The sequence below is a fragment of the Drosophila willistoni genome, chromosome 3R (genome assembly GCF_018902025.1).
Source record: "Drosophila willistoni isolate 14030-0811.24 chromosome 3R, UCI_dwil_1.1, whole genome shotgun sequence".
Lineage (NCBI taxonomy): Eukaryota > Metazoa > Arthropoda > Insecta > Diptera > Drosophilidae > Drosophila > Drosophila willistoni.
In genome coordinates this window covers 33,019,425-33,145,546 of record NC_061086.1, presented here as the reverse complement: position 1 = coordinate 33,145,546, position 126,122 = coordinate 33,019,425, and the positions used below count along the sequence as shown (strand labels likewise).

General features: G+C 36.2%; 16 protein-coding genes across 22 annotated transcripts in view; 8 read left to right on the top strand and 8 right to left on the bottom strand.

The window, feature by feature from the left end:
• Positions 1-55,490: 55,490 nt before the first annotated feature.
• Positions 55,491-56,988, bottom strand: LOC6649789. The gene is made up of 2 exons (XM_002072322.4): positions 56,863-56,988; positions 55,491-56,275 (listed from the first exon to the last, which is right to left on the bottom strand). The coding sequence occupies exons 1-2, from the start codon at positions 56,908-56,910 to the stop codon at positions 55,607-55,609; spliced, it is 717 nt and encodes a 238-aa protein (XP_002072358.3). The 5' UTR covers positions 56,911-56,988; the 3' UTR covers positions 55,491-55,606.
• A 495-nt stretch (positions 56,989-57,483) lies between these two features.
• LOC6649788 lies at positions 57,484-62,903 on the top strand. 6 transcript variants are annotated; one of them, XM_047009289.1, is made up of 3 exons: positions 57,484-57,562; positions 58,729-62,752; positions 62,826-62,903. In XM_047009289.1, exons 1-3 carry the CDS (start codon positions 57,527-57,529, stop codon positions 62,837-62,839), a joined length of 4,074 nt encoding a protein of 1,357 aa, XP_046865245.1. In that variant the 5' UTR covers positions 57,484-57,526; the 3' UTR covers positions 62,840-62,903. The 6 variants fall into 6 exon arrangements, with proteins under 6 accessions (XP_046865245.1, XP_023035588.1, XP_023035587.1 ...); XM_023179820.2 differs by lacking the exon at positions 57,484-57,562 and having other exon boundaries at positions 58,593-61,609; positions 61,931-62,752; XM_023179819.2 differs by lacking the exon at positions 57,484-57,562 and having other exon boundaries at positions 58,595-61,609; positions 61,853-62,752.
• Positions 62,904-63,069: 166 nt separating this feature from the next.
• On the top strand, positions 63,070-63,913 carry LOC111519363 (sorbitol dehydrogenase). Its single transcript, XM_023179780.1, has 2 exons — positions 63,070-63,076; positions 63,129-63,913. The coding sequence occupies exons 1-2, from the start codon at positions 63,070-63,072 to the stop codon at positions 63,911-63,913; spliced, it is 792 nt and encodes a 263-aa protein (XP_023035548.1).
• Positions 63,914-64,327: 414 nt separating this feature from the next.
• LOC6649787 (N-acetylglucosaminyl-phosphatidylinositol de-N-acetylase) lies at positions 64,328-67,194 on the bottom strand. Of its 2 annotated transcripts, XM_023179815.2 has the most exons (5): positions 67,039-67,194; positions 66,350-66,878; positions 65,463-65,753; positions 65,157-65,250; positions 64,328-65,088 (listed from the first exon to the last, which is right to left on the bottom strand). In XM_023179815.2, exons 2-5 carry the CDS (start codon positions 66,825-66,827, stop codon positions 64,911-64,913), a joined length of 1,041 nt encoding a protein of 346 aa, XP_023035583.1. In that variant the 5' UTR covers positions 66,828-66,878; positions 67,039-67,194; the 3' UTR covers positions 64,328-64,910. The 2 variants fall into 2 exon arrangements, with proteins under 2 accessions (XP_023035583.1, XP_002072356.1); XM_002072320.4 differs by having other exon boundaries at positions 66,350-67,194.
• Positions 67,195-67,480: 286 nt separating this feature from the next.
• On the top strand, positions 67,481-71,731 carry LOC6649786 (phagocyte signaling-impaired protein). The gene is made up of 7 exons (XM_002072319.4): positions 67,481-67,892; positions 67,965-68,189; positions 68,609-69,101; positions 69,234-69,636; positions 69,701-70,987; positions 71,060-71,261; positions 71,320-71,731. Exons 1-7 carry the CDS (start codon positions 67,823-67,825, stop codon positions 71,502-71,504), a joined length of 2,865 nt encoding a protein of 954 aa, XP_002072355.1. The 5' UTR covers positions 67,481-67,822; the 3' UTR covers positions 71,505-71,731.
• On the bottom strand, positions 71,603-73,121 carry LOC6649785 (transcription factor Ouib). Its single transcript, XM_047009290.1, has 5 exons — positions 72,910-73,121; positions 72,351-72,847; positions 72,154-72,288; positions 71,961-72,071; positions 71,603-71,906 (listed from the first exon to the last, which is right to left on the bottom strand). Exons 1-5 carry the CDS (start codon positions 73,063-73,065, stop codon positions 71,765-71,767), a joined length of 1,041 nt encoding a protein of 346 aa, XP_046865246.1. The 5' UTR covers positions 73,066-73,121; the 3' UTR covers positions 71,603-71,764.
• A 65-nt stretch (positions 73,122-73,186) lies between these two features.
• On the top strand, positions 73,187-74,513 carry LOC6649784 (zinc finger protein 253). Its single transcript, XM_002072317.4, has 4 exons — positions 73,187-73,367; positions 73,420-73,874; positions 73,933-74,067; positions 74,142-74,513. Exons 1-4 carry the CDS (start codon positions 73,254-73,256, stop codon positions 74,347-74,349), a joined length of 912 nt encoding a protein of 303 aa, XP_002072353.3. The 5' UTR covers positions 73,187-73,253; the 3' UTR covers positions 74,350-74,513.
• Positions 74,386-76,261, bottom strand: LOC6649783 (zinc finger protein 112). Its single transcript, XM_002072316.3, has 5 exons — positions 76,033-76,261; positions 75,172-75,971; positions 74,964-75,098; positions 74,792-74,902; positions 74,386-74,729 (listed from the first exon to the last, which is right to left on the bottom strand). Exons 1-5 carry the CDS (start codon positions 76,177-76,179, stop codon positions 74,579-74,581), a joined length of 1,344 nt encoding a protein of 447 aa, XP_002072352.1. The 5' UTR covers positions 76,180-76,261; the 3' UTR covers positions 74,386-74,578.
• A 321-nt stretch (positions 76,262-76,582) lies between these two features.
• Positions 76,583-78,612, top strand: LOC6649782 (zinc finger and SCAN domain-containing protein 21). The gene is made up of 6 exons (XM_002072315.4): positions 76,583-76,833; positions 76,897-77,584; positions 77,641-77,833; positions 77,899-78,033; positions 78,104-78,214; positions 78,283-78,612. Exons 1-6 carry the CDS (start codon positions 76,645-76,647, stop codon positions 78,434-78,436), a joined length of 1,470 nt encoding a protein of 489 aa, XP_002072351.2. The 5' UTR covers positions 76,583-76,644; the 3' UTR covers positions 78,437-78,612.
• On the bottom strand, positions 78,460-80,283 carry LOC6649721 (probable ribonuclease ZC3H12C). The gene has a single exon (XM_002072314.4). The coding sequence runs from the start codon at positions 80,159-80,161 to the stop codon at positions 78,575-78,577; it is 1,587 nt and encodes a 528-aa protein (XP_002072350.1). The 5' UTR covers positions 80,162-80,283; the 3' UTR covers positions 78,460-78,574.
• Positions 80,284-83,170: 2,887 nt separating this feature from the next.
• LOC6649718 lies at positions 83,171-96,088 on the bottom strand. Its single transcript, XM_002072311.4, has 2 exons — positions 95,921-96,088; positions 83,171-84,217 (listed from the first exon to the last, which is right to left on the bottom strand). Exons 1-2 carry the CDS (start codon positions 95,979-95,981, stop codon positions 84,072-84,074), a joined length of 207 nt encoding a protein of 68 aa, XP_002072347.1. The 5' UTR covers positions 95,982-96,088; the 3' UTR covers positions 83,171-84,071.
• Positions 88,130-90,707, top strand: LOC6649720 (protein I'm not dead yet 2). Its single transcript, XM_002072313.4, has 13 exons — positions 88,130-88,154; positions 88,214-88,331; positions 88,385-88,501; positions 88,662-88,810; positions 88,870-88,984; positions 89,047-89,102; positions 89,167-89,292; positions 89,357-89,692; positions 89,756-89,850; positions 89,909-89,995; positions 90,060-90,253; positions 90,307-90,444; positions 90,502-90,707. The coding sequence occupies exons 1-13, from the start codon at positions 88,138-88,140 to the stop codon at positions 90,667-90,669; spliced, it is 1,716 nt and encodes a 571-aa protein (XP_002072349.2). The 5' UTR covers positions 88,130-88,137; the 3' UTR covers positions 90,670-90,707.
• On the top strand, positions 91,306-93,989 carry LOC6649719 (protein I'm not dead yet 2). The gene is made up of 13 exons (XM_002072312.4): positions 91,306-91,419; positions 91,479-91,611; positions 91,668-91,784; positions 91,843-91,991; positions 92,056-92,170; positions 92,243-92,298; positions 92,369-92,494; positions 92,550-92,885; positions 92,953-93,047; positions 93,149-93,235; positions 93,304-93,497; positions 93,559-93,696; positions 93,758-93,989. Exons 1-13 carry the CDS (start codon positions 91,412-91,414, stop codon positions 93,917-93,919), a joined length of 1,716 nt encoding a protein of 571 aa, XP_002072348.2. The 5' UTR covers positions 91,306-91,411; the 3' UTR covers positions 93,920-93,989.
• A 6,395-nt stretch (positions 96,089-102,483) lies between the features above and the next one.
• LOC6649717 (S-formylglutathione hydrolase) lies at positions 102,484-103,585 on the bottom strand. The gene is made up of 2 exons (XM_002072310.4): positions 103,515-103,585; positions 102,484-103,448 (listed from the first exon to the last, which is right to left on the bottom strand). Exon 2 carries the CDS (start codon positions 103,443-103,445, stop codon positions 102,588-102,590), a length of 858 nt encoding a protein of 285 aa, XP_002072346.1. The 5' UTR covers positions 103,446-103,448; positions 103,515-103,585; the 3' UTR covers positions 102,484-102,587.
• A 77-nt stretch (positions 103,586-103,662) lies between these two features.
• LOC6649716 (E3 ubiquitin-protein ligase RNF113A) lies at positions 103,663-105,068 on the top strand. Its single transcript, XM_002072309.4, has 3 exons — positions 103,663-103,858; positions 103,922-104,654; positions 104,714-105,068. The coding sequence occupies exons 1-3, from the start codon at positions 103,750-103,752 to the stop codon at positions 104,943-104,945; spliced, it is 1,074 nt and encodes a 357-aa protein (XP_002072345.1). The 5' UTR covers positions 103,663-103,749; the 3' UTR covers positions 104,946-105,068.
• A 20,469-nt stretch (positions 105,069-125,537) lies between these two features.
• LOC6649715 (opsin Rh3) overlaps positions 125,538-126,122 on the bottom strand; it is a 1,774-nt gene continuing 1,189 nt past the window's right edge. Inside the window, exon 1 of the mRNA XM_002072308.3 lies at positions 125,538-126,122. This exon is cut by the window's right edge and continues 1,189 nt beyond it. Coding sequence (XP_002072344.2) covers positions 126,093-126,122 — 30 coding nt within the window. The 3' untranslated portion in view covers positions 125,538-126,092.

Sequence of the window (126,122 nt, the reverse complement as noted above, 5' to 3'; positions counted from 1 at the left end):
AAAATAAAACATTCTCTCTAACAAATTGCCCTGATGTAACTAAAGCAACAGAAACTAATTAAAAACCTAAACTTTTACCTGAGTTTGTGGTGGACCACTAAATGAAAGGGATAGACAACTTTGTGTGTGGATTGGAATCATTTAAAGGCAAGTTTTCTGTATGAAAAGTTCGGCAATAATCCCAGAAACAAATACAAAACTGTAAAAGCAGAAACTATATAAAGTTTAAAATGAAAATAACTGCCATGCACACACACAGACGAACACTCACACTCGCACAAACGCGCGACAGTACCAATTAAAATTTGTGGCCACACGGCTTACATGGCGTATGCGTTACACTTCTCTATCTTGGCCTATCCTAGCCACAAAACGTTTTTGGTGAGTATATTAAAAACAAAACACAGCGGAAAAAAAGTTTTCATTTAGTGGCGCAAGCTGCGAATTTGTTTTCTCCATGCAATATTCAGTACTAACTATTGCTTTTAACCCTCCACTTATTTTTACTTTCTCTTTTTCTGGCTCTCTTGCCCTCTGAAAGTTTTTCCAAAAAAAAATATTTGAAGGTGCTTCACAATTTCCCCGTTATACAGTCGAGTTGAGTTTTGGGCCACCTTTTCCAAATATCAGCGACTGAGGTTAAATAAAATATCCTGCAAAGCCATCTTATTTCGTATATATGTACATATCGAAAATTTTTGCCTTCTTATGTTTAGTTTTTCTTTCTGAGGGGCTCTTAAAACTCAAAGACTGTCAAATGCAGCCGCTTTCAATTCTAAAAAAGTTCTCTTTGCAATAGCTATGCAAATTTATAGTTTATAATTTGAAGGTTTTTTGTGTTTTGCTATTTTTGTTTTGCCAAAAACTTGCTTAAAAGAGAAAAGTCTGGTCTGGACGCCGCCATCAGTTTAAATTCCACCAAACCTAAATAAATTATTAGTTCTAAGAACTTTTTTCTAGTCTTTAAGCTTTCGATGTCACTTTATATTTCTTTGAAGACACTCTAAAAATAAAAGTTACATTTGTACACAAATGGTAAATCAAACACATAACCAAACAGCAAAACGGACGGAGAACCTAAGAGTTTGAGATTCAATAAAATGAAATTAAATTACTGGTCACATATAACAAGTTTGCTCTTCTGTCATCTCTTCTCCCACTCATCACATATCGACGCCCACTTCAATTGCCCAAAAAGAATGTGCTCTACAGCCTCTTCAAATTTAATGAAAATGTGTGTGAGCAACAAAGAACGAATGAAAAGGACAATGATAAAGATGAACTCAGTTTGTTAGACTGCAAAGTGCCCTGCATTTGGAAATAATATATCAAAGAACATAATATTATTAAGACTAAATACATGAAATGAATTGCAAAACCAACCAAAGAGTGAAAAGAAAAGTTGCTATAGTTATTATTTGGTATACAGTCCATAGAGGAAAGGAAATCCCCATCAGTTTTTGCAGGGTATTCACAAGGATGACACGTCAACTGAATCTCATATGAAATAATGCACATTTCCGTTTTCTCTGAAGCTTCTTTGAAGGCATCCTTACAATTGTTGGCTTTATTTTTTCCGCTGCATTGACTCAGTGCTGCTCATCCAAATATTGGTTCTGCTTTTTCATCCTTTTTGCTGGCAAAGTGTTTCAAAATAAACAGTTTCAGTGTAAATTGCCTTTGGGTAAAAATTGTCTTTACTTTTGACTTTGACTGGTATGAGCATCTTTCGTGCTCGTCTATCTGTGTATGTGTGGGCGTATCCATTGCTGCCATTTTCTTTTTCTACTGTAAACATTAAGAAATCAACTTTAGACGCCAGCGCGAGCCTTTTGTTGTTATGTTACAATATGTGTTTTTGCACTTTGTCTTTCTTCTTGGGTTGTTTCCCAAAAAAAAGGCAAAAAAAAACCGACAGACGAAAACTTCCTCAAGTATTAGAACAACAACCAAGAAAATCTACAACATAAACATAAAGTTATTATATAAATATGAAGTTGCCAACAAGACAACAACAAATGCTTGGCGGCAATATAGGGGGAGGATGGGATGTGTGTGTGTGAATGTGTGAGGGGAAAATACGCGAGTGCTGTAAAAACTTTTCCCTGGCTTCAAGGAAAACTTCTCATCGCTTCTATCCTGGCTGTAGCTTTGGCTTTGGCTCGGTTTTTGGGGTTTTTCTGGTTTTGGTATTTTTGGCTTTTTGGTTTTCTCTTCATGTCAAGGCAAGGATTTGAATTATGTGGCAGATTAAGTCCCAAGCGCATGCCTTTGGGTTTATTTATCATCATCCAACAATCCATCCTTTTGTCGCCTCCCTTCTTTTTTCTTTTCTTTCTTTCTCTCTATATCTCTCTCTCTCTCCCTCTCCCAATCTGTGCATTTGCGTTGGTCAAAATTAGGCAGAATGATGAATGGCTGCCTGAGTAAATGAAAAATGTTTGTTATTGAAACCAAATATACAAAAACATTTGAAGTTTGGTGAAGGGTTGATTATGCGAATGATGATTGGGGGAAAATATCATATTTTTGTGGCAAACTGCCATAGAATTGTTGCATTAAAATTGAAAAGGATTGCCACAAAAGGATTTTTAAATTCAGTAGTTAATCCCATAATGAATTAACAAAATGAAATCAGGTTTGCCTTTTTCTTTTCTCCCATTGTATCTCACAAACATTTTTCGAAAAATCATATAAAAATATGCATTCACTCAAACGATTTATTTATTTTTTCCCCAATGTCCATGAAGAAAACAAAACGATTTGAGAAATATTGAATTTAAACAAACCAATTTGGCAAAATAGAAGAAACAAAAAGCCACCATAATAACAACAATAGCAATAACCCAAAGGATCAGGATACAATGCAAATTGCAGATATGCATATGCACTGGTGGCAGAGTAAATGCGACCGCAGAATGAAAAGGAACAACAACTGCAACAATAGTGTGAGATACAAAAGCGCTGCGAGGACTAAAGCCATTACTCATACGTCATGTTAGTCATTCGAGTTGGGCTAAAGGGAATACGAATCCGAATACAAATACAAAGTAAAAAACAAAAACAACGAAAATAAAAAGGGAAAGAACAATATTGTTGGGATTTGCCAAGTGGATCAGTGAGCTTGTAGGTTTGTGTGCATGTATTTATATGTCTTTGTGTATGTGTGTGTGCTTACTCGTGGGGGATTTTGTTTTCTGTTACTGTCTGCAGAGTTTTCTATTTTCCTCTTACCACTTGAACGAACTTTGGTTTTCTATTTTCAGCATTGCGTTTCGTTTTTCGGCGTTATTTCTATATTCCCCAATTACACGTTGCCAGGACAACTTTTGCACTTGTCCCTCTGACTTCATACAGTTCCCCATCTCCACGCTCTTAAGCCATTATTTAAGCTATGTGTGTGCGTAACCAAAACTTAATAATATGTGTGTGTGTGTGTGTGTATGTGGGTGTGTGCGTGTAGGGGATTGGAGACTTGCTTACTAGTAACTTGCGTTTAACCACAAATTGAATTACCAAACAATTTACAACTGAGTGCTTGCACCCTACCAAATCCCAAACCTTCCATTCACTACTTTGGCAGTGCAGATGTAGCCCCACATCATTATACTTCATAGGGGAATTTGAATTTTACCATTTAAATTGGTCACGTGCACATAGTGATCATATTTTTCTGTTCAATTCAAACAAGTTAGGTGACGCAGTCAACTTTTATGAATACCTTACCGAATTGGCGCATACCTGGAATGAAAAGAAAGAAAAATTTGACATTAAAAACAGTGGTTAATTAAATTTATGTTATCTTTAATTTTAACTGAGAAACTTGAAAACTTCGAAGCCGATATTAACAAGAAAAAGGACGGCAATGCCATTTAAGGAAAAATCGGAAGCATTTTTAAAAGCACTTCTTAAATTGTCTGCTTAAATTCGTTTTGCCCAAGGCTCAACATTTTTCTCACTCGGAGTGTAATTTCAAATATATAGCCTACTTTTCGGCTAACAACTAAGCAGTTTTACCTTTCAAGATATATTGCCCACACATTCTAAGCAAATCGGAACCATAATTCAAAGCTTTGGCTCCAACAACTTGCCAACTTATCTCAGTCAGAATCTTTTGCTCCTAGTCTGGATTCAGCTTTTATTTTTGCTCTTGTTCCAGCTGGCAGGCAACTGAGCCAAGATGTTCGCTTTTACATGCCTGCCACTTTTCTATCTTTTTTCTTTGTCTTTGTGTGCGTGTGTTTTCTTTTTTTTTTTCTTTTTTAGGGTAACAGGAAAAACGCATTATGTCTCCGTTGAGTTAAGGGAATTATCATTTGCTTGACGATGAAAATTTAAAGCAAAGTTGCCAAATGTTCAATTTATATTAAATATTAACGAAAAAGCGTGGTATGAGTGGATAAACTTTTTGTTTTCGGGTCTTTCTTCTTCTTTCTTTCGTTACTTTTGTGCTGCGCATTTTGATTAAAATCTAGCTATCTAGTGGTACAAATCGTCTGGCATCTGTCACGTTTACTCGCATGGGCGCACGTGTGATGAATACTTGGGCAATTAGGCTTAGGAACAGGCAAAATGACAGAAAGACAGACAGAGGGCAAATGACGAACAGGCATGTCTTTTATGTTGACATAACCAGGAAGAAATCATTTACAAAAAATGCTCCCGTCAATTTCTCATAAAAATAGATATAGACAACTAAATATTTGTGCGTGTGTGAGTGTGTATAAATATTTTATTTATTTACTTTGCTGATTTTTCGACATTTCGTGCGTAAAATGGTTAAAGAGTTTTTAGTTGACATCGTTTAGCAGAGCAGAGGAAAAGTTTGGCTAATGTGCTGGAAATTACTTGACATATTGCGTTTGATTGATAGGATTGTGAATGTTACGTCAAATAAGTATAAAAAAGTGTACAAATGAATTCATTTCGGTGTTTAAAAGCTAACCTGATTTAGTTTTCAGTTCCCTACCGCTCCACGAGGCGTATGAGCAACATCAGCATACAAATCACTAACCAGACGGTGCCACGGTGGTTTGGTGGATTGCAACCGCAAGCAAAATGTCTAGTCTGATTGGCACTATAAATCACAGATGACAGGTAACCATCACCTGGTGTGGCAGGGCCAGGTCAGATTCACTAACTCACCGACTGCACTGACTGTAGGGCTGACTGGCATGCTGCAGCCTGATGCACATAATGAACGAAGCACAGACAGCAGAAAAAAATGGCAAGAGCAAGAGTTGCACCGAATGTTGTTTTCGTTTTCTTTTTTTTTGCGCTTTCTTACTTTTATTTCTTTTTTTGGTGGCACGTTGACACAACCAGTGAATGACTTCGTTAGCAAAGAATACACGCGCACATACAAACAGTCGAAACTCTGTCAAACTTATGCAAAATAGGGCAGAGACAGATGAGCCACCATTGACTAAAGGATCCCCTCTCTGATTCTATCTAACACACCGATTCCCTGTCTATTTTTGACTGCATTTGGTGAGGTGTCTCCCAGTGTGTGTGTTGCGCCATCAAGCAGCGAGTTCAATTGAGCAGCAAATTGTCCTGGGCCTGGGCAACTAGCGAAATTGTTAGTACAAATAAACCAAAAAGAGAGAAATGCAAAAAGTCAACCTGCCGCAATGTGAAAACGTTCAAAATTTATTGCAATAGGGCAAACACAAGCGAACGGTATAGATGCTTGATGCAGTTTATGCAGGTCGACAAACTCACGTAGAATAAAACGCAATCATTTTTGGTTTTTAGATGCTATCATTTTTAATGTGAAGAGAATTGTGTTGTAAAAGGTAAGATGTTAAGTTATCTTGTGAGACCCGAATCAAATATGGTCAAGGCAACATTTTGAAGCTCAAAAAGGAAATGGGAAGAAAGCATGTAATTGTGAGTAAAAGACTAGTAAAAATCAAAAGAGTCTAAGAAGATCTGAGTATCCGTAATAGAAAATAAGCTTGAAATCTAAGCTAAATTTAGAATAAAAAGACTTAATGTATTTTACCGTTAAAGAAAAAACAAATCAAAGGTCAACAGTTTGACTATTTTAATCGTTTTCAGGCTAACACTCAATTTTCTTTGCCCCATAAACTAGATACTTGTGCTTTTTTAAGTTTCTTTCCTTTTTTTAACTCATTCTTTTGGTGCTACTCACACTATCTCAATTTCGATTGGCGATTTTGCCTTTTTGCTGCCGTTACACCTTTTTTTTGCCGCAGTCTAACTGATTTGCATGCTTGCTTGCTTTTGGTGTTGTTTTTCCAACGATTTAACATCGAGGCCCTGCCCCAAAAAGGATTTTCCACCTTCATCTGGGAAACCGAATTTGCGATGCTCATTCGTGCTGCTCCGTCTCTATTGACTGGCTGGGCAAATAAACTTTCTTCTCACACGCTTTTACCCAGAAGGTATGTAGATATTTGCTTTAGTTTTAGACTTCTATTTGTTTATGTCCTTATAGTAATACTTTCCTCCCTTTCTTCCTCTATCTTTTAGATTTGTATATGAAAAATTTGTGTGTGAATTAAAATGCAACTCAAGTTGATTTCTTCTGTGCATCTAGAGATGGATGTGGGTTAAGCAAAGTCTGAGACTGAAATGAAAATGTTTCGAATGTCCCTAGTTCCTGTGCTGTACCCCAAGGGGTATATTCTATATGTAGGTGTGGGCGTAGGTGAGGCTGCGTGTGTGAGAGCGTAAGCTCTTGTGTGGTTCAACAATTAAAATGAAGACTTTTTTGTGTTGCTTTTGCCATGTTCTGTGTTTGGGCGGTATATAAAGAGATTGTGGGATTGGGAATGGATGTATACGTATGTATGTATCTATGTAGAGTGCCCTGGTGTATGTTTGCCGGGTATTTACCCTTGTGTACGTGTGGATCTGCACAAAATGTGAAGCTTGTTCCCTCTCGCATTGTGCTGCGTCAATTGTTTTTCGGTAAATGCAGACACGGGGGAATGATGGAGCAACACAATCAGCCCTGGGAGCTATACGGGAACGCAGCTGTGCGTCAACTACATTCTTGGCAGTCATCAGTGGCAGGAAAACAACAGTGAAAGAGAGAAAGAGCTGAAGGGAATTAGGAATATTTGGAGCAAAAATTAGGTTTTCGGTATGAAACAGCAATTTGCATAGAATGCATCTTGTTATTTCGACTTTGACGGTTGGGCAAACTAACTTTGTTCTGAAATTGATGAAGACTAATCGATTGCTGCTTGTTTCAGTTTATGATACACAAATGATTCCTTCTTTGTGCCATTTTTAAATCACTTTGAATGAAATGAATCTTCTCAAAAATTTAAATTCTCTTAGAAATTCACAATGGAATTCTAAAACTGCAAAGTCTATCAAATATGCCTGATAATCCAATAAAGTCAAGGACAAGCCTGAAGAGAAAGACACTTGACTAACAACTTTATTGATACACACACCCACACATACACACACATAGACACACGGACACACACAGAGCGAGAAAGAGACATCAGTTGGTAGCACATTTGACAAAACCAATGGAAGTTAAACCACATTTATAAGTCCAAAACGGCATACATTTGTGTGCAAGTCAATGTCTGTCTCCTGTTGACATTAGATTGTGTTTAAAGTGGTTACGCACTCATCCACCCATACGTACACCCACTCACACGCACACTCACACACCCACACATACACAATGATACACGGAATCACACACACATAGATATACGCATACATGATGCCTCTAAAATTGTCTACTTATATATTTATGCAATGTTCTGCTCTGTGTCGTCTATAGAGTGGAGAACAATGCGCCGGAGTTGGGGCGAAAAAGAGGGAATCATCATATGCCACATTGTCGCATACTTCGTGGCTGAAGTGTCACATCTGTATCTGTGTGTGTGTTTGCGTGTACACATCTGTGTATATTCGTTTATGTATCTGTGCGTGTTTGACAATTGTTTGTTAATGTGTGCTTGAGCCTAGGGTAGAAAGCCAACGGAAGCGGAAGTCTAAATGACATTTACTCAATTTGCGCGCAATTGATTTTCGTCCCAAAAGCAAAAGTAAAAGAGAGCATATAAGAGACGTGACTTTTAGTCATATACAAAAATATAAAATGAGCATCGACAGGCAAAAGAAGCCAACAAAATATATATAAAAAGAAATGAAAAAAAAATGCTGGCAAATAGAACAATATAAAATGGCATTGATGGGTGCCTCGAGCACATATTGAACCCCATTGAGACAGGAGTATCCTCTTGGTTTTTATTAACTTTAAAAGCTATTGTCGCACCCTCTGGCACTTTTTTACTGCTCTTTTTATATTCTTCTATCCTTTACTCTATTCGATATAATCGCACATTATTGTCACAATATTCCACTGGCAGTTTTAAATTGCATTCAATGCGTTGATTTGAATTACATTTTTTTTTTCATATTGTTATGTTTATTTTACACTTTGTTTTTTATGAAAAATAATAAATTTCTCTTTTTGCTGCATATGTTGAATGTCATCACGCCACATCAATTATTATAAATATAATGTGCAATATTACATTTTGTAATTAATTAAATTAATTACATGTTACATTTTATATGTGTGTATACGGAAGGTTGGCAATTAATCTGACATAACTCAATTGAAGCGACAACTATGTACATATGTATGTATATATGTATGTATATAAGGTTCAAGTGATAATTAATGACTCGTATTTTGACTTGTGGCAGTTCAATTCAATTTTATAAAAATATTAATAAAATATATGTACATTTGTATACATTTTTATTTCTCTTAAATTAAAGTTTATATTAAACTGATGTTTTATTGCTAGCCAATAATGAATTTGCTAACTTGAGTTGGAATAATTTTAAATATTTTATTTAAATGTTTTAGCATATATTCTTTTATTCTTATAGTTCTTCCTATTAATGCTAAATGTGAAAGTTTGTTGATTTTCTTAAATGAAAAAGACGATGAAAATGCTTTCAAATAGCGCTTATGAACGAAATTGAATTTTTATCGATGCAGCATCAGTAAAAAATGGAAACGAAAAAATAGGAAAACAAGCCAGAAAAGCGCATGAAAAACGTTCGAATCAATGAACAAGAAAAACGTAGCTAACACACACCCGGTCCGTCCCCTCTACGCTTTCACTCACTGTGCCAAAAAAAAAAAAAAAACAAGACGGGAAGAAAATAGAAAGAAAGTATGCAGCATAACTTTGAGAAGTTTCAGTATGTAGCTTATGTGTACAGATGTAGGTGGAAAAAGAGGAAGGATGCAGATGCTGTGAATACGTGACCCAGTTGGCGTACACTCAAACTAACTAAATTGATACTTCATCCTCGCTGATGCTGCTGTTGCCCCTCCTCCATCTTCGTGTGTTCATTCTCCTTCTCTGACAAGCAGCACCTTCTACGACTATTTATGCATGCAAAATACCAATAAAGTATAAATGTTTCAAGTATGTACGATATACACACACACACGCACGCAGCTGTCCTGCATGTATGTACAATAAATATATAGAAATTTTTATATTCATAAGTGTATAGAATGAAATTGAAAATACTAAGCATAAATGGTCTGACCTTTGACCCAAACATGTGAGATTTGTTATGGCAAACACAATTCGCTTTCACCAAAACAAAAAAAAAAAGGAAACAAATAAAAGAAAAAGGTTCGATTACTTTCTTCTTCGGCTAGTCAGCCATAAAAAGTTGATGTGTCAAATGTCATAATCCCTCTAAATCAGTAAAATGCTTTCTGTTTTCTTTTATTGTTATTATTATTCCTACTATTTATGTGCCCTTTGTGCGAACCCGCGTGAAATGGGACACGGTTTTTGAAAAGATTTTCCCACTTTGCACTCAATTACAGCACTCTCTTCGATGGGATTGTATAGCCTTAAGTAAGGATTACTTTATCCCAATTCTAATTTGCATCAAAAATATGAATATTTAGTTAGTTAGTTATTGCCTCTTCTCTGTGCACTTAATTGCTTTTACTTTAATTGCTCTTAGCACGCCTTCGTTTCAAGGATTAAATGAACATTTTCGGGCACAAACCTCAAATATGGCAAATAGCAGGAAAATGGTTGAACCGTACGCCCAACTGGCGCACTTTTAATGGGATTTTAGGCTTGAGTAAACTGGATTTTAAGTGCAAAATCGTTTGCCCTCAATTTTCAGGCTTGGCAATAAATGGCAAGTTTATTAAATGAATATCAAGTAGAGTGCTTAATTCAAAAAGTAGTTGAGCTTTACATAAGTAAATTTAATTGATATCAAATAAAAATTTTAGCAACGTAACTAAATAATCAAGAGATATGTGCGAATCAGTGGACTTTCCTTTATTTCCTTATTTCGATAATTCCTAACAAAATATTGCGTTATTAGAAATCTTCTAGATTTTAGACTAAATTATTCATCTGTGAGCTGGGAGTGAGCTTTAGTGAATTAAGAGTTGACTGTACCGCTCTTTGAGCTTTTTTATTTAACATTTCTTTTATATCAATTCGCTTAGAGGAAAAAAAACACAAATTCACTTGAATTGTCAGGTGTATCACCTGAATCAAGTATAAATCTCCTTCCATCCATCCCTTATTTACGGATTAACCCCTCTTTTTTTATTTTCTCGATGTGCGAGTGTGTATAAGTGTCTGAAGTGAAATGCCGCCAAGAGAATCGTATATAAATCAAGACAAAAAGCCTTAAATTATGCACACAAAATGGCAAACAAATCCTCTGCCAAAAGAACAGAAAACTTTGTTGAGAAAACAGAAAGACAACAACAGCAACACAATGAAATGAAACGAAAAGAAGCTGAAGCTGCTGCTGCTCCTACAATTATGTGTTTAATGCATAAATCAAAAACTCATTTAAAATTAAATCATGGAGCATTCAACAAATCACAAAAAATGAAAAAGAAAAAGTCGAGCAGCAAAAGCAATTACTAGTATATTATATATACCCGTGTGTGAGAATGTGTCTGTGTGGGTGTAAAAAGGATATGGGTATAAAAAATTCAAAAGGATAAAAACGTTTATGCAAAACAAAAATAAATTGAATGCCGCTAAAAGAAGCGTATGATACAATAAAACAACAAAATGAAAAAACAAGAAGGAGAGCAGCTATTAAAAATAATGTAACTGTATTTCATGCCCATATGAACATAGGGGAGACGGCAATCCTGTATCAGGACTATGCTGTTGACTCTGTCAGCATGTCAACTGTCAGCAGATGCTGCACAGACACTTCAATGACACCTTGTCCATGTCTCCATAAGCCACGAAATATGCATGGAGGCAGTTGCACAGGAAGTGAGCGCAACACTTGACAATGCAGAGGCAGGCAACAACTTTAGCCAAGAAGTTGGAGTGCGTCCTCGTCGTCGTCAGAAGCAACATCATCACCATCATCATCATCATCAGCATCATCCTCTGTATAAGGAAGCAGCAGGGCAGAAAGTCAGCCAGACAAGCAACTTTACTCATCCACCACATCCATCATCTGAGCCATTTTGGTAGGCAAGCAGTCATACAACACATTCGTCTATGAGATGTGCCTTTCTCTTGGACTATCCATATAATAGATAAAATACTTTTGTTTGCATATATGCTATAAGACAACAATTGAACTCAGCGGGTGACTGTGTCAAGCAATTGCTTTTACTGCTGCTCGCTTTTGGGGTGAAAGTGACAGCCCAAGCCTTATGTGTCATCTCATCCAAAGGCTCCAAGGGCTGCTCACAAGTAGTTGGCTTCATTTCAAAGGATACGACCGAAAATGGTTCAAGATAAATCTCTTGAGTGAAAGCCTGTCTATAGTTGAACTTTTTTGTTCTGTTGAGTGGGCCACGCAACGAAGAGATATCTGTTTAAGCGAGGGGCATACCAACAATTTCTTAACTTACACTTTTGTAGTTTACTGATGTTAAAGAATATTAATCGCTGTTTATGTATATGGCAAAGTGATACTCTTTAAATTGTTGCAGTTATTAACATCACCTCTATTCAAGTACGAATTTGAAGTGAGCATAAAACAAATTGGATTTGTGTCTATTCCACTTGCAGATGAAGGAAAACTTTGCAAACATACATAATAGACACTAACTTTAGTTCTTGTAAAGTCAACTTTTGCTCAAATCCAATTTACCAATAACTTCAAACAAAATATGTACATATAATATGCAACATATTGTCATTCGTCTGACTGCACACACACGCACACCAACATACAGACACAAACATGTGTATATACAGTCGACGACACACGAACACTTAAATCCATTCTAATCCCCATTGACAAATAACAATATTATTTGAATACAAATAAATACTCTCTTGTATGTGTAATGCAATTTTTACCATCCCTATGGGAGCACATATTATATTTCAAAAAAAACTTATTTTTTCATATCCTTGTTGAGGAATTCAATTGCAAAGTTTTGTTTGGTGCTTGTCAATATATGTATACATAGATGTATGTATGCGTTGTAAGCACCTCTTCATATGGTGAAAACTCATAGAATATATTGTATATAGGTACATATGTATATGTAGATAATGGATTTTTATATTTATGTTTATATTGTTATTGATATCGCCTTTCTGCAATTTACTTGAAAAAAAATGAAATCAAAAATCAACAACGTTTTCGTTTTTTGTGACTAAAGATTATCTCTTGTAATAATTCATAACCATAAAATATCAATTTTTGTCTACAATTTTTGGTGTTGTATCAGTTATCAACTCGCATCAATTTAAATCCTTACAGCAGCAGCGGCAACAACAGCAAAAGTTGCCACAGCAACAAAACAAGCCGCAGAAGCAGCAACTATGCGGAATATGTAAAACAGACAGAGAGATGAAGAGCGAGAGAGATGAAGACAGATGCAGAGAGGGGAATGACATAACGAAACATTGACAACGATGAGACAGAGAAGTTGGAGGCAAAGTTCTCTATGAGAAGTGACATCATGTGCCAGGGACCGAAGACTGGCAAGTGTATCGAGAAACAAGTGACAGATATAACAGCAACAGGAGCAGCTACAGCGCCAGCCACACCAACATAACAACAACAAGGACTCTAGACTCTATCATAAATACGCCAGAGGAGGTAAAGAGAATACACTGTTGTGTGTGTGCATCTGACTGTGTATGTTGAAAACCAGCAGAACCAGCATATGTTTTAATGCCTGGCAATAAAAATTTATGCATGATTGAAGTTTTGAAGATTGTGATTTTTCTCTCTCAATCCCCGATTTTTTCCCCTTATTTTATATTATTTTTTTATTGCTAGAGCTTTAAAGGATTGCAAGTTTGTTGAATTATTTATGACATAAACGAACATTTAGATGTGCGTATATGTTGCTGGTTTAAATTTTTGTGAAAGTGATGGAATAAATTATCTATATTCAAGTTGATTAAATATGTGCATTTCTAAAAGAGTGGAAAAAATGAATGCAAAAAATGTTTAATATGTCAGATTACGAAATGTCCAGCTTAGGTATTTTTTGTTTTCATTGATCGCCGAAACCAACATATAATGACATTAGTAAAATCATCAATAGTAATGGCAAGACATCTTAACAAATGTCATTATAATCCAAATATTTACGATTTGGTTAGTCTGTATATGACAAATTATATTCAAGTGCATCCTTAAAATATGCTACAAATTTTTAAAAAAAGAAAAGAAACTTAAATTCTACGACTTCAAAAAGGTTAACCCACAAACACAATACATATTATGTTGTTGCAATAGTTTAGTAAAACATTTTACTACCAGTAACATCTTTTACTTAAGAATGTCGACCTATGTCATATGTTTGTTGCTCAAATATCCTTTGCAGTTTAATATGTAAAACGTGTCACATAATTTGTTAAATCGCTGCCGTTGAAACAACAATAGACCAGTTTACGCCACATCTGTGACTGCAATGCAGAGGCATGTTCATTTATGAATTGTTTGCTTTTGTTTCCACTGCAATGCGACCAATATTGAACCAACAACAACAATCAAGTCAAAGGCAATGCGAGAAAAATTCATGAAATATGCAACAAAGACAAGTGATATTAAATCATTATCAGCAGCAACAGCAAACAGAAGTAGAAGGTCGTTCCTCTGACAGTTACAAACATTTTTACAAGCATTTCAGCACAACAATAACAACAAAATCGTGCAGCAAGCAAATGATGCTTAAAGAGACAAAAGGCAAGGATACAGGCGACAGGCAGGAAGGAAGTAGAGACAGACAAACAGAGGAGACATCGTTGGACCGATAAAGTTGTCATAGTGCGAGAAACTGAAACAAACAATTCATCAGCGTCAATGTGATAAATTATTTTCACTACCGCAACGGAAAATTGTTGGAAATTTTTCCATTTCAACCCAAAAGAAGGAAACAGGAGCGAAAACAAAAAAATGAGAAGATATTCGAAAAGTAGCATCATGATAAATGACTTCAATTCAATTGAATTATAAATAACAGCAACAGTAAACAAACGGCTTGGGACTAAAAATGGCAAATTGCGAATGGAATATGTTCCTTTTTTTGTTAATTCAAATACCTTAGCCGCAATTATGTAACGCAATTAAAATTGAAACTTACCACAAAAGCTACAAACTTGCTAAACATTTAAAAACCTTCTCTTGCCCTTTCTGTTTTATTTTTGTTTCTCTTCGTTTCATTTCTATGGCTTCTCTCAGTATGTTTGCTTTGTTCGGTGACCGTTCCAATTAGATTATGTAGCCATCGTTAACGTCGTCATCGTCCCGCTCCTTCTGCTCCTTCCCTGTTTCTTATGCTTTCTCTTGTGGCTAAAGCCTGTTTTAATGGCATTTCGCTTCCCGGCTTTTTCTCGTTTGTTCGTGGTGTTTTTGAGATTTTTTTTTTCAGTTTTTTTATGTGTTTTGCCTTTTTGGCAGCAACATTCGAGAATGTCCTTTTTGAGCTTAGCTCAAGAGTTTAAGATTTTAATTTGATGCATAAATTTTAATGACTTGAGTGTATTTATTTATTTATCGCTTGATTTTCACTTTTATACACTTAGGGGATTTGTAATTTGTAAGCCCATAAGAAAAATTCCCAGCTCAAGCGCCAATGACAGACCCAAAGTAAGTAATTTTAAATTAGAATGAAAAATGTCATCCACCACAAAAAGAAATATAACATATAACGGACATTTCGTTAAATTTCAAAAGCCCAACAAGTTTATTTGGATTGCATTATAGTTATAATTTGGATTGCTGGAACAATCAATAAAAACGTTTGCTATACAGACGTTTTGTAGAAAGCATAAATATAAAGATATTAATTTTATACCTTTTGAATTTTCTTATTTACAAATTTAATATTTAGTTTAAACAATTAGTCTAGTTAGCCAGCCCCAAGTCAGATGTAACAATTAAATTAAACTTCAACTCTTAAAATGCACTTTTCTATTCCACTCGTTTCCTCTGTCTACCGGAAAAGGGGAGAGGCAGTTGTGAGAAAACTTTGTTAGAACGCCGGCAGGCAATGTCTGGCCGGCACATTGTGTGGGAAGTCTAACTAACTAACTTCTGGTTGAGGTGCCTGACTGAACGACTTACTGGCTGGCTGATAGACTGACGGAAGAAGTGGGTGACATTTTGGTGACTGACGTAAAGCCTAAAATGCTACGTTTTTGACTTTGATTTTGACTTTGACTGGCAGACTGCTGATGGTCGACAAGGCATAGACCCATTAGCACCCAACAGCTCCTTGTTTGACATATTGAATTAAGTTCAAATGCAGGTGCCAAAAATTTATTGTAAACTGGTAAACTCTATCGATAAAAAATCAAATTCATCTTTGGCGATTTACACATAAACAGCATTTTATGCAAAACACCCTACATACATATACACATGTATGCACGAGGCCTAACAAGATCATAAAAAGGCAAATTTAAATGCAAATAGCTCGCTCAATAGAAAAACTGGCAAATGATGCTATTAAAATGCAAAAATATATCTAATAATGCTGAACTGTCGATGGCACAAGACGGCAGGTAGCTGGAAAAAACCAAAGCTGTTGAGGCAACATAAAGAACTAGCATCCAATGGCAAAAGCATATAAATTTCATAGGTGGCAAAAAGAAAGAGATCTATTTTTATTACACCTCTTGCACCTGACACCCCACTTAACTCACCTTGCTTACGCTCTTTGGAGAAAATGTTATAAATTTGCCAAAGTAACGAGTTGTTACTGGCACTGCGGCAGACACATTTTCACTCAATGTGGGTGCAGCCATTCTTGGCCAGCCAACGCCACATTTAGCACTAGTCTGTTAGTGTCTGTGTGTGTGTGTGTGTGTATAGGTGTTTGGGGGTGTGGTTAGGGGATCCGTTAAAGATGCATAAAATATTTAACAGAATGCCACCAACTTTACTCTGTATGGCCGACACTCATTGTTCATGTCCGCTGTTTCTCTGTCTCCTCGACTTTAAAATGCAATTAAAACCAGCAAAAAACTAAAATATTTTGTTTTAATTATAAACTTTTTCACGTAATTTCCTACATATTCTATTTTCTTGTGTTTTCCCTATTATTTTATTTCACTTTTTTCTCATTTTAGGGTCAAGCCAGCTTGACAGTTTGAAGTTCATTGTGGGAATTTCACGTTCTATCCTTTGGCACTTCATTTGATGCTCATTAAACTTTAGACTGGTAGACATGTGTGTAAGTGAGAGCGTCTATGTCTCTGTGTGTATGTGTTTCAATGTGTTGAGTAAAATGGCATTTCTATTTAGTTTCCAAATTAATTAAATTGGCGAGAGCGGAGCACAAGCATACTGAAAATTTAGTAGATGAAAAAGCTTTTAAATAGATTTCCAAATAAAAAGTAACCAAACTTTCTCAATTAAAATGTTATTTTTGCAAAGTTGATCATTAAATAACAATATACATATGTACACATATACGTATGTATGTAGACATCTATCTAATTAACGGCAATAGAAGCTTATAATTCAGTAGTGTTTTTTATTAGTTTTAAAGCATTTCTAAGAACTTCCCCTTAGCGTTTCGAAGAATTTTTGTACTTCGTTAAAGTAAGACCTATCTGTTTTAATTATTCGAACCTAAATCTATTTGGAATGCAGTCAATGAAACATGTTCAAACCAGACAAACTGCCGCAAATAGAAAAGTGTTATTCCTTCGTCAAATCTATGAATTTTCAACCGTCTAAACGTGAGACTTAATGTGAATGGAATAGTAGAAGCTTCTCCCTAAAATTTTCAAACCCACTCTCTGACACTGCTGTAAGACAAAATGCAAATAGATTAGCTTAATTAAATAGTTTCACGGTCGAAGAGTGAGTGCAGCAATCGTAGCATACTTTTTAGGGCAAATGAGCGCAAAATTGGTTTTGCATGTCGATGATGCTGTTGCTGTTCCAAATAATTGACGATGCTTGGGCAGAGCAACTCATTTCGTATGCCAGTTTTAATGGGCATGTACCCAATTGAGATTTGTCAGTTTGAGGTTGTTCAATCATTGAGAAATCCTTGAAGTGAAGTAAACGAACTAAAGGGAATTGCACATTGACGTTGTAAGTGGGTTAATGAAATGTCCATAACGATTGTTGTGTTGGTATGTATGTATGTATTGATGTTTTGGAAAACTGTTCTATGCTGTTCTAGGGTCTAATATGTATATCTTCGAATTTATCTAGCTTTTTATGTCGTTTCTTCTGTCTCTCTCTCTTTCTCTTTCTCTATTTTGGGGCACAAACGAATATTTAGCCACAAGCGTACAAAATGAGTGTGTGTGCAGGACATGCAGCACCATTTTATGACATCGTAACCACAAAACGTAGAGCCACACATACACAGGGCGAGAGCAACGCATAAATTACGGTATTTTGTGGGCTGCGGCATAACTAACGGTAATTAGCTACTTTATGTGACAGTTCCCTCACTCATACGCACATGCATACACTAATACGCACGCACTCATGTGATTCATTTGTTCGTTGTGTATCTGTCAGCCCTTTAGGCCAGCCATAGGCTCACTTTATGTTTGATATTTTGGTAAAATTTTGTTATTGCATCCCAAGTACATGCATATATGTACATCTTCTGGTCAATTGGGAATTGCAATTAACGCATAGTTTATTTTTATTGCCATCCCGTCCTACACACACACGCACACACACACACACACACACATATATATATATCTTCCTTACTTTCGTGCTTTCTATATATCCTTGGGCTGCTTTTTCGGTTCATGAAAATAAATTACCTGACTGCCATCTAAAAGATATCTTCTACAGCCGTTTGTTTTGCGGTTTTGTTTTGCCGGTGTTGGTTTTGGATTTTACCTTTTTCTCTGCTATCCTTAACTTTATTTTTTGCCCGTGGGGGGCCCAACTCATAAATATTAAATGCCTGCATAAACTGTCTGCAGATGCAAATTTTGCCGGCCAAGTTAAATAAATAAAATGTAAAGCGAAATTCTTATTTCATTTTTGTCCATTTATCTCTTTGGCAATTACATATTTTGTGAACGGCTACCAGGTTAATGTCGGCTATGTTGTATAGACAAAGGTTACTATTGCCTTGGATATTAATATGTAGTAGGCAATTTACACGAATCGACTTTCAATTTATAGAAAATAAGTATGTCTTACAATCCATTAAATATTTTGGCCATAATGTATCCCCTTTTTCGGTCACAAGTTTTCATACAATAAATTCATCAACTAAATCGTTTGGTAACCTATACATACCCTTTAGGTAAAGTATTCTGTAGCCCAATTAATTCTTTTGCCAGGATATATACAATACATCACGGTTTTCCTTGTCCACGAAATGTCCTCTTAGAGAAAGCAATAAATTGTTAAAAGTTAAAAATGCATGCCTTGAATATTTAAATAATTTGTATTTAAAATTATAACATAAAAATGAAGAAAAAAAGCGGAATTATTGATTTCCCCTAGCCAATTTTATTTTCTCTCTCTGTTTACCCATAATTCATATACATACACATATATTGAATAAGAAAATATATGACTGGCATGATAAATGGCAAACTGTATGTGTGTGTGTCTGCACACACATATGTGCATACATAAATATGCCTAAACGTTGCAGCCGCTGCCAATGCCACAATTTGCTTATTTGGCTAAAATAACAAAAAGGGGAAAACAAAAATAATTACAAAGATTTTATTATGCAATGCCAATGGCCACAACAGAGTTCAAAATAGACGGCAAAAGGGGTGAAAGACCAATAATGGAAGCCAACAATTTGTGTGGTTTGCTCCAATTGGCCACAGATTCTCACACTCCTATTTACGAATATGTTAATGTGTGTGAGTGTGTGTGTGTGTGTGTAAGTTTGCCTATAAGTGGTCAACCACAAGCTTAACCGCTGACCACCAAAAATGGAACAGTCGAACATAGGATTTGAGCTAATCAAATAAAATATTGAATTGCAAACAACTTGTTCTTTTTTGTGTTCTGTTTTCCATTAGTATTGTCCTTTATCTATTATAGTTATATTGTGTGCTAATTAAATTCAATTATTGGCACCACTTTTACACACCTCATTAAGCATTGAAATGTTAAAACCATTTAATTAACCATTTGCAATGTAATTAATTAAAATCGATTTGGTCTGGTTGGAGAAAAAAAGAACATTTACCCATGTAGAGGCACTAAAGCTCTTTAAAGTTTGTCCGATTTCTGATAATATACAGTTTAAGTGTTATCAGAGATATTTCATTTTAAAAGAGGAATTGGTCAACTTCTGTTATGTGACATAAAAATTTGTTAAATGATATTTATCTTTTTCAGACTGCTCTTACATACATATGTGGGCCAACAATTTCTACCAAAAGCAAGATGGAAAAACTGCAAGAAAAAGAAAAATGCAGACACAAAAAAAAAAAAAATGAAGAGAGGAACAAAAAAAGACGAAAACAAAGTAAAAACTGCACTCTGAACAAATGTCAAGTGTCAGGCCGCAAAATGTCGGCAGCAAGTGACAAGTCAAGCAGCGACTGAGTGGTGAACGGGCAGCCATCCAAAACCTGCCACACGTCAACCATTGTGATTTATGTATGAACGAGAATGTATGTATGTAGTATGTATGTATACGCAGTCAGTAGGAACTATGCAGGAGTGATATCAGCAGATGACAGACATCGCTGTTACGTGGTAACGACCCCGCTTATGAATTTCAGTAGAGGGTCTTGCGGGGTGGCGAATCGAGGTTAATGATGTGGGTCTTTAATCTGTCTATTGCACATTACAGTCATAACTGTCAGAACTAATCTTCTAAATTAACAAAATTATGTGTGCATTGCACATTGCATTGTGACTAATTTAATTTGCCTATCATATTGCACATAGTGCACACTGATGCACATTCAACTAATTGATAGAAATGAGGAAATTTCCGTGCACATAAACAAGCACAATGTAACCCACAACGCCCATCAATCATACGCCATGTGATGCTTGGCTAATTTAGATGCGTCTCGGCAAAATCAATATTAAATACTTGAGCTCTTGGCCATTTCGTACAAGAACTCATTACAGTAGTCTATTGAACTAAAAATAGATATTTTACTTATGCAAGTTCAATGTCATAATGAGGCTTAAATATAAGCCAAGACACTTTGAGAATATTTACATTTCACATTATTAAAAGCTATTTTAGCTTTACAGGTTTTCGTTTTTCACTTTTTCTATGCCGGCTAATCAAATTTTATGTATTTCTTTAATAGAGAATTTTTTCCATAGAGACCAACAGATATTGGCATGAGAAATTTTATTGATTGGCTTATCGTTTAAGTTAAAAGCTGAAAAACCTTGAATCTCTACAATTTGAATTAATTTTTTCTTTTGGGTATTTATCCTTTTATGTTGGTGTTTCTCCTTTTCTTGGCATTCGGGTCTTTCAGCAATTTCTATGCAAATGCAGTTAAATTAGATTAAAGGAATTACCATAAAAATGAAAATGCAACAAATGAAAAATAGTCAACGTTGACCAGCAGTAAATCGATTACGGCCGAGTCCAAGTCACGACATTGGGGGGTTCTCGTTTTTCTCGGGCTAACCAAAAATAGGCGAAGCCAAGCGCATTTGTATTCATTAAGGAATTTCCGCAAGTTTTTATCATCTTATGCTTCTCCTATTTCCTTTATTTCATTCCATTTGTCTTTCCCCTTTTGTTTCTTCAAGAATTTGCTACTTGCACTTTTCTTCTTTTTTTTGTCTTCTTCGTCTTTATTTAGGGACTCAGTGGTCATGGTTGATTAAAATGTCAAATGCCTTGCATATTTTAAATGCCAACCGTAAGATATTGCGGAAACACAACTTGCCAAGATCCATACAAGAAAACCACTTGGCAAAATGTGCACAAGGATATGCGAACGGGGCAATTGAGCAAAAGGATTTCACCTTAAATTTAATAGAATTTTTTACAACGTTAAAGCTAACATTATGCTGAGCAAGAGCCCCACACCATTGGCAATGGGTTTAATTAATTGCACAAGCCACAAGGCGGCGACAGCCATTTCTCCATTTTACCCATTTTCCCCGTGGGTTACTACATGGAAAAACAAACAACAAATGCACACATACAAAAACACACACACACGTATATATATACATATTGTAGCCTGTCATCATGAGTTTATCAACGCCATCATCAGGAGCATCATCATCATCGTCATCCCTTGACAAAGTCAAATATTTGTTTTACTTGAAACATTTGTGTTTTTTTTTGTTCTGGCTAAAAAAAACATGCCGAGAAGTTGAGCAAATTCAAACCATTTATTTGATTTTTTATTCACGAAGTCAGCCAAACTTTTAATTACATACTGCAAAGAAGAAGGAGTAAAAATGAAAAATTTCTACTTCCAAGTAACATTCTTGCATGAAAAATTCTCAATTCTTTCAATACTCTGCACAATTCCTCGGACAAAAACCGATTTTCATAGGCAAAGCACAGTAAAAAGTTAAACAAGCAACCGAAAATCCTTTAAGCAAAAGGCAAAAACTAGACAAAGACGGCGATGACGACGACGACTGACTGTACGAGACTAAAAGAAGAAGCTGTAACTAACTGCTGAACGAGTCAGACAAAATCTGACTTTTGTGTTGCCGTTGTTTGGAAAATGTCTACGTTGACTACATTATTACCGACCTCAGATTTATTAATGAGCCTTAAGGTGGGAAGAAAGACAGGAAAAGACAGGAAAAGACAAATGAGAGGTGAAGAGAGATAGGTTAAAAGGAAAAGACCAATGGAATGGAATTCTGAAAATACTTATACGTTCTTTACTATCTGCTTGTGGTTTTCTTTTTGAAGTTGAGCTGATCACAGTCTTACGTAGTACCAATAAGAGACAAGATTCTCTCAAATGTATTACATCACAAATGATTTAATTGCAATACGTAACTACTTATTGAGTTAAGTTTAAGGAGCCAAGCTTGCCAATTTGATATTCATTTCCCTTCATTAAAGTCTGAAGCAATTTTACTTACTCAAGCTCACTTTTACTCCAAAGAACATACCTGTAAGGAGAAAAATACCAAATATCAAATTAGTTACAATTTCGTAGTCTCTGGCAATAAAATTAACTGCAATAATTTTGTTTTATTTTGGTTTTTTATATGGAAAAAAATAACTAAACAACAAACTGAAATTAAAAGGAAACTTTTGCTGCCACTTTTGCAAAATGAAACGAGGCGACATGAAAAGTCTTGGACCGACGTAAAAGTTTTTGCTTATCGAATGCAAAAAGCGTTGCCAAGCGAAAAACAAATTGTTGCTTGGCTCCCGAGTTGGACCAAGTGGAGTTGGTTGACTGGTTGTGTGCTGGCTGGTTGGTTCTTGCGCTCAGATAAAGCAAAAGCTTAAGCGAACGGCGACGACAAATACTAATTTAACAAGGAAACGTAGACGGAACAGAATGCAAAAAGCAGAAAACTTTCGGCTTCCAAAAAAAGGAAAGGAGTGATGAAAAAATTCAAGTAAAAAGAAAAATGAGTTAGGACAACAGAAAAGGGAAAGTTTAAATTAGTCAGGCGCAAAATCAAGGACCGTTGACTTCGGATGTGGAATCAAGTGTGGCGTAAAGTTGATATATTAACTGCTTGACTGTCGACGCTTGAAAATTAATTACAGAAAGCTCTAGGAAAAAAGGATTAAATGAAGATAGATTTGCAATGAAGAACAAACAGAAATGTGCTCTAAGAAGTATGCCACAATTTTTTGATGGTTTAAAATTTAAAGAAACTGTATAACTATTTGTATATTCTATTTTATTTTACATTTTAATATCTTAAGTTTGCCTATAGAACTAAAAATTAAATAGTTCTTGAGACTTACAAAAATATTTTTGTGACAAGTAACATTGCACCAATTACGTAGTGAAATTTTGTTCTCCTTTACGCGAAAAAAGGCTTTTTTTGGGAAAGGAAAAGTAAAAAATAACATAAATCACATAAAATTATAAAAGCACGACGCTAGCTGTTTAGAACTTCGTGCCGGAAGCACGTCAGCGCATGCTATAAGCCGGAAGCTGATATACTTGAGTGCAATGCGCTTCCATCACCCTTGCATACGCCCAGCAGCTAGAGTTAAGGCCAGAACCAGGTTTTGCATGTAATGAGGCACTGATTAGTGTGTGAGAAATTGCCATAAGCAAAGTGCGTAAGAGTAAACGAGACAGTCGACAAACAAGAGTAAGGGACGAAGAATGAGTGGTGGTGGGGGGTGAGCAAGCTAAATCAAACAAGTTGACACTTGCCACGCCCCCAATTTTTTCATCATCTTTCTAGTTGCATGCATAACTTTGCCACTTTATGTGGCACTGGCGTTAAGAACTTAACCTGCATCCTGTAGCAAGTTGGCAACAGTAGCAAAATGTCTTAGAACCCATTACCGAGCTGCCTCTCTCACACCCTTCCCACTCTACTTATTTTTTTTTTTGCTCTTCCTTGGCCTTTTTAACCCATTATGCATTGTGCGACATAATATATTTTTTTTTGCTTTTCGTTAAAGGAATTTTTGCTACATTTTTCAAGTGGCAAACGCTAGGAAGTTGTCTTCTGCTGTTGCACTTTGCATAACTTTGTTGCATACTTTTGTGCGTGTTTTGCACCACCTCACCTCTCCAACGAACCAACCACCACCATCATGGCATATTATGGAATATTATAAATGCATAAACATTATGCCTGGCGTTTACTTAATGCTGCCATAACTTTAGAGTGCTAGTATAATATATAGTATAAGTATGTACTATAAACATATACAAAAAAAAAAAAAATATATGTATATATGAGAAAAACTTTTCAATAATTGCCGAGCAAACTTAAACTCGAAGAGTAAAAAGAATTTTAAGTACATTAAGAAATGGATGGGGGAATGTGTAAAAGTACTCGTTAACACAGGCCAACAAATTTATGCTGCACACCCAAATCATTAAGAAAAGACTTCAATGTATTAGAAAAGTAAATAATGTGAAGGAAATTTTGTCATATCCTTTTAAAAATGTATTTCAATTATGTTACGTACATAGAGTACATAGAGCCTAAACTTATGCTGGATAGTGTAATTTTATAGTTGATTGAATAAGCAGTCTAAATGGTGCTTTTCAAGTGTTTGGGCAAGTGCAAAAGTTAAGTAAAAGTGATTAATGCGAAACAGGGGAATATTAAATGAATTCATTAAAAGCAGTACAAAGAAGTGTTAAATGAGCTTTTAATGTATAAATTATGGATATTCTATTTGCATATTTGCAATGTATTAATTTAATATGCTTTTGCATACGGTTTAATTTCATTTATATGAACGCAAAGGTCTTTTATACGCAACGAGTTAGAAAGTGAGCGAAAAAACAATCAAATGGATTTAAAATCCTATTGTAAGGCTAAAAAGAGGATAAAAGGAAAATTTAGCTGCATACTCGTATTACCTAGAAACAACAGCAACAAGTCAAGCTGAGCTCTACTGCGCGTTGGCCCTGCCTTCTCTCGTGGCCTCACTCAGTCTCGGCTCCTCAATCTCTAAGCCCTTCAAAGCTGCTACAATTACCTTGTTAATGCGCATAAAATGCTGTAACAAGTGAGACACACTCAACCTCCCTCACTTTTCTTTCCCCCTAGAATTCTCCATTGCAACAGCAGCAAACACACAATCAGATTACTCAGAGTGCAAAAAATACAAAAATTCAATAGAAAAAGGGAAAAAGTTTCTATTGTTTTTGTTTCATTTCTATTTTATTGCACGACAGCAGGTTTAATCCGCTTTTAATTGCTTTGAATCCAATTGGCGACCTACATGAATGGAAGGGGGGAAAAAAAAACAAAACAAAAGAAAATTCAAGTCAAGCATTTCAAGGTGTGGTAAAACGTAGTATGCTTATTAAAAACTTTACATTTTTTCCAATTAATTATAGTTGATTTATCTTAACAGCGACTCATATTACTTGTATCATTTGGCTGTGTCATAAATTTCAATTATTTCAAATTTGTGACATAAAACATGTTTTTGTGCTTTGTACTTTCAGTTTTTTGCTGTCATTATTACCATCATCATCATCTGCACTTGACATTTTCAACATCTTACGGGAAGCATGATGATGGCCTTTTTAAACTGTCAGCGTCTTTCTTGATTGTCTTGTGTTTTGTGTTATCAGTCAAGCAGCCAAGGCAATATGTTCTAATTGTTATTTGACGTGTTGAATGTTTCAGATTTATGTAGACGACGTAAATACCTAAATATTCTATTAAAATTTGAATTTTCTAATGAATTTTTTAATGAGGGTAAAGCAAAAAACGCACTATCAGAATGCATATAAGCTAACCAAAAGTATAGAAGATACGAAAAATAGAGGCAGTGCAATGTTATAGCAAAATTAAGGGAACTAACGAGTAGTCAGCGTTTTTGTATTGCCTACTTATTAGGGTCTATTAAATCAATTCATCAGTATCAGGTTATTTATACTGTTTTAATTAGAATTTTTGTTTATCTGTTGGTAGTTTCAATTGCTAATTTTACTAATTAGTTTTGTCAGATTTAAAACATTTGCTTCGATTATAGTTTAAAAGATTTACCCAATTAGAGAAATTTTCAAATTTGTGGTAAAAGTCTCAAAGGATGACATGGCAAGTAATCGCATGATATTTGTGGAATGACTCATTAGTAAGCTCACATGGCACTAACAATTTGCCAACATATGAGCCAAATGCGTTTAATCCTTGTGTCACAGTCGAAGATGAGGGTTTCTCTTCTATCTCTTTCTCTCGCACTTCCCAACCATGTCATTGTTTCTCTGACAAGTATAATTAATTACTAAATACGTGTTTGCAATGTTCAAATGTGAATTAAACTATTTATTTGTGTGAGTGTGTGTGTGGGTTTATGTATAGGAGAGTGAACTGGGCACTGCAACTTGCTAAAGTGTTAAATAACAAGTTCAAGTCGAGTCTCCATTGGCTTAGAAGTGACTTTGAGTTATGAAATTCATTTCATTCTCTATGTCTCTGTGCTGCTCCTCGTCTCTCGTTTTTCTATTCCACTAACCAAAGATAAATGTGACCTGGGCGGTCGGCTGCTTCTACGTGAGACATTCGAAATATGCTGGTAATTATTTTGTTAAATGTCGCTCAGGTTTTAGTAAGAAAATTTATTACCACTGCCGACTTCCACTCTGTGAGAAGTATCTAATAAATGTAAAGGTTGCGTTGGTCCCCAGACCAAGATAATTTAATAAATGACTTTAATTGCGTTTGTTATATAAGATTCAAGTGATGCGATACGATTAAGAACCCCTCATATTAAATAAAATGAAAAGTACGATGATTATTAAATATAATTAGTAAGAATTATGTATCATATAACGTTGCTTAAATTAAAATGAATATTTAGGTCAAAATTCAACGATTTGAAGTTGGCCATGTAGAACTCTTTCCACATTCGAGATCATTGCCTTCATCATTGGATAAATTATATCTCACTTATGTGTACATTTTTGCTCAACTCATTTCCCAAAGTGTTGGCAAACAAGAAAGGTAGTCAAAATCCCACCTTCCTGTAATGTCAACAGGCAACAGCAACAGAGAAACAAGAAACTTGGTCTTAGTCCAAAACTTTAAAATCCGCCACGTAAACACAAGAAATCCCCAGTACACACACCTACACGGCTCCCTCCACACACCCCAATCCCTTTCTGGCACACATGAATCGCCAAAAACTTGTTAGCCGGTACTTTTCTCGTTTTTTTACCATCCGTGTTCTCGGCACTGTGACCGAGGGCCGAGGATGTGCGGTGAGGGGGGAGACAAAAAAACCAACTGCCAGCCAATTTTTAGCTCAAAGCGTTTTCACATGATTTAACGGTGAGGTGTGAGCAGGCAGGTAGTTGGTTTATTTCACATATTTTCTTCTTTTTTCTTGCCATTTTATTTCCTTCATACACCTGTCACAAACACACACACACACACCAACACATACACCTGCTGTTGCACGTGTCTACTTTGTATTTGTAAAAGCATGGATTTTGGCAGACGAAGGCAAACGTGAAAATGGAAAAACCAGGAGCAAAAAACCGAGCTATAGTATTAATGAAATTGTATTTCTTTGGTCGACTTTTTCAAACAGCATTTACACTTAATTGCTTTAAAAATGGCAATTGTTATAAGAACAACAAAAAGTTTGTTGTTTTCCAAAAAGGGAAGATTTAATTAATGTACATAGCTTGCTTAGAAATTTACATTTGTAAAATTTTGAAATTGAAACGACATTTCGATATCACAAACCTGGAAGCGAAAAGTGTGAGATTTGAAAAGTTTTTAAAGCAATTAAAATGATTGAAAACAAAATCAAAAGCAATTAACATATTATAAACGACGTTGCTCGTTCTCGTTGTTATTGTTTTTCGCTAATTATTATAGCCCAAGGCAATCTGACAACGATAATTATAATGAATAATTTGTGATAAATGAAATTATATTAAAGGCATTTCGGGTTTGCCTGCCATCTTATTTTAATTTTAGCATTGAAATACCAGAAAATTTACAGAAATCGTTTAGTTTAAAAAACAAAATAAAATTTGCTTAACAACATCCTAAACTGTCGTGTTAAACCAACAAACTACTGAACAAACGGGACAACGGGACAAAGTTTTGCAATCTTTTCTCTTGCTCTTTTTTCCTAGTCTTGTTTCGCAACTCTTTTCATTATACCCTTGCAAAAAGGGTATATTAATTTTGGTCAGAAGTGTGCAACGCATAGAAGGAAGCATTTCCGACCATATAAAGTATATATATTCTTGATCAGCATGACGAGACGAGTTTATATAGCCATGTCCGTCCGTCCGTCCGTCCGTCCGTCCGTCTGTCCGTCCGTCTGGATCAACGCAAACTCCTCCTAGACCGTTGGAGCTACAGAGCTGAAATTTTGCATGTAGGCTTGTATATACTGCAGGCGTTGTATATCTCGGATTCAGCCGGATCGGATCACTATATCATATAGCTCCCATACAAAAGGCAAAGTCACGAACTGTGACTTTTCTTAATAACTTCGTTATTTTCTGAGCTATTGTCATGAAATTTAGTATTAGTGAGTTAATTACACATATAAACGACTGTGCCAAATTTGATCAAGATCGGGTGTCTATATCATATAGCTCCCATAGGAACGATCTTTCGAAAACAGTGACTTTTGTCAATAACTTAGTTACTTTTGACGCGATTGATTTCACATTAAACATTTGTTAGTTTAATATATCTGTTAATGACTGTGCCGAATTTGATAAAGATCGGGTTACTATATGATATAGCTCCCATAGGAACGATCGGTGGAAAACAGTGACTTTGATCAATATCTTACTTTTTTCCAATGCTGAGATTGTTGGCCGTTCTTTCGCAAACATTAGCCTTTTTAGCTTAAACATTTTTCCACTTTGATGGCTATAGGTAAGGAAAGAGTTACCATAAAAGTTGCAAGGGTATACAAACTTTGACAAGGTCGAAGTTAGCCCCGGCCCTCTGGTTTTTTTGTTCGCTTTTATCACAACTTTGGTTAATCTTTCACGACACATAACAAAAAATATTAAAGGCCATCCAACGTTCTGCAGATGTGACCAAAGCAGAACTTGCAGAAAAGTTTTCAAAAACAAGCGAGCAACTGAACATACCGCCAAACACCCTGTATTTGAAAGCGCTGTCAAATGTCCAAACTGTTTTGACACATTTATTCCAGCAATTGGGAGACCCCCATTCTGAGTTGTCTCTATCGTGAAGGAGTGAGCTAAAAAGGACCCTTGGACTCATAAATGCGTCATTGGCTCTCATTAGTAAATGAAGTGTAAATGGATTGCAAAAGCCTGTCAAAAGATATCTCAATGAGACTTGCTTTTGTGACGGCCCCCCATCCCCTGTCCATATACTAGTCAAACACGCCAACCCCGCAACAGGATTTTGTCATGAATTTTGCTTTGCCATTCGATGAATTAATCACTGAAAATGGAAAATGAAATGATGAAAGCTGTCGACACTGGTAAGCTGAGGTAAGGGTGGGAAGGGCTGAAGCGAATATTAACTAGGCAGGGGATAAACGGGAACGGCGTTTACTTTCAAAACCCTTTTGCTGTGGTCTGATAAAATCTATCATTTTACAATTGACATTTCTGGCATACGATAAGAATATGTAAACACGGCAAATGTAATTTAAGCTTACAAAATTTTACAGGAAATTGTAGCTTTTATGGAAAAGTGTGAGTTAATATGTTGTTTAAGGAAATTTAACAATTTTGATGATCATTTTATAACAATTTAAAAAACAGTTTCTACAGTGCCAACCAAACTCTTTGACAAGCATCATTTGAACATGTAAACCTCCTACTATTTTTAATGGATAATCATAGTAATCGCATTAAGTACAAAACACAAGGTAAAAGGCTCTTTCCTTGCAATTACCCACACGACCATAGCAGAGAGCAGAGAAGTAGCTGATTGGTGGGGGAGTGGTCGGTAGAAGCACTTCGAAATGGACTCAATGTATTAATTAACGATACGAATGAAAGTTATTCAATTCAATTATTGCAACAGGTTGAGCATACACTTGCCATCGAAAGAGAATTTATGAAGCAAACAATGTGGGGAGAATGAAACTTGAATGAGTGGCAGAACAAGTAAATACAAGTGCAATTAATGCTCTGCAAAAAGTAATACAAAAAAGTTCAGACAATGATCAATACAGACAAACGATCAAATATTTTTTTAAACTCACTAAGTTTCTAATATGTAGTTTTAATACCTAAATATGACTCACCGTCTGTGTGACTCTCTCTAATGATATTATAGGTACGATAACTCTAATATCCATGTTCTATTCTATGATGTGCTTTGATGTAAAAACGATATTTATTCGACGATATACCTATCCATCTGTGTATCCTATAACTCTGTTTATTTAACTATCATTCATCGATTCATCATTTAAACAAAATAGGTAAAGGCGAAGCTTATACAATAATTTATAAAGTCCGTTGCAAACTTTTATCGTTGCTCATTTGGAACATAATTACGTTTTATGTCAACAGAATTGAGTGTCATTACTCATATGCGGATTTAAAAGTTTATCCTTCCTTTAATGTATGTATGTAGAATCTCTAATAACCATCTAACTTCTGTCCAGAGACAGCAACAGTCAAAGCTCGTGAAAAGTTTTTTGTACTGTTGCCGCTGTCGCATTAGATAAAACCTGAGCGTAGGTTAGTAGGCGACAATGGATGGACAGAGAAAGAGAGGGAGGAAAAAGCGTTATAAAAACGTAGGAACCTGTTAAGTGCAGGGCATGAACCAGAGTCAGAAACAGAAACAGAGCCAGGACCAGAACCAGAGCCATGTGGCGATGTCATTAACGTGGCTACGGGAGACAACAAAACAACCGCACATAATGGCCAGAAAGGGGCAGAGAACGAGAAGTTCGCTTAATATTTGCCATTTACGTGTTGAACATAGAATTTAATTTCTTTGGTAATTAATTGCAATCGTGTTGGCATTACGTTTAATGATCTAATTGGGCATATGCAAGAGGACGTGAGAGTGTGAATCGATGTGGGTGTGAGAATCGAAGTGTTCTTGTGTGTCTACGACCCTCATTATTGAACTGTTTGACTTTGACATTGGAATTCTATTTGATCAAATCGCCATATAATATTAGTTTAAATTGATTTTATGACTTTGCCTTAATTACATAAGCATAAGTGCAATCCACAATCAGTATTAATTAAATAAAACAAGATTGCATCTCGAATAGATTTAAGTGGTACCTTACCGAAATATTTTGAACGAAAAGTTGAATTTTTCATTTTTTTTGCCTATTGGAATATATAGGGACCTGGAATGTCCAAATTCCAAACCATTCCCCAGATTTATCCTCACTCTCAGCTCTTTCTCTCTCTCTCTCTCTCTGCCACAATAATTACTGTGTAATAACTGTGGCAAACCTTTTTATGTGGTCTATTTTTTTAGATTTCCAATTTAAAACACATTTGGGCTTACCTGAAAAGAAAGAAAAGCAAAGCAAAAATTAGATAAAAGAAAATTCTCCATTTGAAAAATAAAATTCTTGTTTATATCAGCAAAAAAAAAATAAATAAATGAAAAAAATATTAAAAAGAAACAGACGGCCTATGGCGAGACTCCCGCATCTCCCACCAATGCCAAGTAAAACGAAACCGACACAAAGCCTATTAAAAACCCAACACGATAAAAAGAAAAGTGCCCAGGACCCAGTCCTGGACGACACAGGACCTAACGACCCGAACCTTAATTTTTGACAGGCGCTAAAACGCTTGGCACGTTTTCCCAAAAGAAGAAGAAGCATACGCAAAAAAAGCAGTAGGGGGTGCCACTCATTTAAGAGAGATTCAAGGAAAGTAAATTTGAACATCAAGCTGAGAAATAGAAGAATATTAAGAATACTGGCTCGAAAGAGAGAAGAGAAATAGAGAGAGAGAAAGAAAGGGAGTGCTGGCTGGTATTGTAACATAATTACAGCATCAAATAAATTGGTTATATCGAATTTCGTTTACTCTATGGCAATTATCAAGTAATTTTTAATCAATTTTCTTTATTAAGAATGTGTTGAAAGACATTTTAATGGATAACATTCTGATCTTCAGTTTAAAGTTTTTGCTTGCTTTTCCATCTTTGTTTTCTGTTTACTTTCCTGTCTCTTTACTTTAACGTTGGCCTACTTACCTTATTGATGTTAGTATAATTTAAATTTTCATAACTTATTTTTGTATAGTTCAACATTTTTTTTCAATATTAGGTAATTATCTTTTTTACCCATTTCTGTTTGCTTTTCTTCCTCGACCTCTCTCTATTACATAGTTTCTCTTTTGGACTTTTCTTTAAACACTCATTTTCATTTGCAGTTTTAGTGTCCTTATACTTGTTTTTTGATATATTATTATTCAATTTTTATTTATTAAATATTACGTAACTGCCTCACTTTGAATTTTTTTGCCTTTTATCGAATTTTTTTCCCATTTTATTTCAATTTGATATTAAATGCTATTACCTTAAGAAACAAAGTGACGAGGCACACTAAACACATACAAACCCTAAAGGAGTTTTTCTACTAAACCCAAAAATAAAGAGGGGAGAGAGGGAGAGAGACAGAAAGGGAGAAGAATATTTTAATACTGTGGCCAATGCACGTGGCAATGTGGACGCACTCGACTGAATTATTCGCACAAACTGTGAAATGGCGTATCCTCTTTTTTTTTTGTGGTATTTTTAGCACAAAAGTACAACTATAAGAGGAGTAAGAAAGAAGGCAACGCCATAAAATTAGACGAAAGTAGCTGGAAAAGGATGCCCAGTGGTTTTGGTTCTATACTCCACAACCCAGTTTCCTGTGCCAAGTCGGTTGACCGCAAATTAAATTACAAGAAAAACCCCCGAAAAAAAGAAAATTGTAACAAAAATAACGAGTTGTATACAACCGACCGACAACAGGAAACAGGACGAAGACAGGAGGACGACGACGACAACAACAACGAAAACGACGACGGCGACTAGGAGGTGAAAGAGAACGAGAAGTTGTTGAACTAGGACAGCATAAAATGAAAATGAAAACAATAAACCCAAAAAGACAAGTCATAGAACCAACACAAAAAAAAACAGACAGAATAGAAAGAAGAAAAACTGCAAATAAGTACAGTAACGTCAGTTTAACATGCTAATTATGTGTACTTAAAAAACCCTAAGTAAGCCTCCACTTTCCTTTTCCACTAGGTTTTTTACTTAACTAACTCATTAAGTACGATTCTGATGCAGCAAACTCTTTTCTTAATGCCCAATTAGCAATTTGTTTTATTTTCGACAAAAATTTTCAGCAAGGGTTTTCGTTGGGTTTTTCTTTACATTTTTTTTTTTTTGAAAACTTTTCTCCAAAGTACTTAAAAGCTTAAGGTAAAAAAAATGAAAAAAAAAGTTTCATGTTTTCCCTTTTTCCAGCAGCCACATTGAAAGAGTTCAAGAAAAAAATATCTCCTTTAAAGTTTCTTTGGTCAAATGGTGCTAGTTGCGCCTTGAACTTAGTTTAACCATGACTGAATAATCCTTAATTGATATAGCTTCCTATAAATTGCCAACTCATACTATTTTAAGCCAATACCCAAAGCCATTATCAACTGCACCAACTATGTATGTCCATGTGATTGCTGCTTTGCGTATCCAACAAATAGTTTGAGTTCTGGGGGCAAGGGCAGAGGCAAAGGTCTAGGCAAGAGTTTGTTGGCGCCATCATCAACATCAGCAGCAAAACGCTGTCACATTGTCGCCAATAATTCAGCCTTGTCCGTCCCATAAAATAAAATGATTTATTAACCGACAAACCAGACAGCGAACGAGGAAAAAGGAGGAGGAGGAGCATAAAAGAAATAAACATATCTCTAAAAAGATATCGACCAGATAACACGCCTCTTTAACTCTTCCAATAAACGCCTATATTGTGCCCTTAACATATGGTCCTACGCCAGGGACGGATTGCAATTTAGACCACAGTGCACAAGCTAAAATTACTTAAATTTAAAAAAAAAAAATCTTCAACTCATTGTAGCAGTAAACAGAAGCTATTTATTGGAAAAGATTTAAAAATTTAAAAATACAAAAAACTTCAGTTTTTCAAACAAACAGTCAAAGAAATAAAGTTATTTAAATCCAAATTCAAATGAACCTGTATATGAAAAATTATAGTTTTATATTATGTTTGGGGCAGGACCAATTGTTAAAAATCGATTTGACGACGTTGTTAAAAAGATTTTATCGGTTCCCACATATTCACACCTCCGGCCCTGAATTTGCGAATTTTATCAATGCATACAGTAAAAAGAACATAAATTATCATTTGCAATCAAATTGTCACTAAGCCACAACAGAGAAAAAAAATATTAATGACTTTGTCGCGACGTTTTGAGGCGGGCTTTTATACAATCGTATATTTATATATACATATAGATAAATTGTTGTTGTATTATGATTCCAAATGTCATTCAGCCGGTCAATCATACACATTTTATCTGTCTTTTGGCATATGCTTAACACATTTACACAATTTGCGCCGATATTTGAGATATTCTAGTAGCTTTTTTTTTGCTTTGGTTTTTGTTTTGTTGCTTTTTTTTTGACATTTTATTTGATTTTAATGAATGTCTCGGCTTTATGAATGAATAGGAAGCTAAATGTGGCGCCAGCATAAATTATATTTGTCTGCTTGAGCAGATTTTTGCCATACCCTACTCTCTATACTGTAGATTGAATTTTCGGTATAGGCTGCGAAACAAATTCGCCACATAAACCAAGAAGAAGAAAGATAGCGACAAACTAAAAGGGTAGATGGGCCCGATAAGAGTAAAGACAATGGGTATGTAGAATATCTCAAAACCGTTCGTATTTTTTTTAGACTTGTGTATTTAAATTCGTATCGAAACAAATTTATTAAAAAATTGGCTGCAGCAAACTTTTTGTCTTCACTCCGTAACAGCATAGATGAAACTACAAGCGTTATAAAAGCGATTTTACAATTAACTCAAAAACGAAAAACCGTTTTGGCCCCTTAAAGAGGCCAACAACAATTATGACAGCTGCTAATTGCAGTAACAACAATAGCTTCTACACATCCTTTTCTAAATTGCAGAGGGTTTAAAGCCTGTCAGAGTTTTTAACTTTTACCACAACTAAAGCCACCATCCACCCACTTACATGCATAGAGGCAAACAACATAATGAAATGGAGAGAGGAAGAAAGGAAAATTTTGGCAAAATAAACGAAATTACAAAGCAGATGATTTTTGTGTGACGACCGTTTTATACCCATTCCATTATAATTTTCAAAAAGGTTAAAGCAAAAGGTACGAGTTTAAATTTACTATAATTATTTCACTGCACTCCGCTATCAAGGAAAAAGTCCCTGAGGCTGCGAACTTGTACTTTTTTTCTATTTAAATTGGCTGCTTGTACCTTCCTTTCAGCTTTACCAACTTTTAGGTAAAACTATTTAGCTTTCTTGAAAAGGTATGAAAGAAAACCTTTTGTGGAACATATGAAATTGCTGCCGGGCCCCTATTATAACAATTACTTGCACTGGCACCCATTTTATGTGTTCTTTTGTTTCTGGTTGAACCTTTAACAAAAAACAACCAAAAACCAACAAGCCCAAAATGTGTTAAAGAAAAAAAATTAAAAAATGAAAACTAAAAAGCGGAACTGAATGAAGCAAGTCAAATAGTTCTGAATACATATACTTATATGTATAGACGTACTTGCAACAACACTTATAGTAATGGGCTACACTAAAGACACCCTTTGGCTGCTGCAACCGCTCTTGATCCTGCCAGTGCTACAGTCCCTCCTCATTCGCCTCACCATCGTCATCATCATCTTTTTTTCCCTGTCTGTTTATGCGGTGCAAGTGTATGTTGACTTTGGCTCTCAACACGCACACACTTTTCTTGTTTGTTGTTCACACACACAAACACAAACCCATTCTCATACTCACACTCACATCCGCAGTTGACCTACATAGTTAGCTTGGTTTGAATTCACATTTTGAAGCCCGCATATTGCTCTGCACTTCCTTCAAATGAATATTCTTCCCAAAAAACAAAAAAAAAACAAAAAGGAAGAAAATAATTCTCATTTTTACTTGTTTTTATTCTTTCCAGCCTAATGGAGGTCATGGTTTTTCTCTCACTGTGTGAAATGTTGTTATTCTTTAGTTAATGGAAAATATTATGAAATACTGTGCAAAAATTGGATCGCCAACATAGAGATACCAATTAGCATATCCAGGCATTAAACTCTTCATGTATGTATCTAAGGCTTCGCAATATTTATTGAATATAGAATTGAATAGAGAAAAAGAAATTAACATGAAATTAAAATAGAATAATAATGGTAAATGATTAAAAATTGGTTAACACCTATTCAATTTATAAATTCGTGAATTTTCTTAGAACTAAATGTATACAACCACTTTTCTGATTGAATACAGGGTATAACAAAAAGACATCAACACCAAATAAAATTGCAAAGCTCACTGACTTGGCAAAAGGATTCTGAAACTGGATTTAATACATTACAAGTCTCTTGGCAGAAAAGAAAGGGAAATTGCATGTAATAATCAATTTGAAGACAGAGAGAACAAAATTCTTTTTATTTATGCGATTACTTTGGTTGCTCATTTTAAAATCGTTATGATATTGATTGAACCAAGAATGTATGAAATGTCATTTGTCATATTTCTTTTTTACTTGTGTTCCCCAAAGTACAGAGATTGGTTACCAGTTTTCACATTTTGCTGTCAAAATTTTTCACACATTTCATTGTTTTGTGACCAAAAGAAATACAAGTCTGTTGACGTTTTCCCTCTATTTAGAATCTCGTAACTTCACTCTCTTTCATGGACCGTAAATATTGTCATGATTTTGTGTAGGCCAACTAAATTAGCCACATGCCACAACGTTGGGCATATTTTACGTAGAAAATTACACAGAGAATAGACATTATTGTGCCTGTCTGGGCATGAATTTTCCATAGCGAAAAAAATCTGTATGACTTTACTTTATCCTAGGCAAGGACTAAAAATTATCCCAAAGCTTTTTGAAATTTTCGTAGTAATTTGGCTTGATTCCTTTTTTCCACCCGATTTTTTTTCCCCCATTTTTTGTTTCCTCCTTTTTTGGTCGTAAACCAGGCGTAGGCTATTAATTTTATGACCTAGACAGACAGAGGAGAGCTGAACAGAATAGAACAGAACAGAAAAGAGCCGAGTTGGGCAGGTAAAAAGCCAGAAAGTTCGAAGGCGGCATATTGGAGCCCAGCCAAGGCGAGAGTAATTTTAATAAAATTTTTGTACTCGAAGCGTGTAACTACTACTGAAACAGAGAAAGAGAGATGCAGAGGGAGGCATAAGAGGGAACTGCTAGAGACGAGATAAAGCTTTTCATAATGTAGATTTTATGCTGATTCAATGTTATTTTGGGCCACAGATTGAAGTTAGACGTGGCGTTAAATTAACGGCCAATGAAGGCAAGGCAAAAAATGTGCGTATAATATGGGCAAATGTTTAACCATTGTCTAGGGAACCAAAAGAACATTAGCTCAACAAACTTTAAATTTTTGATTACGCGCAACAAGAAGCTACATAGATGTAATGCAAAGGAGAAAAAATATTATTGTTAAACAAAAGGGAAAACTTTAAGCATAAATCTTAAGCACACTCAAAAGTTAATTTCTATCAGTGGCGTAGTGGAAAACCTTTTAACCCACATGGGGTTCCGAGTTCGATAAAGCCAATGAACATTCAGCATATCTAAAAATTTGTATCCACTTGTTTTGATAACTAAATTCAAAAATTCTGGTTATAAAATAACCAACTTTAGAGAACACCAACAAAATCTTAACTATTAGAATAATTAATAAGTCCAATCTATTTTTTTTGTTATCAATATTAACAATTAATGGAGCTCTGAGAATTATTCTATAGGCATTTAATTTTCTTGTTTCTCTTTCGACTACAGCCCCTTTTAGGAAAATTTCTTGCCATAGCCTTGGAAATATGCAACATTTTGCTTTAACAAAGTTATGAATATTGATAAGCGAAAAGACCAACAATCTATGGAACCAGGGAAGAGAGCATCTTCTATGCCCCATGACTTTAACGGCTGCTTTTGTTGAAATGCTAATAAAAGCCTTTTCTACCAAGATTGGGTTTTCGGCAATCTCATTTGGGATTTACATACACACACACACACACAACACAAATAGACACACATATTCGCTAAGGAAACTTACATACATAATTGCCTTTTGCACAGGTGTTAGGGAAATGAAGAGGTGTTAGGGAAATGAAGATGTACATAAAGTAGGAGAAGGAAGAGAAACTGGGGGGTGAAAGAAGTTGATGATGTTCTAGGTGGTTGGCTGGAAATTGTGTTTAATGTTTAGTCGTAGAAAATTAGTTTAATGCCTAGGCGAAAATGGTATGTCAACCTTTTTTGAATGAATGCCGTTGATGGGAGGGAAATGTGCTTTACGCTAGCTAAATGTTGTCATAAGATAAAGGTAGTCGTAGCCGTCGTCGTCGACGACTCAGCAAATTGCTTTGTATGTCGTATGGGTTAATTGAATTGCCTTAGCTGCTATTGCCACGTGTTTTGGGGGGCATTCTGATAAGAAGGGTCATAGAACTGAACCATAACGAGGCGAAGCGAAATGAACCGAAGATTAATCTATTTATGTTCCTATATAAATATTAAGCCAACTCTTTCCGCATCCACTATATGTACCAACTTATTTTGCTCTAATTCAATTTACTTCGTTCATTTGGTTTAACTAGTAGTTCTATGCGTAAATCGTTATATTATTGAAATGTCGATTACCTTAATCTGCAGCAGGGCTTTCGAAATATTCATCAATCATGTGGATGAATGCTGGCTAGTCTAATGACACTTCAACATGAAGCAGCAGCTCCCAGTTGAAGCTTGCTGTCAACTGATGAGGGGGGCACTTCGAGACTCGCAATTTCTGCGAGAGCATTGTTCCCACAGTTGTTGTATGGTGTCAGGGACGGATTAACAAATACAATGACTGGGCCTCTACAAAATGATGACAACAGCAATCGACTCCTCTATTGATTCTTTTAAACCTCTCAACCAAATTCTAGAGAAAGATGCGAAATTTCCATAAACATATGCCATTCCACTCCTGTAAATTGTTTGTATGTCAGACATTGCTAGACCTAACGTTTGTCAGCATTAACTACATTTAAGTCAAATTGTCACCACACACATGGACTTGGTCCATCCACTTCGCAAGCTTCAACTCACAGACGAGTTGCAAAAACTGGGGGTTTTTTTTTTAGTTTGCTATGTCCATAAATTATGCAATTGTCAACGCAATTGAAGAAGAGTTTTGTTGTGCATTAACTTGCATAAAAAGTGCAACAATTATTACATAGGCTCCATGCTTCCTCCATTCATTGTCGATTGGAGCTCATGTCTTTGCATTTCTGATGTGTAATGGAATATTTGCATTACTAGAGTCTTTGAAATGGGGGCCGAGCTGTTTTTTAATTACCGATAAGCAACAGAACCAACACTACCATCATCAAGCAGCGCACCTATAATTGTTTCTTCTGTTCGCACAGTTTTTGTTATGGCTGTTGTTTAGTTTTTCACCGGCCTCTTAGTGCTTCTGGTTGAGTGGTGCTGAGGGAAGTGATGCCTCGGTGTTGGGTGGTGTTAAAGTGCAGCTGCAGCTGCTTGAAATTGACGACTTTTGTGAGTGCCTTCATAAGTAATTAGCACAAGTGGATGGACTGGATACACGTTTTTTGTTTGTTAGTTCTGCAAACTGAGTTGCAGTTTATAATTTTACAGTCGTTCGTTAATTGAGATCTTTAAAATTACTAATTCATAATTGATTGAGTGAGAATATTGATTGTACCTAGCTAAAGCGCCATTTTAACTCGTTAAAAAGATTTTTAAAATGTGTTATACTTTTTTAATATTTAGGGAAAAGGAGAATTGAATTAAACGAGGTTTCTTCATGGTTTTACTCTACATACCAACAGTCTGCTCCTAAATAATTCATTTGTTTATTAAAATATAGTACATACATTGAAAAAACTTTCAAAACAGACTAATTAAAACGGATTTTTGAAAGTGATATCTCATATTAGTGCTTCTATATTCGATTTTGAATAAAAATGTCACGCACTGGGTTTTCCGATTGTAATCGATAGATATTATACGCTTTACGCTTTAGTTCTGTAACATTATGATTTCAGAGTTTTGACATTAAATTTAACCATTTAATGCCTGAAATATGCAATATTCTACTGCTTTAATAAATAACCAGTTGCGTGTTGTTACCTTAACAGGAAAGATGTTGTCATTGCTCTGTAAAATTCTAATACTTCAATTGGTATTTACATCTACAAATAGTCATAAAGATGACGGATGTGGAAGACACGGTAATATACATTAAAATCGAAACGTTTCCAATTTCTTAACTTACTCTAGTTGTAGGTTGTCGTGAGAATGAGATTTGTGGCTGTAGACATTGCTTTGAGCCGTCTTGCACACAAATGCTCTATGATGGCAGGGAATGTCCCAGCCAATGTCAAATGGCTTGTAATTGCAAATTCGGTTATGTACGCAAATACAAGGGTACATGTATAAGAAAATCGCACTGTTGTATTGGCACGGTTTATTGTAAATCGATGAAGGAAAGGAGCATAGATGAACAACGGCGTAAGATACATCAACAATCAGTGAGGCGCAATTATTTTAAGTAATTACAAGAAAAATGTTAAGAAAATGTGTTTAAATCAATACTTTTATTTTTGTTCAGCAATAAGAAATTGGTTTTTGCATTTTTTCTAGTCAGGTAAATCTTAAGTGCTACACACAAAGACAGACACACACACACACACACACAATGGTGACATGGAAAATCAATAAAACAAAGCAAGGCTAAGCCCTAGCCCAGGACAATGGGTAACACGTACCAACCAACCAACCAACAAGCAAGTCAAACAACCCCGACAAGAAGATCTTATCATCTTTTCCTCTCCAACTCCATTTCCATCTCCGCCGCCAGGTGCAGGCCAAAATGTGTTAATAGAAATTGCCCCTTTTTGATTATGGTTGGCTTTGTTGTCGTTGCTTTGAAAACAGGAAATCAAAGCGTGACAAAAATTTAAAAATGTTTTCTATTTCTTAATGCTTCTATATTTATTTGTATGTATGTATATACTCGTATTTATCTCTCTTCCACAGAACTCTCTTAATGTGTCGCTTTTGTTGTAAATCAAAGTTGTTAATTTTATTGAAGGCTAGCTAATTGTGTGTCATGAGTTTCGCATACGAAATTTGGTTTGGAGACCCTTTCTGGCAACCCCCTATCACTTCTTCCTCTCTCCCACTCACTATCTATCTGTCTTTTTGTCTCTGCACTTGTTTGAATTCAATTTATGAATTCCCAAGGGTGCCCAAGAAGTGATTGGAGATGTAAGGCGCCAGCAAAAACAACAACCAGATTGTTGGTTTGAATACTTATGTCCCACATGCATGAAGAATTGGAAATGAGTACAAATGTGAAATTTTTTCTTAGAACTTGAAATTGGCCACTGCTGGAAGTGCATTAGAGATTCCACATACAAAACGAAACAATCACATCAAACCATATAAAAGAATGTATTAGAAAATATGAATAAGTACATATATGTATGTATAGGTATGTATATTTAATTATAAATATTTTTGGATGCTAGTTGTTACCAAAAATACATTTTTAGGAATTTTTAAAATGGTGGTTTTCAAGTCGAAAAGTAAATTATAATTTGATTTACGTGCAGGAAAACAAAGATTTAGTAGCGTAAAGTTTTTGGCCCATTTGGCACGTCTCAAATGCATTTGAGCCAAGTTTCAGACCAAATACACTGAATGGCTAAATGAGTTTGGGAGTTAGAAGTTGATTTTGGTAGAGTTGTTGTTAGGTCAAATATATGCCACAATTCAAAGACCTTTACTCAAACATCAAGCAAATTAAAGCAAATAGAGTATGTAAACACAATTTATTTATTTGAATTATAGCATCAATTTATGGCCAGCAAATCAAAAGTCTGTTTCTGTTGGCTCTCTGTTCTTTCTGACTCAGTTCTTTTTATTTTGTATTTCCTAATCTGAAATTTCCGCAAACTCTGCAAGTCATAAATTAGAAGAGAATTGCATTTAAAACTGAATGGAAAAAAAAAACCGAAAACCGAATACCACTGTGTAAAAAGTACTGGTCTGACGGGCTAGAGCTAGAATGGGGCCATGCAAATTTGTCACATGAATATGAATGCAATTGCAGTTCGTGTTGCCGTTGTTGTTCTCCTCTGAGCAACGAGGCGTCAAAGACCCCGCAGGAGACACACAAAATAAATATGTTAAATATATACAAAATTGAAACATTTCTCTATGCATCAAACGGCAGTTTTTCCTTTTTGTTTCTGCTCCCTTTTTGTGCACTTCGACTTTTATTTTGTCGTTGGTCACAGTTGGAGTCGCTTGGCATTTGGCATTCAACATTTAGCCGTCGTTTTGTCGTCAGCTAAACGAATTCACAACAAAACAAGCAGCAGCAGCGACAACAACAGGGGAAAGAGAAAAAAACGAATGAAAAGCGGGAGGGAAAAATTAAAATTGGCATGGGCTTGGACGTCAATGAATTTATTTCGCAATGTGGCAATGTCAATGCCCTTTTTCCAATGTTCAGAAATAGAGGCAAGCGTCTATCATAGAGACAAGAGACTCAGCTAGAGAGAAAAAAAAAAAAAGAAACACTTGCCTTCATCTAATTGTAAGTGGAACATTTCAAAATGAAAAGAGACTTTTCGTCAAGCGTCAAACTCAATTGGTTATCTGTTTTTTGTCTACTTTTCAAGTTTTGTTCGTTGGCTACGTGTTTTCACGATAACGATAACTCAAATATCCTAAAATTTTTTAAAATAACTATGCCTATGAGTGAAAACCCAAATTACAAAATAATTGAAAGAAAAAAAGCATTTAATTATAGCTCAATAGCTATATAGAATTTTCTATACCCTATTAAATTAACAATACGTTTGTAGTATTGAAATTATCTAGTTTAATACTTAAGAAATTGTACACATATTTTGGAAAGAGTATAGCAAAACCCAAAATACAAAAAAAGACCCAATTTTGCGCATCTTCCGTTTCGGTTTCAATTGTATTTCGTGAGTATTTTGTGAGGTCTTTTCGTTCTTTCTTCTCACATTTTGTCAACACATGTTCAACATGATCGAGAAACAACAAGAAGCCTTTTAGGCATTATTGTACTTACGACTTCTTTAACATAAACACGTATGTGTTCATGTATGTATGTATGTCTGTGTAGCAAACTCACTTTTTGAGAGTTTCCCTTGTCAATCACTTGAATATATGCAAACATACATATTTCTTGTAACAGTTTTCGCTTCGACTCGGTTCTACTTTACAAATCTTGGGCATTTGGCCTATGTATATCGTGTATCCACATAAGTGCCATATAATAGGGCGTTGAAAGGGCCGAGCCGAGCGTAAGCATCTGTTAGATGCATTTCTATTTCATTTTCTTCTCTTTTTTTTTTTTTTGGTTTTCGAGATGATGAATTGGCGTTCATTGTGTGAGCTGTACAGCTGTCGGTCAAAGATGAAAGATGAATGCTATTGAACCATAACAGATTGTCTTTCTCAAAACGCTAAGCATTAATGGGTTAAGGCTATAAATATTCTAATATGTATGCACGTCTATCTCTATATGCATCAATTCACACTATGACATTTGCCACTGCAGTGCCCTGGAAAACTGAAAAAGAAAAAGTTCTCTTTCAATATGTACAAGTCTGATGTCTGTTCCTTTGGTCAGCCATGTCTTAGCAGACGATTTACGACTTCCGTGAACACTTTTTGTTCAATGCAATTGGAATCGAGTAGTATGCATATACCCAAACATACTTATGTACAAATGTATGTATGTATATATGTAGTACCTCTCACTGCGATTTCAATACGAAAAAAATCTGTCTAAATGCAATTGCCTTTAGCTATTTTATATGCACATCAGGTCTCAGATGTCTGCAATTGATGAGGAATTATTTGCTACGAAAAAAATGAAGCTAAAGGGAAATTTAAGAATTAATACCCTAATGGGAGGTCTAAAGAAAATCATGAAGATGGTAAGGTAACATTGGGAAACTAAATTCTACCAAAAATTTAGTTTTAGAACGGAAGTCAAATTACAAAACTAAAGCGTATGAAAAGCGGAATTAATTAATGATCAGGAACTTTAATTAGCAAAGTGCTGGTGTTTAATGAATGATCTACTAATTTAGATATATGTCTTCAATATGACAGCAAAAATCCAGAAATGTAGTTCTTAATCTTGATGATAAGGCTTTAAATTTTGTAAACAAGGCATCCCTTAAATTAATTTTCATTATGATTAATATCTTAATTTTGATTAAATTTCAACCGCAAATACTTGAATTTATCACTCATTTTCTTTATTCTTGAACAAGAAAGAGAAAAATACTAATTAATCACACCAGCTTGGGTAATCCTTCACGCTTTATTATAAGTACAAACGAACTCACAGAAAAGAAAAACACAAAAATGAGAGAAGCAGCGTAAGAGATTGAAAGAGGCAAAAGAACCCTTAATAAATCAAAAACAAAAATATAACCATTAAGGATATAATACACTTATATAAATATATATACACTTATATATATATATATACTATATATATTTTTAGATATTGCCGTCTGGCACTTGGACACATCAAAAACATGTCTCGGTCAATAACTTTTTGTTGTTGTTGTTGTTGTATTTTATTTTTGTTAAGCAATTAATACGTGAGCAAACTGGAAAATGTGCCACAAGACCAAGACCAACACTAAGCCATGGACATGGACATGGATATAATGGGTGAGGGGCTTTGGTTTTTTTCTCTTCTTCATTTTTTTGGGTGGAATTCAAGTGCAAAACAATGTTAAAGTGTAAGAGGAGGTTTAGCACAAACAAAACAAAAGGAAAAAGTAACTTTCAGCACAAGAATTGAATAGAAGGCACACACACACACAGACACCGAAAAAATAGCCAGGCATATAGCACTAAAACTGTAATTCGCAATTGTGAAATCTGAACACGCCTCTCACATTGTCACATTCGACTTTGGCTGCCATGTCTGTCTATACCATGCCATATACATACATACATACATATACCTATATCTCATTATAATTATCATTGTCATCATCGTCATTATCATGTTCATCTCGTATAGTTGTAGAAGAGAATTATAACACATTTTCCACTGAATAATAAATTATTTGCTAGATTTTTCCCTATGCCTAAGATTATTGCTCATATTTCAAGCAAACCAAGCGGAAATCCTTTCTCCCCTTCTCCTATTTCTTCTCTATATACAGATTCAACAATTTTTCTCTCTTTCTTTTACTTACTATATGCATGCATACATACATACATACATACATACATACATACATATATTGTAATAATACCCTCTTGGTTGTGGTGCATTTTGCCTACATTTTTGCAGCTCGTTAAATAGGCGACAGTTTGTGAAAAGTTTTCTATACAGGCAGCGTAATTTTAATACCCTTGCCGAGGACAATAACAGAATTGGCGAGGACTTTGTCCCAGACCAGAGCATTGTAGACATTATAATAGATCAACACGTTCTTCTTCTAGTGTGTACTCGTTTTAAATTTCCTAATGAATACTTTGTAGATTTGTATCTAAACCCTTTGGCCACATTGTATAAACTCAAATCAGTGATCAGACTTTGTATGCAAAAAAACAGTTGTTCATTGAAAACTATTTTTAGTATTTACACGTAGTTAAAATGTTTTATGATCTTAAAAATGTATTATTAATTGGGCACCAGCTCGATTAGACTAAAACTGCATTTTACACAACTAGTAGGGCATTTAAAATACGTTGTGATGATCTCATATATTTTATTTCCATAGACTAGACTAGTCATTTTTGTTGTCTGCTTGTTTGCTGGTTCGAGTTCAAGTTACGAATTTCGATGTGTGAAAAACTTTTAATTGGATGCTTATTACAGAAAATTTGCTTGCCCTTTTTTTAGGCATTTTCTATATTTTGCCTTATTAAATGCTTTTTAGTCTGCATTCAGTAATATATTTAAATGATAAATGCGTAAATCATAAGCCAACATTTAATAAATTGCCAAATGCTCTTAAATTAAACATATTATATGCATTTTTTTTCTGGCCTGTCCATCCTCCCTTTTGATTTCATCTGCATTTTCATAATTTCCAATTAGCCAGAGTTTAAAAAAAATAGACACACACACACAGAAACACAACTGCGATAAAACCATGTTCCAATTAGAAATACAAAATGCGCTAATTGCATTTTACAAAACAATTCTGCATTTTGGCATTTTCGGAGGTCAGGGGAAAACAGTCGAGGTGAGGGATGTGAATTTGTAATTGGCAATTGCATTTCGTATAATACAATTTGGTCCACTATTGAATAATATGCATAAAAACGCCCAACAAAATGGCATAAAAGTGTTTAATGAGGGTGAAATTGCTGACGAAATTAGTCCAAAAAATGATATACATAAGTGAAGCATTAAACTAATAATACAGCAAACAAGTGAAACAACAAACCGATGTGCTTGTGCGCACAAAATTGTTTAATTGTTTGGCAATTAATAATTATATGTGTATATTGTATTTCGGTAACCGATATACATACATCCGAAATGCATCCGTTTGTCGGTTCAGCATCTTCTCTGATCGAGTGAAACGAAAACCGAAGGGTACATCATTTCCTACCTGCATTTGCCATTTAAACTCATAAACGGCTATCAGTTTACCGAGTTCGTTTGCAAAACATGAGGCCGCCGAGTAGATTCAATTAAAACCGTAAAAGTATGTACACAGAACGACTACTCGACTATCTTCCTACCCATTATAAGAATGGATTGAGTCATAACAATTGTGCCTTTATCACAAACAACAACTCCTGTTAAAAACTCAGCAAAACAAGTCTCAACAGATGTCGAACTCGGAATAAATAATGTTTTTGTTTATCTTAAGTTTCACCTAATAAAACCATCTTGAATAGCTGCTAAAAAATTATCCTATTACATGAAGACATGACTTGGGTTTTTAGTTATACTAGCATGAAAAGGACATCCTGGCTTTGTTTGCCACGTTTTGGTTTTCAATATATCATATATACTGTGGTTTTTTTATATATCACATACATTATGGGCCTTATACAACCGAATTACCCCATAATAATCACCACGCAGAAACCTATAAAACACACACAGACATACACATACACATCCATCTATATGTGAAATTATAACTAACCCAGACATAATACGAAAACCAGTTTTTTTGGACCCTAAACAGAAACTCAACAGACTTTAGAGCATCAGCAAAAAAAAAAAACAAAAACATCAGTCAAGAGAGCAGAAAGTATCAGAAAACTTTTATCAGACAAACAAAAAACTCGAACATTTTTAGGGGTCTTGTTATTTTTTTTTTTTAAGGAGATCTTTTGCTAATTTGTTGGAGATCTCCAGATGCAGCATCCTTTTAGGGCAAACCTGCTACAACTCTTTTCCTCCTCTATCTCTCTCTCTCACACACATGTACACACGCTATATAGCTCTTTCCCTTGGTTTTTTTTTTTGTTTTTTGATCTTTTGCGCACGAATTAGCTTCAAACAGGCGTGAATAATGCTCGCTGATCTTTGAAAACCAAAAATTAAGCCCCCCATTGTCTTCGGGTTTGGTTCCCGTTTTGAAAATCTGAAAATCGTTTGACTTAGATGAAAGACCACATTAAAGTGCTGCCGCCTGACACGCTTCTTATGACATGTGCGGTTAAAACGTAACCTGCATCTGCCTTGCCGTCCCAATCCTCCCCAGATTCCCTCCGCCTTCGCCAATCTCTGGCCCATCTTAGTGCTCAAAACGTTTCTTGGCATGTGCGCTTTTTGTACATATTTCAGATTGCTGATAGTTTAATTGGTCTGGACTTTATGTGTGTATGTAGTATGTATGTATATGTGAGTATTTGTTGTTATTTGTTATTCATGTTTTTGTTTCTCCTTGTTTCTTTTCTTTTCTTTACTGTTGTGTTGTTGTTTTTTGCCACTGGTCTTACGTTGTACAACTAAAGCATCTTCGCGTCATCTTCTCGTCTCTGGTATAATGAAGATATCACATGGCAGGAATATTAATGTTAATTGAAAATATGCCAAAGTGCTTTCAAGATAGATAAGAATATGAAAGAAAAATTCCCTAGAATTAGCTTAATTACTTAAATGACTGCTTGCTTAAGGAAGACATCATCAGAAAATTGCACTTGTTTGTTAATTAATGTACCAAACGCATTCAATTTGGTTTGGGAATTCAAAAAGAATTTCAATTAGCCACAAAATTTGAAACCACTTTTCATTGGGTTCGAATTTAAACTCAGCATTCTATCCATTTTTCAAAGAATTTGGGTGTTAGCTTGTTAACAAGCAATATTTTAAAATATTCCTGATCGAGCAAACAAATTTTTAGGATAAGGAATGTATAAACTTAATTGAGATTATCTTGAAGTACAAGTAGGTAAAATTGTACTGTAATAAGTATTTACCGATAAATACGAGTATATTTTATCAAATTTATTACACAACGGTTTTAATCCTCATAAATCTCATAATCACACTTAAAATTTGTCTTAATAATTAATCCAATAAAAACTTGGCAGGAAGTCCGATATAATCTTTACATATTCTTCCATCAAATGCTAGAGAAACTTTCATAAATCTTTCACTTGTTATGTATTCGAAAATTTTGATTTATGCTTGACAAATGGAAACAGCCATAAAAAATGTTCAGCAGTAAATCCCACACTCCATTAAATTGATTAACACAATCATAAAAAGAAAAATATATGATAAAAAATAAGGCAAAAAACTGCAAGCAAACAAATTGACTCCAAAAAAAGTAAACCCCTCCTATCACCCTGAGACTCTCTGCTCATCCATGAGCTTACTGAACTTACCAGTTTTGTCCTACATAATTTAGACGAGAATTTTATGGAGCAAAACTAGGGGCAACAGTTGCGTGTTCAGGCAAGTGTTTTGCAGTTTTAATAGAGTAATAAATTGGTAATAAATTGCGGCATCTATATACCATACTATATATAGATACATATATAGGAGATATGGGGGAGTTTCCACAGCTCGTAACAAAAAAACCAAAACTTTGAACACAAAAAATATGTAAAAGCGGTAAAAACAAAAAAAAACCTACATGAATGGTTGTACCCAAAAAAGAAAAGCGGCAAAACATTTGCATTATGAACTGAACGAACATGGGAGCACGCAGTTTTTTTTTATGACTCGTGCGCGGGGCAGAGAATAGAGGATAGACTACAACTAAACTAAAAACCAACAAAGCCATAAATAGTTTTACATTTCATTAGCTTGGTCAAAAAGCAAAAAAGCTACAACGGCAACAACAATAAATGCATTTATCTATAAATAATAAACATTTTCTATGTGAATTGTTTACACACAATAGAGGAAAAAAATAAAAGAGAAAACAAAGAAGAATAGAGAAAACTTGGGCCCTACTCTTACCCGAATTTTTTATTCTCTAGAGTTTACATATAATAACATATGTATGTACATTCTAACGATCGGTTGATACTCTACGATATTCAAGAATATATGTACGTATTCCTCAACTCCAATGTAATATTTCCACCTTCAATTGAAAATTAATGAACCTTTTATTGACAAGTGTATATACAAAGTGAAGGAAACTCAATTATTTTAGAGGCATTTGGCAGTGGCATCCATCGGGCAGACAGCGGGGCACACCTGCTGTTGGCATGAGTTTGCATAATTGTAAATTCAAAAGGAATAAAATCTTGCACAACCTTTTCTATCGACGTCATAAGTCTCATCTCAACATTTTATCATATAAACAACTCAAATAAACAACCGCATTTAATTAATGACTCTTTATCAATACCCAATAAATATTCAGCAATTTTTTTTTTTTTTGTCTTCAGTTTGTTGCTATTGCTGTGATGCGTTTGTCTCTTTTTTTTTTGATTTGAATAAATTGAAATAGAAGATATGTACGAACAAACCTATTGAATATTCAGAGTAAAAGTTGTCGTCGACGACGATTTTGTTTATGGTTTAGTGTCTGATAAATTTTACACATTTAATCGATTGGCCTCTATTAAGAGTTTTAGAAAACGCCCAATATGCATAATGAGCAAATAATTAAAGTTCTTAATGTAAAAAAAATTTGAATTTCAAGGTTATTACAGATTATAATTAACATGTAAAAGCCAAAACATAGAAGAAGTTTCCATATTTTTATAATTTATAGAAAATTTCCCAAAATTAAAGCCCTTAACTTTAGTAAATTTAATTATGCAAATTTTCTTTTAGTTGAAACTAAATATTGAGGGTGTTGTTCACCTCTTTAATTATCATATTAGTATTGCTTTTAGCTAGTTGATTTGTTTATTTATATTCAACGAACTGTGTCGATTGTCAAATGTTATAGATCAATGGTTCTTATGGTGTACAACATTGTATTAATTAAAGTTCATTTGTTTTGTTGGAGTTTAATGAACTTTGGGAAATCTAGACACTATATGGTTAAATTAAGCCCTGAAAAAACATTTTTTTTGTTATTTTGTTACATAAATTTATGTAACTTATTCTTTAGGCATTTTAACATAGGATTTACGCATTGTTTAACAAGATTTGTGTGTTTGTGGGGTTCTTATTTATAAAATTAAGAGACCAAACAATTGAAATTTGCTTTCAAGGTTTCTTTTGCTGTAATACAAAAACATTTATTTGCGAAATAGTCGCAGAAATGTATTCATCTGTTGATGGCTTCTACTAATCCGAAGGTCGATTAATAATATGGCATGCAAAGCAAATCTGAATATAAGAGAATTAGCATCTAAATATTGGAATATTATGTTGTCGTGATGCTCTCACTTATTCACTCAGTCTCTGACTGACTCTCTCTCTCCCTCTCTCTTTCTGCTTTAAGTAACGCATCAGTAATTAAGCTATTTTTGAACACACACATACAGAGAGGAAACCGCTGAGGCACGCACAACCATTCAACCATCTGGGCGTGGTGCCTCCCTCGACGCAATGTCTGGCAAAGATCGCGTGTAAAGTCAGCTGTCCGAGTGTGCGTCCAATTAATGTCACTTTTACCCCAACATATTTTCACAACATACACACATATTTTGTTACTTAAATAAATGAAAATATATATTGTAGATTATAAAGCCAATGACATGTAAATTGTAGGCCAAAATATCAAAATGATGAGATACAATATTTGACATTGAACTCATTTAGAGAACGATAACGCCTACAAAAAGAAGGAGAATTTCTGCCTAGAGGGAGAGATTTTCTTCAAATATGTGTGTATTTATCAAGATTTCCGATTTATGTATATATGTAGTACATATGTATGTATATGAATTTGCTTTGATGGAAATGCTGCTGATTGCATAAACATGAAATAAATTTATGAGCTTATTCAATAGATTTATGGTGATGACTTTTAGTCTGTCTCTCTATCTCAATCTCTCCGCATCAAGAGAGATTAATTGTTAAATTTACATTTTGGATTGTAAATTTTTCTAATAGCTCCACTGAGTTGTCTGCGGATTGCCCTTATGGGTCCCTGGGGTAGCATTTTAATGATTTGTTTTCTCTTTTTGTTATTCCTTATGTATCCCTGCATCGATTAATTCTACACCTTAGTGCGTTAAATCACTCGATTTGAGACGAATTGAAAGTTTATTAAGGCTGATTTATCTATTAAACTCTACGAAGAATTATGTGTAAAACGATTGAAATATTGGAAAATTCTAAGCGAATTCCTGCGATTCGATTGATGAGCATAGAAACACAATACGAATGGATATTTATATGAAATCTTATTTAGAAATGTTTCAAAAATTAAATAAGAATGGGGATTTTTAAGAACAAAGCTGTTGAAATCATATACATGGAAATGTAGTTTTCAGATGGAGTTTACCAGTTTAGTAGATATTTATAATTACTATAATTACTGATTTTTCAGATCAGAATTGAAATAGATCTGTTGAATATTCCAGGGAACGAAAGTCTCAAAAATTTACTCTAGTCTTAACTAAAACAACCTCTCAAAATCAATCAAAGAATTATGCAGAAATGCTACTGAAGTACGTAGAAAATAAGTTATTAATCGATATTTTTTCCTATACATATATTCTTATTGTGATAATTCATTTTATATTTACATATGGAAAACAATTTAACAAACAAACCCCTAACCCATCCCATTTTTGTGGTTTATGTGTATGTACATTGTATATAAACATTTCACAAGCGTTTAAAGGCGCCAACAAATATTGTAAACAAAAAACAAAATTTGTTGTTATTTTTGTTGCTATTTTGGTTGGTTTTTGTTTGGTTTGAATAAAGCTCTCTGCCGGACAGATGGACAGCGTGTAATCCCCTTCAAAAGAAAACAAAACGTACAAAATTTTTTTTGTTTTTGTGGGCCAAGCCGGGTACAAACGAGTTTTGAAACATTCCAGGCAAAAAAAAGTGTATTTATTTAAATAAAAATGCCAACCGGCAAAAATATAAATTATCGAAAACTAATTTGCATTGGCGCCAAGTATCGAGACAGTTGAGACAAAAATTAAAACAAAAAACCCAAAAAAAAAAAAAACAAAAAAATCGCTAATAAAATTTATGATATTGAAATGAATTCAAGAATATAAATTAAATAAATGTATTTATAAGCAATCCTCCCCCAATTTGGGATGGAACTACAATTAGAGTTTTATGTATGTATATAGATAACTTACCTGATCTTGACAAAAGTAACCGAAACCAATAATGCCAGCAATGGCTAAAAATAGGCAAAAGAATATAATTGTTCGGATTTTGGAGCGAGGTTCCATTTTCTTGATTTCATAGACTCCACTTGGTAGCAATAGGGCAAAATCACTATCAACTTGCACAGAGACGTTCTTATGCATATCCAAATTGTTCGGCATGATCCATTTATGCACAATTTATCAATTTATCACATTATGAATATACAGAATATGGAGAACTGAAATATGTTTCATCACACACCCGCGAATTAGCCGTCGACAGATGCCTCCATCTGAAACATTCTCTTTTATTTTTATCTATTTTGCTGAGTATTATTATTTTCAAACATTTACAGTGAATGACCGATAAGAAGATATACAGTTCTCTGTAAAGAAACAGACAAATACACAAAAAATTATTAATTTAATGGGCAAACAAAACTTTTAAATCGTGTGCTTTGATTACTTGACACACTGAGATAAGAATGGGAAAGCATAAGCATGCCTATTTATCTGTGTAAAATGGAACAATATATACATATGTACATACATATATAAATACCAAACAGAACAATATAATAAATCATCATTGTGTCTACAGAAAGTCTAACTGATAAGGTTCAGCACTGCTGATTAACTTTTACTTATTTCATATTTTTCATTTTTTAATTTCAATGACAAATTGAGAATAAATCAGTTGAGATAGGAGATGGTGTAACTTACTAAATGAGTTTGTATTGTTTATAGAAATGTCCTCTTTGTATTCATAAGGGGACAAGGGACTGGAATTGTTTAGTTAAAGATACTAAAACAACTAAACTAAACAAAATGCCGGTTTCTGGTTTTAATTGGAATACTGATTGATAGATCAAATCACAACGCAAAATTTATTCTGAATCTTGTTGACAAAACGATCATATTTAATAATCTGAATGGCATGATCTGGGCAGATCAAAGTAATTATGCATATGTCGCGCTTTTTCCGAAAGATAGACTAACTAATTTTCAATTTAGTATAAATATTTCAGGTAAGTATTTCTAATGAAAATTAATTTTGGCTGCTGTGTTATCAAATGCGATCTGAATTTTAAGGAAGATCTAAAGATTTCAACATATTGAGCATGTTTGGCTTTCGAGTGGATAACCAACAGCAAAGTGGACACATGAAAGGTTTTAATTTATTTGGCCAATAAATATAAATTTTGGACTTTAATATAAAAACAATCCGAATAATAATACAAATTTAACAAATTTTTAAACATTACAACATGCTTTCACACACACATGTCTATATGAACGCACACAAACAAACACAGACAGAGACACAAACACAGCGAACAACAAGCACAAAGAGGAGACGCCAAAACAGCTGTTTAACTTGCTGCAAAATGTCGCAATTTTCTTAGTTTTCCAAACAAAATTACTTACTTTGGCTTAATTGGCCAGCATTTCCATCTGATTTTCACCACTTTCACTACATTTCATTAGGTTTCTTTCAAATCGCGTTTATTTATTTACATTATTTTCCGCGTATTTTCTCCATTTACACATTCATTTACCGCCTTGTCTATTTTGTGCTGCTCATTCTGGGCACTCAATTTCCAGGTGTTTTCTTATTGGATATCCTTATGTAAGTTTCCCCGTCGATTGGCACACCATTCAATTATTATTTAACACTTTTTAAACTATTTTATCAATAATTTCCCGGAAATTTACATATTTTGCGTACAATTTTGTCCATATTCCGAAAAAAAATTACCGCATCTTACACGTCTGCCGCCTTCAGCGTCAATCAGCTGACTAGAAATTTTTTTTTTTTTTTTAAATCATATGTTTTTTTGCCGTAAAATCTTGCCCTCGCCGTAAATTCGTGCCCTCTCGCCGTAAATTTTTGCCCTCTCGCCGTAAATTCTTACCCTCTCGCCGTAAATTTTTGCCCTCGAGCAATTGATGCCAACGTCATACAAATGAGGCGAGCTCCAACCGATGAGCCCAACTTCAACATATTCGCCGTAAAATCTTGCCCACTCGCCGTAACTTTTCGCCTTTCTCGCCGTAACTTTTCGCCTTTCTCGCCGTAAATACCCAGTAAACATCTGATCTGTCTGCTTTTTTTGATATCTTTAAATACTTTACGTAACGTAAGAATATCATTTACGTTAGGCGCGAACTTTAAAAATACGTGGCACAAGTCATAGAAGTCATCTCACCAACACTTATGACATTTCTTATGCATTTCTTTTTTGACATACTTTTAAACTAGCCTATAGTCGTTAAAGGGATATTGTGTATTTTGGCAACATTACCTAAAGGTTTTCAAAATTATACAATAAATGCAGGCAATAAGAACTTACTTGGCCTGTCAGCCTGTGCACTGTGCAATGCACAAAACACAGATATAAAAATATTTATTGGAATCTGAATAAAACATCTGAACTTACCGAATAGTAAGAATTTATTTGATTATTAGATCTTTTTAAAAAAAGCATTAACTAATAGCTAATATTAATCACAGAACACAAACCCATGAGCACCAATCATATCAAATGGACACTACTTGGAACCAGCACCACCAGCACCACCGCCGCCGCCGCCTCCAGAGAATGCGGAACTAGCATTTCCCGCACTGGCCGCAAATAATCTCCGCAGGTTCTGCAACATGCCCCAAAGTAAGGTGCCAGCTGATCCCAAAGTTTCGAGTACATCTAGACCAGTACTATCCAAGGCTGTTTCTCTATCTTCTTCAGTCTCAATGGCAGAGGAGGAATTATGTGGAGACGGATCATGAACTCCTCGATGCCCCACCAAACGATGAGTATTGGCACGCACATGGGTGTCATTAACCCCACCGCCGCCTACAGCATTCACCAAATGTTTCACTGGCTCAAGAACTGGAATGTTTAATTTAATACGATGATAGGTGTCTGGGGTTTCCGTAGAGCCTTCATGCTGCTCACTAGCTGGCTCCATTAAATCATCATCCAGGGTATTGCGTTCGCTTATGGGCTCATCATCGGTATCCAAAGATATTTCTATAGTCTTATTTCCCGGTCCTGGCAGCTGAAGCAAACTACCAAAGAGCTGTTGTAAATGCACAGAATTTGTGGTCTCAGCTTCATTGCGTTCGAAATCGAATTCCTCACGGAATTCTCCACGACGCTTTTGGTTTACATAGCTCACGACGTGATCGGGTGGCTGGGAGGCGGACGTCGTTAGTACAAACTGGGGGCAAATAGAAGAGAAGAAAAGGAATCTATTTATGTATATATATGGAATTATTAATGGTTATGGGTTTATAATGAGGCATTCTATATTCTGAACTGATCGGGCACGTGCTGAAATATTAAATTGCAATAGTATAATGGACACATAGACCTTGAAATTGTTGGAAAGACTTTTATGTCTGTAACATTCCGAAGAAGTAAAAGTATATACATATGTATGTACATATACGTTTGTCCATCACTGGGTCCATCATATTCCTTGTTATCGCAGAAATATGATTAAGGTCTATAAATACCTATCAATACTTTTTAATATTGTATCCGCTTTTATAATAGGCCATAATTTTAGCAGTGATAAATGAATTTATTGAATTATGGAACCTACTTCTTTATAACGCAAACCTCTTGCAGTTTCAAAACGAATTACTTGATTCTTTTTGAAGATTCTAGTAACTTTCAAAACTTTTTTTTTATTTGAACCGAATTTATGTTTAAAATCCTATTCTTTGTTGTTGTTAAGTAACGACGGTTCAAATAACCAAGTTTATGTTTTAAATGTTATGGGAAATATTTAACCATTCTTACATGTAGAATCACCATGAAAGTACTATAAGTTCTGGATAAATACAGCATTGTGATTAATTATTATATCTTTAAATTTTTTATATTTGTTTGGTCTAGACTCAATGTAACCGTAAACCGTTGCCAACAAAAGCTTAAATCGAACTAAGGTTCGAAACAAACAGCAAGCCCAATGGCAAACTGGCCATCATGTCAGCTGCTGATCGATAAATCAATTAATTAATATTCAACAAATGTACAAGCTATTTTATGCAAGTACCTAAATTTGATATACCTACAATTGAATGGCCAGTTCTACAAAAATACGAGACTTGGGAGAATCACGGTCACTAAGCCAAATGACTCAATCAAATGGTCTTATCAGAAAACAAATCGAAATAATACCGGAAAGAAAAGGAACCCATGAGATTTTTTTTGCTGTCTATGATTATCTAAATATATTTTTTTTTAATCAAGTAGGCTGCGTCATCCAACCTATGAGAATGAGCTGTGATATTATTCAGTCTTTACACACAGCTTCCAGCTAACACAACATAAAAACTAAAAACAAAATTATTCCCATGCAGGGATTTCAAAATTATTAGTTGTTTTTATATTTGGTTTAAGCATACATTTATTTTGTTTTTTTTTCATACATAAGTTAAGGACTCAATATCAAGTATTCAAGATGCGTTTGTATGGCAAGATTTCGCATATTTTGCATGTAAGTATAATTTTTAAAGAAACATTTCAAGATGGAAATGGGCGCATCCTTACCGATGGGCATGGAGATCACAGGAAAGTGATTGGACAACAGCAGTAAAACTAACTAGCTTTGAGTTTTGGGTTTGTACCAGATTTTGATGTTTTGTAGGCTGCATTATTGGTTAATTTAATTTTTAAATTTTGAGCGTCTGAATTAAAAGTCAAGGCATTACTAGACTCTGTATTCAGGCAAGAAAATATCGGCGAACGTTTATAAATTAAGGACTTTATACTAATAACTGTACTACAACGATTAATTAAAGGTTCAGAATCTAATTCCACATAATTTGAGTGTAACCGATATCTGGAACCACTAGACAATATTTAAAATGCAGTTTTAAGACCAGAAAAAACTCCTGCCAAGAAAATGCCAATAATGTAGATTTCTAGCGAAAACTCAAGTTTTTTTTATTAGTATTATGAATAGGCCATTTTGCACAAAGTGCTAATTTATTGTTTTAATATCGAAAACATTTAGTGGATATGGTTTTCTTGTAAAGGCGTCAGGCGGGAGTCTTGCACCCATATACACAGATCCTCATCGGAAATTCTTTTCTAGTAGTTAGAAGTTAGTCTAAAGGTCTAAGATAGGACTCTAGGCTGTGTTTCCAAGGCATGAAAATCAAACGCGAACAACAATTTCTACAATGTAAATACATTAATACGATTAGTTGACATGTAGATCAATGAAAACTATGTTCATAAAATTCCCTCGTTATTTTAATCGTATTTGCCCAGTTTTATGTATTCGAATTTTTCGTTTTCAAATTTTAAAAAATAGTAGGCCATGGAATTAAACTTCAAAACTTTTTTTCAACATGCCTCGCTTGGGCTAACGAATCGTTCATACGGCTTGTGCACATCGTCCTGTGTAGACGTACACTTTTCACATAAAATTTTTTGGATCAAATTTATAAATCAAAAATTAAACAAAATTTTACTGTTTTATGTCTTAGTCGAGATAAACTTTTTGTAATTCAAAATCTTAGAATTTAGACACGAAACACTTAACTCAACACTTACAACGTAATACACAGAGACATAACCACAATGCGTGGAATCCTTAATTGGATGTGTGGATGTCCAAACGGTTATACTAATCGCATGGCTCCGTATCTATCACAGATCTCCAGATGTTTGAGTTATCACGCTCCCATTTGTCGGCCGAGTAGTTTGCTACGCAAGCAAATATGTTCAGAATCCAGGCCATCATCCTCAGGAAGTGGAGTGTACTGCCCGCTATGGCAGACGATAACCCCAACGCCCCAGACACCCAATATAATACGGATTCAGATGTACTCGCAGAATCCAGCCAATGTTTTCACTATTAATACCAACGTGAACATGCTCAGGAAAAGGATTAGTTTCTCGGGAGTAGCCCCTGGAAGCATTGGTGATGTAAATGCAGAGGGTAATGTCATCCCAGTGGGTCTAATAACACCAGAAACCCAAGACGGTAAGCAGCTAAAGATTGTTATTGTGCCATTAGATTTGGCTGGTATGGATGGCGCTGCATTGAAGAATACTTTAGAATCTATCAATCATCTAAGGAAATACGCCCATCAGATCGATGCATTTGCCACCAGCATGATTGAAGATTATCATGCATTAAGGAATGAGTCGGAAGGTCAGACTGAACAAAGAAAGCATGAAGAAACTGTAGCCGAGGAGCAGCAACAGTTTCCCAGTATGGATAATCTCGGTGTTTGGGAAAACTATACCACAGTTCCAACTGTGCCATCAATGGATGTAAACGCAATGGGTACAGCAGCCAATCAATCCATTGCTCAACAAAATCAAGCGACCGCTGCAGCCAGTTGCCAGATTAGCCCGGAACATGTGTCTGCCATCCCAGCCCCAGCTACTGCTCCAATTGTGGCCGTGCCATCTGCTGCTGCTGTTCCTGCCATTGCTCCGTTGACAGTGCCTCAGGCTGAACCCAAAATAATGCCACCAAGTGATACAACACCCAGTCCAATGAACGCTCAAGCCCTACCATTGGAAGCGGAGGGTAATTGTCAGGTCGAGGAGGTAGTTCTAACTGTACCCGAAGGCCTTAGCGATCGTCTTAACGAAATGGCCATCTCATCGATGCAACTATCATTCGAAATGGATATGACAAACGTCCGTGATGCCATCATAAATGGTCCTGCCGGTGTCAAGGATCTGTCTGAACAGAAGGGACTAGACGAAGCAGTGCTTACCATGGAAACAAAAGTGGAGCTTGACACTGAAGCCGAACCAGAGTGCGCGGTTCCATTGCAATTTCAAGCTCAAATCCGTGGCATTGTTCAAATCGATGCAAGTAAGTTGGATTTGAGCCAACTAACAGAAGAAGGATTGCCTGAATATAATGATACGATGACAGCCATAGCAGCCAACTTATGCAGCACGGCCCTCAAGACAAGTTTCCCTTCTCAAAACGGAATAGCCGATACCTTGGAGTACACCGATCAGCAACTAGCCGAGATGTCTGAGGATCAATTGGCCGAACTAAAAGCAAAATATGCAGAAAGCATTGCGGCCCTAGAGGCTACCCCAGCAGAAGTATTTACCAGATGCGAAGTGGGTCAACCGATTTCAGCGAAAGCTCGCATGGCTCTCAAGCGCCACCAGGCTAGAAAGCGGATGAGTATGGAACAGTCCCGTCCCAAGTTTAACGAAACGTCGCTGGCATTGCCACGGGAAGAGACTACAGCGCGACCTTTGGTGGCTCCCGGTGTGTGGGACGATGATTTTCAAGGACCACAACTTCGGGATGGCTGCAAGAATCCCATCATCAAACCAAAGAAGAAGTGTCCAAAGAAGTGTCCCCTCGATGATCCCTGCAAGGAAGATCCTTGTAAACGACCACAAAAGAAAGGTGACAAGAAAAAAGTCAAGAAAGCTTCGAAAACTACAGAAATAACCGCAAGCGCGAAAAAGTGTGGATCAAAAGATGCCAAGGGCGGAGCCGATAGCAAAAAATCTTCAAGCGGCAAAGGTGGAAAAGGTGCCGGAAAAGATGGTGGCAAAGACGGAAAAGATGGCGGCAAGGATCCCTGTGCCATGTTCAAAAAAGGAGGCAAAGATGGCAAGGACGGTAAAGATGGCGGAAAGGATGGCAAGAAGGACGATCCTTGTGCCAAATTCAAGAAAGGAGGCAAAGACGGTAAAGATGGCGGAAAGGATGGCAAGAAGGACGACCCTTGTGCCAAATTCAAGAAGGGAGGCAAAGACGGTAAGGATGGTAAAGATGGCGGAAAGGATGGTAAGAAAGATCCTTGTGCCAAATTCAAGAAAGGAGGCAAAGATGGTAAAGATGGTAAAGATGGCAAAGATGGCGGAAAAGATGGCAAGAAAGATCCTTGTGCCAAATTCAAGAAAGGAAGCAAAGATGGTAAAGATGGCAAAGATGGTGGAAAAGATGGCAAGAAAGATCCATGTGCCAAATTTAAGAAAGGAGGCAAAGGTGGTAAAGATGGGAAAGATGGCGGAAAGGATGGCAAGAAGGACGATCCTTGTGCCAAATTCAAGAAGGGAGGTAAAGACGGTAAGGATGGTAAAGATGGCGGAAAGGATGGCAAGAAAGATCCTTGTGCCAAATTCAAGAAGGGAGGCAAAGATGGTAAAGATGGCGGAAAGGATGGCAAGAAAGATCCTTGTGCCAAATTCAAGAAGGGAGGCAAAGATGGTAAAGATGGCAAAGATGGCAAAGACGGTAAAGATGGCGGAAAAGATGGCAAGAAAGATCCTTGTGCCAAATTCAAGAAAGGAGGCAAAGGTGGTAAGGATGGCAAAGATGGTAAAGATGGCAAAGATGGCGGAAAAGATGGCAAGAAAGATCCTTGTGCTAAATTCAAGAAAGGAGGCAAAGGTGGTAAAGATGGTAAAGATGGCGGTAAGGATGGAAAGAAGGACGATCCTTGTGCCAAATTCAAGAAGGGAGGCAAAGGCGGTAAAGATGGTAAAGATGGCGGAAAGGATGGAAAGAAGGACGATCCTTGTGCCAAATTCAAGAAGGGAGGTAAAGGCGGAAAAGACGGTAAAGATGGTAAAGATGGCGGAAAGGATGGAAAGAAGGACGATCCTTGTGCCAAATTCAAGAAGGGAGGCAAGGGCGGTAAAGACGGTAAAGATGGCGGAAAGGATGGAAAGAAGGACGATCCTTGTGCCAAATTCAAGAAGGGTGGCAAAGGCGGTAAAGATGGTAAAGATGGCGGAAAGGATGGAAAGAAGGACGATCCTTGTGCCAAATTCAAGAAGGGAGGCAAAGGCGGAAAAGACGGTAAAGATGGCGGTAAGGATGGAAAGAAGGACGATCCTTGTGCCAAATTCAAGAAGGGAGGCAAAGGCGGTAAAGACGGTAAAGATGGCGGAAAGGATGGAAAGAAGGATGATCCTTGTGCCAAATTCAAGAAAGGTGGCAAAGACGGTAAAGATGCTAAAAATGGCGGAAAGGACGGCAAGAAGGAAGATCCTTGCGCTAAATTTAAGAAGGGTGGTAAAGATGGAAAAGATGGTAAGAAGGATCCCTGCAAAAAGAAATACTCGACCTATGCGACTCCCCAAATTCTGGACAGTTGCTTCCACGAGCAGGATTCAGCTCCAGTCAAGGTGTTAAAGCCACGTTTCCTGGTCTACTCCACTCTTGTGCGTCGTCACTATGCCGTTTCGCCCTCAAAATGGTCAAAATGCTCAGAGAGCAATTCATGTTGCGCAACGGGCAGTGACACTTCCCCGTCTGGACCTCGATTTTCTGTTTACTCGTGTCTTGTTCGACGTCGTTATGGCGGCTTGCCGACCAAAACCCAATTGGCTAACCTAAGCTGCGATGGACCACAGGTATCCTTAAGCGGCCTGCGGCTTTACTCCAAAAAAAAGGGAAACGACGATGGCAAGTGCAGTTCCCTCACACAAAAGTACCCAAAGAACCGACAGAAGCCAGAGAAACCACGAACTGGATTGCGTGACGATTGCTTCGGTCGTGACGACTGTCCAAAGAAATTGTGCAGTGGTAATTGTGGACCTGTGAACTTCCCACGCAAGAAATGTGATCCTGATGCCAATAACAAGAAAAAGCAAGCCAAAGCAGCAACCAAGGAGAAAAAAATGCCAGAGATCTGTGAAAGGCTAAACAAGAGCAACAGCAAAAAGGATAATGGAGAAGGTATGCATACCATGCAACAGATAATGTAGCCATTTTGTCGTAATATCTACTTGTATTCTCTACCCCACTTAAGGCAGAAAGAAATAATTTTAAAACCAGGGGTCTACACGCGATCACGCTGGATCTGAAACGAACTTTTAGCACTGGGAACCACTACAAGGGGGCATGCGCATGCCCTGCATCATGGCCAAGAGTTGTCGATCACGAAGCAGAGTGCGGCGCCGTTGACGACAGTGACGAAAAGATTGAAGTAATTCGTATACCATGCTCTTACAAGATCCAAAAATATCATTTACCACGGCCATGCCCCAGGGACAATGGTAGGTATTATTGAACGAATAAGCAAGATTCCTTATTAACTATTTGCATCTTACAGATGTTCTAATACGCACTGGTTCGGTGGCAATTACCGGGTCGGATATCCATGTATATGAGAACGGCAATCGGGATGTAGAGGGTATGACCTTAGGACATGATGCAACTGGTTTTATCGAAGAAGTTGGTCAATGCGTCCACCACTTGCATGTGGGAGACCGTGTGGTTGTAGAGTCGGCTCTGTCGTGTGGCATATGTGATTTATGCAAACGGGGTTTGTACAATATGTGTGGCGGTTTGGTTTACAATGGATTTCTGGCCACCCATCAAGTACATCCCGCCGATCTTTGTCATCGATTACCCGACAGCATTAGCATGGAGGAGGGAACATTAACACAGACTCTAGCATTGGGTTGCCAAGCCTGCTTTAAGGGTAATATTACGCCAACCAGTAGTGTCCTCATTATTGGATCTTGTCCAACGGCAGTGGCTGCCGCCATGTGCTCAACAGCAATTGGTTGTAAACAGGTGGTCATAGCTAGCACCATGAACTCCACTCTCGAGATGGTGCAAAAAGATTTTAAATTCGAGACGGTTTTTTTCGATTCAAATGCTCTGTTCGGCGAGGTACTAGAGGCCATCTATAGAAAGTTCCGAGAGTGGCCAAATTGTGTGATTAACTGTGCCATCTCTGCGATGACCATGAATCTTGCCGTTATGGCATTGCAACCGTGCGGAGTTTGTGTGCTATCCGAATGCGAGTCGGAGTGTGCTAGCTTTAATGCCTTGGATATTCTTATGAAGAACATACGTCTCATACCTAGCTTCCGTTCCACGAATATGTGAGTACTTATACGCTAAAAAATGTACTAATATTTCAATAATTATATTTATTTAGGTACCCTACGGCACTACAACTAATTAAATCTGGCCGTGCCCCCATGCACAAGTTGATTGCGAGAACATATCCTATGCGTATGATTGAAGATGCCTTTCAAAGTGCCCAACACGAGTCTAATGTGGGTCTCCGAAAAATTATTGTGAATAGCACAGAGGAGATAAATATTGGCAAAATGTTTAGGAAGAGATTCCAAAAAAATCGGTAGATAACATTTGATGGACCCCTTAATGAATATACTCTAAAAATATGCTGTGTACAAGACCTATTTAGTCGTTTTCAGAATATATTGGACAAATTAACTTTAGAAATCATTTTGTTCTTTCATTTATTTCAGTAAGATTAAATAAAAACTGCAGATATTTAAATATTGCAACTAAAATCGTTTGGCATTTTACTAAAACAGTTAAAAAGTGCATTTCTTTTCATATAATATTTTCTATATACCCTCTCTCGCTCTTTTTACATATTTATATCAAAAAATTATTGTACTTCGCTGCTTACAACAAACTATTTTACAATTTTACAGAGAATTTAACTAATAAGGAAGGTTTACACAATACAATAAGAAATTATAACAATGCATTATGACTCAAAAAGTAGCACACAATTTCTTTTGCTTTCTTTTTATCTTGGAACATAAAGATTTATAAGCTAACTAATCAATAAAGATATGCAATTAAGTTAAGAATGTGTGGACAGTGAGTGGTTCATGGATTTTGTTGTTTTTTTATGGTTTTTTTCTTTGCTTGTTCCCTGGTTCGTTTTTATTGGAGATTTGCGTCCAATTTTTGTTTTGGCTTACAGTAGATCGATTTGTTTATTAGTTTATTTGTTTTTATATAGTAGAATCGTCAGTGTCTTTAAAAAACAACTTCATGCTCTAAGGTAGTTTGTCTTTTTGGTGTTCTTTAACATTAAAAAAATATACATTTTGCTCTCCATCTAGTTGTCATGAATTTGCATTTCCAATTCCACATCCGAGAGATTTATTTGCCGCATTGAATTTATGAACATATAGCGCGATGTATAAATATATAGCCAACGGAACCATTTCATTTGTGATTGATGTTCCAACATCGCTTTCCTCACAATGCCCGCCTCTTGCCAGCTGAGAATGGACCTGAGCACAAAAATAAAGTGTATATTAAGTGTTTGCAGTGTTAGCTCAGTTTTTTATGTAAAACTTACCAATGTGTTGACATCAAACAAGTACACAGCAAATCGAAAATTGATAAATATTTCCTTACCACATTGATCGTGTCTAGAGTGTAGAATTTACAATCTGCAAACAAAATTGTCTATTATACTATATGCCACATATCAAAAGGCTATATATAGAGAATAAAAGTGTGTGAGAGAGACGACGATGAGACGCCCAGAGAGGCAAAAAGGGAGAGAGAACCGGGTCCCCTCAACTAAAAAATTGTACAATTAACATGCCAATTAACATGGCCGTCCATTGTTGACCATGTGACTGATTCACCACTCACTCACCTTTGGGCAATAGATTGGCCAAACAAAGCGAAGCGGCCGCGTAATACACAGCACAATGATTTGGATGAGAGCTGACACCATCACGATCAAATGTGAAGATCGCTTGTATATCCAAACTCTCCACTGTATGTAATATTAGACTAGCCACAGCATCTGGTCTCCATTCAACATTCGGATCATCTGGCAAATTGGTGGCATTAACGAGTACAATATTCTCCTCGGGTATCCCCAATTTCATGCACGCACGCCACAGTTCTTCACGTCGAAGCTGGGCCAATTGTTCGTAGTTGCCTGAAAATATTATAATAATAAAATGTTTAATAATTTGAATATAGAGCAATTTTGGGGACAAACTAAACTATAGTTAATTTGTTTCTATACCTCTAAAGCTTACAATTAGATCTATTTACCCAACTTTGACTGTGGTCTTTTAACGTAAACTTAAATTTAGACATTTGAAGTTTAAATCATCAAATTTCTAGCTCCTGAGCTTCTGAGTGTTATTCTCAATTATTCTTTTTGAAATCTTAAATAAAAAATCTATTAGTAATCTGAACTTAAATTTTTTTTGACTATAAATAAATCGACAATCGGCTAAAAGTAGATTGAACTACTAGTAAAATTTTAAAGAAAATTACTTAGATGTCAATGACGATTTATATGATGAATCTCACTGATTATATTTATAGATTTTTTCTAATGAATTAAGTCACCGTAAGTAAGTGACGATGAGTAAGTGTCGCCCTTTTTCAAACTTATTTTTAATGACGGTATTAACAGTTACAAATGATGGTCAAACCTTTCACACATTCTCTCTTTAAACATACTAATACTAACTTATGCTAGCCTTATGCTTGGAGGTTTCTTCATCCTAAAAACTTTCTTACCATTCGACAGGCACAGTATATACACCTGACAGCCATCTCGTTGGGTCAGCGAATAGATCAATGGCCCAAAGAACATGCATTCATCGTCCGGATGGGCGGTCACAAATAGAACTCTTCCCATTTGTCCAGATTTGGGCAAATGAACGCTACGCAAACGTAGGCCAGATTGTAGGAATTGTTTGAGGGTGCACCCATCGCCTTGGCCTAGTCCGTCTCTGTTTCTGTTCCTGTCTCTCACGCTTCTTGTTGTTGGCGATGTCAGCCAAAAGGTGAGCTTGTATAGGCCCAGGCATACTATCAAGTATACCGCACATGCAATCAAAATATGCTCCAGGGCTTCAGCTGATGTCGTCTTGATGCGGCAGTATATGGCTTGCGGTGTCGCTTTCTGCAGCTGCTCCGCCAGTTGATGTCTCCAATCCTGGATAACACGCGTATCTAACTTGGCCAAGTATTCGCTTAGCCAGTTAAATCTCATTTCTCATTGCGTGAATCGGATTTAGTTTTCGGTTTTCCTCCCTTCCTCCGCCTGGTCGTTTTTTTCGTTTTTGGCAAAAAGTTCACCAAAAATGGACACAAAAACAAATAAACCAAATGGTGAAAATTTCAACAAAATGCCGTGTGAGAGCTAAATTATATATGTTTTAACACTAAAATTAAGGCGGTTTAATTTGTAGTTGATGTAATACTTTTATAAAGCACGGCTTTTCTTTTTAGACCGCGCGCCACTTCCACTTAAATTAATATAAAAAATTCTGCATTTTTGCCGTTTTTGTGTTTCCGTTTTGCGTTTTGCAAGAACGGGGGGCAGCAACTAGAGATCACACTTCAGCTCAAGGAGTACGTGGCATAACCGTGAGTCACGAAAAATCGTTAAAGCGCATAATCAATAACAGCAGAGTACGATAAATTGCCTTAACGAGGATCATTTGACAATTTTACAATATTAGGTATGAATAATAATAATATTAATTAAATATTCAATCTCAAATAACAGTAACTACATTATTAGACTTGACGAGACGCTTAAATACTATCGTATTGGGTGACAATCCACGAGCCGCTTCCTCTCTAGCAATCAGCTGTTACAAATTCCTAGTGCAGCCCTTAGAAACGATTATCGATAAATCAAAGATGTTTGGGCAACCCTACCACTTTAAAAGAAGACCAATTTTTTTCAAAACAAATTTAAGTAATTTTTAATGAAATTTTAGTGAGTGACATTAGTTATAAATTAATAGCCCGTTTAGTTAAGGCAATTTAGGTGCCTCTATTTAACGGAAACGCCTTGCTAAAGACGCGTAAAGAAACCGTGCCCTTGTCTTGAAGGCGGCAAAAAAAAGAGAAGAAAAAACGTGCGGTGCGGTGTGGTTTTCAGGCGAGGTGTATGCAGCAGCACACACATTGTAATTAGGTTAAAAGGCAGGCAACATATAAGCATAACACAGTTTGCAAGAGTTGGATTATTAAGCCATGTCGCATCAACAGCAGCAGCAGGGAATGGACTCGGCCTTGTTCGAGCGCCGATTGAGGCCGGTTTATGGTAAGTTCCAAGGATATTAACATGTGATGAAGCAGGAAAAAAATTTGTTTAATTTGGGTTATATGTTTTTAGACAATTTGGAGGTGGGCAACAATCGAAAAGCTCTACAAGAATCGGAAAAACTGCTTAAGAAACATCCCAATCTATTCTGTGCACGTGCTCTGAAAGGTCTTTCATTGCTTCGTTTGGGCCGCTATGAAGAAAGCCATTCATGTCTGCAGGCAGTGGCCGAGGAGAAGCCAACAGACGATTCAACGCTGCAGGTTCTCTCGTTCTGCTATAGAGAAATGGAACAATGTATGTAAACTTCCAAGCACTATAAAATCGAATATATTTACATTTCAGACTATGTCTTATTAGGCAACAAATTTATAAACACGTTTACATAGGGATTTATAATCCACAGAATTCACTTGAATCTGAATTTTACATAAAAGTTATTCAAGAATATTCACATTGGCCAATGGCCACTTACGCCCATGCCAATACCATAAATCACATATACACGCTCACACACACCTGAATTGCGAGTCATATTTTTATACATATTTTCTTGGCACGCGTCAAGTCTCTTGCTGCATTTTGGGGCAACTAATTAAAATTGCATTTTCATTTGCATTTACTTCGTCGTCTAGAACAAAGCGATAAGTGCGTGTGCAGTTGATTTTCTTTGTCTACGAAATATATTTCTAATTTTAATCAATATCATTTCGCAGTGGACAAAATTGTAGAGCTATATCAGCATGCGGTCAAACAAAATCCTGGCAATGAAGAACTTTTGGCCCATCTTTTCATTTCGCATGTCCGTGTGGAGGACTATAAAGCCCAGCAGGCAGTCGCTTTGCAATTATACAAGACTCAGCCGAAGAATGCGTATTATTTTTGGTCCGTAATCAGTGTAGTATTCCAAGGAATACGTGGACCCGAATCGGCAATTCCTGAAAAGAGAAAAATCTATTTAGCTCTCGCCCAACGTATGGTGGATAAGCATATAAAAGAGAGCAAAATGGAGACGGAACAAGAAGCATTCCTCTATTTGCATATACTTAAGTTGCAGAATAAATATCAAGAGGCTTGGGAGTTTCTAAACGGCGAGTTATGTGCTAAATTATATCCTGGAGCACCTGTCAGCATGAAATTTGAGCTTCTGAAGAAACTGGGCAACTGGCAGAAGTTGAATGAGCTGCTCCAAGAACTACTAGACGCAGAGTAAGAAGATATTTTGATAAAATGTTTTTTATATCGATCATAGTTCAAACTAAGTTCATTGAAAAATGAATGGATATACATAGTTGTTACATTTTCTACAATAATCTTATGTAATATCTACTCGCCATTTAGCCGTGACCGCTGGGATTACTATAAGGAATACATACAATCTAGTTTCGAGCTACTTGAAACACCATCGGAGGATCAAATCAACCCAGATAAACAAGGTTTCCTCGCATCATGCCAGGCATTTCTGGAACGCATCATTGAAACCTCAGAACGCAAGAAGCGTGGACCCTATCTAGCACGTTTGGAGCTGCATCAACGCATGCGGGCGGTGCAAATGCCAGCCGACAAATTAATTGGTGACTTTGACGAACTAATCATTGAGTATTTCCAATTGTTTGGCGACAAATCCTGTTGCACCCATGACATAGCACTATTTTTGCCATCAATCAGCATGAAACAACGTCAGGATTTGGCCAGTAAGCTGTTGGCAGAGTGTGACATCAGCTCGTCATCGCTGCCACAGAATGTGAGTGTACAAAGCAATTAAAAATATTTCCTCATTGTAAGATATTTCGTTTTTATTCCTGCAGAAGGAGCATATGCAAAAGCATATTTGTGCCTTACAAATTTCCCGAATGTGTGGCTCACACTTGGATCTACCAGTTGATCATTTACTTGCCTTCTATACGGCACTTAAACTTCATTATGAGCATGGTAGAAGTACATTTGGCAAACAATTACTGGCCACCGAGATGGGACCGTCGGATCCTTATGCCTTGCTAGCGGCAAATGTTATGTACGACATTAGCCAGCGGGAAAACAAATCTGATCAGTTATTCGAAGCATTATGCCTGTTGCAATATGTCTTACGAAATAGCACTAGCAATTTTCATGTCAAATTATTGAGTCTGAAAATCTATCACATGTTTGGCTGCCTTCTGGGAGCACAGGAGATGTACGATTACTTGGATATTAAGCAAATCCAATTGGATTCCATGGGCTATGCACATTGCCAGTTGCTGCCATTATCGGGCCGCTTTGCAGGAGCACGAAATTGCTATGATGCCACATTAAAGTTCTTTACCAACAGTTACAAGGAGAGATTAGAGTATATTGCTCTTACGTATAGATTTTGTACATTCTCGAAAATGGAAGAGTTTTTGAACTTCAAGGAAAGGCTTACCAATAGCCTTCAATACGTTTCGTGTTCGGTGGAGGCACAGATCTGTGATTTGGTCAGTTGTTATGGCAATGTGCAGCAGAATTTATCTTCCTATATGGCCATGAGTATTGAGCCTGCCGAGGATCGCATTGCGTGGCATGAATTGAGCGATAATCGTGACCTGGAGGCCATAATACGTTGGGATCCCTTGCACTTGGTGGACACGGAAGCGCAGCGCAAAGAATCTTTTGATCAGGAGGTTGAAGTATTGCAAATACGCTCCCTAATGTTGCGTCTCTTTGCGGCATTTATTGACTTAAACCACGGCACCAAGAACAATAGTGGAGAAGGTAGCGGGAAGGCAACGGCTACCTTAGAACTTTTACGTGATTCGTGGACTGGTTTATATCAACGGTTAAGGTTAATGAACTATAAGCCCTTATCGCAAACATTTCTAGTCAATTTATTGCCAACTCGTTTGCATTTGCTTTTGGAGTTACCCTACGAAAGTTTTATGGATGATCTGGCTCAATTGGTGCTAGACTTGCATAGCGGAGCTAACCGACTAACAGAACAATGCAAACGGATGGGGGACAATGTGGTGCTTGTAATGGAATTGTTTGTCCACACAATTACAGAAAGCAATGAATGGAATGGCATGGATGGACTATGGAAACGGAGGGAGCATCAGCAGAAGGTTGCCGCCTGCTTAGAAGTGAGTCAATAACTATCACCTACAATATTGCACTTGATCATCACAGTTGACTTAAACACACTTTTCTTTCAGTTGCTTTCTCTATATGCTTTTCTTTTGTCAGTTCTGAATGAGAAACTGCAGGTCATTTCCAAGACAAAGACAAAGAAAAACAGATCATCGGCAGACAATAAGAATCAGGATGCAACTATAAGCGAAAAAGAACGCGGCCAAATGGTTCATGAGCTAATGCGCCAATTAAAACATAAATTGGAGGCTTGTGATGCTGCCATACGTAAGTAACACAAACGAAAATTTCATCATTTCATTTACATTAATATTTGGGTTTTCAGGTACATGGAAAGCTCCAGTGCTGCCCCGGGATCTTAGCTCTTTTATGGCTGATATGTCTCTGAAACCCGAAGTGGAAGCCACATTAATTGGAGATGTTTCGGCAACATTTAAGGAATCCCATGAACTAATGGTTACCGAATTGCGTAATCTTTTAAAAGATAAAATTCGTATGTCTGCCAAGTAGATAAAGTGCGTACCACCACAACTCTAACCTTCTCCTCTATTTAGTTTGTTATTTAATTGTAAACAAAAAACAAAAAAGGAAAAAAAAACAAAACGAAATTTTCATAATTCACATAAATTTTTTGTCCCCTTAATACAACGCTCAATATTGATGTATTTATGTAAAATTGCAATAAAACCCAAACAAATTGTATAAGACTTAAGTATGGCAATACTTGAGTAAAAAGATATCTAGCTGCTGATACCCTTTGGATTACTTCATCAAGTATTAATTACAGAAGAAGATCCTGATTTGAGAGACCGTAAATAGGCAGCAGTTCTAGGATCATTCACGTGTTGTTGCGTCTGCAAATGAGCCACCAGATTATGTGTACGTGCGAAACTCTTACGGCAAATCTGGCAACTGATAAACAAATTAGTTTTAATTTAAAAAGAAACAAAAATTTTGTTAACTCACATATGCGGTTTTTCTCCTGTATGTGTTTTATAATGGGCTTTGAGAACGCTGGCATAGGTAAAGGATTTGTCACATGTTGCACATGTATAAGGACGCTCATTGCGATGGGTTCTAATTGAAAAAGGAAAAATGTACAAATTATAAAATTAATCGTTTGACAAACGCACAGTATATTTGATATACTTATTCTCACCTTTCGTGCTTCACCTGGGAAGATCGATCGGTAAATTTCCTTTCACAATATTCACAGCTGTATGGGCGAGCGCCAGTATGCTGACGGATGTGTCGGGTTAATTGGTAGTTCACATGAAATGCTTTAGGACAAACGCTTAGGAATTGAAATAAAATTGAAATTACACTCAAACATTTCAGATACCACTGAACTCTTACTCGCACTTATAAGGCCTCTCATTTCGATGACGTCTCATATGTGTATCCAAGGTGCTTTTTCTTGGATAGCTGTTCCCACAAAGCTCACAAATATGTAGTTTTCCTGCATCTGGTGTTGGTGTTGGCATTGTTGATTCATTTTCCCTATTGAGCACAATCATTGATGCCTTCGGTGAAGCGTCAATGGCATTATCGTCTGCCCAGATAACGTCATCCAACACTTCCACTTCGAGTTCTTCATAAGTAGTCTGATGGTGCTCATTGGATTCCTGCTGTTCCCCAACAGGCTGATCTTGCTGTTCCGCAACAGGCTGCTCCTCATGTTGCTGATCAAACTGATCCTGATATTGCTGGTCACTCTGTTTCTGATCTTTGTAAACATATTCTTTTAGAAATTCATTAGAACGCTGACATATTTGCCAAAACTTATGCGCCAAACTTAGGAATGCTTTACATTTAATGCATATGCGGCTAGGTAACTCTAGAGTTCGATTTATCTGTAATGGTTAATAATCTTAATTTAATACTAAGAAGTAAGAAAGAAGTAATATTGCAATACTTTTATACCACTAAAGTGTTCAATTTTTTCACAAATAGAAATGGCTTCTCCTTGACTTGTATCTTCATTGGAGTCGTATATAGAAATCATATAGGCATCGCTGGCTTCCAAGCATATTCTGCATATATTCGACATGTCCAATGCTAATTCAGCCATTATCCAAAAAATGTTTTTGTTTGAAATGTTTATGTTTATTTGTGATTTCAGTGTTGAAAAGACTTCATTTTATGCACCAGTGTTGGTAATGGGTTAATTCATTACTTGCAGCTGATTTGTTTTCAAATTTGTTTTTAATTTGAAAAAAAAACTACTTCAATTTTTTATGGGACACCAAATTAGTTCAAATGAATGATTTAAAGAATATTTGCCGAATTTGTTTTTTGCATCCTAAGAATGGGTCACTTTCGCCCGTAAATGGTAATTTTATTCAGGAAATGCTATCACGAGCAGGCATAATGGTACGAGCAATAGTATTCTCAGTTTCTGTATTAAACTTCTGTAATTCTTCAGCTAAGTCACCCAGCTAATTGCCAATGGCCGGAAAGTGTCTGCAGTGAATGTGTTGTTCTGATAAGCGCAGCTTCTAGGCTTCGTATGCTGTGCCAACAAGCTGACGAGCATCTGCAATTAATGGAGAAAGCAGCCATTGACAATGCTAACGTGGAGGATCAGTTGCAGGAACTAAAGAAAGACGATGACAAACCGCCAATGATAGTCCTGAATGGCAAATGTGTGAACATGAAATTAAGCGGAGAGGAAAGGGGAATCTATAAAATTAACTTGAAAATGTCGAAGCCTACCCCAGAGGAATCTTTTGATTTTATATCAATTTCCCCATCAAACTCTTCAACTCCACTAACTTCTGACTGCTTTAAATGTGATATTTGCAACAATGTCTATACAGAGAGGGTGAAATTCACGGCCCATCTAAAGATACATAGCCAGGACAAGCCCCACGAATGCGAGTAAGTATCATGAAGGTAGTCAAGTACTCGAAAATCTTTAATTATATTGTTTATATAGAATCTGTCATAAGCGATTCCGCCAAACGCCGCAGCTAACACGGCACATGAACTCGCACACGGGTCAAAGACCCTATAAATGCAATTATTGTGATTCCAGTTTTGGTGACCCATCGACACGCTATAAGCATCAAAGGTAATCGCACATGTGCCTTTATAAATTCCTTCTTCCATCCTGAAATCTACATATCGATACTTTTCTACTTACAGAATCCATACTAACGAGCGACCTTATAAATGCATTTATTGTGATAAATCGTTTAACTATTCAAATGTCTTAGATGTCCATCTTAAAACCCATACAGGGGAGCGTCCATATAGCTGTGGCTATTGTGGTCAAAGATTTTCACAACTGCATCATAAGAATTCCCATGAAAAGGGTCATTTCGATAACAAGCCAGGTTGTTTTGAAGAATGAACGTTTAAATAAACATTCATCATATTGGCGTCTAGCTAAATATAATTAAGAATTTTATTATTGTTGAGATTTAGTCAAATTATATGCCGTAAATAGACTGACAAAGATCAGCTATAAGTGAAGAATCTTAAGCTAATAAAACAAATTTTTCTATTCATCTTAAATATATTGATTTCACTTACACTCTAAACTATAAACCTAAACTTTTGTCTTATCTAAGAAACCTATTTTAAGTGCTAACAAATGTAGACATTTCATCTTTGATATCATCAGGAGTGGCTGGATTTGTTGATGGTTTGCAAGGACCTCGTTTTTCATGAGTCACACGATGCAGACGCATTTTGTACGCTTTGACAAATCCCTTGCCACAAAGATCGCAACTAAAGAAAATTAATTTTATTCAAAAACTAGGAACATAATTTAATGTAACATGTCTACTTACACATGAGGTTTCTCGCCGGTGTGGATCATTTTGTGAAATTTTAAATTATCCGAATAGCTAAAAGTTCTAAAGCACACATCACATTCATAGGGGCGTTCTTTGGTGTGAATTCTAAAGAAGATTGCAATGAAAATTAAAGAAAACCAAGCCAATAAATTCACTTAGTAATTACCGATGATGTTTGGTCTTTGTGGAACGATCCGCAAAGGCAGCAGGACAATAATTACATTTGTATGGCCGATTTCCGGTGTGGGTATTCATGTGACGCACTAGCTGTTGATTTTGGACAAAACCACGACCACATATTCTATGGGAGGAGATAGAATCAAAAATGATGTTTAATATAAGAATACTATATATGTGTTTTTTTTTTTACTTACTCGCATTCATGAGGTTTGACGCCAGAATGGAATTTCATATGCTCAGTAAGGCGGGCTTGTGTGGGATATATATTAGCGCATACATCACAGATATAATTCGATAGCTTTTCCTTTTGCTTACGACCCAATTTTTTGACAGGCTGTGCCTGCTGCACTTCATCATTATGTTGCCCTCGCAGACTTAGTAATTTTGGCTTGGCACTTGTGCGACCAACGAAGGCAGGCTTTGAGGAATTACTATCATCGTCCTCGTTGCTTGCAACTTCCTCTATTACATTATTACCGCCCTCTAATTTAACCGAAACTATAAAGCTAGAGGTAGCTTCAGGAGATAATACTTCAACTTCTTCATATTCTTCCACTTCTGCATGCTCCTGAAAGGCTTCTTCAACACTTACAACAGTTTGATTTTTGTCATACACCACAAAATCATCATCATCATCCATCTCATATGCCTGGTCAACATCTTCTTCCTCTTCCTCCTCCTGCTCCTCTACCAATGCCTCCTCCACATAGCTAACTATAATTTCTTCATGTTGTTGTTGTTGTTGCTGCAACGGAACTATCTCCATTTTGACTTGTTCCAATTGATCCGATTCCTCATGTAACAACTTGATAAAATTCTTCGTTTCCAAGGTATTGGAATTTTTGCTACTGCTGCTGTTGGTCTCCTCGCTGGCAAACAAATCCATGATGTGCTGATATGATCGCTGGCAGGCTAAACGAAATTTATAAGCCTGGCGCAAGCAGCTCACACATTTGCTACACATCTTGTCCGGGAAATTGTCATCGATGCTTACCTAATTGTAGTATTTATTCAAATTAGAAGACAAGCTTAAAGCATTGGATTTGGATACTCACTGGGATCCCAGCACAAATGTACAGCATCTGGTCAAGACGAGTGCTGGCATTCTGGCTAAATATATCTTGCAGCAGGTATTCTCCATCACTGGCACTGTTCAGGCAGACCCGGCAAACAATCCATTTGCCAATGGAATCGGGTTTCATTGCTTTAAATTCCTCGTTATTTAAAAATTTCAAAAACCAAAGCAACCTTTTATTTTATTGTATAGGCAAATGCAATAGTGTGACCGTTGCAGATGCAGAAAAGGGAATCAGTGATGCGTCAAATCACATGAAAGTAATGTAGGAAATAATTAATGTAATTCTTGAATAGTTTTGCTAGATTGTTTCTCAGATTAGCATGAAGCAACTTATAATTTGATTATATAAAATGCTTTTCAAAAATAATATAGGAGTGCACTTAAAAAAAGCTCGCCTAGTATTGACTTTGTTTATTCATCACAGTGACTGCGTTATTTTTTTGTGGTATTTGATAACATGCAATAGCTTGGTCACTCTGTCAGTTTCTTTGCTACTATTTTTTTGGCGTCGGTTTTTGCATTTTAATACAAGTGTTTTGTTTTTGGAATTATAATTGAATATTAAATAGCGACATCAGTTGTTCAAGATATGCCAGACACAACAACTACTACAAAAACTGCGGGGGATGCAGGGAGCCCGGGTGGGGCGTCAACAACACAAAAATGGATTGTGTGCCGCGTGTGTCTGCAGCAGCCGAAGGAGCCAATGTCCAGCATATTCAATGATGATGCCAAAAAGGACATGACCAATATGATTTTAGAATGTGGCGGAGTGCCTGTAAGTGAAAGAAGCCATTCAATTTTAAACTTATTATCTTACTCCCTTTTTGGTTCGCTTTAGATCAAAAAGTTTGATCATTATCCAGATAAAATATGTGACAAATGCCACAAAGGATTGCAGGCGGCATTTAAATTTCGACGCACCTGCCAGCGTTCTTACAAGCATCTCAGTCAGTTCATAGCACCTGTGGAAGTTGAGACAGAATCGTCAGATCAGACCAAAAATGATTTGGACGACACAGCCATGGAAGAAGATGACGATGAGTTGGAGGAACAGCAGCTGCACCAGCAAGAGCGCGATTGTGAGGGTGAAGCGAACCATGAGGTGCAGGGGGTGGTAGAAGTAGAGGAAGAATCCGCCAATTTGTTGATGGAAATGCCCAAAGAAGACATGGTTCAGGTTAAGAGTGAACAGGTGGAAGAGGATGGCATCATTGAGGAGCTCTACGATGTCTATGAGACCTTTGACGCCGACGGTGACATTATAACGGAGCAAGCTGCCTTTGAGCAACAGCAACAGGATTCACTTTCTGGCCTTTCAGCAGCAGATATCGAGTATTTAGATCAAGTGGATCACCTCACTGAAAGTGCACAAGAGAGCGTTCGCGAACAGCAACACCACCAACAGTTGGACGATGATCAGCAGGAACAGGACGAGGAATTGCTTGAGCCAGCCGGCGTAGATGAGGAGTTTATAACTATTAAGACCCGCTCAGCGGCATTAGGAAGGCGTCGCGCCCCACAACGACGTAATTAATCCAAAAACTATGCTCAATGATCTTGTTAATCATATCTTATATTGCAGTTCAGGACACAAGCAGAGCTTCAAGCATACGCACGAGTCAGGGGATTAAGACAAGAGGCGGTCACAAAATACTTGTGGGCGATAAAAAGATATTTAAATACATTTGTGATGTTTGCGGCAATATGTATCCGTCACAGAGTCGTCTCACAGAGCACATCAAAGTCCATTCGGGTGTCAAGCCGCATGAATGCGAGTAAGTTCTATGTGACTTGTTGCATGACCTTCAATTCTAAAGCAAAATTGGCATGACTTTTACAGAATCTGTGGACATTGCTTTGCCCAAGCGCAGCAGTTGGCTCGTCACATGAACACCCATACCGGAAATCGTCCATATAAATGTAGCTATTGCCCGGCAGCATTCGCAGATCTTTCTACACGCAACAAGCATCATCGGTGGGTAGATAATTCCTTATAGTAGATTGTACAATATTTTTTCAAATTCCATTTTTATTTTTGTTTGCAGTATTCACACCAATGAGCGACCCTATGAGTGTGATGTCTGCCACAAGACATTCACCTATACAAATACTTTGAAGTTTCACAAGATGATCCATACCGGTGAAAAGCCGCATGTGTAAGAATCTAAAATTTACATTTTCTTTCGATATCAATATTACAATACCTTTTGTTTCTGTTTTATAGTTGCGATATCTGTGGAAAAGGTTTCCCCCAGGCGTACAAATTGCGCAATCATCGTGTGATTCATGAAAGGCGTGGAGTAACTAGTTCAAGAGATCTTCATCAAACGGATTTGGCCTACGAAATGGGCACCAGTCCAGTGGGCTTGGAAATGTAGAATAAATTAACCAGGAAAACAAATCGTTTTTCACATTTAATTAAAAAAAATAATTGCTAATTACATACATCCACATAAATATACATATTTATGTGCATATATATATATATTTCGATCTTTAAATGCTTAAGTTTTAGACTAATTGTGTGGAAATAAATTAAGTATAGCAGCACAAATGGTCTTGGCATCCGTCACATTTGGATACAATTCGAGAACGGCATGAACTTGATGCGGTGGAAATAGACTAACCAAATGATAGCGCAGTAAACGACGCTGCTCTTCGCGGGGCATTTGCTGTGACATGGCTGTGGCATAAAGTTCCTCATTGATCCGAGAGTCGGATGCAGAGAGATGTGATGAGTGCAACGAGTTTTGGGGAAATGGATGCAAATGGAGATTCTTATCTGTAGCCGGTGCTGAGGGAGTTCGTGATAGATACTGATGATGATAGCCAGCGGAGGACGAAACCGTAGTGCATGTGGCAGCGGCTGAGGCGGAGGATGAGCAAGTGGGTACCGCATAGTTATAGCTGACAGTTGGCATCTGTCGCTGTAATTTTTTATGTCGATTCGGGGGCTCTGTAAGTTCCATTTGATGGGAAAATGATTGACACAGCTGCTGTTGTTGCTGTTGGATTTGCTCCAAGTTATTCGATTTAGTGCGTGACAAAGGCTCGCGTGGTGCCATCAGGGAGGAGATTTTCAATGGCAGCTGATGCTGACCTACTCCACCATTTAATGGTGCGCTATGCGACACTTGGAGCATTGGTCTTATTTGATGACGGAATTTACACTTAACGCCGTATGTACACTTCTTGCCATATGGACACAATTGCTGGCTATCTAACATTTTTTGCTGGGTCTGGGATCGCAGAAATAAATCCAACGGTGGACCACTTCTACCCAATGGATCATCCGGGGGCATGAATATATCATTCACAAATGTATACATTAGCAAACGTTCTTGGACGACTTTACGATACTCATTGGATTCCAATATCAAATCTCTATAATTGTCATTGGACACAATAATGCCTTCGGTTTCCACGGCCAGTTTGAGTATGAAACGATCATCGTAGCAGGCTATGCGTTTGCCATCCAAATGTCTTGATGGAGTAAAGACTAACACCCGCTCTAATTCCAATTCGTGTAGTAGATCCTGATCTTTTATGTTGTTATTGACCAGTTCTTTACGCCAATTTGGCACAAAGGCAGTAATATATTGATGTCCGCGTTGCCGGAACCAGTCCACACAGATGCGTATGCCACGGCAGGAGAAGATTTGATTGTTGCCATGAGACAAAGCCACATTACTGCCATCGATGACAATATGTCGCAGGGAGCTTGGCGCATTTACACTATTACTACTACTACCATTATTATTACTATTACTACAGTTACTACTATTAGTATTAATATTATTGTTATTAATGTTAGTGCTTCTACCGCCGCCGCCTTCAGAGTTGGTCAGCTTGATTAATTCCTCGAGAAATTCATTTTCATTAGCCTCTGATCCCAAACGACTACTATTTAAAACTGATAATATTGATGTCTCTGTGTAGCCCAATTTTTTAGCAAATTCCAAATTTTGCCTTTCTGTGGTGGTCAAGTCGTCATTACTTTCCAACTTGTTGAAGCTTTGTTGTTGTTTTTGTTGCACTTGTTGATCTTGTTCCGTTTGCTGTTGTTGTTCTACACAATTCATTTTGTCGCCATTACTTTCCATTTTTTGTTGGTGTTTACCGAACTTGGAGGTATTTACTTAGAGTTTACATATACAAGCTTGCCCTGAAGTTTTAGCGTAATTATTTTATTTTAAATCAACCTTTTTTTCTGAAAAAAAAAAATAAATAACTAATTTTAAGGTAATAAGTTGGCAGCACTGCGCCTATCGATAACTTGTCGTATCGATCATTGTACTCGATGACCATTATTCACACAAAAAAACTTTTAATTCAAATTTAAAGAGACTCACATACCTTTAAAAGTTTAATTGAATTTTTTTGACAACTTAGCTATCTAATGATCTTACTTTGGAATTTCATATTTTCAATTTGCACAAATAAATTTTCACAAAATTTTATAACATGAATAAACATTTCTTTATTAAGTTGTACATTAAATATACATATATTTTGCATATAACTTTTGTTTTTAACAATATTCTTCTACATATCATTTATGTTTTAATATATAGTATATAGATCTCACTTTTTGCAATTTTATTAAAATAAAGTACACAATTTACTCGTTTAAGTTTCGGTTTCTTCATATTTTTGTTTTACTTTGTTTGTGTTTTGGTCCCTCTTTCTTGTGGAAAAAAAGAGTTTTTTGTTTTTGGTTTCTTGTGTATTAGTATACGAATAATCAATTACAAACAATTAATTAAGGTAGAAGAAGGTATAAGTGGTCACATCTATTTTGGTTATATAGATTTCTATATGCTACGTTTTAATTGGGAGCCGATTAAATGCATACACGTGTGTACGTACGACAATAAAGTAATTCCATTTATTAACGCTTCTTATTTTCTTCTTCTTTACGTTTTTTCTTTGTTTTTTGGCAATTAGTGTGACAGTCGTGTACTAAAAATAAAAACTATAAAAACGGACGTTCAAGTACAGTTGTGGGTGTCTCAGCTTAAGCGTGACAGCGTCGCTTTACGTGTTTTAGGAGGGGGCATTTTATGGAGCGGGAGGCTGGGGGCGGGCATTATAAATTCCACGAGTCATTCATTTCGCACGAAGGCTTTCTCGTTTCAAAAAGGATAAGATGAAGGATGCATTTCACCCCACTGCCCTCCCTCTCACACCAAAAGTGTTCAAATTTGCGCTTTTGCGTGGTTTTTCATGAAGTTCTTTAAATAAGCGGAATTAAGAATGTGAAATCGAGGTACAATTTTGCCCATAGCGCTAGCAATAAATTCGTCAAATTCAATGTTTGAATTTTTGTATCTAGAGTTCATTATATTTACCAATACGTGAATTGTAGTTTAAATTGCCAGTTGCATACCTTATGGGGGCGAAATTTCTGCATTTCACATGCTTAAATCCGCCTCTGGTTTCGCTGGTACCGTTATTATGGTTGTGTCATAAAATTTACCATTGCTTGCTTGTCTGCTCCTTGAATGCTTTTACTTCTACTATGGTGGGGTATTTTTCGTTCTTAACGGGTAATTAGTAAAGTTTATTAGTTTTTCATAGACTCGACTATTGTCAGTAAAGCATTTTTGTGCGGTACAGTTTGAGTCAAAACATAAAAGTGTTGAGATATTGATGAACTGAATGTCCTTTCTGATAAAACTTAAACTAAGACAATACAAATGTCTAAAAAATCCGCTGAGTTCTTTTTGGATTCTAAGAAAACTGTAATTAAATTATATTTATAGAATTGTTATGCGAATTTCCCTTAGTTAATGGATTTAAGTAGTAGCTGGATTTTTCATGATGACTGTAACCTCTTATTGTTGACATCTTTCAATGATAAATAATATGATTATATATGTATGTATGCCATTTGTAACTTTTGAGTATATTTTCTACTTCAGTTAAAAGGAATGAAAATAAATACCTACGTAAATGTAATAGATTGCCCCATCATAAAGTAATTTGTCTGGCCCTGTCATAAGTGGGCTCCCGCTTGTTGTTGTTGTCGCGAAACTAATTTATGAGACTTCAACAATTCAGGAATTTCTGGTTACCCAGGCAATTGATGGAAAGCTCTCGTCATAATCATTGATGAGAGATAGAAAGAGAGAAAGTGAGCCAATTTGTCAAACGATAATTTCTGGCCCAATGAACTTTGTCATTTATCAGTTGTTTAATTTTTAAAAGCATTTTTGCCCACACTCTTGAAAAGCTTAGCTCAGCTTAGATCAGGTTCAGGTTCGTTATCTGTTTTTCTGTTTTGGGGGTCCTAAAAACACATTTTGTTGCCTTCGCAAAAAGTCCTAAGCTGATTAACATTAATCCCAAAGTGTGTGCCAGTGTGTGTCAGTGTGTGTGTTTGGTTTGTCATGTGTGTGTGTCTGTATCATGTGAAATAGATTTTTGCCGTTGCCTTTTATCTCAATTTTGTGGCGAAGGTCCTTAAAAATGTTGTCCATTTGCCCTAATTTAATGTGCCAAAAAACTCTTGCTTTTTTCTTTCTTTTCGTCTCTCGATTTTAGTTTTATTTTTATAGAATTGTTATGCGTATCCTGCCCAATCTCACTCTTCCACAATCTAGCTCTCTTTATCTATTTCTTTTTTTTCATTTCTTATTGTTTGTCTATGCCTTTGTTCGTGTTCGACCCGCAAGTTTCCGTTAGGGTTTTTATTATTTCAACCTCGAGCTACCAAAAAGGAAAATGGAAAGGGAATACCAAAAAGAAACCAAAGGATAATGTAAGAAGTCACTCCGTTCACATTCTCTGCTATGTTACTGTGCATGTGTCTTTTGGACGGTTAAATGCTCCCACGCTGTCAATATTCGAAATTGGCATTTATCTGTACTCGTACTCGTATCCTTGCATGTCTAGTATAAAAAAATGAAGCGAAATGGGGAAAAACGATAGTGGCTCACCACCGAAAAGTTTGTTTCCGTTGCATAATGGGTTGATGTTCAAATTGAAAATTTAAATTACAATGAAACACACCTTTTGGCAACCGCATATTAAAGAGTAGAGATTGACTACAAACCAAAAGCCACACACAGTTGAGTGTTAAGCCAAAGGCAGAAAATGGGTAAATTCGTCTCCTTAATTATACAATAGGCTGCCAAAAAACTCTTGTTAAAAAATAAATCTTTGTCTAGGCGAATATTTAGTTTTGCAAGAATCATTTGTTTTAAAAAATGAATTCAACGACTGCCTTTACATTACAGGGTAAAATTTTTTAATTTTGTATCCTATTTAATACATGTAGCTATACCCAACTTTAGTTAACTAAATAAAAAAAAAACATACCACAACAAAAATGCTTCTTGTCTCCTTAAAGTAGGCAACGGTATTGTAATGAAGACGGATAGTTTCCTTTGCAATACATAGTTATAAACTTAATTCTTACCTGTCTCAGTTTTATATTTCTGTGTGTTTCTACAGACCATTGCTCGTTTTGTACTTTCATTTTATCAAATCGTCACTTTACAGGAAATGTTAGAAAATATATTAAAAACATTCTTTTTCAAATTGGCGACACCTTTTACTTCTGTTTTGTGTCTTTTTTTTATCGTTTTCGTACCACTGTGCACCTGGTGCATACATGCCAAGTATAAAGTCGAACGAACCCCGCTAACCGCTGCCGCAAGCCACTTCAGAATTTCAAGGCGAGAGCAAAAAAATACATACGAAAAATTTCCACGAAAATGAAACGCATTCGCAGTTGGCCAGGCCAGTGGGATGGCAGGGAAAAGAATGGAAAAGCGTTTAAATGGGAGATATTTCTGTTGTGTGAGTTGCATTTGGTGTTTGTGCCCTTGCACGTGCTCCTATTGGCTGGTTATTTGTGTTGGCCCCAAAAACTAAATCGTTAAAGTCAACAAAGTTGCAAGAATTCAGATTGCCGCCGCTCCTTTGACTGTTTGTCTATGAGTGTGTTGCCTGTTGACATTGTTTATTGTCCCCTCCAACCCCCCGCCAATGGCAAGTGAAAAGTTTTTAGGCATTGATATAATACTCTCGTTTTTTTTGGCATTTTTCATACGCAATGTAGCACAGGGCGATGGTAATCAGTACTAGTATGGTAATCCCCATTATAATGCTGACCAGAATAATCTCATCGTTAATGCTCTTGTAGGAGTGACCTGATGAAAAAACAAAAGAGAGAAGAAAATTAGGCAGAGAAAAGAGAGATTTAGAGGTTGGTTTTTGTGTATTTGACAAATTGATGGCAATTATTCTTCTTCCCTTATCAGGTTGGGGCATATGGCGTGGGCCCCATGAAAGATGATGTCGGATGGATGGAGAAAGGCAAATATTTCGTTTCACTGTTTCTGTTTGTTCCTGTTGTTTGTCAATCAAGTGGGTACTTCTCATGCATATTCAGTGGAATACACACAAAAAACAACGGACAGGACAAAAAGATAGGAAAATGTAGGGTTAGGGGGAAGGATGGTGATACCCTATGACAAATGCATTGTTATAAAATACGAAATGTTTGCCCATACATACACACATACATATGGCAAAAACAATCTGCAAAGCATTCACCCACACAATACACAAAAACAAATATAAAAGGATCATAAACCAAATAAAAAATATTCACAAAATTAAATTGGTTTTTTGTCCCACAGATGGTTCAACCATTTTATGATTCCATAATTCTTCTCATTCTAAATTATATTTGATTCTTAATATATGCAATAAAGTCAAATTGTTCAAACAAAACAATGCAGACATTATCATGGATTATCCTGGATTGCTACTTTAATAAACGAATTGAATGAATTTTGTGTGAGGCATTAAAAATAATGACCAATGCCATTTACGTGATTTTTCAATTTTGCTGACGAATTAATGAAAATTATTGTAAATGGGTAAATAATACAAAACATATGGTATTTGTAAACTATAGCCTTTCACTGGTTTCTATACCCTGCAACCAAACATCAAATTAGGCAATACGTTTGTTTTTTTACAGTAAAGAGAGCAATATTAAAAGCTTCAAAGTTCCTTTCGTGTCTTTTGTTTTATTTAATTACCTAGGATATAAACTAAAGATCATGCTATATAAATTTGACAAAAAGGAGTACTTTTCATTTAAAACAATTCTAAAAATTCAAAATTGACTTATACTAAATATGTATGTTGTTTTTGGCGTTCTTTTATTCTTGTGGGTTGTTTACATGAAATTTGTATAACAAATTTTATAAGAATCTCGCACAAATTTAATATATTTACCTATATCATTATTTACTGAGTGTTGAAGCTAGCCCAACAAAAATTGGTATCAATGATAATAGAAGTTTCCATGAAATTTATTTCTGTAGAGATGAAAATTATTGGACATCAAAAATTCTGTTATCACATTTTGATGTGGGAGAGAATCTTTGGAGCTCTTTTTTCACTTTTAAACGGTTCAAATGACTTTTTATCTCGCAATTTCCAACAGACATTTGACACACCTTGGCAGTCAAAAACTTTTCTCATAAACCATCTAATTGGCCACCACATTTAGAAACGTAAGGATGAGTTGTTGACAGAGGACCTAAGCATACCATTTAAGTATAATTCTCTTTGTACTTTTCGGTGTAAACACATTTCTAATGCACATAAAATTGTGCGGTTGGCTTGACTTTTTGCTTAATGGCTTTGTGAATTTCATTTCATTTGATTCGAAATCACTCCATTGTGTTCGGGTCCATTTAGCCAGATGTTTGCTCTATGCGTAATTTAACACATAATCGATGACACAGAATTCCATCCACTTGAAAAGCAAATTAAATTGCTCTTTAGTGGCAATCTGACGCCATATTTACTGTTTGCTCTGTCACACAGAAATAGATTCGTTAATTAGCTGGGCCTATGGCTAAATGTATAAACCATAAATTTTATGTTGGACATGGCCTAAATAATGGATGGGTAGCGTTTGCCTTTGGGAATGAGAATGAAGCAGAAGTCTTATAAAATCAAGGGGCATATTAATTAAATACATGCGACAGTAAATTAGGCAATCTGAACTTGGATTAGCTGCAATTTAAGCCAAAAGAAGTCCATATAATTTAATTTAACACATTTTACAAAAATATCACGAAACAATTTAAATTTAATACACATTTCACAGAATCTGCCATCTATCAATTAGAACTGATTGAACTGATAACTTTGACTAGGCTAATAATGAGAAATGATTATGACAATAGCCATAATGCTTGTGCTTAGAATTTATAATATGCGTACTAATTGTCCTTCTAGTTGTCTGGACAGACATGAATTTAAATGTAAATTTTCTTGCCTTTAATCAGTGACATTTTTGGCACCTTTCTGGTTGGTTTCTGATTTTATTTCAATTTCTCCAACTCTCGTGGCAGCAATCTCGACAATTTGCCATTAGGCAAACATATAAAAACACTTTGAAGTCATTTAATTGCTAATTTCCTGTCACAGTTTTCAGCCAACGGGAAACCTCAAGTTCCTTGCCCCAACTTCAAAAAGCGGAAGGAGCGAAGCAAAAACAAATTGATATTAAAGCTGTCACCATAACATGACATTAAAGTTCGTTTCTTCGTTTCGAACAATGAAAGAAATCCCAAATCGACTTGGCAACTTCAATCTGAGTTTGAAATGAAATTCCTCGATGTTTGGCCAACAGTTTGAGGTTACAAAAACATTACCAACAACAACGATAACGGAGACAGATATTAGATAACCCAAGTTAAACCTCGTTTCATTCTTTTCTTACCACCTACCTCAAATTTATCCTCTTTTATCCACATAATATGTCAAAATACTTTATTGACTCTGCTCTGTGTGTGTACATTTGGGTGTGTGTGATTTTCGGGGAAAAAACAATAAACGAAATTTGAAACGTGCCCAAAAAGAAAAGCAAAATGGCCTACCTCATAACCAGCTCCATTTTTTTCCTCCAAGTCATCAGATCATAAATCTCAATAATTCATGCTTAGTTTGCTCTCTTTTTGAATTTCTACTGAAATATTCAGTTTCATTCACATAATTTCTTTGACAGATTTTACTCATTGCTTTTGGATTTTCCTTTTTTTTTTTTTTTGCTTGTGTACAAAAATTACTTTGTGACAGCTTTTCTATTTTCCATGATAGGAATGCTGGTCAAGGCTTCTTTGGTTGACCTTTGCAAATGTTTCATATACCAAATAAAATATTAATTTAAATTTAACATACTTAAATTAGTCTCACTTTTCAAAAAGGGGGCTGAAAAAAGTTTTTATTGCCCATTTGTTCTTCTTTTTTGTTTCAAATTATTTCACATAAAACTCTCATGTCCTTTTATATAAAAAAGTTTGCCTTAAAAAATATATAAAGATGCAAAACAAAGTTTGTTTAAGTTGTCCGTTGTTGTTGGGTAAGTTGAGAAAATTTAAATGTTTCATTATATGGTTTTTACGATGGCATAAGTGATGATAAATATCCAGGCGAAACTTTGTCAAAATGAATATTGTATATGTATGTATGTATATGTAGATACTTTTTTAAAATGTTTTTAAAAATTTGCATTGCCATTTTGTATTGACTACACTAGGTAACAAGGATTATTACATTTTTTCAAAACGATTTTGTTGGCAAATATGCCATTTATTTTTTTATCGTTAATTTTTATGCTTAGTTTTTGGGAAGTTTCTCGAAGTAAGTTTTCCGATCGATGGTTCCACTATCCCACAGAATCACAGATGGCCAGGGCTATATTAACTCATCTTTTCACTCTAATCATGAATATATATAGTTTATGGGGAAGAAGTTTTCAACAACTATTTGGTACAACCGCCTTAATAATAGCAAAACTATTCCTTTGGATGACGGATATTTAAATGACAATCTAAATTCAATTCATATCTAAGAAATAAAGCTGAACCAAAGTGTTCTAGCTGGTATATACCAAAGCCTTAGTTGTAGTTTAGTTTCATATTCTAAAATTGTTTTATCTTTGAAAAAATGATCAGTTTTTTAAAGTAAACTTATTTGAATAAAACATAAAAAAAAGGCAACGCCTTAAAAAAAAAAAAAAAAAAAAAAAAATACAATAAAAATGGATGGCGACAATGGGTAGGTTGAAATGTTCTTCGATCGTTAATTTTGTTAATTGTTTGGCATCACAACTTTAGCACAGTCAAAGAGAGGATTGTCTCATGCTGCAAGTTTCATTGGCGGGGTAAATTGATATGTATTTTCCCCCTTTTAGTATTACCAATGCTGCTTTATGGCTATTTAAATGACTCACCAGTAAGTCAATTCAGTCGATTAAAGATACATATTTCTAAAGCATATCTTTGCAGGAGTTCGTATGTCTTTATGTGGTCGTAGTTATGGCTCTTTTCTGGATAACTGAACTTTTACCATTATACGTTACAGCATTAATTCCAGTGGTAGCTCTTCCATTGTTCGGTGTACTGGTATGAATACTAAAAGTAATATAGGGGTCTACAAATACATCGTGTACTCTCTATTTGGGTTTCATTAACTAGATCGAACTCACATAGACAGGTGATGCTGTGTAGCCCCTTAAACACATGTACTTTGCCTGATTATCCCATATTTTATTTTCATGTTTAGAGCTCCAAAGACTTATGTGTATTGTATTTTTCGGATACGGTTATTTTATTCTTAGGCGGTTTAATTATCGCCTTAGCGATTGAATATTGTAATTTACATCAGCGAATCGCTTTGAGAACTATGCTAATTGTGGGCACGAGTCCTAGACTGTAAGTTCTGGAACGTATTTGTGGTTGTGGTCTATGTAACTCTTGAGTTTACTTTTAAGGCTACATTTTGGTCTAATGTCAGTGACGGCATTCATTAGTCTGTGGATATCCAATTCAGCCGGAGCAGCAATGATGTGTCCTATCATTAAAGCTGTACTCAACGAAATGGATACGGTAAGGGAAACAAAAGAGTTAAAGAGTCGCATTATTAGTATTCAAAGTACATTTTACTTTAGGGAAACATATTTAATGTGTATATGAGTCAAGAGGAGGAACCATACGAAGAGGGGGAGTGAGTATATACATATATGAGCCCTGAGAAATCTGGTTTCACTGTCACTGAATTTTCGCTGTAGTCCTCCCCATCCATCACATATAGCCATGGCCTTTTATATTGGCGTTGCTTATGCTGCCAGTATAGGAGGATGTGGAACTCTTATTGGCACTGGCACAAATCTTGTCTTTAAGGGTCTATATGATACGTAAGTTTTGCAGAAGTTAACAAATTACATACATACTACTATATAATTGAATATTTCTATTAAGACGTTTTCCCGATTCCGTTGAGAAAGTGAGTTTTCCCGTATTTATGCTGTATTCGTGTCCCCTGATTGTCGGACTTAATTTGTTGTTGACTTACCTATCCTTGCAAATTACTCATATGGGTCTCTTTCGTTGGAAAAGTAAAAGAGCTCAAGAAGTTAAAAAGGGCTCAGAGAGTAAGGAGTTGATCAAAGCAGTACTAAAATCACGTCATGCTAGCCTAGGACCAATGAGTTGTCATGAGATTCAGGTGACAATTCTGTTTGTGACTACCATTGTTCTATTATTCACCTGTAAGCCTGGCTTTATGCCAGGATGGGCAAATTTCCTTAACGCCAAGTGAGTAGTGGATACAGTTATTGTTTTTATTTTCGACTTTGCCATTTTTTTTCTTTTCTAAAGAAAAATAGGCAATTCTCCATGTATTCTCTTGCCTGCGGTTCTAATGTTTGCCTTGCCCACACAATATACATTTTTCAAATACTGTTGCGGAAAACGTAAGTTCTTATTTCTGGGGAGATACCTAGTTATTTATTGCATATTACATTTACTTAGCGCCCTTTCCTGGACGAGCTATGGATGCGCTAATATCTTGGACTTATTTGCAAAAACATATGCCATGGGGTCTATGCTTTCTACTTGGTCAGTTAGTAGTTTTTGTGTTTTTATTTCTATGAACAAATGACTTATACATTTTGGTCTTAAGGTGGTGGCTTTGCTTTAGCACAGGCGACTCGAGTTAGCGGTGTGAATACTTTCATAGGCAGGGTTTTGAGCTTCTGTGAGGGTTCACCAGAAATAGTCGTCGTGATGCTTTGCGTATTTGTCTCGATATTTTGTACTACATTCAGCTCGAATGTTGTCGTGGCCAATATACTTCTACCCATTTTCTTTGAATTGGTAATATGTCATTATTATTTGTGAACTGTTTTAACAATTATTTTATTCACCAGGCCTTGATATTGGAAATGCATCCTTTGGTCCTAGCATATCCCTCTTGTTTAGCTACGAGTATGGCTTATTTACTACCTGTTAGTACTCCTCCAAATGCCATTGTCGCAGCGTATGGCAATATCAAGACCAAATATTTGGTAAGCTAACAAATTATGATTGTAGTAATATCATTTTCAATTGCCTATATTATTCAGATACTAGCAGCTTTATTGCCATCTGCTTGCGCCTTTTTTGTGGTCGTGTTCAACGCTTATACATGGGGTCATGTGGTGTACCCCACAACGGGATCGTTTCCGGACTGGGCCGCTGAAGCCAAAAATCAGACAACTAGGCTCGTATTTCATTCGGAATTCATTATGTGAATTGCGGTTTTTAGTTAATAAAAATTGAGGTACAGTAATTTAAATTTAATAATTTGCCAAATTTTGCCAGCAGTTCAGTTTCGAATGTGTAAGTCTTTGATATTTGTAATTTAACTGCTTTCTAAAATGTTCAAATTATTAAATTTAAATTACTGTTTTCAGTGTTTTAATTAGCAAGAAACAAATTTATATTAAAAACCAATTTTACTGGGAAGTGAAGTTTTTAACTTCCTACTGGGAAATTTTTTTGAGGCAGATGGACTTGGTAATTTATTGTACTATACTTGTACATAAAGTATAGCATACTGTTTGGGGCAATTTGAATTGCTGTATCGGAAAGTCTTCAGACAAAGTGTTTTGCAAATTGGTGTATCGATTGTATTATATGTATACTAGAAAAACCGGCAAACGTTGTTTTGCCGTATAAATAATTTTCTAGTAATTTCTAGTGTAGACAAAAAATAGCTTACTTGTTGTAAGTATGTATGTATGTAAGAATGTGGTATATGCGTGAAATCATTTTATGATAAACTTGGCCTCTGATTTTGAAAGTAGAATTGAATTGTTGACCATTTGTATTTGTATTGTTTATCAATTTACCATTGACATTTGGATCTTATAATTTAATATAGTAGGAAAGTAATTACATTTCTTTACCCTACACAGACACATACACACACAAACATTAAAAAATTCATTGATCTGCTCTGCATTTTAAAGTGTTCTAGTTATAAGTGTTACCATGGAAGAGTAAGTCCTCATTCTTTGAATTGAATGCACTTAGATGTGTTGCTAATTATAATTTTTAGAGGCGGTAGCAAACTTAAGGCTGGCAAGAGCTTGCAATCTTGTTGCAAGTATCACTGGTTGGGTAAAGTGACATTTTTAATACCAATCGCTCTATTACCATTGCTAATCCATGGCTATATAGATAATTCGCCGGTGAGAATTAAGTGAATTTGGCAAGCAGACGAGAAATTAATAAAAGTATCCCTTAGGAATTCAAGTGCTTGTACTTAGTCTGCAATATGGCTTTATTTTGGATAACTGAAGCCATACCTCTATATCTAACGTCATTATTTCCTGTGATATTTTTGCCACTGTTTGGTATTTTGGTGGGTTGAACATTTGCATGAATTTGTAAATTCGATTTGGCCAACTTGCTTATTTTAGAGCTCTGACCAAGTTTGCCGCTTGTTCTTCTCCGACACTGTGGTCATGTTTCTGGGCGGTCTACTGATTGCTTTGGCTATAGAATATTGTAATCTACATCAGCGCATAGCACTTCGAACAATATTAGTTGTGGGTTGTAGTCCAAGGCGGTATGTTTTGCTTGTGTTTTATGTTGAGAGTGGCATTTATAGATAGACTACTTTTTTCTATTAGTCTTCACTTTGGCTTGGTCATGGTAACTTGTTTCATATCACTTTGGATCTCAAATTCAGCCGCCACAGCCATGATGTGTCCCATTGTAAAGGCTGTACTCAATGAAATGAATTCGGTAAACTCCACTTAAAATATAAACACCGATCGATCGTCTTGTGAACTTATAATTAACCTTTTCATACTGCAGCAAAATATTTTTCAAGTATATATGACACAAGAGGAGGAACCCATGGAGGAGGGCGAGTGAGTTAATAGAAAAAAACAAAAATAACAAAAGTTCTTCATATATATAGACAAATATTGTCATTTACAGTCCACCGCATCCTTCAATTATATCCTTGGCCTTCTATTTTGGTATTGCTTACGCCTCAACCATCGGCGGTTGTGGTACTCTGATTGGCACTGGTACAAATCTCACCTTTAAGGGTCTATATGATACGTAAGTATACGAATTGTTTTTCTTTGGATATAATTTGCACAATTTACTCTTTCAGACGCTTTCCTCAGTCTAAGGAGAAAATTGATTTTCCCATATTTATGGCCTATTCGTTTCCCATTGTCGTGCTGGTCAATATTCTCTTAGTCTATCTTAGTTTGCAGGTTACCCATATGGGTCTATTTCGGCCTAACAGTAAGGTAGGCCAAGAGGTTAAACGTGGAGCTCAAGGCCAAAATGTGGTCAAGGATATGATTAAGGAGCGTCATAAGGAATTGGGACCAATGACGTGCCATGAGATACAAGTTGCCATAATGTTCTTTCTAATGGTTGTGCTGTTATTCACACGACAACCTGGATTTGTTTCTGGCTGGGGAGATTTATTGAATGCCAAGTGAGTGGACGTTTCTGTTTGCATAATTAAATTTAATACTTGTTCTATTATCTTGTTTCATACACAGACAAATAGGCAGTGCTCCGCCAGTTTGGTTGCCTGTGATTCTGCTCTTCGCCTTGCCCACTCAGTATACATTCTTTAAATATTGCTGCGGTAAAGGTAAGGAGCGTAAAACTCAAATGAAATGAAAGCAATTTAGTGTATCATTTTTGATTTATATAAATTGTGTGTGTGTTTTTTTTTTTTTGAAAACCTAAAAGCTCCTTTTACGGGTCGTACCCTAGATGCTTGCCTATCTTGGGTCTATATACACAAGAACACTCCTTTCGGTTTATGCTTTCTACTGGGTAAGCAATTTGTATCATTCTAAAATATTGAGAATAGTTGAAACTTCTTGTTTTTATATTCATTCTAGGTGGCGGTTTTGCTTTGGCCGAGGGCAGCAAAGTGAGTGGAATGGCCAAAATGTTGGGTGATTCCATGAAATTCGTTTCGTCTATGCCAGCAATTGTGGTTCAAGCCATTTGCATTATAATGGGCTTATTTTGTACGGCCTTTAGTTCAAATGTGGCCATCTGTAATATTCTCATACCCATTTTCTGTGAAATGGTAAGCATTTTCAATGCACAAATGATAGCATTTTGATACATTTTCTCTCTCTTTTTAAAAGGCCTTGGCGGTTAAGATGCATCCATTGCTATTGACTTTGCCGCCGTCATTGGCCATCAGTATGGCTTATCATTTGCCAGTTAGCACACCACCGAATGCCATTATATCAGGCTATGCTGCGATCAAGACAAAATATATGGTTTGTTATATGAAATGGCTTTCTTAATTAATTTTAAAAACTCATCATTAATTAATTTTAGGCCGTGGCGGGCATACTTCCAACTTTTTGGGCTCTTGTCCTGTTGGTATTGAATACGGCCACTTGGGGAAAATTAATTTTTCCAGCTACCTCAGAATTTCCAAATTGGGCCTTTGCAAATAATACAGAAAGAGATCTACCATCGTACGACGATTTGCAATGATCTAATCTTATTAAATTTAAAAGAGATATATCATGAAATCATAATGATTTTTGTACAACAACCTAGTAAATGATTGTATTTATTGGTACGGTAGAATTGAGAAGATTTGTTACAGAGGGTTGGTTAAGCAAACTTCGGTAATGCTTACTTTCATTTAAGCTTAACTAAATGTTGATATATGTAAGTAAGTTGTATTAATAAAACATCATCTATAAATAAGCACAAATATTTGTGTTCAATTATTTTTGGGCCAAACAAACGAATTGAATTCAATTTAATTTAATGCTATCAGCCACATTTTATGACACACAAAGAGAGAGAGAGACAGACACCCACCCATCCCTTTGCCCATTATGAAGGAATGAAAGCTTTCAACATCACTTGTCAGGTGGTTCTTAACAGGGGGGGATTTTCATTCACTGGGCATATATATTTCATAGACAGGATCAAAATACATAAATTACGCACAATTTGTGGCAATCAAAAACTATGATAAACTCCATTCAAAAAGCACAAAAGCGGTAAGAGCAAATGGAAGATGATGACTAGGTGGAAGGAAGGATTTCCTGTTTGGTTCCCTGCGGGTGAGCATCACAGTTCTTAGGGCTTTTATCATGGGTGTAGAAAAAAGGGAACTGATACCATATTTTTTAAAGATATATTCTAAATAAACTAACTAAACTAAATAATATATTCACGTCTAGACTTTTGGAAAATTAGATCAGATTAGGGACTTGCTATTATAGCAGCTATGGGGTCCCATTTAGGTCGACGCCCTTGGCATTTATAAGGACATAAACTTACTTAGGGGCATTTTGGAAGAGCAAAAATGAAGGCAGCAGAGCAAACGAAGAAGGACTTTATGCAAACACAGCAAGAAGTCCGTTTTTGTGATGAAGAGCTTTAATCCTTGGGCTAGCAACAACATGCCAAATCATTTACACTCATACATTCAAACGAATCAAGTGAATTTTAACAATCCATAGGTGCTTCATGATTGGAACGTGAATGATTTGATGGTTACAAGAGAGGCTCATAAAAACGTACACAAATCCCAAAACACTCTGTCAAATACATACATATGTACAAATGCTTAAACGTACAAATAAACAAATACACAAAGGAAAAATTCGTTTATATGTATGTATGTATGTATATACAATACAGATGTGAAAAGAAAGAAAAAACGTATTTTCTCCACATGAGTACACAGAAAACGCAACGAAATATACATACAAATATCCAAATGTAATAAACGCGAGAGAAATACGCTTCTCAACACTGATTACGGTTAAGCATGAGGCATGCGGCATGTGGAATGAAACTTGGGGCATGCGGAATGCAGACTTCATCAACATCAGCATCAACATGAACATCAAACAAGGATATCAAGACGACGCGACGCCACAAAAGCGGCACGAGTCTATGGGGCAAGCCTCAAACAAAAACTAAAAATCCGCCAAACGGGCGTCAAAGACAGACAATGGCTCCACCTCCTTTCATTCCATTGCCCATTGCTTTTCTTCTCTATCGCCTTCCTTTCCTTCTCCATCCACTAGCATTTAACCATTGCACAGTGACGCAACTTACAGTCAACTTACTGGCTATGTGGTCAGCATAAACTGTAACTCGTTCGAACGAACTGATTTACTTATTGTTAGATTTTATTTAATCTGAAATAGCAGTTTCAGCTTACGAGCACTTTAAATGAAAAATTATAACAAATTTAGTCAGTTTTTGCCCCACGGTGGTAGCTATACGACTATTTAGATACAATATATAGATATCAAAAGAACAGTTCAAGAATGATAATAGAGTGTCTATTATCTATTAGCTATTGCCACGTAACTAATGAGTTTTTTCCCATTTTTGATAAAATTAATGATTTGCTTTCAATGATTTGGAACCACTATGAAATTTGTGACAGCTATTGATGATGTTTGGTCTTCCATTATGTTTGTTTGTGTGTAACTACTTCTCTATGTATATCGCCACACTTACTACTGTAGTAATTGTTGTCCGAATAACCGTATTTGCCGGCTGTCCTACCCCCGCCGGCCATCTTTGTTGTCTTCCTGTTGTTATGGACTTCCTTTCTTCGTGATGATACTTCTACAACTTCCGGTCTGAGCTGCTGCTGCTGCTGCTGATGATGATGTTGTGGCTCTTTCTGCTGCTGCTACTGATATTATTATTTTGGTATTTTATATTTATTATTTTCCTCTCGTTTTATTCTTTCGTTGATCGGCTTTTCGTTGTTCGCAACATACGCAAGAGGAAAAGTGAAAATCAGCATAAATCCTGCAAGAGCAAATTGTTAATGACTCTGTCAGAAGCATAATCAACTTGATACTGTGCTTGCGTGTATGTGTATGTGTATGTGGGAGATTGTGGGTGCTTCTATGTATTATGTGTGAATGTATATGAATATGCTTGTGTAGGGACATAAAGGAGAAATCACTGCCAGCCAGAAGGCAACAGGCAAAATTAATAACAAACAGTGTTCTGAATTTGATATGCAATTTTTGAAATCAACAACAAAACGAGAATTTCATGAAATTGTATTTTTTTAAGTTTGAACACTGACATAATTAGATATTTAATTGGAAAATCAACTGTAGTTTCTACATATATTTATGAATGAATCTTTACTTTCTTGGTCAGTAAGCATATAGTTCAAGCAATAAGGGAGAATGCAAAATTAAAGAAAAGTTAAGGAAAACATAAATTTTACTTAGCAGCTGGTTTAAAGATTCAGTTCTTTATTTGTATTTATGTTGATACAGTTAATACCCAAGTTATATTTAAAGTTAAGAGACAGAAGAGGACATCGGTCGGATCCACCATTTTTACAATTTTTTCTCTTCTCTCAATTGAAGTAACTAAATTAATTTGCTTGTCCTCATGGCAACAATCCAATCAAGAACTGATTGTTGCTTTACGGTGTGAAAACTTTTCGCCTATAAAGGATGAACTTAAAGAAGTTTCAAGTAAAGAGGAGTAAGAGGAAAGTTACTTTATTAATTTCTCAGAAAATTTTACGTGATTTCATAAAGAAGCGTTGGAAAATCATCAACAGAAATTTGTATTGGGAACACTTTCGATGCTGCCATAGTCACGTTGAGTATCCGCAATGTCAGGCAGGTTTAATTACATACATACACACACACACACACACACACACACACACACCAATGGAAACATAAGGGGCGTTGTAATGAGCGAGTGGGTAGGGTTGTTGGGTTCGTGTAATTATGCATATAATTAATATGCATGTACTTATTTAATATTAACCAAATTGCTGGCACTTTGAGCATGTCACCAACAGCACCTAGAGCATGAGTAACAGAGCAAAAATTTGCCGTCAGCATCCTTGAGAGCAACAACAATAAATTGTGTTCAATTTGTGTAATTAGTGTTAAAGGTGAAATACTCTGAAGCTTATGGCAAGCAATTTGTGGAATTGCATTCCACAGATGCATTCAGTTTGCTCCATCCGGCTCATTGGCTTTGTTGGAATTGCACCCTCTGGCCTGGGCATGCCTAATGAGAAGTCCTTGTGAAATATTTAGGAATTAAATGGGCAAAGCTTAAATTACACAAAAGACCAGGAATGGAGTAGAGACACAAATTATAGGATTGGGAATTGTGTAGCGAACTAATAATAATACATAAAGGCCAGACCAAACCAAACAATTAATTGTTAATTGGTTCACTTAAGTGTAAATTATTTGCCATAATATTGAGTGTTAACGTTCATAATCGATCGATGGCAATTAAAGATATGCAATTACAATTAAATTAATGGTCAGAACAAATAATGCATTTAAATGAAGAGCAGATAAATGAAAAAGAAATTAAAAGTGTAATTGCGTTGTGTATACAAATATTCACTATTTATTTTGTAGTTTTTTCTCGTCATTGGGGAGCTCTCTCGTGTTAAAAATAAGTCGTGCGTTTCGGTTAAAACTTTCATAACTAAATATTTTGTATTTTTAGTAGACGGTTTTAAGGATTATGTACTGCAGAGTGCTTTTATCTCCTCAACTATTCATTCTGTGCTGTTCTGAATTGCCCTGTAACATTTGATTTATCTGGCTGTTACTAATCCCTTTAAAATTAAACACCATAACACACATTGAAATGTCAGACTTGACCCTTTTTAGGATTAACTCAATATGGCCTTAAGTCAGGGAAAATAAAAAAGAGCGCATTTTTAATGCCATTTAAATGAAATGTCGTTGTTTTTAGCAGTCAAAAATGAAATTCCATTAAAAACAAAACAAAGCATCCATTAGCGCACAAATTAAGCTTGTAGACACCTGACTACATGTACATATACATATGAGCAATGTATTTCGAATTGTGTGTGTGTGTGTGTGTATTTGTGTCATGTGTGTCCTTGCCAATCTACATTGCTCTCATGCACTTTTTTGTGCTGATGTCTTTTGCTGACTTGACTGACAATTAGGCCAATCATGAGGAATCACTTGCAATGACAAACTCCAGGGAAACGTGCATACAGTCAAATTGATGTATTGTTTCTAGCCCCCCCCCCCCTGGTGAAAACAGCTTTACAAGGACCAATTTTTGTTTGGGCTTGGCTACCCTGGTCACAGGCAGGCAGGCAAATTTTCTGAAGAAAACGCTACACGGCATCCAAATAATTTAGACAATGACACTCGTGCGCACACGCCATGGCCAGGACAACAGGAAACTGAAACAAGGAGCATGGCTTACCGAAGTGTGATGAGGATGTTAAAGGCGGATGCGATAGGATATGGGACAGGGGAGGTTACACCAGAGGCGTACATGCAAAACGGTCAAACAGGGACATTCAAATACGTGTCTATCTGTAGGAAGTTTTTATCATTTTTAAAACAACTTACTTTGTGTAAGATTTGTTCTCTCAGCTGCTGTGCAGTAATTGTCCTTATTTAATATACTAGAAGAATTTCTTAAGAATATATAGGAAAGAGGGTAAGTTTTCATCAAAAGGTAAAAGTAAGTTCGTTGAGAATGGAATGTTTACTTTTTAGTAAAAACTTGTGTTCGTGCTTTGATCCCAATGTGGATTGGGTTACCCAAATAAGCCACTGTTTTTCGCACTTGTATATGTACACACCTACACAGTCATGCACACATACACTACACACACAGGCAGACAATGCATAAAAGGCGACAATTTTAGTGCTATTTTTGGGCATCACTTGCCTTTACGCCTGGACCTGAGCTGAGTGGAAACCCATTGGGAGCTTTATATGGAAGACACTGCTCCGTGCCATAGCCCTTACCTCCTCCTCCGACTCTTCTTTTCTCTCTATCTCTTTTGTATGTGTTTGTCTGTATGTGCATGTGTGTGTGTATCTGGTGTCCAACATATGTTCTTACTTAGCCTGTGGTTCAGGAATTTCAGTTCCAACATAAAACAGAAAAGAAGTAAAGGGAGAAAAACTTTTATTTTATTATTTCATGTTGCTGTGTATTTTCATGTGTTTGTTGTTTAGAAATTGCTCTTTGAACGTGTAATTGAGTTTGTACAAATACGTGCAAAAAATGACAATTCGAACAAACAACTTTTTTATGTCTCGATAAGCTTTTGCTTACGCAAATTTTTACGGCCCAAAACGTACTGAGGACTTCACAGTCATAAAATTATTGGAAATTATCAATGTGACATTTATTTTTTTTTCTTTAGCATACAAATTGGAATGACAAATTGCAAAAATGCTGATCTGAGAAATGAATGAGCAAATTAAAATTGAATAGGCATGAAAGTTTTCCCTTTATTTGTGTAGAATAAAATTAGCCATCAATAACATTCACCATTAAAGTTTTAGTCAAATAAATAGCCAAACTTTGATTAATGATGTGGTGGAATGTTGGAAAAGTTGGATAACTCACTAGAGAATTAATCACATAGCTTGCGGGAGAAAAAAATATATTTGATTTATATTTGAAAAAATAGAAGGATTTTGCTCATATATGTGTAATTGAATATAACTTGGGTCATATGTAGGTTACGACACTTGTTTTTTGTTTTATTTTAAATAAATACTGGCGATTACCTTTGATTATTTTATCAGCTAAAATGAGGACAAATGGGTAAACTTTTCTGTAAAGAACCTTCATCAGAAAAGTATGCTATGAATTTTCAGTTTAAAAAGGTTAAGTGTATACTGGTTGTTAGCACTTAATATTTTCATAATATAAAGCCATAAATAAATTTCAATAAATAGTACATTAACTTAGAATTAATATTCTGAATAAGTTTGGGTCTCACTCGTAATAAAATTAAAACATATTTCATGTCAACCACTTTATTTGTGTACTATAAACTACTTTATATCAAGTATGTCCTTGTATTTTATAATCAATTTCTCCTTTGGCTCTTGTTTTACATTTCAAAAGACTCTTAAAATTCAATTTTCTGCAATTAAAGCTTAGCAGCTTCAATGTTTAGAATACAATTTTCTACTTGGAACTTTTCTTTTTCCATCACAAAGTTTTGTTCTTGTATATTGGCAGCTTAAGAGGTTTTCTCCTTACATGTGTGCGTGAGTGTGTGTGCCTGTGCATATTTATGTGCGTGTGGTGTGTGCGGTCTTACACATGACCAATTAATAAATATATATATGGAGTCAAGGGGAATTGTGTACAAAGACTAGTTACACAGGTACGACAGGTGATTTGAGAAAATTGCATGAAAATCTCTGTAGTAAAAGAAAATAAAGCTAATGAAAATAACTAAGTCGTTTTCATAAACCAAGCCATGTTGATTTAAAGAGAATGTTGAATGTCATAAATGGTTTTTTTGTTCAAGTCACTTGTATCTAATGTAAATACGCAGTGGAATGTACATCGTTTGGATATTGGATGATTCGAAATCTGAAGTATTAAGCCTCAGGCGGATTCCAATTTCACAACTTTTTTTTTTATTGATTTCTTGAACGATGCTGAAAACAGACAAGGGAACTTGCAACCCATTCTAAGCCTGTACTTAAGTCTAAAAGAATAATAAAAACAACATTAAAAATAAAAACCCCAGAAAATAAATTCTTTTGAGTTACAAGCCCAAAGCACTTGGAAGAAGTTTAAGACCAAAAAAAAAAAAAAAGAAAACACTGGAAAATAATTATTCTAGCGCTAATTCATAATATGCAAATGATGGGCATATTAAACAAAAAAGATGTCTAAATCTGAGAAAAAACAAAAAGTTAAGAACCAAATTAATGCCCAAGCGAAAAAAGGGGAAGCATAAATCTTTAGTAAATTTTAAATCTTAAAGTAAATGTGGCACCGATTTGACTTGTGTTGATGAACAAATAAAAATTTGAAAAGGCCATAAAAAGCGTACGCCATAAACAGTCAGTCAACCTTTAGTTTTTTTCCCTCCCAGGAGGTAAAATTGATGATGGTCTATAAAAACAGAAGAAAAAAAACCCACGAATGAATTGTCGATTCATATACACCTCAGTCATACGCTGAGGTTCCCATCTATTCATCTATTTAACCCGACAGCTGGCAGGTCCTTAAGCGAGTCTATAATTGATTTACATTAGCCATATGGACAGACAAGTCTCTTACCCTTAGTCTATCTAGCAAACGGCTATTGTTGTCTGCCCGCCATTAAATGCCTAATTAAGGTTCCAATTCAGTTACGAGCCGCAAAAATCTGATCCGGCCAAATTATTTTTCTCTTTCCTCTGTTATTTTTTTCCTTTTCTGTGTCACAAAAGCGCGCGAAATCACAATAAAACGCAAGCGAAACACAGGACTTTGGTATTGGCGCCAAACTGAGACGTTTCGTTGACGACCACGAAGATTCGTTGCGTAGTTTTCGTATACGGCCCGTAACTTGCTCGCAGTAGAACGACTGTCCTGTCTAACGGTATTTGTTGTACTGAGATGAATGAACCAAGAAATTGGCAAAACAAAGTTCGCATTGTCTGTGCCAAGATGTGAAATGGGGGGAGAAAAGTTTCACTTCGTTGTGTGGACCACAAATAATCCATGCTATAAAGGATGCAGGAAGCTTTTACTACGCGAAGACGAAGCTTTTCCTCCAACCCCAACATTTTTTCCATTAGGTTGAAATTTGAAAATATATTTACGGAATGCGCTAAACATCGGATGATTTCGTTATCAAGCGTTATATAGAATATTGTCGAGACAATTGTAATCTTCTCAAATGAAAATTAAGAAGGATCCAATTAGAATTTATAGACTTACAAATACACATAACGCATAAGTTCTTTTTATATATTGATTGCAATCGGAATTAGTTTAATCCTTTTATAAACCTTAAAAATATTTTTGAATCAGAAAAATATTTTTGATTCCATTGTCTTTAAAAATCCTAAGATTTGTCTCCGGATGTCGCCACCCGATGAATCAACTGACACTGGGTGTCGCCACCGCCGACGACCAATTCCCAAATTTTGCACCAACCTTCGGTAAAAGCTTTGAGTGGAGATGGAGGGTTGCTACAAAAGTCTCAAAATTTATCTTTTTTCTTAAATATTATCTGTATAAGGATTATAAACCGGTTTGAGCAGTACGGCTTGAGTTCATGTACCTGCATTTTATTTCCGTAATTGATTAACAGAGCTTTTAAAAAAACATATAAACAACATATGAAATTAGAATTCTTCTATTTCGGAAGCTCTTAGGCTGTAAGCAGCTTGGCATGGTAGGCAATGTGCTCACCCACAAAGGTGGATATGTAGAAATAACCATGATCATAGCCTTCGCGTTGTTTATAAATGGTTTGAACATGCTCATTTGAATCGGCTGCAGCCAAGAGGTTCTCTGGCAACAGTTGCTTGGCTGTTAGGAAATTATCCGCCAGTCCTTGGTCGATAAATAGCTCTTGGGGAGTGCTCGCGTATTCGGCGACCAATCTGGTGGCATCCCATTGTGCCCAGTCTGACTCATTGGAGCTAATGTAGCCAGCTAAAGCCTTTTTGCCCCAGGGACATTCGGAAGGATTCGCAATGGGGGCAAAAGCCGACACGGATTGATACAGGCCGGGATTTTTGAGAGCACAGATCAAGGCACCGTGGCCACCCATACTATGGCCAAAGATACCACGCTTGCCGGGCACAGCAGGGAAATTGGCATTCACTATATCGACCAGCTCCTGGGTGACGTAACTATACATATGATAGTGCTTGGACCAGGGCTCCTGCTTGGCGTCGACATAGAAGCCAGCTCCGCTGCCAAAATCATAAGCATCATCCTGTCCGGATAGCTCCACACCACGAGGCGAAGTATCAGGATTGACCACAATTAGTCCATGCTTGGCAGCATGCTGTTGAAAGCCGCTCTTCTGTATGAAGTTCTCGTGTGTGCAAGTGAGACCGCTAAGGAAGAATACGACGGGACAGGCGGTCTTATCTTCAATTGCTGCCGCCGGCAAGAAAACACCAAAGTTCATGTCACAATTCAAGGTGTTCGAACGATGTTTATATACTCGCTGCTCCCCCTCAAAGCATTTCGCACTTGAAACCAATTCCAGCGACATGTTCTAGGTAATTAACGAAAGGTAAATTCTGTATATATTTTTATTTTAAAGAAAATTTTTAGAATGTACTTCTGCTTGTTGTTGCTCCGGATAGAGGTGAACGTACAGACCAAACTATCGCCCGTCTCTAGACAGGTCAAAAGTATCGATAACGATAGCTCATTAAAAATACTCGATAGTTATCGATGTTTTAGAGGAAAGCATCGATAGTTATCGCAGTTTGTTGTTATTGGTAAGAAAATTTGCCTCCAATTTGTAGAAATAAATAAATTTATATGAGATTTATACGATAACATTCAATAAAATGTCTGAGGAGGCTCCAACTACTTCAGCCTTTGGCTTCAAGAAGCGGAACATTAACAAAGGTGCAGCCAGACGACGTAAAAAGTCAAGCAGCAGCAGCAACGAATCAGGTAAACAAAAAGCCGGTTGAAAAATCTGTGGTTTAATGCAAATATTTCCCACAAACCAAATAGTAAAAAGTAGCGATGAGGAGCAGCAGAGGAAGACCAGTGCTGTGGTTCGAGCTGAGAATAGACGCAAACGTACAAATCCCAATTTTCAGAGCACCAAATCGGGAGTAGCAAAACGGCAGGCCGGAGCTGGCATTGCCAACGCGAATTCCTCAGAGGAGGCTGAAGAGGAGCATGATAACTTGGGTGTAGCCTACAAATCAAAGCGCGAGGCATTGCCCACTGGTCCACAAGATCAGGGGGCAACCTCGATCAATGAAATGGACACAGAACTAGATCGTGATGCCCAGGCTATACACGCAAGGGCCTTAAAGATAAACGAGGAACTCGAGGGCAAGGCGGATGATAAAATCTATCGTGGAATTAATAATTACGCCCAGTACTATAAGAAACAGGATACGGCTGCCGGTAATGCCAGCTCAGGCATGGTACGCAGTGGTCCGATACGAGCCCCGGCTCATCTTAGGGCCACCGTTCGATGGGACTACCAGCCGGATATATGCAAAGACTACAAAGAGACGGGCTACTGTGGTTTTGGAGACAGCTGCAAGTTCCTTCACGATCGAAGTGACTACAAGGCCGGCTGGCAACTAGAAATGGATCATCAGGCTGAAAAGCGTGGCGATTGTGACTCAGATGGCGATGATGGTAAATATGAGATTCATTCCGACGAGGAAACATTACCGTTCAAGTGCCACATTTGCCGGCAAAGTTTTGTCAATCCAGTTGTGACCAAGTAAGCTAAGGATTAGGTTATGTATTGAGCAATTTAATTTAGTTAAAATATCATTTCAGATGCAAGCATTATTTCTGCGAGAAATGTGCCTTGGCTCAGTACAAGAAGTCACAGCGTTGCATAGTCTGCTCTCAGCAGACAAATGGCATATTCAATCCTGCAAAAGAGTTGATAGCGAGACTCAAAACAGCTCCCATCGACTCTGAGGATAATGAAGATGAAAATGATGAAGATGATCAAGAGAAAAATTTAGAAAATCCCCAAGAAATTTCCTCGGGAGATAGTGATTAAGAAAATTTTGAAGTTAGGCGCTCAAGTTGATCTAAAAGCTTTTGTTAGACTAAGCTTAAAGCTAAACATTTAAATCTGTTTTTAACATAAATAATATACTTTGAAATGTTTTCCGAATTTAAATTTATAAATTATTGTTACTCACAGCAGTCATAACGTGGCCAAAACTTAGTGTACCAAGAATACGCATGGCACGCATTCAATTTTGTTTCAAATTTATTTCAACACCTAACACACAAGTTACACAACTTTCTATATTTGTTAAATTTTCGAAAATGTTCTTTTTTTTTTAACAGATTTTCTTGTGACATTAAAGTCAGAGTTGGAACTCTGACCATACCGGCGCACTTCAAAAAGATCCAAAAACACTTCTTCTCTACTTTTCTCTTCTTTGCCTCCAACCCATGAATAATGTAAGCCATTAGGCTCATAAGCTTTTGAAAACAAAGGCAAACATTGGAACTTTGAAACAGCGAACAGACATGCCTCAAAGGTCCAAGTAGTCCAGCGTCCATCAAACGGGGGTTAGAACAAAACGTTTTATACGATTTGACAGGAAATTTGTTGCAACTTTCTCTGCCAAGGATTTGGCACTATAAAGAAATTCTTGTTTTTGAAGAATCAATATGTTGCTTTTTAAGTGTAATACATGAACTAATTGCCTGCATTTGTAATATACTTTATTTTAGTAGATCAAACTAGATCTCAAGGCAAACCACTCCGCTCTACACAATATTAAATATTATGCTATGACATATTTTACAATTTGTCAAGTTCTCAATGTCAATCGCACAGACATTCACACTTATTGTCCTTATGTGCTTGGTCATTTTGAACAAAGAGTAACGAACATATTGTAGCTCGGTTTTTAAAATAAAATTAACTTGAATTCTTTGGTTCGCAAGGGAAAGGCATGTCCTTGGTTGTTAGGCAGGCGATGCAAGCCACATATACACACACGCTTTTTAACACAATAAAGGGAAAAGTTGGAAGAGTAAGGAAGAAAAAAAAAAAGAAATGAAAAAAAAGTATACTCGGTGAAGTAAGTAGCTAAGAATTTGACACAAAAAGTGAAGTACATAGACACACACACACACACACACACACACACCGTATTGTCAATGCCTTCTAGTGGTATCCTTGTCTTGAGCAGTCAGAGAGAGGATGAGAGGGGGCAACAAAGAAAAAATATGCCACAATTGCAACATAACTTTGCAGCTTATTATTTTTTATTGCAGCTAATAAGCTTGACTTGCCAGTTAATGGCGCATTTCCGTTTCCGTTCAACAACTCACACACACACACACATACACATACTCATTCGTGTAGAAGGAAAAATCAGGGGAAAAACCTGTCGTAAAGTTTATAATGAAAATATTTTGAGCTTAGTGCAACAACAGAAAAGGGAAAACAACAAATGGCAAATGGCAACTTGTTGTTCAAAGTCTTTGCAAACTGTCAACAACAAAAAATTCTAAACACGCCCACACACACACACATACATACAACTAGACACCCGCCCACTTAAACACACAATACAAAAAGAAACTTACATACTTTTCCAAACATTTTTCCCTTTCATGTGGTTGTTGTTGTTGTTGTTGTTGCTGCTGCCGTTATATTCTCTCACTCTTAAGCTTATTAAAGTAAAATTTCTAGACACTTTTCATTTATTTTATTTGGTTTTCCTTGTTGTCCTCATTTGTGTCTGGATGTCTCTGTGTGTGTGTTTGCGTGTGTGTGTCGGTGTTGACCAGATGTTGCTAACGGCCTGGTTACTGATACAGCAAAGAGTATCACTTTGAAAATATGCAGAAAATTCGTCATATTTGTTTAAGAGATTATTTGACAGATTAGCCTTGGCAAAATTTTCGACATCTGGACAATAGTGTATTGGTCGAATGACAATTTCCATTACCTCGTTGTTAGCGGAAAAATGCATAGCTACAATATACCTTGAATTGGATAATATACATATATATATTTAAAATATAAAAATCCAGTGTATGTTAGTGTTATGCTGATTGTTATTTGATTAGCTGTTACACCATGCGTATACGTTATATTGGTATAAGGATAGGAGCCTGTAAGTCCTCTGCGCATAATAGAATATTTTAAGCAGTTATAAGTGTCTTTTTAATTTTTCAATAAAAAAGGTTATAATAAAGTATCGAATGGTTATTAAATAGTTAATAACTACATTCTTTTAACAAAATTAAAATTTAGAGCTAAAGTCCTATACAGATTAAACATGTATTTGCAGCACATTACCATTTCTTAAGTTGAATTTTACTTCTTAGAGATTCAGCTAAAAAAATATTATTGATTTTTATTCACACCATTCAATAAAGGAAACGAAGAAAGAAAAAATTGTTAAGTAAAATGTCAAAAAGTTTTTATACGTTATATTATGATAATAAACATCAATATGGTTTGTCTGCAACCATAAGGGGCCAACCAGCAAACAAACACATTACACACACACACTCACGCCCATTGAGAGGATGAGGCTAACAAAAGTTTGCAGAGCACAAAAAAAAAAAAAAAATCATAAAGTGTAAGAAAAAGTTTCGGGCAACTCGTAAAGTTGCTAAGGAGTTGGCTTTTCTATGGTTAGCAAAAGAAGAGAAATTGTTCAAGGATGAGGAGAGCCAGTTGGAGAGTTGGTCAGAAATTGACTAACATCAATTGGAAAATGGCTCAGATTTTTCATCAGTTCCTCATTTGCTCTAGTTTTATCTTTATTTGCATTGTGGCTAACCCAGTGACAAGAATTTTCTTTTATTTTTTTCTTCTCTATTGTGGATAAAACTATCTTCAAAGTGTTGCCATTTTTCCTTTGGTCGTGGCTCCACGCCAAAAATAACTTGAAGTCTCTTATATCTCTGATTTTGGCTCAAAGCAGAAATTTGTTTTCTGCGGTTTTCCACAGTTTTTCGCAGTATACGCTCTCAGCTTTTATCATACAGATTTATTGAGGGTAAAGTTCTGTGTTTTTTTTTGTGTATAAACTTGGTCTCGATTTTAAGCTTTTATTATAATTAATATTTGAATTTTTTTTAATACAATTAATAAACGAAAATTTTAGATTATTTAAGTATTTATTGTTTTTGAAGTTTAATTAGTTATTGGAAATCTCAAATTTGTTGTTTTATATACTGAGACATGTAAATTTAATTTGGAGTCTCATTTACAATTAATTAAAAGTTTTGCTTAAAATTAGCAAAGCACTTTGCTTTACTTTTTCTTTTAAATTTTAACCAATGCTTAGTATTGCTTAATCCTAAAGTAACTAAAATTTATTTCAAGAATGTTTTCCTTACTATTTTTTAGTAGCTTCACCCTAACAACTGTTGCATATACAGAACTGCTTATTTGGCTGTTCGTTTCACCCAAATTATAAATTTTTACTGTACATTTTAGTTTTAGAGCATTCCAATTTTATAAACAAAATAATAAGCTGCCTTTAGCTTAGATTCGAAGCACACCATTTGGTAATGGGTAGAGGGGGGAAATGGCGGTGGTAGAATAACAAAAAATGAAAGATTAATGGGTTTTATTTTGTGGTGGCTTAATATTGTTTATACGCTTATTATTTATGACGCAGTTTAACATTTTGGGGTTAATTAATAAAATAATTAAAGGCAATTAAAGGCCACAGCAATAAAATTAAATTATGGCCGACTAAATAAAGCTCTTAAAGATAGCGAAAGACAAGTAATAAATATTAAACAAAGATCAATTTGCCACGCCCAACCTGTAGCAACTAAGTAAAACTTGAAGACGTCATGATATAGCAAAGCAATAACAATTTATATGGCTGAAAGGACGCATGTACGTGTTCAGGGTCCAGGTTTAGGTTCATGTCCAGCAACTGTCCCATGCCTCCCCTCCCGCTGCAAAACCAAGGTGAGAGAATAGATAGAGAGAGGGAGAGCATTTAGAAATTAATGATAATTGACACAATAAGCGACAAGTTGAGCTGCCAGTCGCATCCTGCTGCTCCTGGCCATGGGACATAATACGTAGTCAATGACATTGGGAGCCAATAAATAAGGGAATGAAAACAAAACGTGAGGACAGCAGAAAATTTACACGTCTCCTTGCCCCAACTCCGGCTATTCATCCATCGCAGGCCAAGCCCCAACTCCACAGTAGATTAGAAAGTTAAACATTAACCTACGACAGGCTGCCACTGTTGCCAGGGTGGGATTAGCATAGCTTCTCAATAGGTTTAGGGCACAGAAAAACTGTTTAAAGTCTATAAGGTTGATGAAAATATCCTCATTAAAACAATTTTTTTAGACCTATCTGGGTCGAGGGAAAATCCACTCCTGGTGTTGCTTTTGTGATGCTGTGCAAGGTTTTGTATTTTTTGACAATCGTCAATTTTGTCAAAGCGTCAAACACATTTAACGCTTAATTACTTTGATTACCCTGGCACCCGCACAGAAACGTTCTTTTACCTCAAACTAATTGATAGGCAACAAGGAGCAATTCCTCCATTTTGCGCTCTGTTAATCAAAGATTAACATTCACTGTAAAAGACATACTTAAATATGCATTTTCTATAACGATGACGTCAGTAAGAATAATTAAAACTGGTTGCTAATTAAATTTCATTTTGTTTAGGCTTTGTCAAAAGATTTGGTTTATTTCCCAAGCACGATTTTATAATTCAATTACATATTTTCCTTCACTAATATGAAATGTGAGTACGTGACTTAAGTCAAAGAATTGCAGCTAATTCCATTTTATTGTCTTAAAGATTTTGCTTAAGATTGTTAAAAGAATATTTAATTATGATTGGCATCATTCAATAATGATAAAAGATTGGATAGCATGCTTTTAGGCTGACTCAGCTCTTGGTTAAATTGCCTTTGGTTAAAAGTCCTTTATTAATAAGCAAAATAAGCAGTGACATTTGCATTGATTGTGTAATTTGAGCTTCTCTTATTGTGCTCTTTTTGCTGTCTCATTGATTTTCTATCTCCCTCCCCCTTTTGCGGGAAAAGTTTCTCCTTTACCCACATTATAATAATAAATAATTATGCATTATTATATACGGTAAAGTCAAACACATTAAAAAGTTTTGAAATTGAAACACCTGTCTCTGCCATCATTTGAGCAACCACCCCCTTGTCATCCCCTTTTCATCCATGTTGGCTTTAATAACAAACAATTTATACAATTTTCACTGTTACCGGTGTATGGTGGAGAAGTTAGGAAGGAGCTAAAATGTAAATAATTTCAATAATGTGCTGCTAATACCAACAATAACAATATCAACAGCATTGGCCACTGGCATCACTGTGGAAGACAACAACAGCTAGCCCCTGAGGTCAAAAATCGTTTTCCGTTTAAGGCAGGCAACGAAAAGGGCGTGTCTATAGGTTTCAATCATGGCTTAGCCAAACATTGCCCATCTTCCGTACGTCTCCGTACTCGCCAAAAAAAAAGAAAAGTTTTCTTTACGTTTATTATGCCGGTTAATGGCTAAAAGACAAAAACGACAGAAAACCGGGCCAACGTAACGTATTAAAAAAGTTTTTTTGCCAACAGGTTGGCCAAGATGTTTAAAAGGAAATTTTATATACCGCTCCTTTTGCCTTTTTTTGTACTTTGCTGGGGAATTAAGACTTAGCAGACAAACTGTTGGCGATTTTTAAGTAAATGAAGTTGGCACAAACTTTATTTTTAACTGTGGCCAAGAGTGGTTCCGAGTTGTTGTCGGCTACCACAGCGTTTTTTGCCATATCCTCTACTTAAAACATTTAGCCAACAACTGTAGCTGTTTTCAGATCTTTGTTCTTTATTTTGTTTAATGTTTAACTAAGTTTTGGAAACAACAAAACATGATACCAACTAAAATTATACATTTATCGACCTATGACGTGAGTATTTATTTGTTAGGTTTGAATTAAATATCTATCCTGTGGAATAGAACAAGCTATATAAATCTGACTTGCCAATTGACAAGAACCAAAGAGGCAAAAAGCAGTTAATTAATTCGTTTTTGCTCTGTTGTCTGCTACGTTTTCTTGTGTTCTTACCAAGAAATCAATGACAAATAAATGTTGTCACACATTTCATTCAGTAATATAAATTGAAACAATGAGGAGTAATCTGTTTTTCATCTCCCTGGCTTATTCTATCCGTAGCCTCCCCTCATTCGTCTAAGTTAAGTGAGAAGAAAAGTGGCAAAAAGTGCACGTAACATGCATTAAGGATAAAAGTCTATACCACCACCACCACCACCAGAGTTGGAACCGCAGCCGCCATCTCAGGACTAACAACTTCAAACTAGAAAATATGATACAAAAACTAAAGACCAAGCAAGAGTGTATGTATGCATGTGTGTGTGTGTGTGAGAGAGAGATATTGAGAGATAGACCCATTGAGAGTGTGTGAGAGCGATAGAAATGGGTGTACTGTTGGCCATAATTTCAAACTGTGGTTTGCAACGGTTCTCCTGCTGAATGTGCATTTTACGACTTTTTAAGTGTCAGGGCAAACAGAAAAGTTTTTCAAGCTCCCCCAACGAGATGGAGGAAGTGCATCTGGCAGATGGCAGAATCGGGAGCTTTTTGTATGTATTTTCTTAAGATATACCCTTATGAGAAGAATTTGGGTATATTAATTATTTACGCTGTCAGTGCAATGCGACTATGTCAATGATTAGTTAGTTAAACTATTATCTTCATTTGCCTAGTATACTATCTCATAGATAGGGTATTAAAAAAAAACATCCTTTTCGCGACAAAACTTAATTTTTGTATGTTAAAGAACACTCACGCCCACATACAAGCCAAGGGACGAACACACAGACGCATACACAACTTAGTTCCGTTTCCTTTCAAGCCGCTCGCTTTTTCTTACTGAAGCTATACAATTCCTAAGGTACGTTTCACAATTATAACGCCACCCATATATTTCGAATATTGGTCTAACGGTACAATTCTCGATGTTACAATGTTCTACCGAAATACTTGTTGGGACACAACAACAACATATACGAACTTTGGGATTAGTGGGGCTAACGGTACTTTTCTATTTACGCAAATTTGCTTTTGAGCTTGTTTCATAATTATAACGCCACTTTCAATTAATGAGGTTTCTGCAGTGCAAGTGAAAAGATCAGTATTCTTTATGTGAAAAAGTGATCAAATTTAACTGTGAGTTAACATGCCGCGTGGAAAAAATTTGACCGACCGTGAAAAGGGTCAAATATTGGCTTATAAGGATGAAGGATGCAGTGGCAGAGAAATCGCGCGCAAGCTGGGCAGGAGCCACCGACTTATCCAAAATTTTTTGAAAAATCCTGACGCCTATGGCTGTAAAAAACGCTCAGGAAGAAAGAAATTACTTTCTAGCCGAGATGAGCGAAAAATCATCAATAAAGCTAGCAATACTTGTAAGAGTTTGCGCGACTTGCAAGGAGAAGTCGATAAAAACGTTAGTCGTACCACCGTGTGGCGGACACTAAATAGGTCCAACTTTTTAAAAAACAAGCTGATGAGTTGCGTTCCAGCTTTAAAAGCTGAACACAAACTTGCTCGGATGGATTTTGGGCGTCAAAATATGGAGACACAGTGGTCATCCGTAAGTCACACAAAATAATAACCCAATTCGTTTTTATTGCAAGGATTAAAATTGCAGGTCATCTTTTCGGATGAAAAGAAGTGGAATTTGGATGGTCCTGATGGTTTTCGGAGATATTGGCATGACCTGAGAAAAGAGCCACAAGTTTTCTCTAAGCGAAATTTTGGAGGAGGAAGCGTGATGGTTTGGGGAGCTTTTTCCTCAGTTGGATGCCTGAATCTCCAATTCGTATCTTCACGAATGAAGAGTGGAGATTACATCCAAGTGTTGGAAAACAGTCTCGTCCCATTTTTGAATGAAAATGAGGATAGAGACTGGATTTTCCAACAAGACAATGCCGCAATCCACGTCAGCAGGGAGACGAAGTCGTGGTTTACCTCAAAGAATATCGCCCTTATGTCCTGGCCATCGAGATCACCAGACCTCAATCCAATTGAGAATCTGTGGGGCATCTTAGTCCGTAAGGTCTACAAGGAAAATCGCCAGTTCAACACAGTTCAAGAACTGAAAAATGCGATAGAGGAGGCTTGGCTGGAGATTGACCCAGAGACAATAAAAAATTTAGTATTAAGTATGCCACGCAGAATATTCAATGTTATTGCTAAAAATGGCAAACAAATTTAAAGTATTTTGAAATAAAATTATCACTAATTGCTAACATTTATAGTAAAAAAACGCATTAATTGAAAGTGGCGTTATAATTATGAAACGCGCCTAAAATAGAATTCTCGTAAACAAAAAAGTACCGTTATTCCTATTGATCCCATAGTTCGTATATGTTGTTGTTGTGTCCCAACAAGTATTTCGGTAGAACATTGTAACATCGAGAATTGTACCGTTAGACCAATATTCGAAATATATGGGTGGCGTTATAATTGTGAAACGTACCTTATTCTGTTCTTGGTCTTGGTTTCTAAGTTATCGTCTTTATTGTTTGTCACATACACATGACCTCACAATTGTGTTCCTGTTTCTTGTTTAGTATGTGTGTGTGCTTGTCTGTGTCCGTGTGTTGACTGTTGTAGAATGGCGAACGGAAACGGAAATGGCATAAGTTGTTGTCGCCTAGTAGTTCACACGTAAGTCCGTTTCATTGAACAATAAAGTGCACCACGATCACAACCACCACCAACAACAATGAATACCCATAAAAGGAAATCACAGAAAGATTCCTTTGTCCATGAGCATTAGCAGTGGCGTACCTAGAGTTTAAGTTGGCTAGTTTGTAGGGACTCAGAGTATCTATCTATGCTCTCATATAGATCCTCCACCGTTTTAGACAATGTGTCATTGTTTAATGTGGGGCAAATACATTCGATGCTTAAGCTAACCATTTTTGCATAATTTTTACCTTTTAAAGTAAATATGATGCAAATTGGCAATATGTATTTTCATAAGGCTCATTTATCATTTACAGATGTACACTACCAATTCGACATATTGTTAAGTTCATAATCGACTGCTGAGCTTCGACTTAGATGCTTTTTATACATTTCATAAACCTTTTTTATTTAAACCCTCGTAATTATGCCCAAATAGGATTCATAAATAGGTTTGTAGTACAGGGTCATCAGAAGCACTTCAAACTTTCTAAACTGGTTCTTGGCTAGGTCATAACCTATGCTTCAGGTTGAAAAGAAATTGCAGCTGCAAAGTTTTCCATGGAGTCTGGAGCCTTTCTATTTGCCTTTTATGGCCGTTACACCTCCTTACCAAGGGGTGGCACGTTTTTCTTATTCAAAGTTATTGTGCTGCTGTCAGAAAAGTTTTTTTGTGTTTTGGGGTTTTTCTTTTATTTTTTTTTCGGTTGCCATCACCTTTAGCCATGGCTAAAATCCAATAATAAGTATTCGTTTCTTAGTCTTGTGGGGAGATTTACGCACACATACACATACACCGACACCCATACCCACACACATACATATACTACGCCTTTCAAATACTAATCTACGCGCCATAATTGAAAAACTAACGGTTTTTGTAACGAGTTTTTCGTGCTTTTACTGCAAGTGTTGGCATTTTTTTTATATTTCTTTTCGTGTATTTGTGTGTGTGAAGCTCTTCCACAGTTTTCCCACATACACAAACACATACACCGAGTATGTGTGCGAGGGAAAGAAAGAAGGACTAAAACTGGACTTTGCCGTAAACTGCAGCAATCATTTTTTTTCCCATATATCTGCTGACTTTTGCGTTGCGAAAACGCACAACTGGGTCGATGGAACTAAACCGTAATCTACTATGTTTCATTCAAGTCCTTCGACATGTGATTGAATAAAGTTCTTTTTCTTTAGGGCTATTTAATTTCGATAACGTTAAAAATTCAAGATAATATTTTAAGTAAAATTTGTAATTTTAATAATTTTATAATATATTCTCAGGGCATTCCGTTGTCAGTTCTGGCTAAATTCCAAGAGTCAGAAATCAAGCACTTTCTTTTCTGCATATCTCAACACAAGGCTACCACAAAAAAAAAAACAAAAAAAAAATGAAATTGGTAGAAATTGGGCAAAAAAAAAATATGATGACACCTTCATTGCAAAATGGAACAATAACAGCGTTAGAGAGAAAGTGAAGAGAGGAAGGCACTTTTCGTTGGTTTTTCCCAAAATGAAAAAAAGAGAACAAAAAGATAATTTCGAAATTCGTTTGGAAAACATTCGTTGCCAGGTTTGAGCAGTGGTAGACGGTGGAGATTGGTCATGGCAATTCCTCTTTTTTATGACTTAATGCCATGGCCGGTGGAGGTCCTTACACACACACATACACTCATACGTCTAAAAACCTACACACACACACACTCATCGACATCGTTGGCCAAAGGATTTTGGCTTTTTTGTCACGATCTAAGCCGCGATTTTTCGTCGTCCGTTTCCTATTTTTTCCTCACTCTCTTTCTCTCGCATTGGCGTTTTTTGTTTTTGTTGACTGTTCGCATTGTGACTGGCATGAATATTGGCATTCTTGGCTTTTCAATTTTCCTCGCTCTTTTCTCGCCACAGCCCTGTGCTTTTTTCCAAGTGTATTTTTGACTGGTGCTCGCTTATAGCTCAAATTACCTGGTCAAGTGGTGGGCATTAAATTAAATACCTTTTTGTCTACGGCCATTAAATAAAAAGACTCTGTACTATCCTTCTTCATCTCGCTTTCTCTCACTCTCTCTCCTCCCGCATTGTAGGGAGATAAACTCCGCCCATTAACCAGGAAGAGCGAACAAAGGCGAAGAAGGGACGCAACTGGCAACAAAATGGCGTCCAAAGAAAATTCAATCAATTCGCACGTGACATGATTATTTTATGTTTTTTTATTTATATTTATTTTATTTATTGTATATGCATTTTATTTTTATTTTATTTTATTTGTACACATTTTTTTCCTTCGATTTGTTTTCTCATGAAAATGGTTAGTCCCAAGAAGAATTGGTTTAGATAATCCAAGGTAAGTTTTGTTAATATCCATCCCGAATACGAGATTGTGAAAAGAAAAAAAAAGATCTGGTATATCTTATGAGATATAAGAATAAAAATTAAAAAATACTTCCTCCATGGTAGTCATAAGGGTTTATATTACTTTCATTTAGAGTAAGTAAACCTTAGATTGTGAATTACCATATTTGAGTAAGCATAGTATCATATGCAAATGTCCAACCATTTGTATATTATAAATTGTATTACCGTTTTCGACTAAACAGTCTGTTAAAGAGAATTGTAATATCTTCAATCTATACGGCATACACACACAGTAGGCCGTTAGTTGGTCTTATCCATATGCTTTCACTCAAAAAAATAGGAGGGCGTTATAGCCACAACAACAACAACAACAACAACAACAAAAAGGGCAAACAAACAATAAAGGCGTCCACAACAAGCGGCAACTTGTTAGTTACACTTAACGAGCCAAAAACCGTATTTAAGTCAAATCGAGGCGGCAAAAACAAAACCCAAACCCAAACGAAAGCCCAAAACCCCAACCCATGTGCTTAGCAGGAAAAATAAAAATATCAATAGAAGGTAAGGAGGGTTCGAAAAGGAGAAGCGGCAGCGGAAAGGAGAAATTCTGCTGTTCTTGTTGTTTGGGGGGTGTCAAAGTAAATACAATCAATTTGATTGTGCTTTGGTCCTTTGCTTATATTTTTCGGTTCGTTTTCTTTGGCTGTGGTCGATGGTGACCCTTGAGTTGGCCCATAGATTGATAATTTAATTCAATTGTTGCTGACATTAAAATTGCCTGCTGGGACAAGAGGCGCAAAATGTTAATTTCAAATAATGTGTAGGAACAGGCACGTTTTATTTGGACTTTTTCTTTTTTTTTTTTTTGGCTAATCGTGGCATGGATTTTTTTTTGCAGTAATATGTTTCTACTTGTTGTTTGGGTCACGTGGACGTGTTTTTCTTTGTGACGTGTAGCAAAATTCACGTTATGACAAAATATTGTCATCAAATTGCTGATTGAGTAAAAAAGTCCACAATTTTAGTAAAAAGCTTAGTAAAGAGAAATAAATGTATTCGTATAGACTAACTTTGTTCACAAAAATAATGTTTCAAATTAATTACCAAGTTTTATTTGGTTTTATTTTTCTGTAAAGATTGTATCAAATATAAATTGATATTCTAGCCATTAACCTTGGCTCATAGTTCACAATTCAAATTACAATTGTGTTTATCATAACGATTATGATTATTATGCCCGAAGCCCTCATTATGCATATACTAGAATAACATCTTAAGTTTTGGCAAATCCCCAGTGGGCAAGATAACGAGCATTTAGATAAATCCTGTAAGTCCCTACCCGTCTGGTCATTCTGGCGCAAACGAAGAAAAAAAGGATTCAATTTGCATGAGCCACGTTAACAATAAATTTCAGAGACTGTGTTTTTTTTTTTTGGTTCTTTTTGTTTCATTGTGTACCCACAGTTTGGTTGAAACACGTTCTGGATTTGCATTTGCTTGGAGGCTGCATGGCAATGTTTCGATTGTTATCCTTGAGACCCACTTCATTGACAGGGCGTGTGGCAGGCCGATTGGCTGGCAAGGATGTTTGCCCCAGTGACATTTGTTGTTGCTCCTCCATTCGCCTTCTTTGTTCATCAATTGGATTTGCTTAGGGTTGGTGTCGTCTTTTCCCTTTTTTTGTTATCGCCACAGACATGCTCGAGGGAAGGATTGGTTTGAGCGCGACATCTCAACTTGTCCGCTCGTGTGCGTTCCAGCTTCATTCTTTTGTGTGCGGCGGCTTTATCATTCAACTGACAGCAAATCCAGATCCAGATCCGGTTAGCCTGACTCTCTCTATCTTTCTGTGACTTATGGAGATGCAGCAGACGCGACCGCAGCAGTAGCAGCCTCACCACAAAAGCCACACTCAAGTGGCTTCCAGCTTAGCTAATGATTCTAAATGGCAAGTTATTGAAATCATTTAAATGCGATATAAAACCAAACATACAGCCACAAAATCCTCCCTGACTTTTGTCTAACTCCCTGTCTGTCTGCCTGTCCTTCTTATTTTGGTTCTTTGCCTTTTTTTGTGACATTAGCAGACGTCACGTAGTTTGCGTTTTCTTTTCATTTCTATTTTTTGTCTTTCCTCTGCAGTGACAGTGGTTTAAAAATATTATATGAATGAATATAAATTGCTTTCAAAAAGATGTTCATAAGATAAAATCATTGAAATTATTTGCATACATTTAAAAATTCATTTAATGATTATCTTTGACAATTTTGAAATATCTTACTCTTGTTTTTCACTTCATTGCATTGAAAGTCTTCTTTGTTCTCAAATATTTGAGATTATCCGAATTTCACGGCTTAAAATTACAATTTACTTCATTCAAAAAAGATTAAATTGGCTTAAATACGTAACTATTTTAAGGTTTTCAAATTTTTCTCTAGATTGTTTAATGGAATTCTGATTTCGAATTGAATGCAATTAAATTAGAACACGGTCAATTTGATAAAACTACAAGCGAAGTCAGTCAGTGTGCATGTGAGGGGTTTCATTCATGCCATTTCCTATCGCCTTGTTAGACTGATTCCGACTTCAGTCACAACTTCCACTGCAGAGCAGAGGAGACCAACTCCCGACCAGATCAAATCAGACCAGACACAGGCTTGCCATATGCAAATTTTAATTTTATACATAGACACATAAAAATAAATTGTTTTTACTCCACACTGGCAACACTTGCCAGCAGAATACATACATATGTGTGTGTGTTTGTATTGGAATGTTCGTCTGCATGTGTGTGTGTGACTACTTGTCATGCAGGCATTGTCTTCTTTTACTTGCTTCCTTTTTGGCCCTTTTTGTGATTTTCAGTTTTATCCTGTCGTTTATTGTCTTATTGCGAAACTCTTTTTTATACTGCTCTCTCTCTCTCTCGCGTGCTCTCACTCTGCCTTTGTTTTTCACATATTTCTTTCTCTCTTTAGAATATGCAATGCAGCATATTGATTTTCCCAGATTATGACAAAAATGTTTTATCACTGATTTCTATTGATTGTGTTATTACCAAGAGTATTTTCATATAACTTTATGTTATAAAAAGAATTGCAAATTGTGACACAAAACAATTATCCAATCAAAAGATGATATGCTCGAGGGAAAGGAAAAATGGTTTTTCAAATTTTTGTGCATTTTTTTGTTTTTATTTGCGTTCTGTTTTCATCGGAATTCAACTAAAAAAACAAATATGAAAGTGACAAAGAGTATTCACTATTAAGCCTTAAAAAATTGTTTGAAATATAAACATATAAATTTAAAAAAATATTTACATTAATAATAAAAACATTTAAGAAATAAATGGTTTATGATTAAAGAATTGAATTTTTTTTATGCAAAATGTAAAAACGAATTTTATTACAAAAGAGTTTCAGAAAGTAGGTCCAAAAAAAAATATTTATTGAATTTTTAGTACAGCATTAAAAAATAGCATTTCTAAAATCATTTATTCCATTCATTTGTTTCAATTCGCATGCAAGAAAAAAAAACTTCATTTACCAACTATTTACACCCCTCAATTGGCCACATTAAGGCAAACACAAACTGCTCTCAAAGCCTTTAATGTTTGAATAGCTGGAGAGAGACCCCCATCAAGAGCAATGGCAACAACAGGTACAACTACCGCATCATTTTGTGCCATATAACGCTCATACGCCCCGATGTACGTGGATGCAACGTTGATTGCCTCTTTAGCTCATATTGCGGCCCCATCATCGCGGCACGTTGTAAGAGTATTTATTTGTTCTAAGTTTGCTCTGTTCGCTTGCAACTGAAACTCGGTAGTCGTGAGGCTCGTAAAAATCAAATTGCTTGTGCCAAACCTGCATCGACTCAGCCAGCTGCCTGCTTGTTAGGCTGGGCGTTTGTTAAAAGTTATCCTTGCTCCTGGTTTTACGGTCTACGCTGAAGTTAGTTCCAGCCATTTTCTGCTTGTTAGCAAAGAGTTTTGTACCCCCGTTGACAATGTTGCCCAGCTGCATTAGGCAAACACGTGAAAGGCTCCTTACATACCAAACTACATATGTACCTTACATATGCAAATGTGGGAGAGAAACCTCCAAGTTGAGACATTGCTTTTTGTTGCCATCATATTCATTTTGCATGTTGGCGGAAGTTGAACCGATTTGCGACTTCGATTTCAAGATCAAATGTAAGAGATAGAGAAATAGAGAGAGAGAGAGAGAGAGAGAGAGAGAGAGAAAGAGGTGGAAGAGTCGTGTTGAGAAGTAAGAAGCTTGTTATAAATTTTGCAAAAGCAAAAGCTTTCAAGAAGTTTTATTACTTTGCCAATTTTTTGTTTTGGTTTGTTTGGGAATTGGGCCCTGAAGCCCATTTTCAATTTTCCCAATGCGTTACAATTTGTAACAAACAAAAATAAAAAACCCAGAATCTTAAGCGTCTTGTTATAGTTGGGCCAAAGAAAGTTACAAGTATTAGGTACTGGGCAAATTTTTTCGTAGCTAATACGAAATTGATTTGTTATGCCACAATAACAAAAGAAACAAAATAACTTTACCAGTTGCCCCCAAAGCAATTTGTAAAGGATATAAAAAAAATCTGTCATTTCTGTTGAAGCAAGTTTTATATAAGTTTCCACAAACAAGAGATCTTTTAAATATTTCTAGCTTCTCTAAATAAATGTTTCCAATTAAAAGTTGTATGCTAAATATTTTCTATTTAAATCTCAAGAATTACAATAGCCATAACTAACCTTAAACGCTTAAAGTATAAAGACTAAATTTAACAATTATTTTCAATTTAGACGATCTAAAAGTAAACGCAGAAGAGCAATCAAAATTTGTGTTTTTTTTTTTGCATTCACTATTTATAATTGAATATCATTTAAGTAGAAAGAACTGGCAGTTAGCATGCAAATTTCCAGATTTCCCCCTGTTTTATTTAGCCATCAAAAGTGTTGAGGACTATGCAAATGAAAAGGATTTTCTTACGTTTTGGTTACGTTGCGCCCGCATGCAAATAATTGCATCAAAGTTTGCCAGGACATGACCTGCTGACACTACACTGAGGTCCCTTGGCTTAAGACCTTTGGCATTACTGTAGCCTTTTCCTTTGCCTGCGTGTGGTCTGTCTGTCTTTGGCAAGTGGAAATGACACCAACTGCATTGCGGCCTCAGAGAAAGAGAGAGAGACAGAGCGAGCGTCAAAAAGTATTTTGTTTCTAGGACTTCTACTTGTGCCGAAGTAGAAGTTCGGTTTCTTGTTCTTGCTGTTATATTTTGTGTGTCAACAAGAAAACAATAGACAAAAGTGTTGGCCTGTCTATGTCAGGCCTTTGGCTGGCGGCCAAAACCGAAAACTCATCTACATAGTTGAGTTTTATCTGTACCCCCACCACGTCTCTCTCCACTCACCCATAATTTTATGTTGTCGAGACTTTTAACTCGATGTCTCCAGATGACGTCAAGGAAAAGCAACACAAACAAAAATAACAAAATAAAAAAAGTAAAGAATTAGTGAAACTATGCACATTAATTATACAAAATATTTGCTGTTGTTAATCACATTAACCTGATGTTCACAAGCCCGCCACGGGCGGTGGGGTTTAAAAGTTCTAACTTGTGGCGGGAAATTTTCTAATTTATGCGCCTAATTGACTCAAAGTGAAATTTCTTCTCTTGTTTGACATATTTTGCATGGTTTGAGACATTTTCTTGGCCCAGTTTTACCTTATCGCCGTCGCTTGTCATGTAAATGTCAAACTTTGAGCGAAAATAACAAAGAGGGTAGCCAACTTTCACTTTATAAATACATTCTCTTCTTAATAATTTATGTAAATTGTTTTGTTTAATAAATTAAATGTGCATCAAATTGTTGTTATTATGAAAACTTTTGCTTTTTCTTGACAACATTTTACAAATATTTTTCATATAATTAGTATGATTGAAATTGTTAACAGAATAAAAATAACTCACGATTGGATGCCACGTGCCGCGCTGTCTGTTTGATGGATGGATGGATGGATGGAAGGATTGAGTGGAGTTATGAGCTAAGGGCTAAAGATGAGTTTAAGTTACTGCCGAATTGAATTTTCCTGGAATGTAAATTTCCTGCCAGCCAAACCCATGTGGCAGAGTCTTTTGTAATAATCAATGTCAGGTTATTTTTAAACGGAATTTATTTAGTAAGTGAATTTAAGTGGAGACAATTAATTCTTTTTTACCCAAGTCCACAGTAATACCTACTATTTAAAACAAGAAAATTACTTAATAAAGTGTTATTTATTATTGAAATAAAAACTAAAATAATTGCCAAAAAGCTTTAAAAGACTAATGGCGGATTAAATCCTTTTATGATTATTAGTTGTGTAAGTTTCCTTCTGAATTGAACATAAAAATTGTCATGGTTAATATAATTTAGCTAATTATCGTCAAATCTTTTATCGTAAGTAAAGAAACTGACAACGCTTCAAGTATTTTACAGACAACCAGATTGTCGTAAAAAGTGTTTTCAATTGTGTCGTAAGTACAACAAACAAGGCTAACCATGGACAGACCATGACTTGCAAATATTCGCTAACCAACTTGAAGTTTTGCATATTCCCAAGGAGCTCTTCCTGCCAGCATCCTGGACAATTTTACTGAGGCACCACGTAGCCCAAGCCTAAATTATGTTTTGTCTAAGGGGAGATGCAGAGAATGAGACGGGACATTTTGATGTCCATGGACTATGCATCTGTCCCTGTCTTTGGCCACATTGCGTATACGCCCGCTAGTCCCTCGTTAATTGCAATGTTTGTCATTTGCCTGTCAATTTGCATTTAAATTACAAAATTTAAACGCTCGTTTCAGATGGTTCTACTTCATTTTCATTTTTGCTTTTCCCATTTCGTTTTTTTTTTCTTCTTTTGTTACCCTATAACTTGACAAAAAGCATTTGTCATGGAGTGGCACTTAGACGTATGCCACGCCTACACACAGACACACACACAAGCACACAATACATTCACATGCAAACACAGTTAGCTTAACCCAATCTTTTGTTTATGTTCATACTTAAACGTTTTCGTTCGAGGCTAATTTTGTTGCAAATTGCTCGACTGTAAAACTGGAGAAAAAAGAAACAAAAAAATGTTATTGTTGCCAAGGCTCAAGTCTGACCTCGAACTTTGGTCTTTGTAGATCGGAGAGCACGGTATGTTTGTCGTTTAATTAAGGAACCAGGCTAAACCCCACTCATCGTCTACTCATTCACCACTTCCTTCCTGTGATTCCCTGTGCGTGTTGTCCTTATTATGTTGACGGTGATGGTGACGTTGACGTTGACGTTGAGGCTGACTTTGTGTGTGCAGTGCATAAACTGTGATAAAAATCGCATATTCTACGCGGCTGAGCCCAGGGTCCTCTTTGGCTTTCGGCCTTTACCCCTCCAGGTCCCTGTCTCTTTTTTAAATGTCTATAATTTATGTTGGCCGTTAAACTCGCTGGCTGCCTTCAACCTTGCTTCCTTCCTTGTTCCTGCCTCGTTTGGTTTGGTTTGGCTTGGCTTGACTTGGCTTTGCTTACAACAATTTGATGGCATATAATTATTAGTTCGTATAATTTATGGCTTCATTTTAGCACACAAAGTTGCGAGGGCTAACAGAGAAGCACACATAAAGAGAGAGAGAGAAAGAGCGAGAGTGAGAGAGAGAGAGAAAGAGGGGGGAGACAGAACAAGGTGCATTGCGTTCTGGAAAAAGGGAGGGACTTGTTCATGGCGGTTGTCTTATGCATTTCAAGTTAAGTTTGCATCTGCTGATTTATAACTAATTTGGCAGACACTTTTATTAGGTATCATGAAAAATATTGGAAACGATTTCGAAGTTTCGAACTGAAAATGGATCAAAGGAAGATCTAAGAGATATTGGTTAACTGAGTTTCCTTTTTTTTTTTTTTACAAACATGAGTAAAGGAATCTGACATATACATTTTTTGTCCTTAAAGTTTGTCAAGAAAACTCATCTCTCTCTCTACTGAGTGACGAATGAAAGAGCAAATGTTTTTTGATTTTCAAAAGCAAATTTTGTCCGCCGATGTGAAGAGAAAGAGAGAGAAAAAAAACTAGAAAATTAGAAGTTCCTTGAGTATTTGGCATGCGACGCAATCAACTACAAGAAGGAAGGGGAACCCCATGAAGCCCAAAAGCCACTCATTAAAAGGAATTCGAGTGCCCACGCGAGCAAGCCAAATTGCAGGGCCACAGTCTCTTGGCTCCTGAGTACTCCTGGCTGGCTGCTGTTATTGACTCCTGGGCCTACAACACACTAGACGAACTGCTGTTGTCCTAGTGTCCTTCGTGTTCAATTTGTGTGTGTGTGTGTGCATGTGTATGTATGTGTCGGGGTTTTTAGTTCTTTTTTTTTTTGCAGGTTGAACTTTGAAGGCGTCGAAAAGGCCTAATTATCTTAATTAATGAGTGCCAAAGCGAAATTCGTGGAAGACAAATGTGCCAGAGCTGGCAGGCATTCACTCAAGGACCACAAGGACGTTGGCGGTTGCCATTTTAATTGTCTCACCCACACCCCCCATATCATACACACATACACACATACACACACACAAACACTCTGTGTCTGTCTCTGTGTGTGCGATTTTCATTAATTTTGCTTCGTTTTTACCCATTTTGCGAGGCAGTCAGCTCGCTGGCTGCGGCCGATTTTGGTTTATGGCCTCGCGCTGTGGCTCTGGCTTTGGCTCCTGCTACATCTCTGGTACATCGTCTGTGTGTGTGTGTGTGTGTGTCTGTGTGCGGTTTTGTAGGTTTGCCGCAAAACGATGCAGAAAAAAAAACACCATCACTGTGGTGCGAGAAAAATGCCCGCCAGGCAGAGAAACGAAACGAAATGCGGTGGCTGGGAAAACAATAATAATGAGGCGCCATACAAACACACGGCGCAACACTTTGGCGAGCAAATTGTTCAAGATGCGGTATAGACCGGAACGGACCAATGCCACTCCTACTTCCACTCCCACTCCGAGTCCCATTCTCTGTCGCTATCCCATGTGCAGCACAAATCTAGGCAGCTGGAATGTTTACAACCATGTTTAAACCAAAGCCTTGAGATGTTATAGCAGACAAAGTGATAAATTTGTTGGCATCGCATGGCCAGATTAAGTCAGAAAAGGTTCCTGTTTAAATATATAAAATATTCGACTGTGTAAAACATGCGTTTTGCGTGCAATTTTCATTCAACTTGGAATGTTGTGTGTGAATTTCAAATAAGTTTGTTTGTAAATGATTAATTTGTCAGGCATATTAACTTGGCTAACTGGATGAGTCTATAATATAGTAAGTCTTGTGGATTTTAAGTTTTAATTCATGAATCGCGCACAAGTTGAACGTCCTTTGGCCTGGCAACACACAAATAGCAGGACACAACTACTGGTGGATCCTATGTGGACCTGGGGCAAGAGTCTCCTTTAAGAAATATATCATTCTGCCCTATGCACTCTCTCACAGCAGCTTGTGGAACCCAAGTTTAATTTATTAAAATTGTTGAAATATTTATTTAGTTTTATTCCCACTTTTCTTACATTTCATCACATTGAAGATGTTTCAATTGCCAAAATGTTTCTTTCCTAAAAAGCGCAAGCGCTTCCAGTCGTCAAAAGCTCTGCTCTCTCTCCCACACACTCTCTCCAAATTCCGAGTTCCGAGTTCTCTCAGAGAAAGTAAGAGAGAGAGAGAGAGAGCGCCCTTTTTGTGGATGGTAAACTCAACTAGCACAACATTTTTACCATTTGGGCCTTTTCTTTCATATTTCTCGTCAATTTCTGCTATTTTTTTCCCCGGCGTCAACTGTCTGGAGTGACAGTTTGATTGACGTAACAGAACAAAGTTACTTTAAACAGATTTGCTTTAAATTTCACTATATTGCTTTCCTTTTCCAGCAAAAAAAAGAATCATGAACTACAAATTATAATTGTGTTAAATGTGAATTACATATTTTGTTGTCAACTTGTTATAGAATTTTCCCAGGCATTTGATATTACAAAATCGTTTCATCATCGTCATTGGCTATTGTAGATTTTCCTTACTTGCTTCTTTTTACGCTGCTGTCGTCTGTTGTTGCTCTTG

Coding starts and splice junctions, on each gene's coding strand:
- LOC6649785 (XM_047009290.1), bottom strand. CDS start 73,065: ATGGCTGAATTAGCATTGGACATGTCGAATATATGCAGAATATGCTTG. Junction 72,848..72,909: donor AACACTTTAGTGGTATAAAA/GTATTGCAATAT, acceptor TAACCATTACAG/ATAAATCGAACTCTAGAGTT. Junction 72,289..72,350: donor GAGAGGCCTTATAAGTGCGA/GTAAGAGTTCAG, acceptor TCAATTCCTAAG/CGTTTGTCCTAAAGCATTTC.
- LOC6649718 (XM_002072311.4), bottom strand. CDS start 95,981: ATGGCCGGCGGGGGTAGGACAGCCGGCAAATACGGTTATTCGGACAAC. Junction 84,218..95,920: donor GGACAACAATTACTACAGTA/GTAAGTGTGGCG, acceptor TTTTTTCATCAG/GTCACTCCTACAAGAGCATT.
- LOC6649786 (XM_002072319.4), top strand. CDS start 67,823: ATGTCGCATCAACAGCAGCAGCAGGGAATGGACTCGGCCTTGTTCGAG. Junction 67,893..67,964: donor CCGATTGAGGCCGGTTTATG/GTAAGTTCCAAG, acceptor ATATGTTTTTAG/ACAATTTGGAGGTGGGCAAC. Junction 70,988..71,059: donor AGGTTGCCGCCTGCTTAGAA/GTGAGTCAATAA, acceptor CTTTTCTTTCAG/TTGCTTTCTCTATATGCTTT.
- LOC6649784 (XM_002072317.4), top strand. CDS start 73,254: ATGAATGATTTAAAGAATATTTGCCGAATTTGTTTTTTGCATCCTAAG. Junction 73,368..73,419: donor TATCACGAGCAGGCATAATG/GTACGAGCAATA, acceptor GTAATTCTTCAG/CTAAGTCACCCAGCTAATTG. Junction 74,068..74,141: donor ACACGCTATAAGCATCAAAG/GTAATCGCACAT, acceptor TTCTACTTACAG/AATCCATACTAACGAGCGAC.
- LOC6649782 (XM_002072315.4), top strand. CDS start 76,645: ATGCCAGACACAACAACTACTACAAAAACTGCGGGGGATGCAGGGAGC. Junction 77,585..77,640: donor GCGTCGCGCCCCACAACGAC/GTAATTAATCCA, acceptor CTTATATTGCAG/TTCAGGACACAAGCAGAGCT. Junction 78,215..78,282: donor ACCGGTGAAAAGCCGCATGT/GTAAGAATCTAA, acceptor TCTGTTTTATAG/TTGCGATATCTGTGGAAAAG.
- LOC6649721 (XM_002072314.4), bottom strand. CDS start 80,161: ATGGAAAGTAATGGCGACAAAATGAATTGTGTAGAACAACAACAGCAA.
- LOC6649720 (XM_002072313.4), top strand. Junction 89,103..89,166: donor GAACCATACGAAGAGGGGGA/GTGAGTATATAC, acceptor TTTTCGCTGTAG/TCCTCCCCATCCATCACATA. Junction 89,693..89,755: donor GCAAATTTCCTTAACGCCAA/GTGAGTAGTGGA, acceptor TCTTTTCTAAAG/AAAAATAGGCAATTCTCCAT.
- LOC6649788 (XM_023179816.2), top strand. CDS start 58,654: ATGCGTGGAATCCTTAATTGGATGTGTGGATGTCCAAACGGTTATACT.
- LOC6649783 (XM_002072316.3), bottom strand. CDS start 76,179: ATGAAACCCGATTCCATTGGCAAATGGATTGTTTGCCGGGTCTGCCTG. Junction 75,972..76,032: donor ACATTTGTGCTGGGATCCCA/GTGAGTATCCAA, acceptor TACTACAATTAG/GTAAGCATCGATGACAATTT. Junction 74,730..74,791: donor ACCGGCGAGAAACCTCATGT/GTAAGTAGACAT, acceptor AATTTTCTTTAG/TTGCGATCTTTGTGGCAAGG.
- LOC6649719 (XM_002072312.4), top strand. Junction 91,785..91,842: donor TGCCACTGTTTGGTATTTTG/GTGGGTTGAACA, acceptor TGCTTATTTTAG/AGCTCTGACCAAGTTTGCCG. Junction 93,498..93,558: donor TACCCATTTTCTGTGAAATG/GTAAGCATTTTC, acceptor TCTTTTTAAAAG/GCCTTGGCGGTTAAGATGCA.
- LOC6649789 (XM_002072322.4), bottom strand. CDS start 56,910: ATGCTGTATTTATCCAGAACTTATAGTACTTTCATGGTGATTCTACAT. Junction 56,276..56,862: donor CTTTCATGGTGATTCTACAT/GTAAGAATGGTT, acceptor ATTTGCCCCCAG/TTTGTACTAACGACGTCCGC.
- LOC6649787 (XM_002072320.4), bottom strand. CDS start 66,827: ATGAGATTTAACTGGCTAAGCGAATACTTGGCCAAGTTAGATACGCGT. Junction 65,754..66,349: donor TATACTGTGCCTGTCGAATG/GTAAGAAAGTTT, acceptor TAATATTTTCAG/GCAACTACGAACAATTGGCC. Junction 65,089..65,156: donor TGTTTGATGTCAACACATTG/GTAAGTTTTACA, acceptor TTTTGTGCTCAG/GTCCATTCTCAGCTGGCAAG.
- LOC6649716 (XM_002072309.4), top strand. CDS start 103,750: ATGTCTGAGGAGGCTCCAACTACTTCAGCCTTTGGCTTCAAGAAGCGG. Junction 103,859..103,921: donor CAGCAGCAGCAACGAATCAG/GTAAACAAAAAG, acceptor CAAACCAAATAG/TAAAAAGTAGCGATGAGGAG. Junction 104,655..104,713: donor GTCAATCCAGTTGTGACCAA/GTAAGCTAAGGA, acceptor ATATCATTTCAG/ATGCAAGCATTATTTCTGCG.
- LOC6649717 (XM_002072310.4), bottom strand. CDS start 103,445: ATGTCGCTGGAATTGGTTTCAAGTGCGAAATGCTTTGAGGGGGAGCAG.